General features: G+C 37.8%; 5 protein-coding genes, 1 long non-coding RNA gene and 1 other non-coding gene across 10 annotated transcripts; 3 read left to right on the forward strand and 4 right to left on the reverse strand.

Moving 5' to 3' along the window:
- Positions 1-5,981: 5,981 nt before the first annotated feature.
- On the reverse strand, positions 5,982-34,872 carry LOC111597433 (inositol hexakisphosphate and diphosphoinositol-pentakisphosphate kinase). 4 transcript variants are annotated; one of them, XM_030224193.1, is made up of 14 exons: positions 34,657-34,872; positions 23,615-24,047; positions 23,312-23,554; positions 22,275-22,773; positions 21,402-21,673; positions 21,173-21,341; positions 20,904-21,101; positions 16,033-17,053; positions 15,691-15,979; positions 9,698-9,931; positions 8,613-9,047; positions 7,675-7,759; positions 7,385-7,607; positions 5,982-7,012 (listed from the first exon to the last, which is right to left on the reverse strand). In XM_030224193.1, exons 1-14 carry the CDS (start codon positions 34,819-34,821, stop codon positions 6,077-6,079), a joined length of 5,202 nt encoding a protein of 1,733 aa, XP_030080053.1. In that variant the 5' UTR covers positions 34,822-34,872; the 3' UTR covers positions 5,982-6,076. The 4 variants fall into 4 exon arrangements, with proteins under 4 accessions (XP_030080053.1, XP_030080052.1, XP_030080051.1 ...); XM_030224192.1 differs by having other exon boundaries at positions 9,698-11,158; XM_030224191.1 differs by having other exon boundaries at positions 9,698-11,158; positions 21,173-21,356.
- On the forward strand, positions 34,735-35,194 carry LOC115483090. Its single transcript, XR_003944238.1, has 3 exons — positions 34,735-34,812; positions 34,870-34,981; positions 35,113-35,194. It is a non-coding gene; the product is annotated as an uncharacterized LOC115483090 (long non-coding RNA).
- Positions 35,195-50,701: 15,507 nt separating this feature from the next.
- Positions 50,702-51,935, forward strand: LOC111595985. The gene has a single exon (XM_023309972.2). The coding sequence runs from the start codon at positions 50,767-50,769 to the stop codon at positions 51,880-51,882; it is 1,116 nt and encodes a 371-aa protein (XP_023165740.2). The 5' UTR covers positions 50,702-50,766; the 3' UTR covers positions 51,883-51,935.
- A 257-nt stretch (positions 51,936-52,192) lies between these two features.
- On the reverse strand, positions 52,193-53,320 carry LOC111595987 (thioredoxin-1-like). Its single transcript, XM_023309974.2, has one exon. The coding sequence runs from the start codon at positions 53,101-53,103 to the stop codon at positions 52,783-52,785; it is 321 nt and encodes a 106-aa protein (XP_023165742.1). The 5' UTR covers positions 53,104-53,320; the 3' UTR covers positions 52,193-52,782.
- Positions 53,321-53,678: 358 nt separating this feature from the next.
- LOC111595986 (60S acidic ribosomal protein P2) lies at positions 53,679-54,723 on the reverse strand. The gene is made up of 3 exons (XM_023309973.1): positions 54,625-54,723; positions 54,051-54,460; positions 53,679-53,837 (listed from the first exon to the last, which is right to left on the reverse strand). Exon 2 carries the CDS (start codon positions 54,457-54,459, stop codon positions 54,112-54,114), a length of 348 nt encoding a protein of 115 aa, XP_023165741.1. The 5' UTR covers position 54,460; positions 54,625-54,723; the 3' UTR covers positions 53,679-53,837; positions 54,051-54,111.
- Positions 53,917-53,994, reverse strand: LOC111595988. Its single transcript, XR_002751229.1, has one exon. It is a non-coding gene; the product is annotated as a small nucleolar RNA Me28S-Am982 (small nucleolar RNA).
- A 1,186-nt stretch (positions 54,724-55,909) lies between the features above and the next one.
- LOC111595984 (midnolin homolog) lies at positions 55,910-89,261 on the forward strand. Its single transcript, XM_023309970.2, has 4 exons — positions 55,910-56,488; positions 73,809-73,896; positions 85,561-87,528; positions 87,745-89,261. Exons 1-4 carry the CDS (start codon positions 55,977-55,979, stop codon positions 88,411-88,413), a joined length of 3,237 nt encoding a protein of 1,078 aa, XP_023165738.2. The 5' UTR covers positions 55,910-55,976; the 3' UTR covers positions 88,414-89,261.
- Positions 89,262-125,407: the final 36,146 nt, after the last annotated feature.

Genomic DNA, 125,407 nt, shown 5'->3' on the forward strand with positions numbered 1-125,407 from the left:
TATTTGTTTTCTTTTTTTTTTTTTTACTCGATACAAACTACGGAAAATATTAAAAAACTTAGAGGACTGGGATCAGGGTATCTCCTAGTCGGGCACCCCGACTAGAGCCTTCTTACTTGTTTTGTTATGCAAATAGATAGATGGGTGGATGTCATGAGCACACTTGTCCAATGCATATTAATTTAGATTGTCATTATAAGCATTATTTCTGTTACATTTACATTTACATTTATTGATGTACTCACTCACCAACAATGCAACAGAAGATGTTGTGACTGAAACATTTGGTATTTTAAGCCGCTCTGAGTACCCACCACAAGTGACAAGACGCTCAGAGCTGTATCTCACACATCTAAATGCAGTATATACAGTGGTTCACAGCTTATTTCAACCAGCACCTTAAAAAAAGTTTGTTGGGCTATAAAATCTATTGGGGGTATACCGAAAATTTAAATGCAGATTGTTAGTGTGATATTTAAACTAATATAAAATCAATTCATTTATTTTTTAAATTTTTTTTCAATATTTAATAATGTTTAAAACTAAAAAATGAGACCAAAACAGTTCCACACTAAAATAACATAAAATAATAAAAAATTAATACTTAGTGTGACCACCCTTTTGGTTAACTATTATTTTAAGTCTTTTTGGGATAGATTCAACCAACTTTTTGGTGACTTCTGGAGTAATTTTTTCCCATTCCTCAACCAATGCAGAATTTAGGTCCGATTTGTTGGATATATTGTGTTTGCGAATGTCTTTTTCCGAAATCGACCACAAATTCTCGATTACATTTAAATCTGGTGACTGGGCTGGGGGTTTCATAACGTGCGGACATTTCCAGATCAGCCAAGTCTGGATAATTCCCGCAGTGTGTTTCGGGTCATTATCTTGATAAAATCTGAAGTCCTCCTTTATGCCCAGTTTCTGAGCACTTTGAATTAAATTGGACTTCAAAATATCAAGATATTTGCCTTTATCCATCGTAGTCTCAATGAACTCTAAGTTCCCAACGCCGGCTGCCTCCGCCATGCTTTACTGTAGCCCTCAAATGTTTTGCGTCAAGCTCTGCGTTAGGCTTACGCCACACATATGAGGGCCCATCCATCCCAAACAAATTAAATTAAAAATCCAATGTCCTTGTCTTGTTTTTGTCGCTTATAAAAGGCTTCTTGCGTGGTACTCTGCCATTAAAGTCATGTTCCCGAAGCACACGGCGAATAGTTTCTGGGTGGCATGACTTGTCCAACTCCTCCTTAACACCATTGGTTACTTGTCGAGCCGATATATTCGGGTTATCCCGGATTTTTCTCACAATATAGCGCTCGTCCGTGGGATTAAAAATTTTGTTTGGAGCATTTCTACCTTTATTGTGGGTTATACTTTCACGGACAAACCGGTATATGATGCTTTGAACTGTAGAATCACTAAATCCAGCCATCTCAGCAATTTTTCTACGAGAATGACCATTTTTATAGTGTTTGAGAACAAGTTCCCGCTGCTCAATAGGTGTGCGTGGTCCCATTTTGCTAAATTCACTTTTCTGAAAGTTGAGCTTTCAAAATTCTGCAAAAATTATTTTATCACACTGCGAAAACAGTGAATAAAGCATAGAACATGAATCTACCGTTTGCATTGCAAAATAACGGATCTTTCATCAGATGCAAAGTTTGTGATTGAAATAAGCCGTTTTTAAACATTATTAAATATTGAAAAAATATTTAAAAAATAAATTAATTGATTTTATATTAGTTTAAACATCACACTAACAACCTGCATTTAAATTTTCTGGATATCCCCAATAGTTTAGATTTTATAGCCCAACAAACTTTTTTTAAGGTGCTGGTTGAAATAAACTGTGAAACACTGTATATCTATAGTATATATCTACTATAATCTAAACTAAAATAAACTAAATAAAATCAGCAAATGGACTATCTGCTGTTCAATCATGAACATTTGGACTCTTCTAACAAAAAGAAAGGATGTTGGAGCATGAACAATTTGTTGACGACTACCTCCTAACGTCTTCAATTGGACATGTTCAGACATGCGCATTAAAATAAAAATAGAAATACAATGCTTTAGATTTTCGATATTTCATTATAACTATGTGACATTTTATTACAATCCTTTAGAGTTTATAAATAAGAAATTAGAAATACTAACAGCTTATAGCTATTAGCTCAACTCACTTTTATTATAATTAACTTTTATATAGTGGATATGTTAGTATGTTTTTATTTTTGTGATGGGCTGCTCCCCCATTTGCAAGTTTGGCTAGCGATAAAGATAGAACTTTCCCCTTTCTGGCACAAACATCCAACTAAATACCATACAGAGCACACGCATATCCATATTAGTAATATATGATGATGAGTGTGTATGTGTGCTTGAGATGGGCTCAGTTTTTCTCTTGATACAGCTGAACTGAACTAAAATTAAGCAAAAAACTAAATTGGCTGGAAACTTTTTGCATATGGGTACAACTTGGAAAAAATGTTAATTGCTGTTGTTAAAAGGTGCGCACCCAAAATTAAAATTGACAAAGCAAATGAAAACAACAGCAGTAGCAACGTTAAAATTTAAAAACATTAATAACGCTGCCAGATCCAAGACAACAATACAATACATAGTTTTCAGGTATATCCAAGAGGAATATATGGAATTTTTGGCAATTAATAGGGGTAATAGTGACGGCGTTTTTCCATTTTCCACGCCCCCAATGAGGCTTACGCTCCAAAACTGTGAAAACTACATTCGATTGACGATGTCAGCAATAATTATAATTATAATTATCGAATTTGATCGATTTTTAAGCTGCTATCTCTAAAACTGTAAAAGAAATAGAGTTTTGCCATCCAATATAAATTTGTGACCCTGGGTTTTCAACCGGAGATATGGTTAAATTTCAAGTCTCTAGCACCAATAGTGCTAATAGTGCCACCAATGCACTATTGCAATGAATCTGAGACTGTAGATGATACAGATATATGCGCCATATCTTTCTGATCTCTAGTTGTCAATGCGAGTGTGAATTCCACATTTAATGTCTCTAGCGCTTTAAATATTAGCGTTAGATATCATGAATATTTATTTCCAATTTCAATTCTCTAGCTCCAATAGCTGCAAAACGACTGGCGTTCATAAGAACAGCAAGACTGTCCGTCTTGCAAAAAGCAATATAATCATTTTGAATTTCTTATTCAAATTTTCACAACATGATAACTTGACCTGCTCTCATTTCGATTTGATGAGCTGCTTCCAAGTTAGCCGCCGATCAAGATGAACACCTAGATTTTTGACCGATTCACTAGCAGGTATAGCATGACCGTTTAGTGTGACTGCAGGACAACTTCCAGGTCTCAGAGAAAATGTAACTTGCACTGACTTTTGCGTGATCACTATTATTCTCCACTTTTGAAGCCATACTTCAATCAGACCGAGTTCTTCTTGGGGTAAGTTGGATGCAACTTGTGGGTCAGTGTTCGTAGCAATGATTGCGATATCATTAGCATATGTTGCTATCTCAACAGCGTTTGTTGTAGGTAGGTCAGCTATGTAAATTGTATACAAAACTGGACCCAAAACACTCCCTTGCGGAACACCAGCTTCACAAGTGTATATGTTGGATGATTCGTCGTGGTCTTGTACATAAAAGGATCGGCTTACCCGGTACGATTTTATAATAGTAAAGTATGGTGCTGGCAGCCACTTCTTAACTTTGTAAAGAAGACCTGCAGGCTTTATCAAACGCTTATTTAATGTGAAAAAAGACACCAATGCAATTTTTTTTGCATTCAAATGCATCAATAATTGCATGCGTTATATGATGGCATTGCTCGAGTGTTCCATGCCGTCTTCTTAACCCAAACTGATGTTCCGGTAAGATATTTAATTCGTCCAGCACCACTGACATTCTTCTTAAAAGTATCCTTTCGAATACTTTAGAGAATATCACCAGCAAACTAATGGGACGATATGACAATCTGCAGCTCTCTGACTTGTTGGGTTTGAGAATCATGATTACAAAAATATATGACCTTAACATCAGTGTGATTTGATCACTCAATCGGAATGGTCGATTTTCATATAAGTCCCGTTATGCTCAATTTGTTTTTGTATACTCTCGTTCTCTGGTCTCAAATATAAACATTTTCGATAGGTTCTGGGTATAATAAAAATCATGTCTTTCACCAAATTGGATAGCTAAATCCACTGCCCAGCTAAGATGTTTGTACTAGATAATATATATGTGTACTTTAATAACTTCTAAACAAAGCTTTAGTCTTATCTTGTATCTGTGTATTTGCATTGGTAAAAAAAATAGTGGGTTACTGAGAAGTTAAGACTTTGATTGCGGCAAGCTACGGAGCTATCGTAGTCACGCCATCAACGTGACAGGGAAGGTTGCCCCTCATTACTCGTACTAGTATTTCCATTCCTATCTTGTGTATGTATATAATAACGGCCATTTTTCAATGTGTGAAGTTGGCTGTGTGGCCGCATGCCTTGCATACGCAATTTAGAATACAGTAACGAGCATGTACAATACGAATACAAATTGAAATTTGCAATCGAATGTGGATCGAGGTAAATGTATGCGTCTACAAAATATAGTTACCATATAGCGGACAAGTGAAAACGTAGACGTCTCTCTAAAATAAAAACCGGCTTGTCACGCATTCTGACTTCGTCCCTCCCACACAGATTCGTCCATCACCCACAATTTCGGGGTCTAGGCTGAGCAACCTGTCATTATCAGTGCTCCAATGGCTCAATCCATAGTTATGTCTCAAGCCGCAAAACCACACCATCAAGTGATTAATATGATTATAATCAGTAGTATAACCTAATATATTTATTTTTCCTCATATTTCTTTAGAACTGTAGATATCTCAAATAAGAATATCGAGCCGGAGAATACAAGACTGAACAAAATTAATAATTCGAATGAAAATAAAACCAGTTGGAATTGGCCTATTTATATTGAGAAAGAGAAACATGTAAGAAAGCTCTAGTCGGGGTGCCCAACTAGGAGCTTTCCGTAGTTTGTATCGAGTATTCAAAAAAAACAAAACATTGAACTCACGATTTCTACGTTACGCGCATCAATTCTACCAACACCGCCCCTTCATAATTAAAAAATAATAAATGTCCCATAGCAGCCACGATCGAACCAAGGAATAACTGAATACGAGCGCCGCCTCTACCAACGCAGCCAATGCACTGCTTGTAGTAAGAGTTGTAAATTAGAAGTAGCAGCTAATAATTGAGCACAATTCAATCGCAATTTCGATTCTTCGAATAGAAAATACACGCATTTGAATGAATGCGTGCGCTTGACGCTGCTTGTGCAAATTGGCCAAACGTTTTGTTAAATAACTTCTGTTTTATTTAATGGATTTTAACTACATTTTTAGCATATGATCTACATATTCTCTCGGCTTGGTAGAGATGCCTTCACATAGTGGCCTTATTCCCCACTGAACTTAAATTTTAAGAATTTGGGGGAATTTGGAGCCGGTATCCAATATTCAAAAAAAATCAAAATTGCACAAAATATACATAAAACTAAATACAACATTTAGAGGCTATAGCTCTTAAGATGCTGATATCGACGCGTTCACACACACGGACAGACAGAAGAACGGACAGACAGGCAGACGTCTGATCAAGAATATATACTTTATGAGGTCTGCTACGCCTCCTTCTGTCTGTTACATACAGTTGCACAAAACCATTATACCCTGATTTACCATTTTCAACAGTATAAAAACACTTCTAAGCGGAACATGCTCGAAATACAATTATAACCTAAATATTACGCTGAAGTAGTTTGTGAAAAAGCCTCAACCAAACTTATATGAATATGAACAATTATTCTATACGTTTATGTTAAATCAAAATTTTCAAATTGCAAAACGATATTGACAAATTAACCACAACTCAGCTCAATGATTCATTAGACAGGTGTTGGGACAAGAAAATAGTTAATTATTTATTTGAGTTTCTCAAATAGTAATGCAATCGCAACAGAAATTTTATAATATAGTTAGAGATATAGATAGTTTGATTAGTAATGCGATGATTCTCTGGGCGTCTTCAGCTCCTGCTCCTTGGGCTGTGCCACATCGATTGGCGGTAAAATCGCCGGCAGCAATAAAAACTCGTTAAACAGAAAGTCAGCGTCCATGGACTGCGTTTTGGCGTGATAACCACGCATAGTACCTAGTTTAGGTGGTTCAATAAAGCGCTCCTTAACAATTAAAGCACCTGGATGTGGTGCCGCCATTGTCACCGAGGAAGTTGGCGTTGATTTGCTGCAGCTAGCGTCCAATCCCAGCGAACAGCAAACGGATAGTGCATTAGGCAACCGGTTATAATTGGCCGGGCCAGCTCTATAACAGGCAGTTGTAGTTATTTTCTGTTGTCCTCTTAAGAGTGTGCCATCACGTTGATGCTGCGGGGAGCCGTAAATTAGGGAAGCAGCGATGGAACCGACAGCACCGCTGCTTTTCAAATTAATGCAGCTTTGTGTATGCGAAACATTCGCATAATCATCCTTGGTATTGACCAGCGGCACACGCTTTAATGTGTTACTCTCAAACGGGAAATTCGAATTGGACGTGGACTGCGTTAAATTTTCAAACTTACGTAATCGCGCATCCTGACGCAGCTGTTGTGCCGCTGCCGGCAGGTTGATGGACGCATGCAATACACTAGCCTCCACACTGGTGGAAACGCCTTCAAACAAATTAATTTGCTCCTGTACGCGAGGCGAAATCGAGTCTTGAGCACGTCGTACGCTTAACCAATTGTGGTCAGATGATGCCTGGGTAACGTGAACGGGCATTGAAAAGCAATACATAGGATCATCCATGGCCACATCCGGTGGTGCAACAGCATGCGTCGGACAGCAGTAGCACATCTCCAATTTGGGTTCTAAATCAACAGGCAACGAAGGCATCTTTGTTACCGACAGTGTTGTTTCCTCATCATCCTCAAAACCCTAAAAGTACAGAGAAGAAAGAAGTCACGGTCTAAACGCTGTCAGTTCCAACGCTTTAGAAGATATGGTTTTCTCCAATTTGACACGCCCCCATATCCCATATGTCCACTATCTTAAGTCAACACGAGTATATATTATAAATTTGATGTCTTTTGTACTAGTAGTGTACAGCACCTATATACTCTTAAATTTTATGAATGAGCATACAAATTAAGAGTGCTGTAGAGTGCCCCACTGGGAGATATCCGGAACCTGCGAAAGTTTCTGTTTGAATCATTCTGTCCTGCATACATGTACATAAATTACTTTCTTATTTAAATTTGCAGATCAAATTATGATATAAGAATGTGACTATCACAGACTCTGACTCACATCCACGGAAAGTGTCATGGAACCTTTGTTAGCCACCATACTCAAGTCCATTTCGTTATCAATGCCAAAGCAAACAGGAGTTAAGCAGGCGCTGTTCAGTTCTGTATCATCGTAGACTGCATCATAGATGCCGGCTATGGTGCTGGTTAGCGGGAGTGTGTCTTGCTTCATGGGCTCAAAGCAGCGCTGCACATTTGGCTCATGCAAAAGAATATCCAAATTTCTTAAAATATTATAAAAGCATAAAAATTAGATATATGTATAAGTTTAAAAGAGAGCATCACACACACCTCTTGATCTGATCCGTATCTTCTTGCTCTCTGTTCTTTTGCCGGACTGAAGTCAACTTCTTTTCCTGTGGTCGTTGTTCCCAAACTTGTTTGCAATTCGTTGGTGTGGTTTGTTCAATTGTTTAAGTTGTTAGTTTTTTAAGTAAAGAGTGTTAAGACAAGGAAGGGTGAAAACAACTGCAAGAGATTGCACGCATAAGTCGGAGACGCTCAGTGCGTAGGAGAGCAAACTTTTAAAACTTTCACTTTCATAATGCTTTCACACATCAGAGCAAACGATAAAGAAAAGTATACGAGCAGAGAAATAGAGAGAGAGAGAGAGAGAGAGAGAGAGAGAGAGAGAGAGAGAGAGAGAGAGAGAGAGTAACAGTGCCAGTGAAGCGTGCAATAATACAAAGTTTAAGCAAAGGATGAACAAGGATGAACAATCCAATCTTTATTTTTCCATGTAGCTCTCAATTTAATAAATTACAATTACTGAAATAGTTTGCAAATTAAAAACTGGCAAAATCAAATTGTTATTCTACAGTCATATACAAATAGTTTTGGGTTACACCGCAGCAGGATTATATTTAAGATATCTACGATTAAATATCTGTTGATAAAGCAGTCAAACCATACTCAACGAACAATCATGCAATGGTTTATTCCACTGGAAGATAAAATAAACAAGTAAAAACAAAACAAAAAAAGAAAAGAAAAAAATCAGAAACAAATTAACACTTTTATCATTACAATCAGAAAAGACTTCCAACTTATAGATACTTCGAAATGCGAAATAATTGTAGGTATGAAAAATGTGTAAGTATAAATACAGCATGAAACTGAAACGCATTGCTTAAAATATTAACGAGAATCCTTTAAGCATGCTCATCATTGATTCAAACAGCGATATCAGTTGCGCCAACTAGTTCGTGATTTACGCTTACAAAACTTACGCTGTTTTGCTTCCGGTAATATATGCTTCATGACCACATCGTTGGCATCTTCGAAATCCGACGACTGTGATTGTGTTTGATCCTCATTTGGATCGCTAATGTTAGACTGGTCGCATTTTCCGGGAATTTCAACGGTCTGACCTCTCACTTTTAATTTTGTCGTGGACACGATAGCATCTCTTGGGTCTATCATTGAAGAGAAGGCTGCCATGGAGTCCGATGGCATAGATGCCGACACATGCTGACCAATATCAGGGGTTAAAAGCGATGCTGAATTACTGCCGGCACCTTCCTCGGGGATGCGTGGCGGTGACCCTGTTGGCGTCTTAAAGATTTGTGCCAAGACCATATCCTGCAGGAAGCTGTCCAACTTACGAAGCGATAGAGCATTATGCAGTGTCTCCAGGGGCCGAATCGGTGGTACATCTCCAAATCCTAAATGCATGGCACATATGTAAACCAATTAAACATTTCATACTTTCGGTTTTATATGCAATGTAGTATTTGAAGAGTGAACAGGAGGAATGGAGTCAAACGAATATATCATATATATACATATACATATATATATGTATATATTATATCTCAGAGAAAAAGTGTACCTGTGTGTTTATATGTGCATTATGATAATGAAATCTCTATACGAATTAATTAATTATAAAATTCACATTGAATAGTTTTTGTACAATTTATTCGCTGTTTTACTTTACAATGTGCTTAATATGATGACTCCACCATTAACTAAAAAAAATGATCGTTTATCTAATCTCTTCTTATATCTAAATATATGCACTCAAGCCTGAGACTAATTGTTTTCTAATGGATTGTATATAATTAAAAAAAGAATACAACGCTTTAATCATGACTCTCTTCGGTCCACTTTAACAGAACAGGAAAATTAGACTTTCAATTACAGATCTATAGTACAATCAGATGTACTATTTTTTAAACGAAATAAAATATTTTTGCCTTGCTTTTTATTTTGTTAGAATTTAAATAACATGATTTGGAACAAAGATCTATAGTACATTTTATGGGTGTGTGGGCGTATATTAATGGGTGTGTATGTGTCTTCGTATACTCACCGGATGATGATACCGGTATCATATCGCGCAGATTTGGCGCAGATGAGCTGCCGCTTATAACTGCCGTACTGAAAAGGCTATTCGCGCTGGCTGCCATCTTTTTGCTAAAACCACCGAAACCCAACATTTTCATATAGGACATCTGGCCGGCAATACTGTGTCTTTGGCGACGCGACGATGTAGACGAATTGGCCGATGATACCGATGCCGATACCGAGACCGTAGCGTTGGTATCTGTGACGATTGTATTGGTACAACAAGACGGGGGCATTGTTGTGATGTTGTTTATTGTAGTTGTGTACGTCACGATTGCGGTTGTGTGGATGTTTGTGTTTGTGGTGTTGTGTGGTTGTTGTAGTGCGTCAATTGAGAGGGAATCGATTGGTTTCAATTGATTAGTAATGGATTGATAAGAAGACATTGTTGTATTATTAGGTAAACTGATTGTTGTAATGGTTGTTGTTGCTGTTGTTATCACTACTGCTGCTGCAGTCATTTGTCTGTTTGTTGTCGCTGTCATGGCCGTATTTGCTGTTGTTACTGTAACTGCTACTGTTATCAGCACGATGGGTATATTATAAGATAGCTGCGGCTCAATAACTGTCTGACTGACTGTGTGCGTGGCAATGGGCGTGACATGTTCTGCAATGGGTGCAAATGAACTGACAAAACTATTCCCAGTTGGTTCATGCGCAAAACTAAATTGAAATGGATTATCGGGCAAGACCGGTGCCAACAATACGGAAAGCTGACCACATGAATGGCTTGTAGCCTTCCTCTGACCCCGTTCCAATTGGCGATGGTGCGTCTCCATATCCATACACAGACGCAGCGTGGAGGCTGTGGGTGAGTTAGTGCCATGGTCGGCTACCGGCCGCAAGCTACCATCACTAATGAGGCTCTGCTGAAATACGCTGCTTAGCAGCACCGCAGGTGCCGACCTTGATAGCTGAAAATCATCCGCCGCAGCAGAAGTCGTGGGTTGTCTATAGTTGCTGCTTGTGCTACTGCTGATGCAGGCAGCCAAAGTCTTAGCTATAGCCAGCTGCATCAGACTCTTAGCATGTGCATGCGGCTGCGCTGCGGTCAGCGAATTAAAATTATTGCTATAATTGCAATTGCAGCTCAGTGGCCTCTCGTTTGTTGCCAGTGGTGAAATTTGCGGCAAGTTCAGACCTTCAAATTCGGACTCCTCGCCACTAACCATGCGACGCATGCTTAGTAAATTGTGACGCTTGTGCGTTCGATTGTTTCCAGAATTCATGTTCACACACTGCGGTGTGCCCGGCGTCAATGAAAAATCTATGTCCGATAGCGGCAATTCATTAGTCGAGCAGTCGATTTTAAAAAACGACAATCTGTCTGTTACGCGTAATTGTTTGACACTACGATTGCTACTGCTGCCGCTAGCCACGCCCGCACTCATGCCGACACGTGCACTGACAATCTCATGAAAGGTTGCTGCAAGAAATTAGTAGCGCACAGAGTGGGGCAATAGAGGAAACATAGAAATTTTGTTTTGTTCGATATTTGTTTAAGGAAACGCGCGTTCGTGGGTATGGTTATGTATATATATATATATATATATATATATATATATATATATATATATATATATATATATATATATATATATGCGTGTGTGTGCGTATGTGTATATACGTATGTGTGTTCGTGTATTTGGTCGTAGAATATATATAAACATAAAACTAATTAGCCGAAATAATCAAATTAGAATTAGAACAAGAGGAATGCAATCTATTCGGCATGCCGAAAACAAAAAACACCTGCAAGCATGTATATATATTTTAATATGTAACATACATGTATGTATTTATTTATTTTCTCTTAATATAAAAATCTGTAATTTAACCATGTGTTAAGTAAGAGCGTTGATGATAGTATTATTCTACTTGGCAATAAACAAACAAGAGAGCTCTATTCGGCAGTACCCCACTAGAAGCCTCGTCCAATCTACCTTTTCAAATATACTCCATAGCTAGCATATAGCATACATTTATAAATATTTTTCAATTCTCACTAAAAAAAATAATAAAACCATTAGGACACCAAGACTCAAATCAAAATCACCTTGGCAACGCGCTCAGGTTGAACTCAAAAGTCCTCGGTCACACGAAATGAATGTATGGCAAAAATGCATACGCCTTCGCTGCTTGCCACGTGCTTTACCAATTGGCCAAGCGTTTTTTTAATAAATTAAGTGTTCCATAATGGATTTAAATAAAAATATTCAATATTTAAGAGTTCATGAAATATGCAAACTCTTTCACAAATTGGCTTTATTTGAAACTAAATTGTCATTTTAAAAATTTCGTTAATTTGGGGTCTGCTAGCTTGGCTACCTAACCGAGACTCTAGCTCCAAAATAGAGGTATAATTTAATTCCTGATATTCGAAAGTGTTTTCAACCGAGTACAATCGAAAATATATTAAAAAACGCAGATCGAACACAGTATCTCGTATTCGAGCTCTTCCAGCTAATGCTTTCTTTCTTTGTTTCTTATGATTTAAAGTATTTGAAATATTGTAAAAATAAAAATTGATTGGACAAACGTTGATTTGTTTTAGGATATTAGTATTGTATTTTTTACTTTTTAATGCTTTGCAGATGCCTTGCAAAATATAAATTGAAATGCATACGGAGCATCGACGGCGTAGAGCAACAGCAGCCGGCGATTGTTCAAAAATAAGTCCTATTAGTTGTGAGTTAATGTCGAGTTAGGCTTGGAGGCATAAATAAGAGTTAGTCTGTTTTGGATATTTGTGCACACAGCAAACGAACGAACGAACAATTAGTCAAGCACACAAACAAATAAGGAACAACGGCAACAACAACAGATAATATAGTACATTCATTGCTTAAGAATGTGGCAATTAAATGGAACCAACACATATATTCCCAACAATCAATACATACATATGTATATGGAAAAGGATTGACGGAAACAGATCAAGTAAGAGACAGACTGCGCGAGATAGCGAGACAGGCGCAACAAAACAGACACAGGCGAGTAATACTATAGGTATAACGAACTAGGTTATGAAAGACTAATATATACAGAGTCAGAGATTGTGAGAGGGATTAGCTTGTCTTTGACAAAAGCAAGAGGATAATATATATATACATATTTCTTCTGTCTTTGTCACAGCCATGCTCATATACAGAGGAAAATGGCGGGAGAAGGAGAGAGGTATCTACACTAACAGTTCCCACAAATCAACAACTGTTGGGCGCCAGGTAATGTTGTGCGCGTGTCATCATTTTCTGGTACTCAACCGTTCGATATATAAAAACGGTTAGATATTACAAGACGGGAAATACTTTTACGGGCTCTTGATAGGTTTGCTAAGTATGTCGCTAAGAGTGAATATTAATCAACTCAGATTGGCTGCATTGCCAAGTACACGGGATTCCGCGGCCAGATGCCTATTGATTTTCATTGATTCCCCCCAAAACAGCTGATATCTCCGTCTCTGGAGCTTAAACCCACCCTTCCCCCCACCCCACATACAAGTCGATTAAAAATAGTGATAGAGGAGTGTGTGAGAAAGAGAGAGAAAGAGAAATAAATAGAGAGAGAGCTCAAGTAATAACTGGAGTTAGAAACGATATTTTAGCCTTTATTATAATTTCTGCCTGAAATGTGTTTGATTTGTTTTTTTTTTTTCTTTAAAATTGACAATAGTTTTGCTTGTGTGGAAAAAATGATAATAAAATATATTGGGTTCAGTTTTCTTGATATCTGGTTTTTCATTGTGTGATGCTTTAAAAAATGTGTGATAGAATTAAACAGATACATTGAAATCATTGCCAAGTGTATTGACCGCAATAAAAACAGTAAAAACAATCAATGTCATAACATAAATATACAATAAAACAAGTAAGAAAGCTCTAGTCGAGGTGCCCGACTAGGAGATACCCTGATCCCAGTCCTTTGAGTTTTTTAATATTTTCCGTAGTTTGTATCGAGTATTAAAAAAAAAAAGAAAACAAATAAAAATCGACATTGCAAGACCAGGTTTCGAACCCAGATTATTTGCGCAACGTACACAAACTCTACCAACACCGCCACTTCATAACTAACAAAAAATAAAACAATAAAAAACGTCTCATATCCACTGGTCTCGAATCCGGACCGAGCTGCATACGAGCGGCGCCTCTACCAACGCAGCCACTGCCCTTCTTACGCGAGCTATTGCAAATTTGAACATAAGTAGCAGCTAATAACACAGCACAATTCAATCGCAATTTCAATTCTTGGAATAGAAAAGAATACACGCATTTGAATGTATGTGTGCACACGCATAGGAAAAATGCGTGCGCGTGGCGCTGCTGACATGTGCTTTTGCAAATTGGCCAAACGTTTTGTTTAATAACTTCTGTTTTACTTAATGGATTTTAATGAAATTTTCAGCATATGATCTACATATCCTATCCTATTGGCTTGGTTGAGATGCAAACCCCTTTACATGATGGCCCTAGTTCCAACTAAACTTAAATTCTAAGAATTTGGGGGAATTTGGAGCCGGCATCCAAAATCCAACAAAAATCAAAATTGCATAAAATATACATAAGACTAAATACAAAATTTGGAGGCTCTAGCTCTTAAGAGTTCGAGATATAATTTATTTACTGCATTTCAATAATGCTTTTATTCGATAACAATTAAATGCGAATAATTATCGAATATTTGAAACAAAATTGACCTGCGCGTGCTATACACGGACCTTTCAAGTCTCTAGCTCTTATAGCTGCTGAGATCCACGCGTACACACATACGGACAGACGGACAGACAGACAGACGGACAGGGCTCAATCGTCTCGGCTTGTCGTCCTGATCAAGAATATATATACTTTATGGGGTCTGCCACGCCTCCTTCTGCCTGTTACATACATTTGCACAAAACCATTATACCCTGATTTTCCATTTTCAATGGGATCAGGGTATAAAAATATAAAAAAATTATAATTCAATATTTTATGTCACTCGGTGCATTCAGAAAAGAGGCATGAGAATTCGTATGTGATATTGTAATACGGTAATACAAAATACTTATTTCTTATGGTTAGGCTCTTACAAAATGCGAGTTTATTAATAACTAAGTAGATTTTCATCAAATCAATTACTATAATCAGTATAATTAAGAGCGTTGCAGTCGGGTACTACCAACTGCAGAATAGTTTGCCACGCCCCTAATTGGACAATATATATATTTTATATATATATATAAAATATATATATTGTCCAATTATATATATAATTATATATATAATATATATATATTGTCCAATTAGGGGCGTGGCAAACCATTCTGCAGTTGGTAGTACATGAGATAAATAGCAAATCAATAGATTAATAATATATTCTATATATTATATATACATATGTTTTAGAATGAACGGGCGCCTAAGGGACACAGGCTATTAACATTGGAGTAACGAAACAAAGTTACATTGATTGACATTTTCTAAACACAACCAACTCCTGCTGGATTTTATGTTTCTTTTTGGAAAGGTTCTTTCTTTTTGTTATGGGCATTGTTTAAAAACCGAAAGGTTGTAAAACACGCGCACAATTGCCATGCAGAGGAGAACAACATATTAAACATATAATCAACACATTCATTTTTGAAAATTTTATCTAACCAACTGGTTAGAGGACAAATAACGTTGACAAATAGTCAGGTTAGTTGATATAGTCAATTGATTTTTGGTCAGTGCAATAACAACGCCAATTGAAAATTAATATAAAAAAAATATGAAATAAATAAAATTAATTTTAAAAAACGAAAAAATAAGATAATTAGAATGAAAAAAAAAAGGTAATACGAATATTGAAATAAGGATTGAAATTCAAGTGGAACAAAAAGCTGGCCAATTAGGCCAAATGGTAACTGAGCAATGAGGCAGTGGCCAGAAAGCAATTTATAGTTGATTGTATTGCAGACGGTACGGCTGCCCACATACATACCCGCCTCCTTGCCGCGATTGGCCGACGGCGATCCACGCTGCTCAAAGCTGCGCGAGCGCGGCTCGCAGTCTGGACTCACGGCTCGTATATCGGGACTAATGGGTCGCAGTTGCTGATGATGTTGCTGCTGCGAGGCAAGCTCTTCATTTAGGCGCTTGGCCAGGTCCATTGCCTCATGCCCGCTGACCGTGTGATGAGCGCCAATTGGAATGGGCTTCGACTTGCCCTGTTTGGAACGCAAATCCAGCCGATTAAACCCAAATGAATTAGCTGAGCTTCGTAACGGGCACTGAAATAGGAACAATCAATTGTTTTGTTTTTAATATTTAAGAAAATTCGTACACTGCGCTTTTTGCCCTGTTGTTCATCTCCAGAAACTGTATCATTTTCTTCCTCGATGCGTGATGGATTTGATTCCTCGTTCGACTGCACGCTCACATTACAGGAGTTGTCTCCATGGGAGTGTGGACGAAAGCCGGGACCCGGAGGCAAATTCTTTTGTACACAACAATTGACGCCCGGACTGAAGTGAAGCTCGACATGAAAGCGCTCCTCAGAGGTGGGATCTTTTGTCGGATCCTCATACAGCATTATAACAATTTGTGACATATAATTGAGCTCCGAGACCATAGATATATAATCCATAGCACGACGCCATTGTTCGTCCGTAACAACGTTCAGCAATCCGCCGTAGCGCAGCACCGTTAACAGGGAATGGACATGCGACTCACTGGTGAAATAGAGGCGAGTGCGCACGTGACGCTGCGGGCTAGCCACACCATGACTGTAATGGGGATTCAATCGATTCATGAACTCATCCTCAATCTCGTCAATGTTACGTTGCAGATCGCCTTTGATTTTGCGCAGCAACGGTGAGCAAATGCCTTGACCAATAGCCAATTTTTCTTGGGGAGTCAGTCCGTATTCCTGCGGTATAACAATGTCTGCCAGATTCTTAGCATAGATATATAGCTCCTCGGCCTGATCATATTGCAGTGTATGCTGATTATGCTGCAAGTCATACTTGATGCAATCGTAAATATCTGGAATTTTTGAAATATCGAATAGTTTTGATTTGGTGCTAAAGTCCTTCTCTATCTTCTCCCAGCGGCAGCGCATTAAGTCCCAGGTTTCTCCGTGATAAAGTATTGCATCCTTTGTCTTTGGATCGTCTTTCTTGATGCTGATTACGTGCAACAATTCGCGTATCAGCAAATGCACATGATGACAACAGTCCACCGGATTCTTCACAAAATCCAAAGCTTGTGTTATCGATTTGCTATTGCATGGATTAATCAACTCTCGATCCTCCTGCGTGAATTCCCGATCATTTTGCATTAGCTCATGCAATCGACCCTTGGCTCTACACCGAACATAAAATTAAGGGCTTACTGTTAGTATTTTTAACAGCTGTTGCTGCATATGTTCGTATCACTAATTAATTATCTAGTTCTGCATATCTAAATACAATATAATGTAATTGTTCAGTCATGAACATGATAGATTTAAGGAATGGAATACGCATGAGTCAGGGTATAAAAACCCAAGCTCAAAATAATTTAGATCTATACATGGTCTTCTGGATAATAAAATACTGAACAACATGACAATGTATTACAAGATCCCTCGATCCAATCTAAAAGGCTACGTTTTGTGATAAACGTAAAAGTTAAGTGATAAATTGTTTAAATAATTTTCTTTGGCTTACCAATTCAAGCTGTGAGTAGAAGCACAGCATGTTCAACCAGGCGATCAATACAAAAACACCTCCAACGGATCAAGGAACAAATTTACACAAAAATAAAACAAACAAAAACTCTGGAGTTGCTCAAAAAGCCATCAGAGATTTATGATAACATCCGCCAGAGCATCGCGAACAAGGATGCTTTATCAGACCTTGATAAATTAACGGAAGAATTTACTGCCAAAATCTAACGCTGATTCAAATTGGTGCCGTCGATCATCAATATTTTAAGGAAGAAATATATGATGGCATAACGGACAACATCAGGAGCAACGAAGAGTCTTTAACGAGATTCAAATTTGCTGACCACGTTATAGACACCGACCAAACAGCATCCATCCAACCAAAGACATCCAAGGCATAACACAGGCAGCAGGAAATATTTTCTCAAAGTAGCACGAGCCCAATGGATGTGATGATAGACCGTGTGGACAGAAGAGCTTTAAAAGTAAGAAAACACATGCAAGAAGTGTATGCCAACCTAGAGCTCAGCATCCAGGAAGAAATCCTTCACTATAAAGACAAGTTTATTTTCCTGTGGAACAAAGTCCAGTCAGCGCTTTCGGATTTAGAGGGAAAATTTTCTTTTGATATCGATGAGATCGATGAGCTGGAATGCAATGCCAGCATATTCACAAGAAAACTAAGCAGAAGAGTAAGTGACTTGCAAAATATAAAAGAAGACGTTCCAGAGCTACCGAAAGTGGATCTTCCTCACTTTAATGGAAGTCCCAAAGAGTGGCCAACGTTCTTCGAACTATTCTCCTTGGTGATTTAAAATAGGAAAGATATCAGCGACACAAGGAAGCTGAACTACCTGAAATCATGCCTCAAAGGCAAAGCCAAAATGGTCGTAGGCCATTTATTAATTGGCTAGTCTGCTAGCTATATCTGAGCGTGGGAACTAATAGGTAAGCGCTACGAAAATAAGCGCAAAGCGCACAAAGAACTGCTGAAGAACAATGATGAAGGCAGTATCCACAAGTTCTTGGACACAGCAACAGAATATATTTTTTCATTATCAAAGGAAAATTGTCAATTTGGTAATGAAGCTGACGTTCCATTCACTCAAACTCTGTTGCGTCGATTCTCTACGGAAGTCCTACAACTTTACGAGCAACATGTAAAAAAGGCTAGACAAATTCAGTAATTAGACAATGTGCTGGAGTTTATTGAGCAACTATATAACTCAATAGACTTAGTAGAAAAGACTGCCGTCCATACGTCAATGGAAGCAAAGATAACGAGCTACAAAATATGCCGTTTTTGTCAAACAATTTGCTTCACGAAGATGCAAATAATAAAGAGACCGTCAGCAGCAGTCCAAATGAAAACAAGTAAGAAAGCTCTAGTCGGGGTGCCCGACTAGGAGATACCCTGATCCCAGTCCTCTGAGTTTTTAAATATTTTCCGTAGTTTGTATCGAGTATTCAAATAAAAATCGACATTGCAAAACCAGGTTTCGAACCCGGATTATTTGCGCAACGTGCACCAACTCTACCAACACCGCCACTTCATAATTAAACAAGTAAGAAAGCTCTAGTCGGGGTGCCCGACTAGGAGATACCCTGATCCCAGTCCTCTGAGTTTTTAAATATTTTCCGTAGTTTGTATCGAGTATTCAAATAAAAATCGACATTGCGAGACCAGGATTCGAACCCAGATTATTTGCGCAACGTGCACAAACTCTACCAACACCGCCACTTCATAACTAAAAAAAAAAATAAAACAATAAAAAACATTTCATCTCCACTGGTCTCGAACCCGGACCAAACTGCATGCGAGCGGCGCCTCTACCAACGCAGCCACTGTCCTTCTTTCGCGGTCTGTTGCAAATTTGAACATAAGTAGCAGCTAATAATTCAGCACAATTCAATCGCAATTTCAATTCTTGAAATAGAAAAGAATACACGCATTTGAATGTATGTGTGCACACGCATAGGAAAAATGCGTGCGCGTGGCGCTGCTGACATGTGCTTTTACAAATTGGCCAAACGTTTTGTTTAATAACTTCTGTTTTACTTAATGGATTTTAATGAAATTTTCAGCATATGATCTACATATCCTATTGGCTTGGTTGAGATGCAAACGCCTTCACATAATGGCCCTAGTTCCAACTAAACTTAAATTTTAAGAATTTGGGGGAATTTGGAGCCGGTATCCAAAATCCAACAAAAATCAAAATTGCATAAAATATACATAAAACTTAATACAAAATTTGGAGGCTCTAGCTCTTAAGGCGTCCGAGATATAATTTATTAACTTCATTTCAATACAGTTTTTATTCGATAACAATTAAATGCGAATAGTTATCGAATATTTGAAACAAACTCGATACGCGCGTGCTATATACCGACCTACATAAAAAATTTCAAGTCTCTAGCTCGTATAGATGCTGAAATCCACGCGTTCACACATACGGACAGACGGACGGACAGGGCTCAATCGACTCGGCTTGTCGTCCTGATCAAGAATATATATACTTTATGGGGTCTACAACGCCTCCTTCAGCCTGTTACATACATTTGCACAAAACCAATATACCCCGATTTCCCATATTCATATTTGGCCCCCCGCAGAATGTTCAGACATGAACATACTAGATTTAAGGTAGGAAATACGCATGACTCAGGGTATAAGAACCCTAGCTTTAAAGAGTGAAGATCAATACATAACTGAACAACACCACAGTCAAGTGTATACATACTAATAATTCAATATATAATGAGAAATCAATAGATATTCAATCTCTCCCATATTTTCGTCTACTCCGGACTGCATCTATCTACATGTAATATATATATTTATGTTGTAATATATATATATTTATGTTTATTTATGTTTATGTATGTTTATATTTCAACAGAAAAAATTTTAACTTGTGAAATCTTTTGACAAAGAAAAATAGAGCATATTGCCTATATTTGCAACTGAACGGTAATTTCAATAATATTGTAAAATGTGGGGCAATACTTATAATATAACAAAAATCTACATTTTATAACATATACATTATGTGCAAAGTTTGAAGAATAGCTCCAAAGACGTGCGAAAGATAATTTACTTACTGAAGTAAAAGAATTATTTCTAAAATATTATAAAATAAAGGAGCTAAATTGTATGAATATTGCTAACTAAGAAATGTAATATGTAAATAACGAATTCTTATGTAAATTTTCTTTAATACAATATTTTTATAAATAAATTGCAAATAGAAAAGGTTTAATGTTTACTAAGCGTTAACATGATAATTAGGATGGGAATCTTGGGGTTTATTATTAATAAATAATAATTAATTATTTAATAAATAATAATTAATTATTTAATAAATAATAATGTATAGAAGGGAACTTAATATACCTTAAATAAATATCTGTTTATTGCTTTATTCGTATATCGACACTTTAATATTTTTTCTGAGCAATAGCTTAAAAATAAAGCATTCTTTGGTCATTCATTTTATACTTACAAGTTCTGGTACTTGCTCGAATCGCAGTCGTTATCCAGCAGTCCGTTTGTATTAGCGCTCTTTACCATTTGAACCAGAATTGGTGTCAGCTCGCCCTCCAGAGCCAGCAGACCCTTGGCAAAGGCAGCGGCGGTCATTTGGACGCGCCCTTCGTCCGATGCATAGATCTTAAGATCATGACGAAATGTTGAATGCAAGCTAAAAATATGAAATTTAGGAATCAGAATTTTAGGGTAAAAGCTCATTTTCAGCAAAAAGCTAGCATATACCGTAACAGACCCAAACCCTGTGTGCCCGAATAATCCGAGCGTCCTTGGCCGCCCGGATACATGCAACGGAATATGCGGCCCAGCTCCTCCGCCTGGATGCGACCCGCAGGCGTTAGTTCGCCGCCCCATTTGAGGATAAGGACCAGCGAAGGTTCAGCAGGTGTTTCGGCTGGAAAGGATAGGACTTAGTGTGTGGTTAGATTAGTTAACAAAAAAAATAAGTACATACCATCATCAGAGCTGGAGCCACGTGGTCGACCCTTCGGTTGATATTTCATCTGCACTTTACGATTAATGCCCGAGAAATGGCCATACATCTCAAGCACATTCTTCAGTTGCTCCAGCTTGCTCTCCTTCTCCTCGATCTCCGCATGGGCCTTTGTGTGTATTTCACTAAGCAAAAATCTAGCTATGTCCAATATCTCCTGCAGTTGCTTTGGTCTCTTAAGCTTCACATGGCCAAGTTTGTAACCATCATATTTTTCAAATATCTCAAAAAATCTGCAACATTGGAAATATTTAAATTAAGTAAATTAAACTTATGTCAAATGTAAATCTGAAGATAGGTTTGATTCTAAATCTAAAATTCCATTTTGTATTTATTTGTAATCTTTAATAAAATCTTTAATTAATTTAAAGAGTATACGATTCTATAAGCATCTATAAATATTTTAATTTTTTTTCTATTTTTCAAAGTATTGTAAGCCTTAAGTAATCTTAATTTTTGCAACTTTAAAATTTTAAAATGATATTTATCTTTTTTTTTTTTTTTTTTTTAACTTTTATAATGTTCATATTACATAGACTTATTCGAAAAATATCATTTGCTAAAAATAAATGAATTTCATTCAAATTAACTTACAATTAGAAGTGAAATTTAGATTTTTTAGAACTTTTGAAATATTTCTAAACGGCGTAATTCTGTGTTATTAGTAATTCTAAGTGTTCCGGAACATTTCAAAGCTCTCATAAGACTTTCATTTTGGACTTAACTTTTACTGTAGCTTTAGCGGGTTTTAATTGTTATATAAATTGATTTGCGACTAACATTTTTTAATTTAGCTTGCATTCAATGAAAAATTAATAACTTGAAGTAACTCACTTGGGATGTCGCACCTCGACTTTCATTTTCTGTTTGGGCGTGCGATCGCCATGCCGTATGACAGCCACCACGCAACGCAGCTCCATCATTTTACCAAAAGTGGTGGGCACAATGGGCGGATCGTCTAATTGAAATGGCACTGACCAGGGTATGTGAAGGGTTGGAGTCAGCTCACGTAGTATCATGTTGCCCAATATTTTGGCGCAATCATCGTAGTACTTATTGGAGTTCTTCACAAAACTAAATCCATTTACATCGCAGACATAGCTTTTGCCATTAGCGCGAAGCAGATCAAATCCACAAACAGTCTGCTTAAAAGCCAGGCACACCTTGCGCGAGATTAGCTTCTCCGAGTGATTGAGTATAACTGGATAGCGGATTTCTTTGCCCTCGCTATCGCGCTCCACTTTGCCATCAAGCGCTGGGCTTTTGCGCGCTTCTGCATGGGCATAGTCTGGGCCAACAGTGTAGACTTTCACGTCAGTGCCTGAAAAGTACACTAAGTTGTAAAGGTAATGCTGGATTCAGTGCGTTCGACTGGCGGCCACTTGTTTTCTTAAGGATTTCAGCAATGAGAGCAGCGAGCAGCGATCGGCGAACGGGCGAGACGCAAAACAAATGAGGAATGATGAAATGTTTTGCCTTTTATACTCGTCCACAATTTAAAATAGGTATAATCATTCACACTTATTTTGTTATATCGAATAAGTGTATAACTTTAAACCAATTTTTCAATTGTAAACGAGCGAGCGTACATGCGGGGTATTTGTTGGGGCGAAGCTTAGCTTGACAAACGTGAAGTCATTTACTATATTACAATATTCGTGACATTTGAACATTTCTATATATATTATTTAATTTTGGAAAATCTATAGAGCAATATATGTGTATAGCCGATGCTGGACTAGATTAACCGAAATTCAGCATCGGCCTGCACATGCTGGTTGGAAGCAACAGCTTTTACATCAGTAGACGTATTCGGAAATTAGGGATGTGAAGAAATTGGGACTAGGAGCACAGAGAGCAAGTTGGCATACCATCGGTGGGCATGAAGTCCTCGTAGATGAAGGAGCCAGTTTTGCGTACACGCGATTCCGGCGAATAAACACTACTTCGGCTGCCGATTTTACGAAATAAACGCTGACTGCCACCGCCAGCAGATGTTGGATAGTAGATATATATATTATGGTCTTCGGCAGAAACAGGTTTCTCAACGAATGGCTTATTGAACGTAATGCCATTGACCTCCACATGATCCTCGGATTCAATAAGTTCATGATCTGCAAATTGAGACCAATGTAAAATACAAATACTGTTGAGATGGGTTGCCTCTGACTTACGCTTCGGATCGGGCGAATCTCGATCGAGCACAGCATAACGCGGAATCTCAATACACTCCTTTTCTAGTATAGCATAGACCCGCCGTCTGTCCTGTATATCATACTGCATATGCAAATTGTTGAGCACAAATGGATTACGTAGCTGAGCATACTCGATGGCCTTCTCCAGCGGAAAGCCCTTGGAGTGAAACGACACAAGACAATCGCATATGGGCCAATTCTGTACGGGCTCCCTCAATATCACATTTTCCTCAAAAGTAACCAGCTTGATGAACTCAAATTCGCCGAGTCGTGTCAATATCTCCTTCATTGGCTTCGATTGTGTCTTTTTGGCCATTGCACAGATGCCAACAACAACTTGTTTACTGTTACTGGAGGAAGTGCTCGTATCTGAGTCCATGCCGTCATTGCTGTCCCCAAAATCCGTGTCTCCCTGTAGAAATAAAAGGACATGTTTTTTAAATAAAGAAAGTAATTGGACTAATATAAGCAATACTAAAAAAATAAATTCAACATTTTAAATTCAATTTCCAACATCGTTAATTCAGTTCTTTTTGCATTTGTGCTGTCTGAAACTCATGTTCTTCCTGATGATGATGGTGATATGATAAGGGAATATAAGCAGTTAGTATAATATAATATAGCTAGCTATACACATACTTATATATGAATACTATATTTAAATAACTTCAAATTTTTGCTCACTAGCATACTACGATACTATTCCACGTAGCTATAAATATTTATTACGACAGTTTCTCAGAAATATATCTAGAGGCGGCAATCAAGCTAACTGGATAAACAAAACATGTGGACGAAAGCCTATTAATCACAAGGTTTGTTAACTGGTATATAGTAAAAGAGATTATATAGAAGTATTATATAAATATAATAGCTTGGATTATATAAATTCAACTTAATAATAGCCATTTTTATTATTATTTTTAAATACAAAATATTGCATTTAAGATATTTTTATATAGTCAGTACAATAAAATAAAAAAAAATTGGGAATCTTTAATAGAATACTTTTGGAAAAGAAAAAATTAAACTTATTCCACTTTTTTCCTTTTAACTTAAATTTATGTCTATTTATTATTTATTAACCACGGGTATGCACGGCAGTAACAGGCAAAAGGAGGCCTGCCAGGCCCCATAAAGTATATATATTCATGATCAGCATAATGATCTAGTCCACAAAAGGACTTGAAGTTTGAAATTTATACTTGTGAATACCCCACGCAGTACGAGCTTATTTGTTTATTTGTTAGATAACTCATGTCATTTCCTTATTATTGGTAAGAATCGATAATTTGGCTTTTTATTAACCGTACTACGTAAGTCATGGAGGCTTTAGATTTACTGCGTTGGTCTCTGTAACAAATACAGAGATTCTGTTCAAACACCACCGTCTTCCTAAATTCGAAAATACGCATTTCAAACAAGAAAGCTCTAGTCGGGGTGTTCGACTAGGGGATACCCTTATCAGAATCCTATCTGCGCTATCCTATCCTTTCAAGCATTAAAAAAAAATTAAAACCGATATTATGACACCAAGACTTCAGCATATAGTAAATATGAAAACTCATACATAGTAGCATATCTAAACTTAAATTTAATGAAATTTAGAGCCGGTATACAAAATATAACAAACTTAAAATAAGTGTAAAAAATTTACCTAAAATATACCCATATTAATCGATAACAATAAAACGGGAACAGTTATCGATTATTTAAATATTGATATGCGCGTGCTACACACAGACCTTCCGTCTCTAGCTTTTATATATGTACATATGAACACATACTGACAGACGAACGCACTGACAGACGGTTATGGCTCAATTGACACGTCTTGTCGTCCTGACCTTCTGCGTATTACATACATTTTAAGAAAACCATTATACCCTGATTCCTATACATACCAAAAGCAGAAAGAAATTCCAATCAGAGAAAATGTTCAACAACTTAGTTTCCATCGTAAAGCCCATACTGCGCAGTAAGCAAAGCGTGCGTGCATGTGTTATTTGTCATGTTTTATATAAAAGAAGCGCAGACTGGGTAAAAACCGATAAGCGCTATAAACGACTCGATTAGCGGTACCTACGTTGAGGCATTGTTCACAGTAGCACAAATCGTTGCTGTCATCATCGTTGTCGCTGCTACTTCGATAATAGCAATCCGTGTAGTCGTTTACATTGAATTGCCCATACTCGTCATCGTCACCCTCATCCTCCGCAAAAATCTTATCTTCCTTTACCCCTGCGCCCAATTCCAGTAGTCGCTGCTGAGCGCCGTCCGTTATGGCGCGCCGCTGTCGCTGCCGACTGCGCCAGCGCGACCGAAGCTGACGTTGACGTCGCGTATACGTATGCGTATCCAAGCTATGCCTGCGTTCCATGTTAACTGCCAGCTGAACTATATTGGCTGTGTCAGCAACCAACGTCGCGTCGTTACGGTCGACAGCAGCAAAGAAGCTGCTGCCTCCAATTTTTTTTGTGACGCTGATGACGTGTCCGCAACTTTTTGAGGACTGCTGGCCCTTAAACAAGGTCCACTCCATTCAAATCGTCAAATAACTACGCACCAAATAATGTATTGCTTTTGACTTTTACAGCGCATCCGTTGTTTTAGTTATTTATTATTATACCCTAATTATCCCATTGAAAATGGGAAATCAGGATACAATGGTTTTGTACAAATATATGTAACAGGCTGAAGGAGGCGTGGCAGACCCCATAAAGTATATATATTCTTGATCAGGACGACAAGCCAAGTCAATTGAGCCCTGTCAGTCTGTCCGTATGTGTGAATGCGTCGATCTCAGCATCTATAAGAGCTTGATGAAAATTTTTTGTAGGTCCGTGTAAAGTACACCTATAACTATTTCCATTTAATTGCTTTCGAATAAAAACTTGATCGAAATGCAGTAAATACATAATACATATCTCGTACGTCTTAAGAACTAGAGCCTCAATATTTTTGTCAGTAGTTTTATGTACACTTGCCAGAAAAACTATGCGTACAGGCCCAATGAGCGACTTTGATAGAGAATAAATGTGATAAATAATAGTATATGTATCAATATCATATTTTTTAATGGAAAACACTTTAATAACACACATTTATCAACAATTTTTTTTTTATAATATTAAACAGTTTTTTTATATTTAAAATAAGAAAAAAACAACGAAAATTCACTTAGAAAAAGTATGCGTTCAAACTAACAACCCATTGTTCTTAATCGTCGTGTGAAGCTTTTAGTACCGTTAAACAGCATATTACGGTAAAGAAAGTATTAAAGGATGTCAATCACGTGTTGGTTTGCAAATTTTGTCATTAAGTTGGTAGATTTCGTCATGGGCAGAAAAACAAAAGAGATTGATCCCGATCTGAGGAAACTCATCGTAAAATTAGTCAATAACTTTAATTTGACTGGCTCAGTTAAGTCAAAGCCACGCTCTAGAAGGCCCTCAAAGCTGACCAAGAGAGAGAAGGGGGACGTGCTGAAGACGGTGCTGCTAAACCCTGGATTAAATGCAGCAAAGATTAATCAGGAAGTTAAACAGAAGTACAAGAAAGAGCTTCACGAAGACAGCATAAGAAAATTTTGAAAGAAAAATGAATTAAATGCCCATGTTGCTCGAAGAAAGCCGCTCATCTCTGAGCCAAATAAAATCAAGCGGCTGGATTTCGCCAGAAAATACTTGGAAGTCAGTCCAGACTATTGGAACCAAGTAATTTTTAGTAATGAGAGCAAATTCTGTATATTGGGAATCAAGGGGAGAAAGCTTGTGTGGCGAAAGAGGAGCACAGCGTTCGATGTCCAAAATCTAGCTCTAACCGTTAAGCACGGCGGAGGTGGCGTAATGGTGTGGGGGTGTACGGCAGCAATTGGAGTGGGCAATTTGGTTTTTATTGAGTCCACAATGAACCATATGGATTACCTCCATATATTGAAAACCAATTTGCACCAAAGCGCCAGACAATTGGGTCTTGGGGAGGACCTTTTTTTCCAACAGGACAATGACCCCAAACACACAGCCCACAATGTCAAGCTCTGGTTGCTCTACAATACTAGACACCAGCTTCATTCGCCTCCCCAGTCACGGGACCTTAATCTCATAGAGCATTTATGGGATTTTTTGGAGCGCAGGATCAGAGAGCGAATAATTACATCAAAGGACATGCTCAAATCGGTTCTGATGGAGGAATGGCTAAAAATTCCGGTTGATTTCACCCGGAAATTGGTGGCATCGATGCCAAAACGGTTGGAAGAGACCAAGAAGCGATAGGGGTATCCAATCTCATATAAATTTAGCAAATTCTCATTGAAAAAAGTTATTTTTCTTTTGTTTTTTAGTTTGTACGCATACTTTTTCTAAGTGAATTTTCGTTGTTTTTTTCTTATTTTAAATATAAAAAAACTGTTTAATATTATAAAAAAAAAATTGTTGATAAATGTGTGTTATTAAATTGTTTTACATTAAAAAATATAATATTGATAAATATACTATTATTTATCATATTTATTCTCTATCAAAGTCGCTCATTAGGCTTGTACGCATAGTTTTTCTGGCATCTGTATATTTTATACAATTTTGATTTTTATTGGATTTTGGATACCGACTCCAAATTTCCCAAAATTCTTAAAATTTTAGTTTACTTGGAAATTGGGCCACTATGTGAAGGCGTTTGCATCTCAACCAAGCCAATAGAATATTTAGATCATATGCTGAAAATTTCATTAAAATCCATTAAGTAAAACAGAAGTTATTAAACAAAACGTTTGGCCAATGTACAAAAGCACATGTCAGCAGCGCCACGCGCACGCATTTTTCCCATGCGTGTGCACACATACTTTCAAAAGCGTGTATTCTTTTCTATTCCAAGAATCGAAATTGCGATTGAATTGTGCTGAATTATTAGCTGCTACTTATGTTCAAATTTGACACTGATCATCAAATCAATGCAGTGGCTGCGTTGGTAGAGGCGGCGCTCGAATGCAGCTCGGTCCGGGGTTCGAGACTAGTGGAGATGAAACATTTTTTATTGTTTTATTTTTTTTTTTTTAATTATGAAGTGACGGTGTTGGTAGAGTTGGAGCACGTTGCGCAAATAATCCGGGTTCGAAACCTGGTCTCGCAATGTCGATTTTTATTTTTTTCTTTTTTTTTTTTTTTGAATACTTGATACAAACTACGGAAAATTTAAAAAAACTCAGAGGACTGGGATCAGGGTATCTCCTAGTCGGGCACCCCGACTAGAGCTTTCTTACTTGTTTAATTATGAAGTGGCGGTGTTGGTAGAGTTAATGCGCATTGCGTAAAAATTGTAGTTTCGAATCTTGGTGTCGTAATGTTGATTTTTCTCACTTGTATTTATTTAATATAACCCAAAAAATTTTAAATATTACAGTTTACATTTAAAAAATGGCATTCATTTGAATTAGTTTTGCATCTAAAGCCAACAATTGAATTTTTTCAGTGTGCAGAGTTTCTTGACAAACTGTATATTTTATACAACCTTTCTAATTTGTTACCGGCTCCAAATTTAACAATTATTTTAGTTTTAGTTAAATTTCAAACACAGCCAATTTGTTAATGACTGCATTTTTACTGAACATAAATTTTTAATAAAATATGTAGATTATACGCTAAAAATTAAATTGAAATCTCTTTAGTAACACAGAAGTTATTAAAGAACACGTTTGTTCAAGCGTTCGCATTTTACCTACACATGTGAAAACATACTTATATGCTTATATAGCGAAAAATATTAAACGTAGTGGGTAAAAGCGTAAAAAATTTAATGAATAACTGCGCGAGCTCTGAGCAAAACACTGAATAAACAGCGAGCATTGGACCACGAGAGACCACCAAGTAGAGAGCGTAAAAAAATGTAAGACAAATATTAAACGATAATTAGAAAAAATATGCACATATTCATTCATATACATACATACAGTGGTTCACAGCTTATTTCAACCAGCACCTTAAAAAGTTTGTTGGGCTATAAAATCTAAACTATTGGGAGTATCCCGAAAATTTAAATGCAGGTTGTTAGTGTGATGTTTAAACTAATATAAAATCAATTAATTTATTTTTAAATTTTTTTTTCAATATTTAATAATGTTTAAAAACTAAAAAATGAGACGAAAACAGTTCCACAGCTTATTTCAACCACTTATGAAATAACATTATATAACACTAAAATAACATAAAATAATAAAAAATTAATACTTAGTGTGACCACCCTTTTGGTTAACTATTATTTTAAGTCTTTTTGGGATAGATTCCACCAACTTTTTGGTGACTTCTGGAGTAATTTTTTCCCATTCCTCAACCAATGCAGCTTTTAGGTCCGATTTGTTGGATATATTGTGTTTGCGAATGTTTTTTTCCAAAATCGACCACAAATTCTCGATTACATTTAAATCTGGTGACTGGGCTGGTGGTTTCATAACGTGCGGACATTTCCAGATCAGCCAAGTCTGGACAATTCCCGCAGTGTGTTTCGGGTCATTATCTTGATAAAATCTGAAGTCCTCCTTTATGCCCAGTTTCTGAGCACTTTGAATTAAATTGGACTTCAAAATATCAAGATATTTGCCTTTATCCATCGTAGTCTCAATGAACTCTAAGTTCCCAACGCCGGCGGCTGACATACAGGCCCAAACCATAAGGCTGCCTCCGCCATGCTTTACTGTAGCCCTCAAATGTTTTGCGTCAAGCTCTGTGTTAGGCTTACGCCACACATATGAGGGCCCATCCGACCCAAACAAATTAAATTTGGACTCATCGAAAAATAAAACTGTATTCCAGAATCCAATGTCCTTGTGCAAGTGCTCCTGGACAAATTTTAAGCGACACTTCTTGTTTTTGTCGCTTATAAAAGGCTTCTTGCGTGGTACTCTGCCATTAAAGTCATGTTCCCGAAGCACACGGCGAATAGTTTTTGGGTGGCATGACTTGCCCAACTCCTCCTTAACATCATTGGCTACTTGTCGAGCCGATATATTCGGGTTATCCCGGATTTTTCTCACAATATAGCGCTCGTCCGTGGGATTAAAAATTTTGTTTAGAGCATTTCTGCCTTTATCGTGGGTTCTATTTTCACGGACAAACCGGTATATGATGATTTGAACAATAGAATCACTAAATCCGACCATCTCAGCAATTTTTCTACGGGAATGACCATTTTTATAGTGTTTGAGAACGAGTTCCCGCTGCTCAATAGGTGTGCGTGGTCCCATTTTGCTAAATTCACTTTTCTGAAAGTTGAGCTTTCAAAATTCTGCAAGAATTTATTTTATCACACTGCGAAAACAGTGATAAAGCATAGAACAAGACTCTACCGTTGCATTGCAAAATAACGGATCTTTCATCAGCTGCAAAGTTTGTGGTTGAAATAAGCTGTGGAACTGTTTTGGTCTCATTTTTTAGTTTTTAAACATTATTAAATATTGAAAAAATATTTTAAAAAATAAATGAATTGATTTTATATTAGTTTAAACATCACACTAACAACCTGCATTTAAATTTTTAGGATACCCCCAATAGTTTAGCCCAAAAAACTTTTTTTAAGGTGCTGGTTGAAATAAGCTGTGAACCACTGTATATATATATATATATATATATATATATATATATATATATATATATATATATATATATATATTTCATTTTTATGTACGCAGATAGAGTAAAGTGAATTAATTAGTGTTACCGCAAATAAGCAAACAAATACAAAAACAATATTTGCAAACAATTAATAAAGCAAAACAATTTAAGATAAAGAAATAATTCACAAGCAAACCAAGGGATTAAGCTGTAAGAAAAAAACTAAATCTGAAATCAAGTTTAACGTAACGCAACGTCTAATTGCAAAAAAGAGCGCGGCTCCAGTGCGTCATTTGCGACTTATTATATCCTGATCCCATTGAAAATGGGAAATCAGGGTATACTAGTTTTGATCACATGTGCACGTGGCATACCCCATAAATTCTTGATCAGGACGACAAACCGAGTCGATTGTTCATCCTTCTGTCCGTATGTGTGAACGCGTTGATTTCAGCATCAATAAAACCTAGACTTTTTTGTCCGTGTAAAGCACGCGCGTAACAAGTTTGTTTAAAATATTCGATAACTATTCCCGTTTAATTGTTATCGAATAAAAACATGAATTTAATGCAGTTAATAAAATATACATGTATGTCGTACGCCTTTAGAGCTAGAGCCACTAAATTTTGTATTTAGTTTTATGTGTATTTTAAGCAATTTTTTTAAAATTTAAGTTCAGTCGGAAATAAGGTCAAAAGGCGAAAGAGTTTTCATTTCTACCAATCCAATGGAATATGTAGATCATTTTTCCTATACGTGGGCACACATACATTCAAATGCGTGTATTCTTTTCTATTCGGAGAAACGAAATTGCGATTGAATTGTGGTGAATTATTACCTGCTACTTAACTTTAAATTTGCAACTCGCAAGCAGTGCGGTCTTTAGCTCTTATAGGTACTGATATCGTGCGTTCACACATACGAACAGACGGACGGACAGGGCTCAATCGGCTCGGCTTGTCGTCCTGATCAAGAATATATATACTTTATGGGGTATGCCACGCCTCCTTCTGCCTGTTACATACATTTGCACTAAGCCATTATACGCTGCTTTCCCATTTTCAATGGGATCAGGGTATAAAAAGAAAAGAAAACTGCAAGAGCACGAAACAATTTCTTAGAAACAGACTACCACACACGCACACACACAAACGCACCACATAAATTTGGCGTCGAATTGACGTGCAGCAAGCCCAGTGGATTGACATTACAGCAAGCGGTGTTAACTGGTGCGTCAATCAGAACGTCTGCGGCAGCCACAATGGATGTTAAAGATGGTCTTGCTGTCAGGCCTCGACGTCGACGTCGATTCCATCTGCTATATTTCTGTATATATACAGTCTGTCAAGAAACACTTTACACAGTGGAAAAAATCTCAATTTTTTGACTTTATGTAAAAAAATAAAGAGTTTTTGTTTAATTTAACTAATTTTTTTTAATGGTTAACTGTTTAATAGGTATTTTTAAATCAAATTATAGAAAACAGAAACAAAAACAATAATGGTGAAACTTAAAAAACAACAAAAACTTAGATTACTCATATTTTACACTGTCAAGAAACTCTACACATTTTGTTCTCTTCATCTGTTTTGCTCTGATTCTAAGAAATAACGGGGCTTTACCGTTAACTATGCCTTTAGAATCTGTCTATGCATCTCTATTTTTGTGTTTATTTTTCACTTTGTGCGAAATTTGGCTGAGTACACATATAAAAGCAATACAAATTTTGATTAATAATGCCCGGAAAGAGATTAAGCTTCGATGTTGTCCAATTGATCTTCTACAATCGGCAGTTGGGCAAATCAGTTCCAGAATTAGTGGAAATGTATTCTGTGTCAAGAAAAACCATATACAACGTTCTCAGTCGCGCGGAAAATGAGGGAAGACTTGAGGCAAAGGGTGTGGGTGGCCGAAAAAAAAAGATATCTGATCGGGCAAGCCGCCTTATGATGCGAAAGATCAAATCAAATCCCCAAATCTCGACCAGAACTCTTGCCAAGGAGCTCAAAGAAGAGTGTGGTGTGGATGTGTCCCACGAAACGATCCGTCAGGCTATTCTACGGCATGGGTATTCTTCGAAAGTGGCACGTAAGAAACCCTTGCTGTCGTCGACAAATGTGGAAAAGCGCTTCTGTTTTGCTCTTACTATGCTTAGGCACCCAGAGGAGTATTGGAAGGACGTTATATTTTGCGACGAGACCAAAATAATGGTGTATTACAACGAAGGTCCGCCCAAAGTATGGCGAAAGGTCTCTAAAGCTTACGACAAAGCGAATATCATTCCAACAGTCAAATTTGGAAAGCTGTCGGTTATGGTTTGGGCCTGCATTTCCAGCCAAGGAGTCGGTGAATTGGTATTCATTGAAAACACAATGAATGCCGAGCAATATTTTCAAATTTTGAAGACAAATTTACACCAAAGCGCAACCAAATTTGGCTTTATTAGTGAAAATCGGCCAACTTTTAAATTTTACCAAGACAACGATCCAAAACATAAGGAGTATAATGTACGTAATTGGTTGCAACAATTGGTTACAACTGCGGAAAGGTCTTGGATACACCACCCCAAAGCCCAGATCTCAACCCAATAATTATTAAATATTAAGTATTTCAAAATTAGTTATAATTAGTTTTACATTTTAAATTTAGAACAATATATAAGAAGTGTGTAAAGAGTTTCTTGACAGTGTAAAATATGAGTAATCTAAGTTTTTGTTGTTTTTTAAGTTTCACCATTATTGTTTTTGTTTCTGTTTTCTATAATTTGATTTAAAAATACCTATTAAACAGTTAACCATTAAAAAAAATTAGTTAAATTAAACAAAAACTCTTTATTTTTTTACATAAAGTCAAAAAATTGAGATTTTTTCCACTGTGTAAAGTGTTTCTTGACAGACTGTATGTATAATGCCAATAGATACACACATATATATATAAATAAATGTGCATGGGTGTGTGTGTGCGTGTATATTTGCATAAAATTCTTTTTTACATTTTATACATAAGTATGTATGTATATCCTTGTAAATATATATAAAATTCATACATATGAACATACTTGCGTTTTATTTTCATTCGCTTTCTCAGATTGTTTTCAATGCAATTGAAAATCGCTCTCGCTTACTAACAAAAACTACAAGTGTACTGCTTTTTTATAAAAAGCTATTGTGCTGCACACAGAACAAACACAATTTAAGGCGAAGTGACAGTGTGACTACGACGAGCAAACAGTTGTCGTTCGCCATAATATTATCAGTCAAGGTCAACGACAAAAACCACAACCGTAACATGCAGGCTATTGATTTTAAACAGTGTTGTAACATTTTAGCGTGATATGGACTTAAATGATATCTGATATAAGCGAATGTATTTCGATGTATGTGTAGTTAGTTACTAGCAAAATGTTCGTTTGCTGCATACATTTCCATCGTGGCCCAGATAGAAGCCTACGCGCTGCGAATGCGACGAAAACAGTGACTGTTGCGTATGATGTTGCTGTTGCTGCTGCTGCTGCGAGGCTACGACGTTGCTCTGCGTGGAATGACGCAGGTCCTGGTAGCCCGACTCTAGCTCCGTGTAAGACATGCCAAAGCGTAGCTTTTTTAATTTATTATTCTTTTTCTGTTTCGTTAGTGTTACTGCGTGAAAGTTTGAATATTGGTGTTGATTGATGCAAAAAATAACCGGCGGAAATTATTTTACATAATTAAGCACACACACACACACGGCTCTATGAATACCGGGAGTGAGTGTTAATAAATTCACTTCGTTTTATTATATATATATATATATATATATATACATATATATATCTATTAATTTTCAACGGTAACTAACTCGTTTTTATTTATATATCAACAATCCGTATTGCGAAAGACTCAATTGGTGTGACCGTGCTTAATACGTTCCATAAATACCGAAATACCAAGGGATTTAAAAGTATGGCTGCACTCACAGAAAAAGTTGCGGGAAGTCTTCGTTTCGAGTACCGCAGATGAAAATTATTAAAGCATGGCCAACTGGTGTTTCATTAATTTCCGGCGGCTGAACTCAATATTTTTAGCGTATTTTATAAAATATGAACAATTTGAAGTTGTTACGCATTGGCGGCCCGAATAAAAAGTCATCAGTAGCGTTTTACGGTGAGTTTTTATGTCAAATTGGGTATCGACAAATCTTCGAGAAACACTGCAGTCGCGAACAATCGACTAAATTTAAAAATGGTTAGTTAGTTTTTTTTGGCTTTTAGAATAGTTGAAGTCAAAATATAAATTTTTAATATAATCTAAATGTTGTGTAAATAAACCAAACCAAATTTTGTTAGACAAATTTTATTTTGTTTCGATCAAAATTTTCAAGCAGAAAAATGGTGTTTTATGGAAATTGGGTGGATGTGTATTATTTAGTAAAACTTTATTAAATGTGTGATGTGGATTACATACAGGGGGAGACTGCACCTTAAAAGTTTTCCTCTCCATAGTCATGTTTAAAGAACTAACATAATCTCATCTAGTTAGCCGTTAAAATACTAGTATAGGAATACTCTCAATTATCAATTATCCGAAGACCACTGTGAATACATATAACTGTGGTGGTGTTCAGTTGTGTAATGATCTTTATTCGTCTGAGCAAGAGTTCTTATACCCTGGCTCATGCGTATTTCGTCTCTTAACCTAAGTACATTATGTAATGAGTGGAGCTCCAAGCGGGAGACATACTATGCTCTCCGCTATGTAGCTTCATATATATTGCTTGTATATACTTATATGCATATGGCATAAACATTAGGCAAGTGGCATAGGCCTTAGGCAAAGTGCATACGCGGCATCTCCCGCGCTGCTGTGGTCTGACCATAAGTGGCTGATCATATTACATTTGCTTATCTTTGCGCTCGCCCTATGTTTATGCGTAGGGACAAATGTCACTATATGCGTATTTAGTATACACTATCATATGTTAGGCATATGACGCATCTATATGCAGAATACTCTACATCGCTTCGGGTATTATGAATACGTTATTAAATATACTACAGTATGTTCATGCCTGAACATTCTGCGGGGGGCCAAATGTGACAGCTAGCAGTGGCTGCCTCTGGTTTCGCTTCTTAATCCGTGGCCTGCGTCTCCGTCTGTATAGCAACCCGATTTTTCGATGCTTCCCAGAGTTCTCTGGGACGTCCAGGCACATCGTTGTTGATGCGCTGATTATCTTGTTGGTTGATAATCCAGATATATTGCCAGAAACAATCCATCCAAGTTCGGTCTTTTGTCCCAGAGTTTTGTTGATTTTCTTTACTTTTCCCAACATTATTAAGGGAAGTAAATCAACGCCAATGACAATGTCAATTCGACTGGGCTCGTTAAAGTGTGGGTCTGCTAGCGCGCAGCCATTCCAATCCTTATTGACATCCATGTCAATTTTCTTGGTCGGAAGAGCTCTCTGAAGTTTTGGCATAACAAGTGCCTGCGTAGTGGTGATGAATTTGCTTTTAAATCGGGGTTTGATTGTTAAGCAAACACTATTTTTAAGGATTTCTATATTTTGCGAAATTCCTTGAACTTCCACGTTCCGTTTAGTTCGGCGCAGTTTTAACTGTTGTGCAGCTTCTTCAGATATTAGGGTTTTTTGCGAGCCTCCATCTATAAGGGCTCTCAGCTGCTCGTATTTTCCAGACTTATTTTTAATCTGGATGAGCGCTGTCGCCAGCAACGTAACTTGTCCTTTATTTTCATTTAGACAGTTGCTGCTGACGGTCTCTTTATTATTTGCATCTTCGTGAAGCAAATAGTTGTGCGCTTTAGTGCATTGATTGCAAGTCCAATTCTTTTTGCAATCTTTAACGCTGTGGCTGCCTAGACATTTGTAGCAAAGCGAGTTTTTGAATACAAACTCCTTGCGTTTTTTAACCGGCTCAGCTCTAAATTCCTGACACCTGGTTATTTCATGTCCCGTCAATTGGCAAAAACGGCAACTCTCGTGGCTCGTTGTCTTTGCTTCCCTTGACGTATGGGCGGCGCTTTTTTGCACTGAGTCTATTGAGTTATACAGTTGCTCAATAAACTCTAGTACATCGTCCAAGGACTGAATTTCTCTGGCCTTTTTTACGTGTTGCTCGTAAAGTTGTAGGACTTCCGTAGAGAATCGTCGCAACAGAATTTGAGCGATTAGAGCGTCAGCTTCATTACCAAATTGACCCTTTTCTTTGATAATAAAAATGCATTCTGTTGCTGTGTCCAAGAACTTGCGGATACTGCCTTCATCATTGTTCTTCAGCAGTTCCATGTCCACTAGCTGGTTGACGGCGTTAGCAAATATTTTGCGCGTATTTTCATAGCGCTTGCATATTAGTTCCCAAGCCGAGTTGTAGTTAGCAGACGAGCCAATTAATAAATGGCCTACGACCATTTTGGCTTCTCCCTTAAGGCAAGACTTCAGGTAATTCAGCTTCCTTGTGTCGCTGATATCTCTCCTGTTGTGAATCACCTCAGAGAATAACTCGAAGAACGTCGGCCACTCTTTGGGACTTCCATTGAAGTGAGGAAGATCCACTTTCGGTAGCTGTGGAACGTCTTCTTGTGTATTTTGCAAGCCAGCTACTCTTCTGTTTAGTTTTTTTGTGAGTATGCTGACATTGCATTCCAGCTCATCGAGCTCATCGATGTCGAAGGCAAATTTTTCGTATTTTGCCTCTAAATCCGTGAGCGTTGACTGGACTTTGTTCCACAGGAAAATCAACTTGTCTTTATAGTCAAGGACTTCTTCCTGGCTGCTGAGCTCTAGATTGGCATACACTTCTTGCATGTGTTGCCTTACTTTTAGAGCTCGTTTGTCCACAAGGTCAACCAGCACATCCATTGGGCTCGAGCTTCTTTGGGAAAATATTATTTCCTGCTGCCTGTGTTGTGCCTTGGATGTCTTTGGTTGGATGGATGCTGTTTCGTCGGTGTCTATGGCGTGGTCGGCAACTTCGACTTTCATCAGAGACTCCTCGTAGTTCCTGATGTTTTCCATTGTGCCATCATATATTTTTTCCTTAAAATATTGATGGTCGATGACACCGATTTTGACCAGTATTAGATGATTGGCAGTAAACTCTGCTGCCAATCTATCAATTGCTGGTAACGCATCCTTGTTCGTGATGCTCTGCCAGATCTTGTCATAGATCTCTGATTGCTTTTTGAGCAACTCCAGAGTTTTTGCCGACAGCATTTTGATTGTGTTTTTTTTTTTGTTTTGTGAAAATCTGAACTTAATTTACCCTTTGGCTTGACCCGTTGGAGGTGTTTTTGTTTTGATCGCCTGGTTGATCGTGCTGTGCCTCTACTCACAGCTTGAATTGGTAAGCCAAAAAGGTATTTAAACAATTTTTCACTTCACTTTCACACTTTGTCACAAACGTAGCCTTGTAGATTTTACTCGAAGGACCAAAAAATGTGTACGCATCACAAACGTAGCCTTGTGGATCCGGCTCGAAGGACCAAAAAATGTGACTACAAATAACTGTGGTGGTGTTCAGTTGTGTAATGATCTTTATTCGTCTGAGCAAGAGTTCTTATACCCTGGCTCATGCGTATTTCGTCTCTTAACCTAAGTACATTATGTAATGAGTGGAGCTCCAAGCGGGAGACATACTATGCTCTCCGCTATGTAGCTTCATATATATTGCTTGTATATACTTATATGCATATGGCATAAACATTAGGCAAGTGGCATAGGCCTTAGGCAAAGTGCATACGCGGCATCTCCCGCGCTGCTGTGGTCTGACCATAAGTGGCTGATCATATTACATTTGCTTATCTTTGCGCTCGCCCTATGTTTATGCGTAGGGACAAATGTCACTATATGCGTATTTAGTATACACTATCATATGTTAGGCATATGACGCATCTATATGCAGAATACTCTACATCGCTTCGGGTATTATGAATACGTTATTAAATATACTACAGTATGTTCATGCCTGAACAACCACAGTCTCACATGGTTGTAATAGATGCTTAAAAGGAATTTCTCAAAGAAGAGGGATAAAACTGGCTCATTTGGTATAATTAGTGAATATTTAAATGAATAGATAATGTAACCAGTTTCTGCCACTTTAAATTGAATCGCTGATCAAAAGCTCGCGTTTATAATTTCCCAGCAACTACTCATGTAGCTATGCATAATCACTAGCCACACAACTGCAAACTGCACTATTGAAAGTATCAGTAGGTTAAATTTCTGCTTGTGCGCTATTATGCCTTCCGAAGATTGGCGAACACCTTAGCAGAGCTTCAATAAGCCTCCAAAGCAATCGAAATAAAGTATTTATAGCAAAGTCTAATAGCATACGAATGGCGAATCCTTTATTCATATTTTCTAAAAATTTAAAACAAAGTACTTATGATCTCTAGTCCTTCGATTGCAGCAACAATTTGCTTAAAATGGATAATCTGTAAGTTAGAGTCCATAATAGGCTACATTAACTTGGACTTCGGCATACATAATGGTTATTAATGTTAATAATTAATACTATTTTATTTCGTTCACTGACTGTAGAACTGATAACAGAGTTAAAGTTGCTGCATTTTCAAACGAAGGCTAACGTATGCGCAATATTTTCTGATAACACTACCAAATTAACAGCGCTTTGTATCAATCGTATACAATATGGTTTATTTACATATGACTCGAACTAATATGAAGCTAAGTGGAACCTATAAATCAAACTTTATGTCCCATCTATATATTATATGGTTCAGGATTTTGTTTACAAAGTATAGAGCAAAAGGAAATTGTCATTTATGTGGCTCGGAATCATCGTCTGCAAAAAACTTGCCTTTTGGCAAAGCTGCAAGAAAATTCATCCAATGAAAGAGATGTTAATGTTTTCAAAACCGACTTTAACAATAATGTGCTTGTAGCATATATATATATAAAATTATGTAAAAATCCAGAGAAATATTAAAGCAGCTGGACAAATCCGGACACTATTCTTAAAGGCTCTGAATAGCTTTATATTATTCAATTAGCATAATACAAATTTAACTTAAGTATTTGTTTAGCAGTTTTAATTTTTAAAAAATCAAAGGCCCAAAATAAAAATACTGAAATCGAAACAATACTAGTACCGATTTTAGGGTGCTGTTATGAGATGAGCACAGCTATTTGTCGATTGGGCCATTGTGATGTGCTATTGGCACCCCACCACTTTTTCAAAACGTACCTCGAGTTATTAATAAAAACTTAAAAAAATGTACAAAATGGAAAAAAATATACGTAAATCTTGCTTGAGTTAATGTCTTCCAATAAAAACCGCTCTACAGAACTCACCCTTATGTTGTCTGCGGCCCAATCATATGGCAAAATCATGTTCTACGCAACTGCATGAAGTGCAACAAAAAGCATAATACATTGTTGCATTTCGAGACGACACCAGATGTGAAAGTAACCGCCACGGCAAATTGTACAAAAAACAATTATGTGCTACTCGCTACTGCTCGAGTTGAAGTACAGGGAAACAATGGCCGATTTGGAGATATCACTGCACTTTTAGATTCAGGATCTCAAATCAATGTGATTTCGGAAAAAGCCATAAAAACGTTGTCACAGCAGTGAAAAATTTAACCACGAAGGTATTATTTATTTCGAGCTCATTCTGCCAGAGCAAATTAAAAAGAGCTCAAAATTCCCAATAAAACAAAACTTCAAATTGGGCTGGATAGTAGCTGGAAAACTGCGCACTGCAGCTCCGACAACTGCAACGTGCTCTGTAGCAACTACAAATGATGACAAAGGCGATTTATTGGAACGCTTTGGAATTTGGACACTCTGGAAGCAGCAAAACATTATCGGACACCAGCAGAGGCATACTGTGAAACTTATTTCAAAAAGAATATACAAAAGGCAGTTGATGGAAAATTCATTGTAAAACTGCCATATTCTGAAAATATTTCAGCGCTGGGAGGGTCTCGTGAGTTGGATCTCTGTCGTGATACAGATCTATAAGGCAGTTACGTAGTTCATGAAGGAATATGAAAGACTTGGCCACATAAAGTAAGTAACACCGCAGGAGATCCCGAGCTCTCACTATTTCATTCTAAATCACTGTATGTTAAAACGAGTTGTGTTTGACGCCTCTGCCAAAACATCATCCGGCAAGGCCCTAAAAAGGCAAGGCCCAAAGCGAATTATTGTCAATCCTTCTGCGTTTTAGGACTCATAAATATGTCTTTACCGCCGACATTCAAAAGATGTATAGTCAGATATGGATGAATCCGGCAGACCAATTTCATCAAATGATAGTTTGGAGGAACTCACCCCAGGAAGAGCTGAATTGCTACAAACTAAAACTGTCACATACGGCACAACATTAGCGCCGTTTTAGCGACAAAATGCTTGGAAAATGTAAATAAATCCAATAATATCCATTAGGAGCAAAGACAGTAAAAAATGATTTATAACCGGAGAAGATTCATTAACAGAAGCCATAAAACTCCGAGACGAAATCAATAAAATAATTCTACCAGCAAGATTAAGGCTTCGTAAATGGTGCGCTAACCATGTTAAACTGATCCAAGGAATATCTAAGGCACAATACCGCTAGTAAAACTGGCTGACACGGAAGAACATAGCATCAAGACATTGGTTCTAACATGGAGTCCTAAAACTGGTAGCCTCCAAGGACGAGCTCAACCGGCAGAAGCAACTAAAATCACGAAAAAAGTAGTATGCTCGGAATTGGCAAAAATATTTGACCCACTAGGCCTATTTGGTGGTATGAGCAAAAATATTTATGCAACAACTGTGGGATGCCAACATTGACTGGGATGAGGAGCTATCCCCATGCCTACAAAGGGATTCGAAAATATATCGTGGTAACCTTCAAAATCTTAATAAAATCGAAATTCCTCGACACATATTCGATGGAAAAATGCCAATCGCAAAAGAAATACACACATTTGTTGATGCTTCGGAAAAGGCGTTCGAAGCTGCAGTCTACATCCGAGCGACATATAAGGACAACACAACAACCGTCTGTTTATTATGTGCTAAATCCAAGGTAGCACCATTATCAATACAATCACTACCTCTGTTGGAACTCTGAGCAGCTGAATTAGGAGCGAAACTAGCTTATCGGGTCGGAAAGGATCTACACATGAAGAGAAGTTGCATCCAACGTATTTATGGACAGATTCGAGAATTGGCTTATCATGGATCAATTTACAATCATCAAGTCTGCAAACATTTGTAGCAAATATAGTTGCAAAAATTCAGGAACTGACTACAGCAACTCAATGGCGTCATGTCTCTTCACAAAACAATGCTACAGACATACTATCACGTGGAACATTAGTAAGGAATCTGGATGCAACTAACCTTTGGTTTCATGGACCGTTATTCCTCCATGGAGCACCATCAAAGTGGCCTTAACCATTCATTAAGTTGCCCAGCGTTGACGACACTGTGGGACGAAAAGGAAAACCAATCGGTGAAATTGTTGATGTTATATACTCCATTAACATCATCGATTCATTTCGAAGACTACTGCGCATTATTGCATATATGATGCGACTGCGACATAAAAATAAGAAGTGTAATACACTTACACATGGAGAGTTGGAACGTGCAAGAATCATCGTACTACGCAAGATTCAACAGGCTGATAATCCTGAGGAATTAAGGGACCTCGCAAAACATGGAACGGTGGATTCCAAAACCAGACTCAAATCCATGACACCACGGCTGGACAATGATGGAATTATTCGAGTGTGTGGCAGGATCGAAAAGTCGGCTTTATTCTTTTATGAAAAATATCCAATTTAGTTACCATACAACGATACACTGGTAAAATCTCTTTTACGAGAATACTATGCATTGTGGACCACAAGCACTACTGGCCAATTAAAGGCAAAACTATTGGATAATTAAGGGAAAAACTGTGGCCCCCAACATTACCCAAAACTGTGTCCGATGTACTCGAGCTGTTCCAGCATTTAACGGGCAATCTACCGGAGCAACGCGTCAACCCAGCAAGGCCATTTCAAAATTCTGGAGTTGATTACTGTGGTCCATTTTGGATTCATCACAAAGTTGGAGGTTAACGACTAAACAACGCTTACATCGCAATACTTTGCTGTTTTGCGACAAAGGCCGTTCATATGGAGACAGTAAGTGATCTGACCACTGACAAATTCATCGCAGCTCTAAAGAGATTCATGGGACGTCGTGGAAATTGCCAAACCTTACAGTGCGACAATGCCACAAATTTTGTGGGTGCCAACAACAAATTACGAGAGTTGGAAGATACTAATCTACAACGACAAGGCCAAGGCCAGTATATAAGTTAAAATAAAAAATATTCTGATTTTTATTTTTACTTGTGATCAGGTCGATCCCAGATTTAATTTATTCTTAAAATGATTGTACCCTAGCTAGCTAAAGTCCGAGTTGATGGCGGCAGCGCTGCTGATGACTCTCGCGACATCGTCTGCATTCAGCGACCCGCTGCTGAGCTTCGGTACTTTCGCGCTATTGTAGCGGTTCTCGATCGAAGAGAGAGTTGAGCGCCAAATTTGTTGTTAGGAATTGCAAGCTGCCGAGCTTCGGTACTTTCGCGCTATTGCAGAGGTTCTTGATCGAAGAGAGAGTTGAGCGACAAATTTGTTGTTAGGAATTGCAAGCTGCTGAGCTTCGATACTTTCGCGCTATTGCAGCGATTCTTGACCACAGGGAGAAATGCGCGCCAACTTTATTGGGAATTCCAGACTGCGGAATTGTGTAAAAACTTTGTTGTTAACTCTTCCCTCTTTAAATCCGACTTGTCCCCAAGTTGATATCGCAAATAACCGTGTTCGATTGACGATAGGCAATCCCTTGTCTTCCGACGTAACCAGCAGCGGATGGTCGATTCGGTATTGTCGATCTGTTGAGCGTTGATTTCGTTGTGAAGCCGGATGAGGTAAGTCCCTCTGATGAGTTCTGTAGTCCAAGTACCCTGAACTAGCTTTGATTACAATTGATATCGCTTAAATTAACAATTCTTTTCCTAAGGCATACGGTAATATTAATAAAGGCTTACAATTATTCGGTATTTCGTACAAATTTTTTTTTTTTTATTTTTTTTTTTTTAAATTTGTTTTGCTTTAGGTGAATTATTTTGTTATATTGTGGAAGATAGAACGTTAGCAAACTCAAGCATTTTCTCTATGGATAATGGAGGTAATTTTGATCGTTAAATGAGTCAGGTTTTGACGTAAACATGAACTGACTCGTATGATCGTCAGCCATTTGAGGGAAAAGAATCATTGGTTTTTTATGTTACATTTATGGACTATTTTTCCCGATTCAGTTAGTATACTAATACCCCTGTCTTCCTTCACCGTCTCTTTCTTATACCTAGTTGTTCTGTCTGGATCTTTCGTAACATTCCGGGTCTGTTGTAATATTCCTTCCAAAAAATACATCCAAAGGTCTCTTATTGGTAACTGAATGTATCGATGAGCTATACTCATATACTGCTCTATCCAGTAGTTCCTTAAAATTGTTCTGCTTCCGGTTATTTTTTAAACATCTCATTATTTAGGATAAGGTGGAATGGAATCTTTCCACTTATCCGTTAACTGAACTTTTGTAAGGGGGAGTTTTATAGATTTGGATATCTAACTGATCCTTAAGCATGAAGGTTATGGTTTCCGAATTCAGCGACTTTTCGTTGTCCATCACAATACACTTTGGTACTCCGTAATAAAATACTAAATCGTGTAATGGTTCTTTAATATCCTGGATAGCTTTTGATAATTTTGGCCTGAGCTAATTTTGAGAATTTATCTAGTGCTGTTAGTACCAATACTTTTTCCGTTGAGTAAATGTCTACATGGATGATTTCTCCTGGATACTGTGGAATAGGGGTTTCTTTTAATGGGGTGCGCAGGGTGTCTATCGTACTTTTGTTCTTTACATATACTGCACTGTTTGATAAGATTCATGATTTTCTCCTTCATTTTGGGGAAGTAACATTTTCCCGAAAGTTGTGCCTTATTTTCTGCTATGCCACGATGGGCTGTGTTCTTTAAGTATTTCTTCTTCCTGTTCGATGTCTGTTAAAATGTCTTTTACAAGTAATGACGTGAATCTGATTTTATAGTTTTTGAAGTGTAAAGGATAGATCTTTTGTATTACTAACATTATATCTTCTGATGTTATGATTCCGTTTAAAACTGATGGATTTAAATACTTTTTTAAGATGTCCAGTATGTCCTTTTCGTTATAGTTTAGTTAGTGAATCGTATGCCTATGGAATGTTTGGAATGGGATATCGAAATTGTATCTTGTTAAGTCATCTTTCTTGATGAGGATTTGAATTTTGAATGCATTAATCGGGACTTCTATGCTGGGAATTAAATTATCTGCTGAACTTTCCGAACTATGCTGTGTTGACGCGACTGGATAGATCTGGCTAGGTCTTGATAACGCATCTGCGACTACGTTACTTTTACCCGGTTTGTATAGCAATTCGTAATTGAGGAAGGTATGCTTTCCATCTTTTTACTCTGGAATTTCCATTCCAGCTGCTAAGCGAATAAGTTAGAGGTTGGTGATCAGTGTAGATTTTAACTTTTGATCTACCGTATAGGTAGTTTCTGAGGGCTTTTAATGCCCAGACTATAGCTAACATCTCTTTCTGGTTAGTGGCGTAATTTTCTTCTGCTTTGGAAAGCGTTCTAGAGAGAAAGGAAATAGTTCTGTCACCTTGGGATAGTACTGCGCCTATGGCGAAATCGGAGGCATCTGTTGTTAGTTGAAATTCCTTGTTGAAATCAAGAAGAATAACTTCATCGGACACTAGTGAATTCTTGATTTTGTTAAAAGCTCCTATTGCCTCTTGGTTCATATTAATAATTTTTTCTTTGAATTGTTTTTGGACACTCGTCCATCTTCCCCTCTTAAAAGGGAGCTAAGGGGCTTAGCTAACTTAGCAAAATCCCTTATGAACCTTCTATAGTACCCTGCTAGTCCTAAAAATGCTCTTAAATCCTTTAAAGTTCTGGGTTGTGGGTAATTGGCTATTGCTAGTACTTTGTTTGGGTTTGTTTCGATACCTTGGTCAGAAATAACGAACCCTAAAAGTTCTACTTTATTTTTGTAAGACTCGCATTTGTCCAATTGGCATTTCATGTTGGCATCTTGCAGAGTTTGAAAAATTGTTTGAAGATTTTTTGTATGTGATTCCCTATCCTTGCTAAAAATAATAATATCGTCGATGTAAATGTAACAGATGTTCCCGATGTGCTCTCTGAGAATATCATCGAGCGCACTTTGGAAAATGGATGGTGCGTTTTTTAATCCAAATAGGATCTGACGTTTTAGGAGGAATTTGATGAACTCCACTCTTAAGGTCGAGGACAGAATACTAATACCTCGTTAATCTCGGGAATGTGGTATTTGTCTGCTATAGTGGCTTTATTGAGTTTTCGGTAGTCTATTACCATTCGAAATTTCCTTTCACCGGATGCATCTAGTTTCTGAAGAACTATCCATACTGCTGAGATATAAGGTGACCGTGAAGATCGAATAACGCCATTATCTAGCAGCCTTTGGACTTGTATATTCACTTCATCTTTTAAGGACATCGGATATTGGTAGAATTTAGAATATATTGGGGAATCGGTAGAGGTTCTTAATTCTGCATTAACATTCGTAACGTAGGTAAATTTTTCGTTTGTGTCCGCAAAAAGATTAGAATATTTGAGGATTAATTGGTCAAGGTATTGTTTTTGTCTGTCGTCTAAATGTTCCGTCCTGAGTATGATTGTGTTAACTGCTTCGTATTTTTTTCATTTATCTGTATCTTTTTTTCTCTTAATTGTCATTACTTTATGGGCTGCGTCGATTACTGCTTCTAAATCTTTAAGGCTATCGTTGCCAAGAATATCATCAAATGATTTGAGAATTGGTAAAAAAAAATTTATGTTACATTCTGCATAGTTGAATAAATTGGCAAGTTTGTGGTTTGTTATTTTAATGCTACCTTCAACAGTTATTTCTTTAAAAGGTGTTTCGTGTGGTTTTGGATTTGTAGCATGCTTCGGTTGTATATAGTTTCTATTTAAACCAGTTTCGATAAGAATTTTGAAAATTTTGTGACCCCTCACTCGATATTCGAAATAGGGTGGCGAGGAGTCGCTCAATCCTAAAATTCAATAAAAATCAATAATCAATAATTCAATAATATTGCGTGGTTTCTGATTCGCTGTTTGCGTTCGGTTGCTCAATATACCCTGCCAAGCTCATGTCATATTCCTCCTGGTTGTTGATTTCTATCATTGCCTGCTCGTATCTTTCATAATCAGTCATGGTGGCGTAAGCCTCGGCATAGCGTTATTCATTTTGTCCCTGACATTCTGCTCCCTCAGTGTTAAAGAGTCTTTGTCTTTTCCCGTCTTGGTTTATGGGGAATTGCTCCCTGATGACAATAATCCGTGGTAAATCACCACGTAGGCTTCTTATAAACGTATCTAATGCCCTATCTCTATAAGATTTTGTCATAACTACCTCAGCTTGTCTGTCTAAATTCATACAACTAACATTATTGAGGATCAAAGATAGGTGTTTGTAGATATTCTGTTACAATTTCTCAACTGTTGTCCGTTTTGTATCATAGTGGTTAGTTGGTACTCAAGTGTGCTTAAGTCGCGTTTGTCCGCAAAGTGTAGAGTAAGGCATTGAGCAAGTGCCTGTTAAGAAGCATATTATAAGAGTCTAGTACTTGGTCTGAATCTGATGATGAATTATTTTACTATGTATTGTTTATAAAATACCTTTTACTATGTCTGGTTCGCGGTCTAAGTTAGTAGTGTTGCCTCTAGAGTCAGGATCTATGCTATAGGCGGCTACCTCAGCAAAATCGTTAGCATGCTGCTAACACTCATGTTGTTTAGTATTGTTGCCAATCTATCATTGATTATTTGGTCTATATAGTTTTCGATGGAATTTGTTTCACCCCTTCTATTGTTTTGATGCTGTCTACTTGCTGTTCGTTGCTGCTGTCTCTGGTTATTTTCGTCGTTATTAGCGTTGGTTGGTACTGAAGATGGTAATTCATCTGTGTCAATTGTATTAAGTACTGCGGGTCGTAATAAATTATTCGGGTTAGCCATGGTTAGTTAATTTTTTGTTAGTATAAGCGAATGTGTTTATAGATAAAATGTAATATTGAAGAAATGTTTGATGAACAGAAATATGTAAAAAAAATTTGTAGTGTAAAAATTTTAGAGGCAAAATGAATTTATATGAAATTGTGAAAATATTAATTTATAGTGTAATTTTGGTTTCAAAATGATAAGATTTATCTTTAGTTTGTTTTGCTTAAGTATTAAATTTTGCAAGTGGAATATTTAAATTCGGGGTAAAAACTATTCGGCGAATTTTTACAGCGCGTTTGTGTTCTACTGTTTCTTATTTGTTTCGTTCAGGTTACACTGCGCAGCTGCAAGTTCGGTACACTAAGCTTATATTTGATTTTGTTTCTTTTGATAATCGTATTACTATTCTGCTTTGTTGCTTCTTAGAATTTAAAATTTTAATATTACATCAATATATTATCTTTAATATTTTTCTTAGCTTCTTATATTTGTTACTAGATATTAATTTGATTCGTTGTTTTTTTCTTCATTTTGTATTAATTATTTCATTTATATTTTTTTTTCCAATTTATTTTCAACTAATCACTTATTTTCTTTCTCTTACAAAACTATTGTTGGTGCGTGCTCCATCTCCAATGATACCGAATTAATCCCTTTTGGTATCCCCTACTCGCGGTTCGGCTGTTCATAAGTTATGCCAAGATGTCGTAGAGCACATCACGTATTATACAAAGCGTGAGCCCAAGTTTCGCAAACTGTGGCTGCGATTGGGTTATAACATTATCGTGCCAATAAATGATTACACGCACTTATAAACGTTTTGTTCTCTCGCGGTTAATCATGGCCGATTCGTGGACTTAGATGACTTTTTGCACTGTCGTATTCGCGATCGATTCCTGCTCAGGCGCCAGTTAAAATAAAAGATCTTGAGTTTTATTTTTATATGTGATCAGGTTGATCCCAGATTTAAGACTACTTTATTCTTAAGACGACTGTACCCCAGCTGGCTAAAATCTGAGTTGATTGTGGCAGCGCCGCTGATGACTCTCGCGACATTGTCTGCATTCGGCGACAGGTTGCTGAATTACGGTAGTTTCGCGCTATGGTAGTGGCTCTTGATCGCACAGAGATTTGAGCGACAAATTTGTTGTTAGGAATTGCAATTTGCTGAATTGCGGTAGTTTCGCGCTATTGTAGCGGTTCTTGTTTGGAAATGCAGACTGCAGAATTGAAGTATTTTTGGGCTATTGTAGCAGTTCTTGAACGCACCGAGAATTGTGGAACAACTTTGTTGTTAACTTACACGCATTTGAATGTATGTGTACACGTATAGATAAAATTCGTGTGCTTGTCGTTGCTTGACATGTGCTTTGCAAATTGGCCAAACGCTTTGTTTAATAACTTCTGTTTTACCTAATGGATTTAAATGACATTTTTAGTATATGATCGACATATTCGATTGGAGTACTTGCCAGCTTAAAAAATATGTAAACTTTTTCATATGTTGGCCTTATTTTAAACTGAACTTAAGTGTCAAGGATTTGGCAAAATTTGGAGCCGATATCCAAAATATAACATTATAACAAAATTAAAATTGTATATACAAAATTTGGAGGCGCTAGCTCTCCTACGCTAGCCGTACGAAATATATTTTAATAATTGCATACGCGGACCTATAAAAATGTTACATACATATTAACAAAACCAATATACTCTGATTTCCCATTTTCAATGGGATCAGAGTGTAAAAATATAACTGAATTAAAGAAATATGTTACCTTATGTTCAAGATTGAATTTAAAGGGTCAAGAAGTAGCGTATTTCTTAATTTTGACTGAACGATATTCATTTCACTTTTTCAGTGTTCAATATCTTTGTTAGATCATGTAAAGATAAAAGAAACATGTCAGAAGATGCTAATGCAAAATAAGCTTAATATATTTGGTAATTTCATTCCAATAATCAATTGTAGCATTTAAAGCTTCCCATTTAACTTATTCACCTATTCAATTCTTCAATTTTGGAATTTGACAATTTTAAGTTGTACTGGTCTTGGTTGACCACAAGCATTAAATATTTTGAAATATCTTGCAGTTGATGGGTTTGATTTCAGATGATGAAGTTACGTAGATTGTTAAAAGCTATCGTGAAAAGATACAAAATTGAGATTTTGGCAGTAGTGTTGTTAAAAATACAAACCTAATTCAATATAGGTATAATTCCCGCTAACGCAATTTCTTGTTCTGCTTTTGTACAACACCAGAGCTAGCGGAAAAAAAGCCAAATTCGCAGCAGTATTCAGAGCGAACAATATGCGTATTCTCGATTAAGAGATATCGATAATTACGTGAAAACAATTAAAACGTAAAAAGTAAGTTTAACAAAACCATAAGATAATCAACAAATGTTACGCAACCGATTGCTCCCACATTTGCAGCCAAGTCGCGCTAAGAGTAAAAATGCCTCTTACACAAATACAACGAGGCAAAGCACCATTCTAGGTAAACTCTTTGGCATCCGAGTGGCAGGCACAAAGAAACGCTGGTATCCAAGACATGATGCCAACACCAACTGCAGTAACTGCTACCAACCGCCAAATGTGATATTTCAGGCTTCGCAGTTTGGCAAATTCAAATCGTCCGGCTCAAAGAACAATACAAGACGAATGTCAGTGCTGAACAAACTGTTCATGACACATATCACCGATCTGCTGGCCACAGGGCAGACAGCAGAATCCATACTGGGACTCGGGCTACAGGTGTCACGGGTGAAAATCTCCGCGGATTTCACCTGTATCAATGTCTATTGGCTGGGTGGCGATATCTCGCTGGAAGCGGAGCTGCAGAGCCTCAGCGGCCAGCTCCGCCACGAGCTCTCTCAGCTGCGACTCATGGGTGAGGTGCCGCGTATTAAATTTGTGCATGACAAAACGAGCAACAATATCAACAATGTCGAGGAGGTTCTGCGCACATTAAACCTGAACAAACCAACTGAGGATCAGGATCATGATCAGGATAACGACAAGCACGAGAAGCAGCAGCTGCAGCCTAACTTTGATGTTGCCCAGACAATGCGTCAGGAGTTCTATGGCAACACTGCACCACCGTCACCGTCAGGAGAGCTGACTGAGATGCGACACGATGTATTCGGCCTGAATCATCACCTCATCATGCACAGGATTCTCGTTAAGATGCGCATATCAAAAAGAGCTTGGGAGCAGCATCAACAGATCGATCAACAGCAGTCAATCCCGGAACTGGCACGCATGCAACGTAAACTGGACGAGGTTGAAGCCCAGGATCTCACATCTAAAAGTAACCAGTTCCATTCGTTCTTGGCCAAACGTCGGGAGCGCAAACAGACGCCACCACGCAAGAAGACCCAATGGGAGCTGGAGGATTGGCCAAAAGAAACGCCCACGGGCGAAAATGAACTGCAGACGCTCACGCCAGATCCGTGTATAAGATACACCCAGGAAGATTATATCCTCGAGGACCACAAAGACTATAGAAACTCCTAGACCTTATGTTAACGTTGTTGCATACTGTTTTTCTTTTTACTGCTTGAACTCTTTCCCTGTATTTGTTTTTTTACAAGATTCGTTCAAAATCTTGGAGACATTGCAAAATTTGGATTTCCTGTAGTTTTAGAAATGGGGAGTATAGCAAAAGCGGGAATTAATAAATTGAGACTAGTCCAAAAAAAATTTGATATATTTGGATTTGTAATTATCAATTAATATATCAATACTACAACTTGATATATTGCATTGCTTTCCAATATTTTATGATAAATTAATTGTTGAATAACATTTGATTTAAATTCAGTGTTCTAATGAAATTTGTTGTTCCTAATAATGACATTGTGCATGTATATGTTTGCCAAAAGCACAAGTCTTTAGTGCTTCAAATACTTTTGTGCGAATTCGAGGGAAGAGGAGCAGGAATCCAAAATATACAAAATCTGTGTATTCATTACTGCATTCATTCATTACTCTGAATGTTTCCATCTTTGATAGTTTTGTGTGGGAATAACTAGTGCTTATGGACTGAAACAGCAAAAGAGGACATTTCGCTCGAACGCATTACGCTTATGGTTATCGTGTTTATATCGCGTTGGAGAATACGGATGGTTTTTTGTAGATATGTCGTTAGTCGCTAAGTAAAAAAATTGATAGTATTAATGTGTCAATTAGTCATTTTCGTTTTTTGATATTTATATATAATCGTGTCTAGAACTATTTATTGCATATGCTCTTTACGTTACAAATATATCAAACTGGAGCCTAAATGCTATGCTCAAACAACCTAGATTCACAAAATGGCTGACGTTACAGTTACAAGTAATATCTAGTACATATTAAAAATATTTGATTAGCAATATGTTATGGAGGGCGACGCCTGCGTCATTATATTCCCGTTCATTTGCAGATTTTGGACAACGTTTGCTTTAGTTTGTGCTCATCTGCTCCAATGACTCGGCCTACTTTTCGATTGTTCTTGATGAACACAAATGTTGGCATGCTGCGAACTTTGTAAGTTTCCACCAAATCTTCAAATCTGTCCACATTTATTTTAATTACTTCCACTTTACTAGCGTATTGACGCGCGAGTGCTTTAACCACTTTGTCAATGTCCTTGCACGGGGCGCACCATGTGGCATAAAAGTCCAGAACAATCACCTTATGTTCGGCCGCCTCGAAGCGTTTGTGAAACTCACTCATATTGCGGATGGCGGTCATTTTCTGAAGAGAAAACAAAATGGCAGCAAACGACAGTAAAAAAAGAGAACAAAAAGTCGACTTGATCGGATGACTCGAGCTCAGAGACTACATAAAATACAGCTATTCATATAATCTTGATTCAACAGCAGATAAGTCTCCACCAGCATGTTAGGAATCCAACGGTACTTATCCAGAATTTGAGCGTTGCCACCTGCCACTACTACTGCCACTAGGTATATGAATTTTCCATAAGCAACATAACCATTTTTGAGCAACTCAGTAAGACGCATTTTTATCTATCTGAAATTCTACATGGTAAATAGCTTTATTCAGTACATACAATATCTATTTCTTATGCACCTACGAGGAAAGATATTAAACCATGTGCCTACACATTTCAATATGCCGGAACATCGTCTTTAAACCAATATAAAAAACTGTAAACAAAGATTCAATAATTCCACAAGCCAGATTCTACAGTACCAACAAATGCGCGTAGAGATCACAGCAAGTTTTATTAAAAAAAAATACATATTCCGTTTGGGAACAAAAAGGTACATATTTAAGTTGGTAAAAAAAAACAATACATTATATATGTTCGTATATAAAGCGTAAACACGGCAGATTTTTATTTCATAGAAATAATGTTTTAACTTTTGTTCTTTTCTATATTTGTTGTTGGGTGGTATTAACAATTTTAAGCAATATATGCTACTCTGTATAGCACACGTTGTTACTGCTGCCCAGGAGTCCTGCAAGAAAAATACGTATTATTAGAATTGGATAAAACATTTCATTGACAGCTAAAGGAACCATTGGGGAATTGGAGCAAACAAATCAGTAAAACTTGTATAGCATCAGCGATTGTGTTCAGTCGAAAGATGGTGTAAGTTTGGTTCATCACAAATTGTCATATCATACCCCTTCATAGGTTATTTCCATCTCATATTGCATATTAGACGTACCTTAAATGTCGCTGTTGTAAATGGTTTTTACACAGTATATACGAATGGTTGAGAAGTTAGTTTATTCGAAGAGAGCGAAGCCCATGTCGTCATCTTCAGACTCAGAATCTTCTTTCTTCTCCTCCTTTTTGGCTTCCTTCTTGTCGCTACCGGCAGCAGCCGCGGGGGCACCAGCTGTAGGTGTAGCAGCAGCTGCACCGCCACCACCAACAGGCATCGACGAGAGCTTCTCACGACCCTCCTTGATCAAATCGTCGATGCTCTTGCCCTTAAGCTCCTTGATCACACGGGTCAGACGCTCAGCGTCGGCTTCAATGCCCACCGAGCTGAGGATCTTCTCCAGATCAGCATTGGCGGGGCTATCTTGTCCACCGAGGACAGCCAACAGATATGCAGCCACGTAACGCATGCTACAAATATAAATATACATAAGTACGTTAAATAAAACATTTGAACATTATACAAATATCTTCATATAATCTGCTTGTATAATTGGCATCGCTTGATATTTGAATTTATTTCGTTTCACAAAAGATTTGAGTAAGGTTTTCAAATTACTTGCGACATCACTTACTTTAAGTCTTTAGTTTTTGACACGAAACGCGAAATGCACAGAAAAACACAACTTTCGCCTTAGAGACCTTTAAACGAAAAGAACTCATTGTCGATTTGACATAAGAAAGTCACTTCCGCTTGCCAACATTGACAGTTGGTAGCGAATGCAACCCTGTGGCTGGAAGTAGATGACGTTTTAGTCCCAGAGCTGCAAATAATATTCGCGGCTGTAAATGAGAACCTGTTACTTTACATAAATATGTTATGCGAAGAGATCCATTCCGATAACATCAAAATCTTGTCATCGATATTCAGAAGTAGAGCCAAAGCCGGACGAGGCGGACGTGTGAAGCTCGGTGCGCGAAATTTATACTTTTAACTGTGCGTTGACGCCTAGTGTGTGTGTTAAGGTTTTATTTTCTTTAATTGGCTTTCGTCGCTGCGGACGCTTCCAATTTGATTCAATGGCCTTTGCTAAGAAAGGGAAAGATAAATAGTGTATGTTCGCTACAAATGTGCGAGAGCCCTCAACAGTGGAACAGCCACGGAAGCCGTTATAAAATCACAACTGTAAAAAAAAAATAAAATTCTCTTAGACAATTGTCGCATGTTCACGCTCAAATGAATAAAGCAATCAAATGAACAATATATGTCGTACCTGAACATCTGGATTGATCATTACAATAAATACAAATACTAATAAGCGGAACATTTAAATCTAATCAAGAAAATATCCTATAAGAAGCAAGAACGAGACTACACAAGCATGAGCATAAGCACCGCATGTTAATCTGAACTAAACTCTTTCGCAAGCGAACAACAAAAAAGAAACAGGAAAACCCTACCACGCTTCATTCGCCTCGTTGCACTTGTTTCGTTATATACATAACTGAATACTCCCGAAACCATCTGTGTGTACCGTACTTTGTGGCGACAGCAGTAGAGTAAAAGCAGCAGCACCACCACTTCTCAGTCCCAACACAGCAAACAGACAAAATTGAAAGCAGCGCAGTCGCTTTCAAACGTAAGCGTTGACGTTGTTCGCTCTTCGTCTGGTGCGAGCGAGCGTTTTTATCTCTCTGTATGGTAGTGCCTATGCGTAGCTGTATGTGTGCGCGAACATAAGGTGTGGTGTGTATACAAAATCGATTGAACCAACGCCGCAGTCGCCAACGTCGACATCGCAGCGGGCGTTGCGCGATTTTCAACGCATTTTTCTCGAGTGGAGTTTTCAATTGTGGATTGTTATTTTTTTTTTTTTTTTTTTTTTTTTTTTTTTTTTTTCAATATTAAGTCTGATAAAGTGAGTGCGTTGGTTTTTTTTTTGTTTTTGTTGCGTGGTTGTATGAGAAAAATAAATTGTTTTCAATAATGGATAAATCCACAACAACGAACACGGCAAATGCAAAAGCCGCAACGGACACCAGTGTTAAAAATGAGGCAACCGCAACAAACGAGGCTGGGCGTGGTAGTACTGGCAACAGCAGCAGCAGCAGCAGCAGCATCAACGAAGCTAACAATAGCAGCAGCAGCATCTACAGCAAGAGTAACAACAACAAGCGCAACAACAACAGCAACAACAATGGCAGGCAACGGTTTTCTCAGACTGCGGCCATGGCAGCCGCAATGGCAACAACAAGTACGTTGCTAGGCAGCAGCAACAGTTCCACAACAGTTGCCAACAGAACTGGAATGAACACGGGAACTGGAACGGGAACGGTAACTGGCAACAATATGATGATTAACCTCAATATTAGCACGACAACCGGCGGCAACTTCGGTGTCAACGTCGACCCGCACATTAGTGTCGAGAGCTTGAAGAAGATTATAGCCAAGAAACTGAAAGTGGCCAAGGATCGCATTTGTTTGCTGCATCGCGAAAAGTGAGTATTGCACACATATATGTCCATATACATATACAGTTAGGTCTTTATTTTGTAATGCTTAACATTAATTATTTAGGAGAATTAAGTTTTTTGTAGCATAAAAAGTTGCTCTGCTGATTTTCATATTTGTCTTCCCCGTTCTTTCTCTCCCTTCCCTTTCCATCTCTCTCACTCTCTTTTCCCTCTTTCTCTCTCGCTCTCTTCCGTTTATTCTCTTGTCATCAAGTTGAGTGTGCACGTGCCCCATAAAGTGGTAGCGGGGCTATAAACATTATATGTGCCCCTTACGATTATATATATAAGTATTTACAGACATACCATGTTGGTGTATGTCTTTACATATTTTTTCGTAAGACTATTTAGTTTTTCTCTCGTTTTATGTTAACATTTGGCCTGTGTGCGTGTACTACGCTATGAGACCATTGGTTTGCTTTGTTGCGAGGTATTCTGTGCCAGTGTGTGCTGATTTAGGAGAGAGAGCTCTTTTTAATGTGATCTGCTTTTGTTTTGTTATTACGATAAGCTCTGAAGCCAAAGACTTTGTGCTGCACAGCTAGTTAAAAAGAGAAAACCAAAGATAGACATAGAGCGAGAGGAATTCTGTTAATAGTTTTTCACGTGGAAAACAGGTAGTCCCGTATATATGTGAGGAAACAAAAATCAATTAAAGACTAAATTTAATATTTTGTTTTTATTTCTTCTTTGCTTTTTTATTTAAATAAATGAGTTCAAAGTCTAAAGTAAAGCGCATCCGACGTTGGTGCTGCAACTAGTTGCATTTAGTGTTACCAATTTGGCTATTTTGAAGAACGCCGGGAAAATTGTGAAGTAGCGAAGTGGTGAAATAGTTGACGACAAATAAAGCTATATTGAATCATTAATGTATTATTTCGAATAAAGCTACTGCTAAAATCTGAAACTTGTATGTTTGCTAAACGATTGCTTTGGAGTCATACTTTCCCATCACAAGCAAGGTATTTCACAATATTTTCAATTCTGTCACGTAAAATGCCAAAATGCTTCAACTTCTCAAATTATAGAAGTGTTAAGTTTATAACAGGCAATATCTTATATAAGGATTTTTATGGTTTTCTAGAAACGGCAGGCATTAAACGTACTATGCTATAAGGTTCATTTGCTTTGTGTCTTTTAGTCAAAACTAAGAAATACTTTACTTTTCGGCACTTTAAATTCAATCTTTCACATAAATGTATTTTAAGAATGATCAGTTTTATATGGATATTGATTGACCACGGTAAAAAAAATGTTGAAAAGTACGTAAAATGCATAAAAACCAGTTTTTTAATTCTTATAATAATATAAGAAATACTCTTCAAATCAAAACAGCTTTTTGTGTTCGAGTTTCAAAATTGTTGTTTAGCTTTATCCACTTCTTGATCTAGCTTGTTACAGTCCTGAAGAGTTGGCAACACTGGTTTCATTACAGCTGCAGCGCGTCGGCAGCGTTGCCGACGCAACAAACAAATTGAACGGTTGTAGCAAACCAAACGAGCAATAAAGAAATCAAGAAAGATGAGTGAAAAATGAAAATAAAAAATTGAACATTTGGCTTGCCTTTTGAGGTCTCTTTGCTAGCGAACTTCAAGCCATGCGTTCACTCTCTCTCTCTATTTAACTTTCATAACTCTCTCATATGCGCTCTTCGTATGCAGAGCGGCTTTTGCTATATGTTAAACAACACTGCATTCTCATGGGCAGGGTAAATACATTTAAAGGGTTTCCATAAAACAACATCAAAAGTGAATAGGGGTGAATAGCGTATTAAAGTGAATGCAGTTCATATTGTGAATCGTAGCACTTTTGTTTGTTTCTTCTTATTTTTGTACGCACTGCTTGAACAACTGTACTTCTGGCAGGGAAAGATTTGTAGTTGGTGAATTGGGTGAGAAAATTTTTTGTTTTTTATACCCTGAGCACATTGTAAATGGAAGTTTGGGGTATTATGGTAAGGTGAAAATGTATGTAACTGCAGAATATGGAGTAACAAACTTGAAGTATATTTATTTTTGATTAAGACGACGAACTGAGCGTCAAATAATATGACCCATTTATATATATCATATACAAATGGGTCAAACAAAATTCTATGTATATATATATATATATAAATGGGTCATAATGGGTATAAAGTGTATATATTAATAGGTCATATTATTTGACGCTCAGTTCGTCGTCTTAATCAAAAATAAATATACTTCAAGGTTGTTACTCCATATTCTGCAGTTACATACATTTTCACCTTACCATAATACCCCAAACTTCCATTTACAATGTGCTCAGGGTATAAAAAACAAAAAATTGATTTATACTAAATATGTCAATGATCTTTAAATTGTTGCTCAGTTGCAAATACAGCTAATATGTGAATGATGTATTTTGAATAAATTGCCGCATATTGAATAGAATTATAAATCATATGCGAAGCACATATTTTCTTTTAGTCGAAAATACTGTTAGATATGTACTTACAGGAGTAACTGTGTGTGTTTTTTAAATCTATACATAAATAAAAATGGAGGTCGGACATGGTTCAGAGTACTCGCTAGTCTTTTTCCTCGACCACAGCTTTCATAGTTGTTTTTCTGATGTTGCTGTGGTATTAACTTTGTTGCCTGCCCCTGGCAGTGCTCGCCTTTCACTTTATGAAATGCTACAAAATGTAAAATAAAAAGCTCAACTGATAAGAAGTTGGATGTTGTTGATTTTTTCAGTTGAAGCATCTGTTAGTTTTCCGCTTTCCGATTCAACGCTTCTTTTATACATATGTATGTATATACATACCAACAATATATGTCCACAAGCACACGGCCTGCTTACTGCGTAGCTTATATTACTACGTATTAAACGTTTTCTTTTAGATGGACTTTATTTATTAAATTTCTTAAGCGTTACTAAGATGTAGATGTGGGTTTTTGCCGAAACAGAAGCCTTTTATATATACATTTGAAATCCAACATATTCATAATCTGTGCTACACTTAATAAATGGCATCAAATTGCCTATTCTGGTCGATAAGAAAATGGGATGAGATATTAAACAAATTACAAACTCGTCGTGGATATGGTATACATAAATATAGAATCAAATGGTTGAAAAGCGCCAAGCGTATGTATTTCTCTGTACATCTATACGCATACATTACATTGTTTTGTGTATTTATGAAACTCCTAGAAAGGCACTCCTAAGTTTAATTTTTTTTTTTTTTTTTTTTTTTTTTTTTTTGATATTGCAGCAGAAGCTGTGCTCCTCTCAGTTCTTGGGTGCAATCAAATTTGTTGTTGTCTGTGTATGCGCTTATCGGCGTCGCCGCCATCGCAAATACTGCCGTCTCCGCTGCCTCCCCTTGTGCCGCCGTTGGGCACCGAGCCGGGCTCTTTGTTTGCTAAAAGTTCTACGACCACCCAAATGTCACATGTTTTTTAACTCGCAGAAGCCATAAAACCGAACACTCTTTTCGCATTGGTGTATGTGTGTGGTCCGCACCACCAGCACACCAGTAGAATCAACACCACCCCAGGTGTAAAGCCTTTTGTTGGAAAAGCTTCCTACGAACCATTCAGCGCATGTCGTGTGTAGAGAAGAGTGTGTGCTTCATAAGACTAAAAATTCCATTTTAGTGTAGTGAGCCTGTAGGCTATGGCTTACCAATCAATCAATCAATCACTCATCACGCCTTGCTCAAATATATCAAAGGTTGTATATTATAAATTATATTATAAAACCCGATCAAACCATAATGATTAACTCTTCAAGCCCTTAAGTTATGCTTCACTGCTCAATCCGTCAATCATGTAGTTATGTAGATAATAATTAGGAATACTTATAGATTTCTTGCAAATGTTTTTATACTCTTACAGTTTAGAGGAGCACCTTCAAGCAATCAATAAATTATGTTATTTGATTACGGGTAAAAATAACTTCGTTAAGTCGCATATTTTTCCAATCTATATATTCATTTTAAAGCGCAGAATTTAACAAGTAAAAAAGCTGTTGTCGGAGTGCCTGACTAGGAGATACCCTGATCCCAGTCCTATCTGCGTTTTTTAATATGTTCCATAGTTTGTATCGAATATAAAAAAAAATAAAATAAAGACTGACAATACGACAGCAAGATTCGAACCCACATTGTCTATGCAACGCCGGGCATCAACTCTATCAACACCGCCACTTCATAATTAAAATATAAATTAAGAACAAAAAAAGGTTCTCCACCAACACCGCCAATGCACTGCTTATGCAAAGATAATACAGTTGATAATTCAAGCACAATTCAATTCTTCGAATAGAAAAGAATACATGCATTTGAAAGTATATGTACACACGCATAGGAAAAATGCGTGCGCTTTGCGCTGCTTGGCTTGGAGTTGGTATCCAAAATCCAGCAAAAATCAAAATTGCATAAAATATACATAAAACTAAATACAAAACTGCGTTTTGATCATGTTTTTAATTGATAACATTAAAACAGGAATATTTATCGAATATTTGAAACAATCTTGATATGCGCGTGCTATACACGGACCTACAAAAAGTCTCTAGCTCATATAGATGCTGAGATCGATGCCACGCCTCCTTCTGTCTGGCCGAAAATATAAAAATCATTTTCAAATAGTTTTTAAAGTGCCATAATAGCTCACTAAAAAGAAACAACTCACAAATGCATGTATATAGATATATTAGTTTTTTGGTTTTTTTTTAGTAACACGCGTTTTGTATGTATATATATACATACATGTGCCTCCGTGGCTGTATTCTTCAGATTATTGCGCATATCACTTTGATGACAACGCCGCGATCCCTGTCCTGCTTTGGTGTTAATGTTTGCTGCCGTACGTTGACGTTGACAACGTCGCACAGTAGGGCCTCTGCCGGCAAAACGTGACAGAAACCAAAATTTTGATATAAACAAATGGCCAATCAAAGAGATCCCATAATGACGGTAAGGGGTAAATATAAGCTGTCACAGTTAAATAAATTGGTAAAATATTCGTAGCCTGTAACTCGATTGGATTAAATTCGTTTATTCTCAGATATATGCTGAACTCTGTATCCTCTATCGGCTATATACAAATGCCTGCTTGTTTTTTAAGTACTATATCCAAAAAAAAAAAAAACATCGCAATAAAAACTCACATAAAGCCATAAAAAAAATATAATTTTTTTTATATATTTCTATCGCAGCTTCTTAATAAATAAGCAAATGTAATCTATACACCCAATGTTTGACCATGTTTCACGTTGGACAAAAAACTCTGAAGCATAGTGCATAGTGCATAGATTATTTTTTAAGCCATTTGTTTTTTAAACTGAAATTATCTTGCTGCTGCAAAAGCTATGATTTGTGCAACGAATATTGAGCAAAGGCGGCACCACTGTGCGTCTGTGATCGCGACGTCTATGACATAAGCTTTAGCTTAGCCACATGTGACTGGCAGCGTGTTGATTCTATGTATATGTACATGTAAAGAGAGAGAAAGAGAGCGACAGTGAAAGAGAGCATGGGCAAAGTGCAACATTGTATAGTTTAATTTGTTGTGCTTTCTCTGTTCGTCTTTTATGTTTTTGTGTCGAATTATTTTTTTTTTTATTTGTTTGAGCATCAATTTAAAACGAGAAAAACAAAAATATTTAACTGCAAAGTCGGCGTCACGGTCAAGCAGCGCAGCGCAGCGCAGCGCAACGCAACGCTATCGTCATCTACTAAGCGTCGCGTGTTTTTTTTTTTCGTTTGAATGTTGAGTTTCAGTTCACAGTGTTGACTTTCATGCTTTGCTTTGGTCGTGTGTGTTGAATTCCTTTGTGGCCTGTGTTGAGTTTGCCGCGTATTAATTTTTTCTTCTATTCTTGTTGTTTATTGTTTTGGGGCTTGGCCATGCTTAGGCCCTGGTCTTAATTCCTATTTCCCGCTCTTCTCTGCTCCCTCTTCCACTTCCTCAGCCGTCTAATTTTTAGTTTTGCAGTGAGATAGTTCTTTCTGCTTTTGCTTACAGTTCACAGTAGTAACACGTTGTATTTATTTAATTATACATATGCACACACGCTTACATTTAGAAACGTATCGATGTGCGAAATAATAAAATCTCATCATCAACAAGTAGAAAATTAAAATGCTCTATTATATTATATTATTTAAAATATATTTTATAAATATCAATACTAAGTGCATTGTTATACGTGACGATTATTGTAATTGCGAAGATGTCTTAAAAATAAAATGAAACAAACGGTAAAAATAATATAATATAATAAAAATGTTAAAAATTGTGTACCAATATAAATATGTCATTATAATCTTAGAATGTGAATTTGAAATAAATTTATAAAAAACAACAGGTAAAACCGAAACTAAACAAAAAACAACAGTTTTACATGATTTGTTGCTTTTACTGTGCAATTTTAAATTGTTTTTGATTAGGGCATTCCGAAAAATTGCCTCATCCCGCCGAACTTCAGTCCGCTGTTGACTGTGATCTTGTTAAAATATTGTATGGCGTTTTGTTCTGCTTTACTGCTTGGCCTTGCAGGCTCAGCCTCTATCTTTCTTTCTGTTTGTTTGTGTGTGTGAAGATCAAGTTACACAAGACGTGCTTTGCTGACGTCGCTGTGAGCGTCGCCTGCTTAATGTGTTGCCCTTTGTATACTGCGTTACCGCTGTCTTTGCTGCTTGTACAAAACGCGATGCGAGAGAGAAAGAGGGTGTATGAGAGAGGGCGAACGAGCAAACCAGTGAGCGAGCAGCAAAGCGTTAATAATAAAGAGGAATTGATGAATGGAATGAATAGATAGTGTGCAAGAAAAACTCGTTTAGGTGCAACTGAGAAAGTTTATATATACCATACACAATTTTTACCAATTTTTTTTTTAATTAATTGCTGAGATGATATATAAACCAGTTTTTTGTGTCTTAAAAAGAATATAACAGAGTCCAATAGAAAAAATTGTAGCACTATGCTATATAATATTCAACATTAAGGAAAAACGTGAATGGTGTACGTTCCGGATGACTTGCAGTGTATGGTATGTGTGCATGTATATAATTCTCTTTATCAAACCTATCTGAAAGGCAGCATATATAATTTTCAACGTAAATGTTAAAAATTTATTTCACGTTAATTATGCCAATAGCAAACAGCCAGACACTAAGATCGCTTCTATTGACTTCTGTAAAATGCAAGGATAAAATATGCAGAGCAGATAGTTGGTAATTTCAGATCAAAAGCCAATCGTAGTATCTAAAACTTATCTTAACACTTCTTGTATTGCGGAAGTTGAAATTGTAAAGTGCTCACTGCATGGTTCCTTCGTGTACATCTCGGTTATTTTTGTAAATTACTTTTGGCATTTTACTTAGAACAACTGTGCAAGAGGACGAGAGAGATAGAGGGCGATAAAGAGAGAATGAGCGAGAGGGATCTGCTATACTGTACATATTTTTTGGGCAAAATTGTTTTAATATCGTTGCGTTAGTATTAATACACGAAAAGAAATTGAGCATTATTTACTCTTAACAAAATTGGATAAAGCTTTTTATTAATACGAGCGTGTATGCATTCGTTCAACATTTTGGTTTTTTTCTTTTTTTAAAGTGATATTGCTTCTTTCTGCTGAATTGAGTGAGCTGCCCTGCAAGTTTTATTGCTGCTGCCGACGCCAACGCTGAGCGCCGTGCCGTGCCTGTCGCAATCGCTTTTAATGCAAAAACGTACGGCATAAATATCGTCATCTGACAGCAGAAAGAGCGGCGCTTATTGCTCTTCTCTCTTTTTGCTTTTGCCATGCGCAACCTTTGCCTCTTATCCACTCTCTTTCGGTCTGCTCCCAATGTGAGTTTATGTAGGGCCGGCCGGACGGTCTAAGACCAGCCTGTCTAAGTCTATCTTCTATTTTTGTTTCAATTTTGTTTCTGTGAAACGTCTTATTCTTATCATGGCGATTTCTCTGACGTCGTTGAATCCACTCATTCGAGTATAATGATTTTGGTAAAATGTATGTAAAATCACAGTTCCCGTTTTATTTATTATCGATTAAAAAGGTATTGAAATCCAGATCTTAAATTATGTCTTATGCAGCCCATGAATTTTGTTTAATTTTATTTTTGTGAGCTCCCAAAAAATTAGTTTGCTACGCTATGGAGTATATTTTAAGACGCAGATCGAACGGGGCTCAGGGTATTTTCTAGTCGGGTACCCTCAATTAGATCTTTTTACTTGGTATTTTCGTTGCTAGGTTGTCGCTAGTCAACTATCTGTGGTGCAAAGTGTGTATGGGCATGATGGGAGGTGGTGGCAATTTTCGGGGAGCATGCCTATACCTATATGGGTGTTTGCTATTTTTAGATGCTTTCTGTGATTGCTGCTACTGCCACTGTTGGTGCTGTTTTATTTGATCATGCTCGTTGCCCTCAGCAATTTGATTTCTTTGTTTTATTTTGTCTTTGTTGTGGATGTAAGCCAATCGTGTGGCCAGGGCCGGTGGGCAGCTGGCAACAGCATTGCTCTCTATGTATATGTATGTGTACAAAAAATACACACATCCATGCGACGAATAGAAAATACTACTGGTTGTTTTTAACCAAAACCCATTGAAAATGGGAAATCAGAGTATAATGGTTTAGTTCAAATGTGTGTAACAGATAGAAGGAGGCGTGGCAGACCTCCTTAAGTATATATATTCTTGACCGGGTCTTCGAGTCCAGGTGGCCAATTGTCTTGATGTCGGTCTTTTTATACCCTGATCCCATTGAAAATGGGAAATCAGGGTATAATGGTTTTGTACAAATGTATGTAACAGGCAAAAGGAGTCGATCTCAGCATCTATAGGAGTCAGAGACTTGAATTTTATAGGTCCGTGTATAGCACGCGCATATCAAGTTTGTTTCATATATTCGATAACTATTCCCATTTAATTGTTATCGAATAAAAACAAGATCGAAATGCAGTTAATAAATTATATCTCGTACGTCTTACGAGCTAGAGCCTCTAAAATTTGCATTTAGTTTTATGTATGTATATTATGTATATTTTATACAATTTTGATTTTTGTTGGATTTTGGATACCCGCTCAAAAATTCCCCAAATACTTTAAATTTAAGTTCACTTGGAAATAGTTTCATTATTTGCAGGCGTTTGAATCTGTACCTAGCCAATAGAATATGTAGATTATGTTCTGAAAATTTCATTAAAATCCATTAAGTAAAACAGAAGTTATTAAACAAAACGTTTGGCTAATTTGCAAAAGAACATGGCAGCAGCGCCAAGCGCACGCATTTTTCTATGTTTCTATGTTTTCTACATGTTTTAGCTATTTTTCATACGGACAACAGTAACAATAACATCTTTAACGAGAAGAAATGTTCAGCATTCATCGATTTTCACGGGGGTGGCTCTAGATAACCTTTTTTTTTACATTGGGTGTTGGCCAGGTAGTTGGACAACTGCCGTTGGGCGATCTCTTTAACTAAATCATATACACACAAATATACATTTGTATATGTGTGTATATACATTCATGGCATTTCAGTGAAACTCTAAAAAGTCGACCAAATGGTTGAAGTTAGTGCCTGCAGATTTTTGTGCCAGAAATTAATAAAAGTCATTCAACAACAGCGTCTGTGTGTTGTCTACGCTGTTGCTGGGAGTCACTCCAGTTAAAAGCATAGCCAACCATCTCCTAAACCCAACCCCTAAGCGAGCCATCAAATCTGTATTTCAGACTCCCACATCACCTACTCTGTGAGAAATGGTTCTCCCCTGAATGCGCACTGCGGGGCTGATGGAGGCTGTTGGTTGCTGGTGCTGATTGTGGGCTGCTGGGCTATCTTTCTTTATAGCTACTATATACTATTGCTTGCATTAGCTTTCGTGAAATTTTTTATGAGCGTTTGGGTGCTGTAATCAAGGCAGGGTTCAGTTTAAATCAGTTTTCATTACCATTGGTGATGGCTATTTAATGGTGTTCTTGTGTGTGTGTGTGGGTATGTGTATCTGTAGTATCCATAATGTGTAGGCAATTACGTAGTCATAAATGTACACGCACGCCCAACAACTCAACCACAAGTATGTCCGTGTGTAAGTATCTTTAGGCAAGTATCTATAGGCATATATACATATGTATGTTCATACTGTATGTATATACTGTATGTATCTATTCGATTATCTATCAATACAGTGTATCATGAAGACGTTTCGAGTGAAATATATGCAAAATATTTGTATTTTGTCAGTTGTATCTTTATCTGTTGCTATAGCCGCTGTTAAGTTGTTAAGTTGTCTATACACTTGCGGGTGTGTTTGTTTTCCAAAATTTGTAGCTTACGCCGCCTCACACGTGCGGTGATAAAAACCGAAAACGAAAAAAGAAAACAAAAGTGGAAATGAAACGAAAAAACCAACAAAATGATTCTAATTGAATTCTTCGCAACAATAAACCAGATTAGAAAACAAATTGGAATTATTAGCTTGATACTTCCGTGTAGAAGTTTTGACTGATTGCGAGCTTAGGCGAAGGGGTCAATGCGGCTGAGAAGGTATCGGGACAATAGCAAGGTCACGCGGTAGGTGGTACGGAGTGTTTATATTGGTTGCTGTGACATATTTATATATATATTATATATATATATATATATATATATATATATATATATATATATATATAGCTCAAAGCTCAATAAATCGAGTTCCAAATTGATTATGCAATCGAAAAACTCGTGACAAACACAAACTATAACGAATGGGGAAGAGAACGACATAAAGAGAGAGAGAGAGAGAGAGTGTGTGTGTGCAGTGTGGCAATTCTTATATTTGTTTAGCTGTTCGAACAAAATTCTGATTGCTATTAAAAGCACCGACTGATACGATACTATGTGGCCTTTTACGGCTATTATTTGGCTTGACTTTTCATCCAGTTAATAAATCAATAATTAATAATTCTATTTTAAACTGGTGAGTTCAAAATCGCTTTGCAGCCTTACATAAATAATACTAAACACTGATTTTTTCATATAAAATGATTAGTATATAAACTGATAACTTTAATTTAAAGTTAAATGGAAATATCAAAACAAAAAACTGTTTAGAAAGAAAAAATAATATTTCGTGATGTTTATAACCTTGAACCCATTGAAAATAAGAATTTTGGCAAAATGGTGTTGTGAATGCATGTAAGAGTTAGAACGAGGTGTGGCAGATCCCAAATATTTATATTCTTGATCAGGACGGCGAGTCGCTCTAGTCAGGGACATATGTAAGTGAGTGCCTGTTAGTTCGTATGAATGCAGCGGTCTCGTAAGCCCCAAAAGCTAGAGAGAAAAGCCATCTAAAAGAAAAGGTGCTCAACAATTTTTTTAAATTAAAGCCTATAAGTACAGCCCACTTTTTTAATTATGAAAATTAATTTTGAAGTATTTTATATTTTTAAATATAAAATATTTTAAAACATTTCCTTACATAACTATATGAAAACTTAATTAAAAACTTAAATTAATTGAATTGAAAAGAGCTCAAATGGATTTTTAACAAATTGTATACATTTTAACAGAAAACATATTTCAATTTTTGTTGGATTTAGTAGTTAAGAGTATTTTGCTTTAACCAATGGAAACGCTTAAACCCCGCCTGAGACATTTGCATTGTACTTTTGCGTATCTGTTGGTCTGGAGCAATAGGTACAGTTGCCTTTGCATTGGACAGTCAGTCAGCTGTACGTTGGTTGCCGCTACTCAGAGACAGACGCCAGTGGATTCCTTTTGTAGTATTGCTTTGCTAGCCACGCCAGCGAAGCTGAGTCGGGCCAATGTGAGGTGGAATGGGGCGTGGCATCGACCCACATGGAAAGCTGGCAACGGGGCTGGATTTTGGTGGTTGCTTCTTAAAGTGTTGCCTGGTGGTGGAATTTCTCATTCATTTTCCCAAGTATTCAATTATACATATATTTATATATATATAAAATATAAAATTTTTCGATTTGAAAAATCTGCAACATTTTAACCGTTATACCCTGATTTCATTTTTCATTTATAATAGGAAATATAATATAAAAACATGTTTAAAATAAAGAAGTTCCAGTGCACCACCTCTATTTCAAGCACAATTCAATCACATTTGTGATTTTTAGAAAAGACAAAAATTTACGCATTTCAATGTACAAGAAAAATGCTTACACTTGATGCTGCTGACCACGTGCTTGTACCAATTAGCCAAAAGTTTTCCTTAATAATTTCTGTTATTTAACGGATTTCAATAAAATGTTCAGCACATGATCTACATATTTATTGGAATATTTGTCAGCTTAGTAAAAATATAAGCTTTAAAATAATGGGCATATTTTTAACTGAACTTCATTTTAATGAAATGGGAGTGTCCAAATATAACAAAACTCAAAATTGTATAATATATACGATGAACCATTGTATAATATATCCGATGAACCACATGCAAAAATTTTAGACTCTAGCTCCAAAGATAAACGAGATATAATTCAATAGCTGGAAATGTATCGATTATTTGAAACATTTTGCTCTGCACATCCCATAAACGAAACAATAAAAAATTTAAAGTTTGCTCTTGTAGGTACTGAGATTTATATGGCCATACAAACGGACAGACGAACAGGCAGACAGGCGGGCAAGGCTAAATTTACACAACTCGTCGTCCTGATCAGGAACATATGAATTTTATGGGGTCAGACATGTGTCCCACCGGTGTGGCGGTTATTTCGTATGTCTCTCGGTGTTCAGCGGCAGCGTCAGGGCCTGGTTACCAGTCACGTTTGGCCTTCGTCTGTTAGACATCAGCATCGTCTGCCTATTGCGTAAAAGCAACGACGCGACGCTAATACAGACATCATCCCAGACAGCCGATGCGCACACTAGACATTCGGCAGCCGCTACACCTTATACGTTCAATATCAACCTGTGTGTATATACATTCATATATGCAAGCATACATATGTACCTATGTTGCCTTATAGCTTAATTAACTTTATTACATCTTAAGCCGAGGGCTCCGAGGTCTACTTTCAAGTCTGTTGCTGCTTTGTTCACCATGCTATTTTGCTGTCATGTGTGGTGAGTTTTGGCAACTGGTACTGATATGTTGCTTGTGTATATACATACATATGTATGCCTGCATATGTTTCTGGATATGTGTGCGTGATATGTTTTGTTGCTATGCCGGAGAGGCCACTGCTGTCTGTAGTCATTACTTTATGCTTACGTAGCGTGACATTTAGCGTTGCATATGTATAAGCTCTGTCTCTTTCTCTACGCACCGAAGGCTTGTGTCTAATCAATGTTGTGCAACATGCTGCATGACGTTAGCAATTTACGTAAGCAGAAATGAATGAAAATGAATACGTTCCATTGTGTTTGTGTTTATGTTGTATATATGTGTGTGTATGTATATATGTTTGTGTGTAATTTTTTTTTATTCATTTGTTCACAGCTATATATAATAAAACATAGTATGAGTAGCTTGTATAAAAGTAGCACGCAATGATTGCGGTACGGCCGTAAAGCAATGCTTCGCAAGCGCTTTGGGCTTTATTAAATTGACTCATCTTCCCATTTGAGCTTCGGAGTTCCAAAACGATTGTAGGCGCAAAGGGCCTTATTAAGCAAGCTACCTCTGATTCCAGTAATGGAGCGGGCCACTATTTCCCCTTGTTTTAAATAATTGATAACTATTCCCGTTTCAATGTTATTAAATAATATCTCTTTACGTCTTTGAAGTTAGCTAACAGTATACATTTTTCCTATACACACATACTTTACAATGCATTACATTACATTACAATAAGCATTCTTTTCCATGCTAAAATACACTATTTCACTTATTTAGATTTACAACTTGGCGTTCAAACGGAATTGTCGGTGCTGCTAGAAGCGCCGCTCGTTATCAACTTTTTTACACCCTGAACCTATTGAAAACGGGAATTCAGGGTTTAAAAAACAGGCATGACAGACCCCAGAAGGTATATATATTTTTGGTGCATTCGTGGCATGTGTACGCGTTGCGTAGGAGACGTTTATTCAAGTCTTGGAGTCCTATAGTCAGTTTTATTTTTTATACCCTGATCCCATTGAAAATGGGAAATCAGGGTATAATGGTTTTGTGCAAATGTATGTAACAGGCAGAAGGAGGCGTGATCAGGGCGACAAGACAAGTGGTTTGAGCCCTGTCCGCCTGTCTGTTCGTCTGGTTGTGCGTCCGTCTGTCCGTATCTATAAGAGCTAGAGACTTGAAATTTTTGTAGGTCCGCGTATATCACGTGCAGGTCAAGTTTGTTTCAAATATTCGGTAACTATTCGCATTTAATTGTTATCGAATAAAGAATTATTGAAATGCAGTAAATAAATTAAATCTCGAACGTCTTAAGAGCTAGAGCCTCCCAATTTTGTATTTATGTATATTTTATGTAATTCTTATTTTTGTTGGATTTTGGATACCGCCTCCAAATTTCCCCAAATTCTTAAAACTTAAGTTCACTTGGAACAAGGCGTTTGCATCTCAACCACGCCAATAGGATATGTAGATCATATGCTGAAAATTTCATTAAAATCCATTAAGTAAAACAGAAGTTATTAAACAAATCGTTTGGCCAAATTGCAAAAGCACATGTCAGCAGCGCCACGCGTACGCATTTTTCCTATACGTGTGCACGCACACATTCAAATGCGTGTATTCTTTTCTATTCGAAGAATCGAAATTGCGATTGAATACTGCTTGAATTATCAGCCACTACTTTAGTTCAAATTTGCAACTCTTGCAAGAGGTGCAGTAGCTGCGCTCGTAAGCGGTTAATGCCTGGGTTCAAAGCTCACGGCAATGGGATATTTTTTATTGTTTTTTTTTTTTATTTTTTTAAATTATGAAGTGGTGGTGTTAGTAGAGTTGGTGCACGTTGCGCACACAATCTAGGCTCGAATCCTGGTCTCGTAATTTCGTTTATTTGTTTTTTTGGAATACTTTGTACAAACTACGGAAAATATTAAAAACTCAAAGAGGACTGGGTTCAGAGTATCTCATAGTCGGGCACCCCGACTAGAGCTTTCTTACTTGTTAAAGCTAGAGACTCACAAATTGGAATGGGTGTTACTGTTAAGATCTCCTACAGATAAAAAATTGATATGTATACACCCTCTAGAGGCGTGTTCTGACCACATAGTGCTTTGTATAAATTCTGATAAGTTTTGAACACCTTTGGTGCTAGGGATTTGGAATTTACAAACAAAAATTAAATTAAATATTACCGCACACAGCGATGTTGATTTGATTGATTGGAGATGTTGGTTTGATTCCTGGTGTCCTAATGCCAATTTTTTTTTCTCATTTTTTTATGCTATATAAGCCAAGATCGAGCGGGCTTTAGGGCATTTCCTATTCGGACACCCCCATTAGAGTTTTCATACTTGTTTCTTTGTTTGTTTGTTAGTTATTGATCGTTTGCTCGTTTCGTCAGTCAATATAAGTAAGGAAACAGCACGATTGTTTTGTTGCTCTTCTAGGTGCTGTTTTTGTATTTAACAGAACAGAAAAATGTCAGCTATGCTTAACTTTTGACTTTTAGCTTGTCCGCACAATAAAGGCAGCCGAAAACAAGTCAGAGTTCTCTTCTCAACAGTTCTCGACTAAGAAATACCCTGAACCCTACGAAGAGACGATTTTCTAATCAGCTTACGATTCTTCGTGACAATGTGTGTATATGTCAAGGCAAAAATTTTTAGAGGGAGGTAATCAAAATCCAACCTATAAAAAATCTGCGTATGCATTACACAACCATCTTCAAAAACTAAGTCAAATTATCAATTTTTTTTAATAAGGAAATGGGATGAGTTATCGAAATGGGATAAGATAGCGTATTATATACAAGAGTACACATTTATTTCAAGTCTCTAGCTTTTATGGTTTGTGATAGGGATACGGCCGTGTGGATGGACCGACACACACACAATGGCCCTGTTTCCAACTGAACTTAAATTTAAAGAATTTGGGGAAATTTGGAACAGGAAGTCAAAATCCAACAAAAATTAAAATTGCATAAAATATACATAAATCTAAATATAAAATTTTGAGGCTCTAGCTCTTCAGAAGTCCAAGATATAATTTAACTGCATTGCAATCACGTTTTTATTCGATAACTATTAAATGCGAATAGTTATCGAATATTTGAAACAATCTCGATCTGCGCGTGCTATACGCGGACCTACAAAAAATTTCAATTTCCATTACATTCAAATTTCAAGTCTAGCTTTTATAGAAGCTGAGATCGACGCGTTCACACATACAGACAAACGGTCAGTCAGACAGACGGACAGTGCTAAATCGAATCGGCTTGTCGTCCTGATCAAGAATATATTTACTTTATGGGGTCTGCCGCGCCTCCTTCTGCTTGTACATACATTTGCACAAACCCACTATATTGTGATACATCAATTGAGGAGGTCAGCAGTAATTTATATATTAAATTTTGGGTTTCTAACTTTAAAACTGTATAATTTACTTAATTAATTTATTTGTAAGCAATTTTTAAAAAGAGTCCACTAACGTAATTAAAATATTGAGGAGCTTAGTTCACAATGAAACGTTTCCCAATCGAATTATTAAGCTTTTAACTAACAGGCGGCGATATATAATCAAGATTGTGCTTGAATTATCAGCTACTACTTCAAATTTGCAACTTCTTGTAAAAGAAATTATGAAGTGGCGGTGTTGGTAGAGTTGTTGCATGTTGCGTAGACAATGGATGTTTGAATCTTGGTGTCGTAATGTCAGTTCTTATTTGTTTTTTTTTTTACACCAACTAGAGCTTTCTCACTTGTTGATAGCGGATTGGCTTAACGCCAGCATATATGTATATTCCATATTTTATACCAGATAACCTGTGCTGTGGGAAATGAGATTTTGAGCAGGAAGATTTTAGCAAGATTTTAAGTATAAATATTCCTATAAATTTATAATAATTCATATGCCTTCGTCGGTCTGTTAAAAAAATTTCAATCAAATAAATGTATCCTCTTAACAATATTGCAGGGTATTCATATTCATACAAATGTACAATCTATTCTAATTGTAAAGAAATGTTTGTACAATTTAAAAAAGTTAATGTCTGTGTTTATTAATGAAAACATATTATATTATAACAACACTGTTTATATAGATGGTTTAACAGCTCAAATCATGATTTATTGTGTACTCATTGTACGCATTTTTTAATGACAGTGTATTATGTGAGCGTTTGCCTTCAAATTTAGAAATACTAATGATAATAATGCCATCGATTTCTGATCTATTAATTACAGAGAACTACAAGAGGGAACGCTTAGAGGTCATAACTTAATGGACGGCTCCAAGATAATTTTAATACCAAACGTCGAAACTGGTTTGCTGGTAAGTGACAACGAATGCTATTAACCCGTAATACAAAAACACACAAAAATAAATATTTTGAGAAATAAAAATATTATATTGTATATAAAAATGTATACAATGTGAATGTGTTTTCTGCATTTGCAAGTGTTTATATATATTTATCATATGTCAAATTAACATTTAAGACGTAATGCAGTTCAATACGGTATGCAATACGGAATAAAATGTAATTTTCCGTTCTTTATAATATAATTTATAATTTAAATTATCCACAGCAAAAATCATAACTTTCTAACTATGTATCAATAACTATCAATGAATTATTCAAATTGAATTAATTGATTTGAAATCGAAAAGCTCAATTTACTTTTTTATACCTTCATGGGCTAGCAATATTTTTTGATTTACTATAAGCAAGCAACGAGGAAATCCTAATTTAAATATATTAAATATCAAATCGAAAATAATTGTTTCCAATTATTCCCTTACACTTACCTACCTGGGTGCCCACTTAATTACCTGTATCCTTATTAAGAGCTCCCCATGAATTTATGGCATTGCTTAAATTTAAAGGCAACCAAAACTTTCTCATGCACAGGTACATGCATACACAAACTTATATAAACATACTTAACAAGTGAGAAAGATAGAGGGAGTGGAGAAAAACGGGAAGTCGAAAATGTCTTTGATGACAAACTTCAAAAACATGATTTTATTAACAGTAAATATTCTATAAACAAAGGTTTCTAAAAGCATAGTGTGAAGGAGCGAGAGGGAAAGTTGAGGTTGTTTGGAGCAATAATTGATTGCCATGTCCAATCGAGTAACAACAAAAAGAATTCATGTTGAGAATGATCCACTGGGAGATACCCTGATACGATACTTTAATGTATTAAAGTATATAATACAAATAGCACATATAAAGTTTCAAGTCCAGTTTTTGTGGCTTACGAGATCGCTGCGTTCATACGGACAGGCAGACAGGTAGGCGGACAGACAGGGCTAATTTTGCGGAGCGGAGTTAACCGCTAACCAGTTTCATAAATGTCGCAGCAAAAGTAGCAAAGAACAGCAAACATCAAATGAGCAAAAAATTGTTCTTGTGTAATAAAATAGGTAAAAAATTAAAATTTAATAAAAGCCTAAATGTAATGGTAATGAAATAAAAAAGCCAATACTCATTCAGGTTCTAAACGTCGGCACCTAAAAAATATAGAAGAAAAATATATAGAAGGAATTTACAGTAACATAACTGTAAATTGTTCGCAGCTTAGGCTCCAAAACTGGAAATTTTAGGATTTTTTCGATACTCTTCTCCTCCAAAGATACGTTAGTTTTTTGTGCATTGAGAGATAGTAAACATTAATTCAAATGTTTGTAGCTCTTAGACTTTAGAAGATATAGAACTCTGTGGTGTATATAGTTTTGAATGCATAGTGGCGAAATGTTTTGTATTTATACGGACAGGCTGACGGACCCACATCAAGATGGACTAATATACTATTTCACTTCACTCAAACATATTTATATATCTAGAAAGAAACTGTAAACATATACACTGAAGAAAAGGGCACAAATCCGCAATTATTAGTACGGACACTTGCGAAGGAAGAATGTGACTAAGGTGTGTCAGTTGCACGCTGGAAACCACTGCTTTTATTGGTAAATGTAGAAAAAGCTTCAATTTTGCTGTAAACATGATTGTTCAGCCGGCGAAATATTGAGGAAACGTTATATTTTGCGACAAAACAATAGTAATTCTTTACAGTATTAATGCTCCATCCAGATTATGGCGGAAAGCATTAACAATCTTGGAAAGCAGAATCATCATTTTGAGAGATTTTAGCTATGCTATGGGATCCATATCTGGCCGAGGAGTTGTAGAACTGGCATATATAGAGGACATAATGAATGCCTCACATTGTAATCATGAATTTAAAGAGAAGTGCGAAAAAATGTGGCTTGTTTAACACAAATTTTAAATTCTATCAAGACAATGCTCAAAGCTTAAGGAGATTATTGTACGAACTTGGCTCTTCAGATCTTCCCGATCTGATCATGTATGGGCATACCCAAAGAAAAGAGGTAGAAAACGAAAAAAGCTGCTTTTCTAGAAAAGGGGCAAAATATCCTTGTTCAAAACTTAATAAAGTCCACCATTTCATGAGACATCGCTTCCAGCATGTATTAAAGACTACAGGAGTTCATAATAAAGTTAGCATAATGTGTTTTCTATTTTAAGATAAGAACAGTGTATACAGAGTTATATATATATTGAATAATTTTACTAAAACATTTACTTAATCTTGAAACTTGACTTTGTTGATCTGATGTGAAGTTTTCGTGCGCTGAGTCATTGTTTGACATTGCGCGATTCGGCTCTTTCACAAGGTTGGTTAAGAACAACAACATGAACAAAAAACAAGTAAGAAAGCTCTATTCGGGGTGGCCGACTAGGAGATACCCTGATCTATCCCAGTCCTATCTGGGCTTTTTTTTAATTTTTCCGTAGTTTGTAAAACAAATAAAAATTGACACAACGATACCATCATCAACATTGTCGTCTACTTGATCTTCAAACAAATAAGAAAGCTCTAGTTGGAGTGCCCGACTAGGAGATACCCTGATGCCACTCCTATCTACGTTTTTTAATATTTTCCATAGTTTGTTTCGAGTATCGCCACTTCATACTTGTATAAATCAATAAAAAATATTCCATCGCCGCCGGGGTCGAACACAGGGACTAACTGCTTACGAGCACCGCCTCTACCAACGCAGCCACTGCACCTTTTTTGAGAAGAGTTGCAAATTTGAACTAAAGTAGCAGCTGATAATTCAAGCAGTATTCAATCGCAATTTCGATTCTTCGAATAGAAAAGAATACACGCATTTGAATGTGTGCTTGCATACGTATAGGAAAAATGCGTGCGCGTGGCGCTGCTGACATGTGCTTTTGCAATTTGACTTTGGCAATTTGGTTTTGTTAAATAACATCGGTTTTACTTAATGGGTTTTAATGAAATTTTCAGCATATATATTCTATTGACTTGGTAGAGATGCAAACGCCTTCAAATAATGGCCCTATTTCCAAATGAACTTTGATTTTAAGAATCAAAACTGCATAAAATATAAATAAAACTAAATATAAAATTTGGAGGCTCTAGCTCTGAAGACGTACGAGATATAATTTATTAACGATCGTTTCAATTTTATTCGATAGCAATTAAATGGGAATAGTTACCAAATATATGAAACAAACGATATGCGCATCCTGTACACGGACCTACAAATAAATTTCTCTAGCTCTTATAGCTGCTGAGATCGACGCGTTCACACATACGGCCGGACGGACAGGGCTCCATCGACTCGCTTTGTCGTCCTGATAAAGAATATTTGTACTTTTTGGGATCTGCCACATCTCCTTCTGCCTTTTACATACATTTGCACAATACCATTAAACTCTGATTTCCCAGTTTCAAAGGGTTCAGGTTATAAAAATAATTCAATTAACGAACGGTAGTCCGATATTTTGGTCAATCGTCGAAGGCGATGTTCCTTATAAATAACCGCACCCCATCCATTCCCCCATTATGACCGTTGAAATGTGTGTTAACCAATGACAAGTTGATGGATTGATTTGATTTGTTGATAGAATGATTCATAACACGAGACAAGGTGAAAACTATGGGTCAGCAGTCTACAGCTTGTTAAAGCTTGTTCATTGTCAATTTCATTCTTTCTTTTTTTTCTTAATGTGAGGTGGTAATCAGAAGAGATTATAACGGTCTAAGGTAAATTGAAAGAGCACTTGATTCAGCCCTCTTATATAAACATAGATGGCTATCATTTCCATATACTACATAAATTCATTTGCTTGGAACAATATAAGCATATTGTTTCAATTTATCTGGTAGCCCATTGCATTCAGTATGTGAAGTAATATGCGACGACGTCGACGGCGACCGACCCACAGTAGGGCTTCTGCCGCCCAAACGTGGCAAAATTCAACAATTTTGATAAAGTTATTGGAAAAATTAATTATAGAATCTGAATCTGAATCAGAGAGCCAGAATCCGAAATTTAGATTAAAAGTAAAGTGTAAATATAAGCATTTAAAGTTGAGATACATTAATAGAAAAAAAAAATCCGATCTATTTTCCTGTTGAATTGCAAGAATTCCATAAAACAATTTTAAAAATATTATTGTTTAAAACGTGAAAATATGTTTCCTCTGATTAAGTTAGAATTATCATTATTTTTAGCAAACTTCTATATTTAAATAGCTTTTTCAACACTCAACAAAAAATAATAAATTCTTTACAACCTAAAAAATAGGTTCTATGTTATTTAACCACCAATTCACTTTCATTTGCTATTAAAATTTGGAAAATATGAACCAATCACGGTTCCAAAATTATGAGCAACGGCACCACTGTGCGATGCGTCGGCCGCAAAACTGAAACTGAAAATGTTGCTGCCGCTATTAAAAGTAATAATTATTTGTTAATGTTGTACAAGCACTTAGTAAAAAAAGTATTAATTTATATGTAAGCTCAAAATATATAGAATATTAGTATTTATTTAATTGAGTGTGTATGTACACAATGATGCTTCCACCCGTTGCAATTACTTACTTTTTTTTACAAAATCCTTCTGCAAGATTCTATAATTCTTAGCAAATAATCACCATAATAGAATGATAACATGATAATTAGTTTAGTATTGAGTATTGCATAAACAGAACACAATACGAGACGTATAGAATTAAAATGTTCTGCTAATTAAATTGTAACGGAACTAAAAGTCCAGCTAACCAAATATCTAATCTCAATATGTCGTCAGCGCCTTTGATTTGTCATCATTTTTGTTTTGGCTTTTTTTTGGCAAATCAACATCAGCGACAGGGGCAACAGCAAAAACAGTAGAATCAGAACTTAAAGCAGCAATGGGGACGCTGCTCCCGCACGCTTATGTAGGCGGAAAAGAGGGAAAGGGGAGGTGTAATTGTGTCATAGCATTATATGGTAGGATCACTTGTTAAATGAATTATCTATTTATTAGAATTTGTTGAATTTTATGATGTTATACTGTGTGTTTCATCTGTTTGGTCGTATAGATTTATGGAAATTATTTTATTGCATTTTGCATAACAACAGAAAAGGGCAAAAGCCCGAAAAGAGCGCAAATACAGGATTAAATTTAATTATAATAATAATAAAACTGCTGTTAATGATCCTGCTGCAGATGATTATGATGATGATGGTGATGGGACCTGAAGGGAGAATAAAACGGGGAGAATGAACGGGGTGTCAATAAAAAGAAAAAAATAAAATGAGAGAAGACGACTACGGTGTGATCAAGCGACTTTATGTATTATTTGTAATGTTAGACAAAAAAATGCATAACAAAAGTATGTATTTAGGTATACAAAATTTACGTGAATGCAAGAAAGTCCGCCACATGTCATGCCCTGAATTGCAAAAGATAAACATAACATTTAGGAAGTGAATATACTATATTTATACGTACACTGATTAGATCACAAATCATTTCTATAAAGCGTCAATATGCGGTGTACATTAGCAGTACGTTCATAATAGTTACTCTAATCTTAAAGACCTTATCAATAACAATTAGTGTAAAAAGGCTATGTAAAATTAATTTGATATGTTAAAATTTATATTGCGCTTTCAAGCATTTCACAAATGGCATTACTTATGCTCTTCCCACCTGTGCGAATGTGTATGAGTGTATGTGCGTATATCTGTGTTAAGCAATTTATATGAAATATGTTATATTGACAAATTGATGACATTATGATATGATGACTGGATATCATGTTTCATCATTAACACATCATTTTTATACCCTGATCCCAACGACAAGCCGAGTCGATTGAGGCCTGTCCGTCTGTCTGTCCGTCCGCTTGTCCGTATGTGTGAACGCAATGAAGAGCTAGAGCCTCCAAATTTTGTATTTGGTTTTTGGCAATTTGGTTTTTGTTGGATTTTGGATACTGGCTCCAATTTTTCTCAAATTCTTAAAATTTAAGTTCAGTTGGAAACGGCCATTATGTGAAGGCGTTTGCATCTCAAGCAAGCCAATAGAATATGTAGATCTTATGATGAAAATTTCATTAAAATTCATTAAGTAAAACAGAAATTATTAAACAAAACGTTTGGACAATTTGCAAAACTACATGTCAGCAGCACCACGCGCACGCATTTTTCCTATACGTGTGCACACATACATTCAAATGCGTGTATTCTCTATTTGAAGAATAACTTCAAATTTGCAACTTCTTGCGTTGGTAGATACGACGCTCGTAAGTCTCTAAGTTCGAGCCGGGCGGCGAATGGACATTTAAATGCAAGGTAATTTTCAACTTATTTCGCTGTGATTGTTTAATCAACTTTGTATTCTCTTGGCTTATTCATTGGAATACTTGGAAAGGTTTTGTTGTCATTCTTCTAAAAATGGCATATACAGTAGGGAGAAAAAGTGTTTCCATAGTTGACACTTTAAACTTTGTGAGTCGATAATTTCTAAACGAATGAAGCAAATCAAAAAAACTTTTTTTTCCAATAATATGTATTTAATTTTTAACAAATTGCCGTATATAACAAAAACAAAAGTTAATCAGTAAAATATTCAAACAAAGAAAACTGAAACAAAACGCATGTGTACAATTTTGCACCTTCAGTGAACAAAATTAAATATGATTCTAAATCAATATTTTGTCCACAGGCCCTTATTAGCTATTACATTTTTTATTCAGTTTGGCATACTCTCGACCAACTTCTCTATGGTTTCCTTTGGAACTCGGTTCCACTTCAGTTCTAGACGCTTCCAAAGATCGTCTAGGTTGGATGGCATTGATTGATGATGCGCGCTTCACGATTGACCACAGGTTCTTAATCGGATTGAGTTCGAGACTTTGAGCTGGCCACTCCATCAGCATAAAATCTTAGTTTCGTAACCATTCACGGACTATTTTGGACTATTATAAAACAACCGGCTACGTAGCCGCTTCAGCGCTTGCCGGTCAGTAGCTTTCAAACTGTTCGTGCAAGTGCAAAGCTACGTCGACAGCAACGTCAGCGCCGCTGCTTAGATAACGGAGGCAAACAAGCAGTGGCGCCAGCTGCCGTCTCCTTTGTTCTGGTTGTGTTTTTATATGGGAAATCCGGGTATAACGGTTGTGTGAAAATGTATGTAACAGGCGGTAGGCAATGTTGGTAGATGCGATACATGCGTGCTGCGTAGGAGGTGTTAGTGTAAGTCCTGGGGCTATAATGTCAGTTTCTTTTATATTTTTTTAACGTGAAAAATATTTAAAAATGTAGATCAGTCCGGTTTCAGTGTATCTCCTAGTCAGGCACCGCCAAATGGAGCATTTTTGTTGCTTATTGTTTGAAGCTCTAGAGTGGACAGAGTAGGCAGTTGTTATCAGTGCGTCATGGCGTTGGTTGGTGGATTCTAATGGCTTTCAAATGCTAAAATACTTTTGAGCTCGCGCTTAACCACAAAACTGTGGGCCAATGGACACATGCAGTTTTTACTTTTTTTTTAAGTTTATCATTAAAAACATTTTCATGGTCAGCAATCTATAGAAAAATCTAACAACAAATACGTGTTGTTTTATCACCAATTAACAACACACACATACAGACAACAACCAGTGTTGCCAACTCTTCAGCGCTTTGACAAGCCAGAATAAACGATAAAAAACCATAGAACACGTAAAACTGCTGTAGTCGGGAGGCCCGACTAGCAGATACCCTTATCCCAGTCCTATCTGAGTTTTTTAATATTTCCCGTAGCTTGTATCGAGTATACAAAAAAAAAAAACGAATAAAAATCTACATTACGACTCCAAGATTCGAACTCACAATTTTTACGCAATGCGCATCACCTCTAACAACACCGCCACTTCATAATTAAACAAGTAAGAAAGCTCTAGTCGGGGTGCTCGACTAGGAGATACCCTGATCCCAGTCCTCTGAGTTTTTTAATATTTCCCGTATCGAGTATTCAAAACAAAAAAAAAACAAGTAAGAAAGCTCCAGTCGGGGTGCCCGACTAGGAGATACCCTGATCCCAGTCCTCTGAGTTTTTTTTTAAATTTTCCGTAGTTTGTATCGAATATTAAAAAAAAAAGAAAACAAATAAAAATCGACATTGCGAGACCAGATTTCGAATCAGGATTATTTGCGCAACGTGCACCAACTCTACCAACACCGCCACTTCATAACTAACAAAAAATAAAACAATAAAAAACATTTCATCTCCACTGGTCTCGAACCCCGGGCCGAGCTGCATACGAGCGCCGCCTCTACCAACGCAGCCACTGCCCTTCTTACACGAACCGTTGCAAATTTGAACATAAGTAGCAGCTCATAATTCAGCACAATTCAAGCGCAATTTCAATTCTTGGAATAGAAAAGAATACACGCATTTGAATGTATGTGTGCACACGCATAGGAAAAATGCGTGCGCGTGGCGCTGCTGACATGTGCTTTTGTACATTGGCCAAACGTTTTGTTTAATAACTTCTGTTTTACTTAATGGATTTTAATGAAATTTTCAGCATATGATCTACATATCCTATTGGCTTGGTTGAGATGCAAACGCCTTCACATAGTGGCCCTAGTTCCAACTAAACTTAAATTTTAAGAATTTGGGGGAATTTGGAGCCGATGTCCAAAATCCAACAAAAATCAAAATTGCATAAAATATACATAAAACTAAATACAAAATTTCTTAAGACGTTCGAGATATAATTTATTTACTGCATTTCAATACAATTTTTATTCGATTACAATTAAATGCGAATAGTTCTCGAATATTTGAAACAAACTCGACCTGCGCGTGCTATACACGAACCTACAAAAAAATTTCAAGTCTCTAGCTCTTATATATGCTGAGATCCACGCGTTCACACATACGGACAGACGGACGGACAGCCAGACGGACAGGGCTCAATCGACTCGGCTTGTCGTCCTGATTAAGAATATACAGTGGTTCACAGCTTATTTCAACCAGCACCTTAAAAAAAGTTTGTTGGGCTATAAAATCTAAACTATTGGGGGTATCCCGAAAATTTAAATGCAGGTTGTTAGTGTGATGTTTAAACTAATATAAAATCAATTCATTTATTTTTTAAATATTTTTTCAATATTTAATAATGTTTAAAAACTAAAAAATGAGACCAAAACAGTTCCACAGCTTATTTCAACCACTTATGAAATAACATTATATAACACTAAAATAACATAAAATAATAAGAAATTAATACTTAGTGTGACCACCCTTTTGGTTAACTATTATTTTAAGTCTTTTTGGGATAGATTCAACCAACTTTTTGGTGACTTCTGGAGTAATTTTTTCCCATTCTTCAACCAATGCAGCTTTTAGGTCCGATTTGTTGGATATATTGTGTTTGCGAATGTTTTTTTCCAAAATCGACCACAAATTCTCGATTACATTTAAATCTGGTGACTGGGCTGGTGGTTTCATAACGTGCGGACATTTCCAGATCAACCAAGTCTGGACAATTCCCGCAGTGTGTTTCGGGTCATTATCTTGATAAAATCTGAAGTCCTCCTTTATGCCCAGTTTCTGAGCACTTTGAATTAAATTGGACTTCAAAATATCAAGATATTTGCCTTTATCCATCGTAGTCTCAATGAACTCTAAGTTCCCAACGCCGGCTGCTGACATACAGGCCCAAACCATAAGGCTGCCTCCGCCATGCTTTACTGTAGCCCTCAAATGTTTTGCGTCAAGCTCTGTGTTAGGCTTACGCCACACATATGAGGGCCCATCCGACCCAAACAAATTAAATTTGGACTCATCGCAAAATAAAACAGTATTCCAGAATCCAATGTCCTTGTGCAAGTGCTCCTGGGCAAATTTTAAGCGACACTTCTTGTTTTTGTCGCTTATAAAAGGCTTCTTGCGTGGTACTCTGCCATTAAAGTCATGTTCCCGAAGCACACGGCGAATAGTTTCTGGGTGGCATGACTTGCCCAACTCCTCCTTAACATCATTGGCTACTTGTCGAGCCGATATCCTTGGGTTATCCCGGATTTTTCTCACAATATAGCGCTCGTCCGTGGGATTAAAAATTTTGTTTGGAGCATTTCTGCCTTTATCGTGGGTTCTATTTTCACGGACAAACCGGTATATGATGCTTTGAACTGTAGAATCACTAAATCCAACCATCTCAGCAATTTTTCTACGGGAATGACCATTTTTATAGTGTTTGAGAACGAGTTCCCGCTGCTCAATAGGTGTGCGTGGTCCCATGTTGCTAAATTCACTTTTCTGAAAGTTGAGCTTTCAAAATTCTGCAAAAATTTATTTTATCACACTGCGAAAACAGTGAATAAAGCATAGAACAAGAATCTACCGTTGCATTGCAAAATAACGGATCTTTCATCAGCTGCAAAGTTTGTGGTTGAAATAAGCTGTGGAACTGTTTTGGTCTCATTTTTTAGTTTTTAAACATTATTAAATATTGAAAAAATATTTAAAAAATAAATGAATTGATTTTTTATTAGTTTAAGCATCACACTAACAACCTACATTTAAATTTTCGGGATACCCTCAATAGTTTAGATTTTATAGCCCAACAAACTTTTTTTAAGGTGCTGGTTGAAATAAGCTGTGAACCACTGTATATACTTTAGTCCCTGCCGCTGCTACATAGTTGATAATTCAGCCCAAAAATATGGTGTACCAGAAAACTCAACTCCTCTTCAATTGGATATACCCTGATCCCAGTCCTATCTTCGTTTTTTTTTTTTAATATTTCCAATAGTGTGTATCGACCATTTTTCATTTTCAATAGTATCAGGGTATAAAAAGACTTCAAATTTGAAATTATAATTACTATTATAATACGGTCTTGTAGTAATGCTTATTTTGTTGTTATTATTGTCTTTCCTAGTTTGATTTTTTTCAGAGTGTTAAGTCGATCAGTAAAAATTACAAATAAACGTGTGCATAAGGCTTTATCAAGCGTGCAAAAACAATCTTATCAATTCCATACAAAACGAGTTTATTTTGCAAACATCCTTATTTACTAAACTGAAACGCGAGAAACAAGCTGAATATGCTAATGTCGAAATCTTTGCTCTTTTTAATTAAAAAAATATTTTTTTTGTGGCTCACTTAATGAAGACAAGTCTAGGTGTAAACCAGTGTAATTTGTTAAAAAGGAGAGACAAAAAGCGAGAGAGAGAATGAAAATAAATTACAGAGCTGACTTACTTTGTTCTTGTTGTTGTGTGTGTATGGGTATGTGTGTGTTCGTGTGCTTGAGTATATGAAATATATATATACCCTTCAATACATACATACATTACATCATGTAGTTTCAATATTCTTGCTTTCATCGTAGCATTAAATCACGACCAACAGCAGATAGCCTGGGAGTGGATAAACATGCCCTATATTCCTTATAAATATACCTTGTGCACAGTTGGACAACTGGACAGATTATCATAAATCAATATATTTATATCGATTATTCGCTGATAGATATTAAGCTATAGATTAATTAAAGCTTGTGATTGACAGAAAATATTGAAGAAAGTACACATTTTTAGGGTCGTTGTATTGTTGAATATCCAATTCTAATATTTGTTCTTACGCTTTGTCTCTTTTTTTCTACAGGCACAGCGTCCAGAGAATACAGTGATGCAAGCGCTGGAATCGCTCAACGACTCTCAGGTTAATGATTTTCTCAGTGGCAAGACTCCATTGAATCTTAGCATGCGTCTGGGAGATCATATGATGCTTATTCAGCTGCAATTGAGCACCGTTAATCCTGGCGGTACGGCCGCAACGGCTGCCCTGCCACCTGTGTCGAGCGGCAGTAGCTCCGGCAGCGGCAAAAACAGTGCCAGCAGTGGTTCTTCCTCTTCAGCGCCTAGCAGAACCATAAACTGCAGCTATCCTGATGGAAGTCGTGTCTCCCATTCGTCACATACGCGGACCCGTTCCTCCAGCCAGCGATTGGCTAGCGGACGCATTGGCAATGGTCATGTGCATAGCCACCAGCATCCGAGTCTGCAGCACAGCCATAGCTATCACCATCATCATCATCATCACCATCACAATGCCTCGGCGATGGCCGCTGCCAGCGCTGGCGCCCCAACACGAAAGCTCGACTTGGAGCGTTCCAGTAACGGCGGAGGTAGCAGCACCATAACCGGTGGAGGTTCGGGACATGGGCATGGACAACAAGCCATTAAGTCCTCCGATCTCAGTTCATTCCTTAGCAAACGAGACTATGCGAGTCTGCAGAATATTGTGAAGAGTATTGCTCCGCGGGCGGCAGCTGCGGCCGCTGCCGCTGCGGCTAACCAGGCATCCAGGCAACCATCAGCAGCAACAGCAGCAGCAGGTTCATCGGCACATTCAAAACCTTTACTGGAACAATCGCCAATTAAGTCGCTTTCAAATCTCGTCTCGTCTCCCATCAAAACGACAGCTATCAAGAACATACACATTTCCCAAGGGTCAGTTAGTGCCAGTTCCAGTGGCGTTGCCAGCTCCAGTTCTAGCTGTAGCTCTAGCTCTAGCTCTAGCTCTAGCGCTAGCTCTAGCGCTAGTTCGAGCTCCAGCTCTAGCGCCAGCACTAGCGCTAGCTCCAGTTACTCTAGTGCATCTTCTGTTAGCTGTATAAGCGATGGCTGCCAGCAGGATCCGATAGCCGCCAAGCTCACCTCATGCTTATGCACGCGCCTGCCAACACCTGCACCAGCGCCAGTAGATACAACAACGGCAGCACCACCAACATCAACAACATCAGCAGCAGTAGCAGAAACTGCTTTAACAACGTTAACAAATCCCAATATTGTAACTGGCAACCGAGCGTCTGTTGGCCCCGGCTTCGGTTTCGGTCCTGGCAGTATTGTGGACAATTCGCTACATAAGACAGTCAATAATCCGATTACCGTCACACGTTCCAAGCATCGGCACCACCATCACCATCACCATCACCATCATCATTATCATCACGCCGCAGTTGCAGCTGCTGCTGTAGCAGAAGGGCTTAAGCCCCAAGAGGTGAAAAGTGGAGCAACAGCAGAAGCTGTGGCTGGCGCCACCAGCACAAGCACCACCGCTGAGCTTGATGATGCCGGCCTGGCTTTATCTGATACCCGAAATTTAGCCGAGGCATCGCGTAATCTAACTCAGACATTGCGCAAGCTTTCCAAAGAAGTTTTTACCAATAAGATAGACTTGTCTGGCGGTGGTAGCATGGACGTTGGTGGCGGCATTGGCGGCGGCGAGGAGGCACCACGTAAAAGTGGCTCCGGCGCTGTCATTGAATCGATGAAAAATCACGGTAAGGGCATTTACTCGGGCACATTTTCGGGCACACTAAATCCGGCGCTGCAGGATCGTTTTGGCCGGCCCAAGCGTGATATATCAACGGTCATACATATACTTAACGATCTGTTAAGTGCCACGCCCCAATACAGTCGTGGCGCACGCATAAGCTTTGAGGCACCATCCAGCAGTAGCAGCAACAGCTTTCCAAATACATCCAATAGTAAAAGCGTAGCAGCTATAACAGCAGCAGAATCAACAGCAACACCTGGCGTACTACAACATGGCTTGCGTAACAAACTGGTAAGTAGAAAATTTGAGAAAGAAGAAAGTGCGAAAATTAAACATTGAATTAAACTAGTGAGCGTACAGATTAACTAAAATAAAAGATTACGAAATTTGCATCGAACCGAAACAACTCTTGAAATGAAATCGAAAGTGCCGCACCTACCTTGGGCAAAATGTCTGTGTTTTATGAATTAAACCATTCAATTTCAAATCAATTTCTTTCTGTTTCAGTATTCGAGCAAGCATCAGAATTGCGGCAAATGCAACAGTCACGCCCATCAGCAACAACGACAGCAGCAACAATATACAGCAGCAACGGCAGCAGCTTTGGCTGCTGGCAGCTGTGCTTATGGGGAATGCAATGGTCACCTTGTGGCCAAAGGAGGTATCTCTGCTGCGATCGCTGGAAGAATCAAGTCCTCCGCACATGGCTGCTGCATCGATATTGCAATGGCCGGCAATGGCAGTGCGCAAAATGCCACAGTAATGGACAGCTCGAATGGCTGCATGTGCCGGTATAACGTGGCTAGCGGCGGCAACGAGGATGCACAGCAAGAGCACATGTGCCAAAAATGCGTCGTAGAACTGACCAATTTGAAGACCAAGTCAAAGCTGGACCAATTGCGTTTGGTCATGCAGCAACGGAAGCAGAAGCGCGAGGCTCGCAAGCTCAAGTGCTCGCCATACGATGCCAATTCGGGCACTTTGACGGCAACTGTGGAGTCGACACCGCAATATAACGCTGTAAGCGCGTTGGTCGCGACGTCGCTACCTGCAGCCAAGGCCAAGCACAACAGCAACAGTACAACAGCAGCAACAGCTGCTGCGGCTGCAACCACAACATCACCCAGCGAGGTCTCACCCAATCATATAGTCGAGGAGGTAGATACGGCCGCCTAAGTACATCTGAAACTTTGCACCCTTTGTAGCATTTACTAATTGAATGTGGTAACGATATAAACAACAAACAATAACATAAATATGCAACCATATGTAATAAGTATATGTTTTTTATATTATTTGTTTGAAATGCGGCAGCGCCACTCAAACCTCATCGCATTAGCAGTAACCATGTAGTGTGGATATAACTTTATAACTACTTACCCTATTTATAATGCCCCCATCCAATTATATTCAATCCAATTCACCTGTTCCGCCAAGGGGCACCTGTGTTTGAATTAACAGAAAGCGAAAGTTGTTGAACTGTTAAATTAATTTTAAGTGCTTAACACCAACATGGTCAGCAACTTTATAATGAAAACATTGTTAGCATAATTGATCAGTCGAATGTAGCACAAATCTTAATATCCACATCTTCCTCGCCTCACCTTCTATCCATACCCATCCACTCCCACCGCTGAGGCAGGGAACCTTTATGTAAACTTAGTTTAGTGCAAATTTTTAAATTTTAAATTAAATATAAGCGGCAAAAACAAAGAAAGAAAAATTGAATGATTTTCATGTACAAGCCAAAACGGCGGCAACTTTGGTAGCGCTAGAAACTTAGACAAAAATATGATTTAATTTAAGGCATATTCATACACATGCACAGAATCCCATACTCGCAATGCGACTTTTGCAGCTTTATGTTAAGTTAGCCTTTTGAACAAGGCGCTGTTAACCTAATTTGCCTTAATAGAAACTTGTCTTTTTGTTTGTGCTTAACTTGATCAACGTTTTGTCATTATAATTATGATAATTATTATTATTATTATCATTATCATTATTATTATTATAATTGTAAACATCACCAACATTGTGTTTCTCTATTATTATTATTATTAATATAAATAAATTTTTTTTATCATGCTGAAATTAGGCTGGAAAAGAAATGAAGATTTCAATATATGAAGAACTTTCCAAATCTTCACACTATTACATTAATTTTAAGATTACAAAAAAATAAGTTTTTTGTTTGTTTAAATTTGCATTTCGCAAAATCAAATAAATTGATGTTAAAAAATAATTCGTTCTTAATTTTCTATCAACCCCCAATTCTGTCTATTTCGTTTTTTTTTAATAGTGCAAATAATTAAATTCGAAAGTATTTGTTCTTGTTCAATTTTACAATCACTAATCAATTTTATGAAACAAATAAATTGCAATTATTAATTTATTTCAATAACTGAGTAGTTAGCTGTTTAGCAGAACTGAATTTGATTTTATGTTTCTTATTTTTATGTTTCTTATTTTTATTTTTCTTTTTATTGCTTTTTAAGTTCCCGTGAAGGTCATGTTAGCTTCCTGTCACGTTGTTGCAATTCTCAACATGAAGGTCTCAAATAGAAAAGGGAAATATAAATAACACATACAAAAACCAAACAGAAATACAAATTTATTATTTGCAATGACTTCGTGGTATATAAAACCGTAAATTTATATCGCATAATATTAATTTGACTTTTTTAGTAAATATGTGCCAATTACAACAATATTTGCGTGCATAATACTATAATATATAAAAAAAGAATTATATATATATATATATATATATATATATATATATATATATATATATATATATATATATATATATATATATATATATATATATATATATATACAGTGGTTCATAGCTTATTTCAACCAGCACCTTACCAAAAGTTTGTTGGGCTATAAAATCTAAACTATTGGGGATATCCCGAAAATTTAAATGGTTGTTAGTGTGATGTTTAAATTATTATTAAATCAATTCATTTATTTTTTAAATATTTTTTCAATATTTAATAATGTTTAAAAACTAAAAAATGAGACCAAAACAGTTCAACAGCTTATTTCAACCACTTATGAAATAACATTATATAACACAAAAATAACATAAAATAATAAGAAATTAATACTTAGTGTGACCACCCTTTTGGTTAACTATTATTTTAAGTCTTTTTGGGATAGATTCAACCAACTTTTTGGTGACTTCTGGAGTAATTTTTTCCCATTCCTCAACCAATGCAGAATTTAGGTCCGATTTGTTGGATATATTGTGTTTGCGAATGTCTTTTTCCGAAATCGACCACAAATTCTCGATTACATTTAAATCTGGTGACTGGGCTGGGGGTTTCATAACGTGCGGACATTTCCAGATCAGCCAAGTCTGGATAATTCCCGCAGTGTGTTTCGGGTCATTATCTTGATAAAATCTGAAGTCCTCCTTTATGCCCAGTTTCTGAGCACTTTGAATTAAATTGGACTTCAAAATATCAAGATATTTGCCTTTATCCATCGTAGTCTCAATGAACTCTAAGTTCCCAACGCCGGCTGCCTCCGCCATGCTTTACTGTAGCCCTCAAATGTTTTGCGTCAAGCTCTGCGTTAGGCTTACGCCACACATATGAGGGCCCATCCATCCCAAACAAATTAAATTAAAAATCCAATGTCCTTGTCTTGTTTTTGTCGCTTATAAAAGGCTTCTTGCGTGGTACTCTGCCATTAAAGTCATGTTCCCGAAGCACACGGCGAATAGTTTCTGGGTGGCATGACTTGTCCAACTCCTCCTTAACACCATTGGTTACTTGTCGAGCCGATATATTCGGGTTATCCCGGATTTTTCTCACAATATAGCGCTCGTCCGTGGGATTAAAAATTTTGTTTGGAGCATTTCTACCTTTATCGTGGGTTCTACTTTCACGGACAAACCGGTATATGATGCTTTGAACTGTAGAATCACTAAATCATACCATCTCAGCAATTTTTCTACGGGAATGACCATTTTTATAGTGTTTGAGAACAAGTTCCCGCTGCTCAATAGGTGTGCGTGGTCCCATTTTGCTAAATTCACTTTTCTGCAAGTTGAGCTTTCAAAGTTCTGCAAAAATTATTTTATCACACTGCGAAAACAGTGAATAAAGCATAGAACAAGAATCTACCGTTGCATTGCAAAATAACGGATCTTTCATCAGCTGCAAAGTTTGTGGTTGAAATAAGCCGTTTTTAAACATTATTAAATATTGAAAAATATTTAAAAAATAAATGAATTGATTTTATATTAGTTTAAACATCACACTAACAACCTGCATTTAAATTTTCGGTATATTCCTAATAGTTTAGATTTTATAGCCCAACAAACTTTTTTTAAGGTGCTGGTTGAAATAAGCTGTGAATCACTGTATGTGTGTAAGTGTCACACATGCGCACGCATCAACACACCGAATGGTATGTTTTGATTTGGAAAAATATAAAAATTGACGTAACTTAAAAGGGCGCATTTTAAAATGACACATTTGTATATATTGTATCGTGTTAGATATAGATATAACAGGTCAAAATCATGTGCAATTTATACAATTATTATAATTTTTTTAGATTTTGGACCTAATGTGAAATCTATAGCTTAATTGTATCTACGATGAAGATATAAGGATACAAACTTAAATATAATCGATAACAAATTTCGAAGGCTTTATAATTATGAATGAATTAGTCATGTGCTTGGTACGCATTTGTTTATAGTTTGTGGATTTGGGTTTGATAATAGGGTCTGAAACAGTGGAATTGGAATTGGTTAGTAATTCGTTAACTTGATCTGTTTGTTTAAGAGGCAACAATGATTCGTTTGCATAATTTCAGCATATCTGCATGAATTTCTAGCAAAGTACAAAACAAATCTTAACTATATACTTAGATCACATATTTACACATCCTCTCTCAATTAACTAAGGACAACATTTGCTGAAAATATATTTAAATCTTAAAGGAAACTAAATTAAATTTAAATTAATGTTTTGCATTTATTTTTAATAGTTCAAATTTATTAAAGCCCTAAATCATGAATGAAAAAGGAAATAAAACTATTTTTTGAATTAAGATTTTGAATATTTTTTTTAAGTCGAGGTAAAAATTAGGTTAAAATGCTTCGTTGTTAAAAATTAAATTGAACAAATAACAAAAGAAATTATTAGTAAAACTATAAGTAGCACATGAACAAGAAACTTGGCCAAACAACAACTACAAAAATATAACAAATAAATAATATAAAAGAATAATAAATAATATATATAATAATAATAAAAAGAAATAATAATCTGCAAGTGTATTTTTCAGTGTACCACAACGCTCACAAAATTGTATAAATGGATAATAGATTCGATGGATTATGCATTCTAGTGGTAATAACTTTAAGAGAGTTCCCGCCAAAACCGAGGAACTTTGAAACATATTTTGAGTCACAAATATATATATGAATCATATACATATATTGAAACATGCATTCTCTACAAACAAACAAGCATATTTATCTTATCTGAAGTTATATGTATAATATATAATTGTATATGTAGCTGTAAGATAATATATATTATAAAAAAGAAATACAGACAATGATGCGCGTTCTGTCAACTAATTAATATACGAATTGATAAATGCTGCAAAAATATACATATATACTATGAACATTTATTCTTAGTCTAAGCCCATTCAACTTGGTGGGAAAGTATTTGATAATACAATTAATTAAAGCTATTTACTAAACTAATTGAAATGCAATGAATGTGCAACTCTGATAAACCAGCAGTCATACGAACATTATGGTCTACTATATTCTATATATATATACTCACATATGCATGCTTACTCTTATACACACGTACGATCATAAAATCATACAGATATAGATATTTCACACTGTTTCAATTCCACTAAGCTATAAGCAGCATACTTCAACGGCTAGATCTGGGTGCTATGTTGCATATTCAGTGAGCTCCGAAAAGTATGTAAATATTTTCAGTCTGTTTTTTAGTCCATTGTGAAAATGAGCACAAGTGTCTGAAACTTTCCGACTATCGACTATCATAAATATGTTGACACGCACACACATCCATACGTATTAACTGTCACGTATTAATTGTTAAGAAACTACACACTGGAAAAAAATACAAAAATCATAGATTTATTGTAAACTGTTTAATAATATTTATTGCGTTAAATTATAAAAAAAAAATAACAAAACTAAAAATGTGTAACAAAAAAAAAAAACAACAAAAGCCCAAATTACTAAATTTTTAAACTGTCAAGAAACTGTTTACACAAAACAATTTGATTCTTCTTATCTTAAAATAGATAACAAATTATGCTAATAATAACTTAGTATTTATTATGACCTCCCGTAGCATTTAATACATGCTGGAGGCGTCTCATGGAATGGACCAACTTTATTAAGTTTTCAACAGGGCTATTTTGCCACTCTAGGAAAGCAGCTTTTCTCGTTTTCTCCCTCTTTTCTTTGGGTATGCCCATACATGTTTAATGGGGTTCAAATCGAGACCTTGTGGTGGTGTAATAAGAACCTTGCCACAATTATAGAAGAGCTAAGTCCAATAATCTCCTTAAGCTTTGAATCATTGTCTTGATAAAATTTAAAATTTGGATAAATGTCTTTAAATTCGTGTCTAAAATGTGAGGTATTCATGATGTCCTCTATATATGCCAGTACTACAACTCCCCGGCTAAATATGGACCTCATACCATAACCGAAAGCTCTTAAAATTGTTCAATTAAATAAAGCGTTTTTCTACATTTACCAATAAAAGCAGTGGTTTCTCCCCTGCAACTCTTAAAGAGCACCTATGCGGTACGATGTCCTGGCGTACTATTTCATGTGATACATCTAAGTCACATTTTTCCTTGGCAAGTGTACTAATATTTGCGGATTTTAGAAATCTTCCACAATATTAAGCTACTGTAAAGCTCGCGGACTTACAACACTGTAAATTTTTTTCCTTGACATGGAAACCTCTTCAACTAATTCTGGAACAGATCTGCCCAAGTTATGATTATAATTATAATAATTGGACCACATCAAAACATTATTTTTTCTAGGCATTTTAAAAATTTAAGTAATTTAGTGTAAGATTCGAACAAAATAAAATTTCACAGCCAAATTGAAAGACATGCAAAAATATACATTACGCAAAAGATGCAAAAAGCATAGATAACGGTAAATACCGTTATTTCCAAGAATTAGATCGAAACAGAATTCCAAGACGCAATGTATAAACATTCTCGACAGCTTGAAAAAAGACTCATTTTAGTTTTTTTTTTGTTTATTTGTTACACATTTTAAGCTTTGTTCTCTTTTTTTATAATCTTTTTCAAAACTTATTAAAATACAAATTTCGTTAATTTGTTCCTAAAGTCAAAAACTGCATTTTTTCAGTGTGTAAAGAGTTTTTTGACAAAGTGTACATTTACACCGTCTTCGCGCATATGTATACATACAGTTTGACACGAAAGTGTTTTCACATGGGAAAAAAATTATATTTTTGTTCTTTAACATACAAAAAATATACTAAGTATGAGATTTTAATATTTTTTAAAATTATATTATATTTTTTCAAATTATTGTCTTACAAAAATAATTAATAAAAATTAAAAAACTATTAACAAAGGCATAAAAAAACAACAAATAAAAACATATTCAAATTCAAGTGACACGAAAGTGTTTGCACAGAAATACTTTTCAAAAATAAGGCAATATTGACTTAATTAACTATTAAAATTAGTATTTGGTATGACCCCCGTGGGCTTCAATGACCGCTTCCAACCGTCTATTCATGGAATATATTACGTTTTGAACATATTCCACCGGTGTCTTCTCCCATTCCTCCAATATGTAAGACTTAAAATCCCTTTTATTTGTTGGACCTCGCTTGGCTGTCCTTTTTTTAAGATCAGCCCACCGATTCTCTATGGGATTAAGGTCGGGACTTTGTGCAGGAGTATCCAACACCTTTGCACAATTGTAAAGAAGCCAACACCTGACTGTGTTGGCTTTATGTTTGGGATCATTGTCTTGGTAAAATCTGAATGTTGGTTTACCATCCCTAAAAAATGCAAACTTTCGGGCTCTGGACACTAGATGCGTGCGCAAAATACTGTTTTGCATCCACTGTATTTTCTATAAAACACAGTTCTCCAACTCCTTTACTAGAAATACACCCCCAGACCATCACTGAAAGTTTTCCGAACTTTACAGTAGGAATTATATTTTTCCATTCAAGGGCTTTCAACGGCTTTCGCCACACACGGCTGGGTCCATCGTTGTAGTACATCATCTTAGTTTCATCGCAAAATATGGTTTCATCCCAATATGAATCCACATGTCCCACATGCATCCTGGCGAATGTTAGACGTCTTTTTTCATGATCAGACGACAATAATGGTTTTTTCCGCGCAACTCGGGATGCAAACTCGTTCCTTTTTAGGGCTCGGCGGACACTTTTGCGGGATATGTCAATACGACACTTCCTGCAGCTCCCTGGCAAGCGTTCTGGTCGAAATTGTTGGGGGTTCATTAACTTTCCTGCCCAGAATACGCTCTGCCCTATCTGTTAACGCTCGAGGTCGTCCAGTAGAACGCTTTGGCTCCAGTGTTTCATCGTTCTCTGCCCGGCTTAAAATATTGTAAACGGTCCTCTTCGATATTATAAACATTTCTGCTATCTCCGAGACCGATTTTCCTATGGAGTGGCTATAATAAACCAATTGAATCATGTCAAATGACAATCGCTTCCCTGGCATTTTTAATTTGTTCAAATTTATTCAAGATTGTAATGAATGTGTATCGATTCTTACAAAATATGACGAAATTCCACAGCTGTGCATATTGAAAACGCCGAAAATAACGGTAAATGCGAATTTAGCAAAACAAAGAAATAGCGAATAGCATATGTGCAAACACTTTCGTGTCACTTGAATTTGAATATGTTTTTATTTGTTGTTGTTTTTTTATGCCTTTGTTAATAGTTTTTTAATTTTTATTAATTATTTTTGTAAGACAATAATTTGAAAAAACATAATATAATTTTAAAAAATATTGAAATCTCATACTTAGTATATTTTTTGTATGTTAAAGAACAAAAATATAATTTTTTCCCCATGTGAAAACACTTTCGAGTCAAACTGTATGTATATATGCATCCCAAGCCAGTAAGCTGAAAACTTTGCTGAACCCATTAAGCAAAATACAATTATTCGAATTAGTATATAGCAAATTCAAAGCGCATTTCATTTTAATTGGTGTATGTGACAAAATAATAAAATATAAAATGAATAAGAATAAAAGAACACAAACAGAGAAAGGTCCGACTAATTTATTGCAACGGAAAACATTATATCATTGACCACATGTAAAAATTTCATGTATTGAATAAATGGCAAATAGTAATCGATGCAACAAAACGTATACATCAATAAATATTAATTTTGAAACACAAAATTAAGTCATAGCTTTTATTCATCCTAGATCCTAGATGCATGTTGAATCGACTTAAAATGTTTTTTTCGGCATTGCAGAGATAGGCAAACTACCTTTACCAAACTTTGAAACTTTAGTTACTTCTGATGTAATGTATGCGAACGCATTAGTGCGCGTAAGTATTTGTGTATGGTATATACATACATATGTGCCTATTTCTATATTTTTTAATTGCAGTTCGTTTTAGACCAAGTCAAGTCGGTTATGACCAATTATCAATTAAATATGATTGGTGAACTTAGCTGCAGGCAATTAAAACTTAATTGTTTATTTGCCAATGGGTGGATAATGGGTCCTGTAAGATCATTAGATTCTCAGGAGTTAACATGAATGAAATCCGGACTGGCCGGATCGGTTGCCACATCAATAGTCGTAAAGTCAGTTAGAACTACGAAAATTTTTTTTGTTTATTGCAGTTTATTGTCTTAGATTCTATAGCGCTTTTAGCTTTAATCTTATCTATTGAGAGGCCATTTTAAATTTTGCGCTTATTGCTACTAGCTTAACTAATTCTACGATGATCTAAAGGATGCAATCTCTTAAGCGTTTACATATTGAGGTTTACAGTCAGGTTGCGTGTGAAATGGTTAGGATGCAAGTCTGTCCGCGTATCTTGAGCTATGTCGCCCAATGAGCTCAGCGACTGTGAGAATTGATAAGTATATATGTAAAATTGAGTTTCTTATAAACCAGCTAGCTCCAGTTCATCTGCGTAGCGCTTTATTTTGCAGGATCTGAATTTTGTTCCTTGAAGGCCTCGCCGAAGAGCTCCATAGAGATATGTCATATTCTAAGGTCGGGACGACTATAGCCTTGTAGATTGCGGCCTTGCTCGAGTTTTTTTTAACTTGCTTTTGTATTTTGTGGCCACTTGACTTATGTGTGCTTTAAAGGTCAGCCTTCTATCCAGAGTGATACCAAGGTACTTCGCTTCTGAGGCATTCGGAATAGGGGTCCCAGTGGCACGCTTGGGCAATCACCTCTTCTAGTGGCAAAAGTAGTGTGTACGGACTTTTGTGCATTAATAGTGATGCACCACCGGTTTGCTCAGCATCTGAAAAATGAGGCTGGAAGGGTAGTCCCCACTTTCTGCATTCCAAAGTGCCTGACTAGATCAAACTCCTGTTTAATGTCGACAAAGACGGCACAAGAGATACAGGAATGACCTCCCTCCAGCAGGCTGGAAAGTGCCGGATGCGAAGCATGGCGTTGTACAGCATAGTTAAATAGTCTATCAGGAGGACTCTGATATTTATAAGATCATGCCCAGGGTATGTTTTTGCCTTCACTCATCTGATTTGTTCTCGAACCTATTCTTTTGTACATCCAGCGAGAGAATGATGTCTTCACTTGCTTCGATTTGAGACCTCGGCGGCTATCACCGGCGTGAATTGATCTTGAAGATGGTGGGCAAATGCCTCAGCATGAGTTTCGTCTCCGATGAGCCAGGCTCCAGAAATGCTGCGAATGGGATGTCGATGGATTGGCTGCCGCTTAAGTTTACGTGTAAATTTCCAGAACGGAAATTCTGCATCAGTGGGTGATTCAGCTCTTTCCAGTACGTCGCTGATACGCCTCGTTGTATATGGCATTTGCCGTGCGTAATCGTATCCAGCCTATCCTGGCCCATTTTTTTTATATTAATAGATTTTATGGCTCCAAGGTGAGGGGTATGTTTTACGCAGACTGATGCTTTAACTATTTCTTCTTGTAGTTTGTTTGCTTCGTAATCCACATATACAGGAGTGTTAAGTTCCATTTATGTATATAAAGAGTAATGCAGCTCGCGTCTAAAAACTGCTAAATATTTCTCAGGTCATTAGAGTTCCAGATACCCAAATAATGGCTCTTATTTAGGGCTAAGCTTGGTTATGAGGGCCATTTAGTTAGTGGTTAGTATATTTGCCTGCTGAGTTTGTAGTTCTCGCATCGCTTTGAGCTCGACATTAATTGCATTAAGCTTTCGTCGTTGATGAAGAATTTCAGTGAACAAAGTGTCACTTGGGTAATTGTTATTTGGCGGTCCACCTCTAGTGGCCTGCGCATAAGAATAGGCGTTGCAAAGCTCATAGCAACAGTCTTTTGGGGCCTTGGAAATTCGGCAGAACGACTCGATCCCGTAGTAGGTGTGTGGGACTGCTTTTTTGCACTGGGGATTGCAACTTGAGCAACCGCTTGTATATTGTAGTTGCTAGGGTGCTGTAACTCGCAGTGTACACAAGTCGGTGCCTGGTCCTTTTCACGGGTGAAATCTATGGATGCGCGTTTCACACACATAGAGCTTGTGTGGCATTAGCGCGGTGTGTGTCCAAATTCCTGACAGCGATGACATTGCGTCAGATCATTTAATTTTCTTGGCAGCTCCGCCGTGCAACGTTGCCTGCAGACAACTCGAATGTCAAAATTCTTTTCTTTGCCTGAGCCACGTCAACAAAAAATATGTTTAACGCGGATTTTCCATATGGCTTAGTGGGCTGTGAACATTTGTAATTTGGTGACCTTTGATTCTTTAATTAATGAGATAGAGTGAAGCCCTTTGAAACAGAGTCTAAATGGCTTGTCCTACTTAAGCTGGTAGCAGTGAAACTCCAAGCGCAGCTTTGTAAAATGATTTATAAGTAAACGATAGTCTGCATTGAGTTATTACCATATCCTTTATCAGCCTATATCATTCCGCCTTGATTTAATAATTTATGACTTTGCTTCGATGATATTGTCGTTTGTCTCTTGGAACAAGGCTACAGATTTGATGTCTGGTTAGTCAAAAATGGGGCGTCTGGGGCTACTGGCATTTCAGTATAGTCTGCATCGTCTTCTGTGAGCATTGCAAAGCGATTTTCTGATACTGCTACCGGCTTGATGATACTTGGATTATCGAAGATGAGCCTTTTCTTTTTGGCTTTTAGTAAATTGACTTAATTGAGGTTTGCATAACACTGTTAAGCCGGGCTTGCATATCTGCCTTTAATTTTGCGGCTTCAGCGGGGTGAATGACATTAGATATCATCGCAGACGTAGAATATGCACTTGAGTGCAGACGAATATGCACTCGCGCCAAGCGACGAAATTTCGTAAATTGCAATTAAAAGCAAGTCAGTTAGTCAATCACCGCAAAGTTCTATTTTTATAACTCTATAGAAGTAGAGTTTAGGCGAAGGCTGTAATACGTCTGACTTATGTCAGACGAATGATCGCGAATGAAAAAATTATTACTGAAACAAATACAGGAATACAATGAAGTGAAAGTTCGAAAACAATAAAATAAAACTTAAGTTATATAAACAAGTGTAAAATAATAACGAAAAAGACTACAATCGTTGTGTAAAAAATTTCAAACTTTGCGATTCCCAAGGAACTCTCCAAAGTAAAAGGAAGACATGAATCAAAATCAAATCGAAGTAAAAAAACTAACATTAGATCAGAACAGTTTGAGTATTCCTAATCATTATAACAAATAAAAATGCAATCTGAAGCTTATATTATGGCCTGCTAAATTTAATGGCCAATAAAAGTAAGTTATTAGGCCTTCATTACCAATTAATCGACTTGGCTTGAACTGCGACTCAGTCCAAGGAGATCATCTATGCAAGCATAATCTGCAAGCATTTGCAGGCTATCCGGGGCTCCCAGTATGTCCGCAACAACCTAGTCACTGGATGGATTCTGCATCCTACTAGGATGAGTTGATGACAAGATTTGAGCAAAATCTTGGAGTCGAATAGTACTAAACAGACGTAACAAATAATGGAGAAGGTACCAAGGGTCCAGCTTAAATCCAGCTTATAGACACGGTATGCGGGAGAAAACCGAACGGCTTGCCGACCATAATGTTAAGGTAACGGCATTGCGTCACATACCAGAAGTTTAGTCCTGCAAAGTTTACGGTAATCTGCTGGATGACAGCTTGCCCTTAAGGACCATCGCCGCAGTCTTCATCGCCGAGACTGAGAGACCTACCTCAAGGTGATCCAGGAGAGTGTCTATTAGGATGTTTTAAATATGGACCCTAATGGATATCTGCGAGCAGCCACGTGTAACATCGTCACTGGCTTCGGCGCAACTACTGACGATACTTACTTGTCGGTCCGTAAAGAAGCTACGTCAGATCCCAACTTCCCTGGATCCTAGATCCGACAGTCGGCGTAGAGCTGCGTCCTATTCGATACGATGTAATGCGCCCTTGAAATCGATGATGATACTCAGTACATATTGAGCCAGGCTGACTTTAATACTGCTCACCAGGCATCCAGCCATCGACCAGATACCCTGATAGGACGCTGAATCACTCCTGTCTTTATCTGGGGCCTTGAGGACCACAAACACTCGTTGGCGCTTCCACTCAAAGGGAAAGTATGCATCTGCCAGGCAGGCAAACATCGGTGTCATGTGCTCAGGGATGGCGCGCTAAATCACTTTGTCCATACCCCTAGTTATGCTATCTAAGACAGATGAGTGTTTGTTATGAACTCTGACAATGTATGTCTCTCGCGTGTCATGGGCTAAGGGTACCAGGTTACGCCCAACTCATCGTTCCAGCGACCCAGATCGGTGCACGTCTTGAGATCTCGGTATATCCTGTAGACGCGCCTATATGGGTCATCCTGGTGCTCGATGAAATATCGTCTCCAGTCTTTCTTTTTAAGCATCATTTCTGGCGAGGCTCTCTTGAGCTCACGACGTGCATCAGTGACGGGGCCTACTCGACTTCTGGTCGCGGCTGCTGACGCCCAAAAACAGTGACGCTCACCTAATGGACTAAGGAATGAAGTGCGGAGTCCTACGCGTCAGATGCCAACTGCTGAAACTCCTCCATAAGAAGTTTCATCGATGCAGTCATCAACTTATCACCAAAACTTCGCAAGTCGTCGAAGACACAGCAGCATAGCTCTTAACTGTGCTTGACGGATCAAGTATCACAACAGTAATGATGTTGTCATCACTTAACTCTCACTCGCTTACACTCTAATCATAAGTAGCCCACGTAGATGCTGACTCACTGACGATCTTTACGATATAACTTCTTGTTCTGTGATTATCAAATGTGCACACTCTGCTGCGGACATTTGACAGTTCAACCCGCTGCCTGTTCAAGTAGCTCGGGACGCAAATCCCCACAGCATCGCAGGGGGACTTCGCATCTGGGCCACAGATCGCAGGCATGCGTGCAGCACAGCATCCGTGTATAGCAGGTACGGCTTAAGTTTGGCATTGAACTGTTAGTAGACGAAGGGAAATTGAGCACACGCCGTACTCGGTGATGAGCGAAGAAACAGCATAGGCAACAGTTCGATAACGGCAATTCGACTGCGAGCGCTGTTTTCTTGGGTGATGCTAAACAATGTTATTCACTAGCAGCCCCCTTGGCGAGCGCAGCTCCGTATATTGGGCACGCCACTGGGAGCATATAATGCTCAGAGGACAACAAATTGAAACTTAAATTTCTGAAATGTTCAGCGCTGACTCGCTCGGTGTCCTGACTGTCCGCACTGACGGCTCTGCGTCACTGGTCCATGCCGTGGACACGATGGTCAGCGACTCTTAAAGGCCATACTAAACATGTGCCCCAAGAAGTGGTTCTGGAAAAGTCTATCCATAAACTGTACTGCTGCTGTCAAAGTTCGATATGGTGACTCTATGCTTTAACGGCACATTATGTTTGACGTTTTAGTCCTTAAACTCTTCGCCTCTCGCTGTATTCGCGTGCGGAACGCGGGAGCAACTTACCACACTTAGCGACTTTTTGAGATGTCTTCTCGGGGCTATTGTTCAAAACGATTTCTGACCAGATCTCCGCAGTTTTGCGGATTCGAGGGGGCAGCCATCGAAGCAGCTGGGGCAACATTGGTGTCTGGGGCAGCGGGAACAGCAAAGCTTCCAGAAGGCTATGGGAGAACACGTCTCAACGCCTTTATCTCTACAATTCAGCCGAACATACGAACAATGATTTGCTGTCGCTGTCAGCGCCTGAGCTTAAGCCACGCTCACGCAACTTTCGCGGAGGCAAATCCATCGTTGGCGGCATGACATCAACTTTTAATTTATCCCGACGCAGCGCAGTGGGACGACCGCCCTTCTTCTGCCCGAAAGCCGAACGTACCTAGCTAGCAAAGCTGCTACTGGCTTTACTCTGCATGCTTGTGCCTGTGTGCTAGGCAACAAGAAATTTCACTCCCGAGAGTATGCACTAGTTTTAAGGTAAAAGTATGCTTTTGTTAGTATTTTATTATTAGAAGTGTAGAACCTGTACAAAATTTAAATTTAGTACCTTAACAACACATGGAATTAGAGCCGAACCACACTCACAATATGAGGAATTAAAAGTAGACAGTTTACAGCGTTCTGGCAAAGCCTTGCCGTTTAAGTCGTCTTTGGGGTCTGGCAGGGATTAGACCTCTTGCAAGTAGGCTTCGGTGTCGTTGCAGTCTGTGGAGTTGAGGTCTCTGTGGAGTATTGAGCCGCGTATATACCAGGGAGAGTTATCTGTCGCAGTACTTGGTTCTGCAATACCTGAACCCGCTTGTAATTGGATTTGGCAGCAATTCCCCAGATTTGCACTCCATAGAGCCTTATCGGTAAGATACACTGCACGTAGACAGCTCTTTTGCATCTTAGCGGCAAGGTGTTCTTTTTATTGTTGAGCTGTCTGTGACGACATTTTTTCACCGCAGCTTTGAGGTGCGGCCCAAAGGTGAGACGCCTGTCCAGTGTGATTCCAAGATATTTCGCCTGTGCTGGTTGCTGTAGCGTTATTCCCGCCAGCTGGATTGGGGGAGTATGCATTGGCAGCCTTTTTAAGGTGAAGCGAGGGTTTAATGGTTTTAGCGGGTTGACTTAGATTCCATCGTATGCACTAATCAGCGAGAGTATCAAGATACCTCTGTAGTCCATAACTTGCCTCAATAGGACTTTTAGAGTTATAGATGATTGCAACATCATCAGCATAAGTTGCAGTGAGGGCTTTCGAGGGAGCATCCATAAGTTGAAAGGACGGGCTAGGTATATTTGAGGTATACAAGGAGTACAGCAACGGACCAAGAACACTACCCTGCGGCACACCTGCTCTCATAGGATATGTGGACGAAAGTGTATCCTTTACCTTGACTTTAAACTCACGGCCTTCTAGATAAGACCTTAAGAGGCTATAGTACGGGGCAGGTAGGTTTTTTATTTTGCACAGCAATCCATCGTGCCACACCTTATCAAACGCTTGCTGCATGTCAATGAAGACAGCGTTGGGGTATTCTGAGTCATCAAAAGCCTGCAGGATGTGTTTCATCAATCTGTGAACTTGGTCCACTGTGCCGTGTCCCTCCCGAAATCCAAATTGGTGATCCGGTAGGATATTAGACTGTCTTATTATGGCATTAATGCGATTGGCAATGGTCCGCTCCCATAGTTTAGATTCTGGGCCCTCTTCCGGCTTGCCCGGCTTATGATCGCAGCTAATTTCCATTGCCTTGGGAACACTTGGAGCCTGATGATGGCATTAAAAATTAGTTCTATGTAAAGCAGCGCTCTAGTAGGCAAAGCCTTCAGCGTAGCATTGCAAATCTTGTCTATTCCAGGCGCTTTGTTTTTCGGCAGTAGTTGGATCGCTTCAGTTATTTCTTCGATGCTTATTGGCTGAATAGGCAGGGACATCTGTTATGGGGTCTCCAAATTGAGATGTGTATCCATGGTCTGCTCAATCGTAGCATAATTAAACGGAGTAAAACGATCCTCTAGATGGTATCCGAATGCGTTAGCCTGTTCCAATTCGCATTTAGCAAGTTCGCCACTGGGGCATCGGGCAGGTACCTGTCTAAATGGTTGTCGTTTGAGCGATTTTGTGCATTTCCATAGAGAGTAGTTTGCATCTATTATGTAGTCCATGGAAGCCAGTTTTTGCTCGAAGAAATCACCTCTGAGTTCCCTTAAAAGGTTACGTAGCTGTCTTGCTGCACGGTTCCACAAAAATCGGACCCAATGATCTTGTGATCGAATTGCTCTTCTCCGAAGGCGCCTTTTTGTTCTGATAAGCTCTTTGGCCTCTCTAGTTAATACAATACCGTAATTAGGACGAGTCGCAGGACTAAGTTGCGTTGTAACAGCAGCAGCTCTATGTCTTCACCAGAGCTCAGACACGAATTTAATTGAATTGAGTCATCCAACAGTTGTCTGAAAGCCGTGATGTCAGTACGGTTGTTTATTAGCCTTGGGCTTGGCCTGATATTAGAACCATCAATGTGCAGCTCAGCGATGAGGTAAAAGTATGCTGTACTATTGTTCAGGCATGAACATACTGTAGTATATTTAATAACATATTAATAAGACCCAAGTGAGACTGTCAACAGGAAAAAAGTAAACGAGTAAAATATTTTATTTTGTTTAAATTATTTGTGTCGCTAAGATAAGCTCTTCGAGATCGGTCGCGTCGCGCATTGTAAAGAACTCACTGATCCAATACTATTGCTAATTCGCTTGCTAAAAATAGCACAAGTCATAAACTTTTTGGGCGAGTCCTTGTGCAGTGTCGGCAGCCAGACAAAAAAAAAAAAAGTGTACTGAGACAAGACTGCACTCGTTGCCCGTTTGGGCTAAGCATTCATCATATTCTAAATTATATTATCATTATATAAATCAAAATGGATAAAAACCTTTCTTCTAACACTCAGCTTCGAAACAAGCCGATTGATTACGAAAGAATGTACCAAATGGCTGGTAAAACTCCGTTGCAACTAAGGACTGAGTTTAATAATAACCAACGCCTATCACGTGCTGACGCTCAGAACCTCAGCACGACAACAACAACCACTTCAACTGCTGCAATCTGTAGCGCGATCCCTAGCGGAAGCATGACTAGTCATGCAGCCCGCTTCCCAACTGCCTCCTCAAAAATTGACGCTCCAAAGCTCACAGGAGCTGCTACAAAACTGGCGGCGGCCCAAAATATGCTAAAAACTAAGAGGAAGAAACCTCTTTCTCCCCATAATAGTTGTAAAAGAGCAAACGGAGATATGGTCTCACACTCCGCTTCAGCTAACATGGCAAAATCCACCAACAGATTTGCTTTACTAGACACGGACATGGATGTTACTTCCGAAAGCGATGATGAAGTGAATTCCAAAAGCACAAGAGCACGCCCAACGTCTGATGCAACTGATGCAGTCAACAACCCTCAACATGAGGAACCGAGCAATAACAAACAGCCTATCCGCTCACCAAAGCCACCGCAAATTGTTGTGAGTATCACTGATCTTAATGATCTATTTGAGGTCATTAGTGAAGTCACTAGTATTGACAACGTGGCAGTCAAAGTCAACCAAGGAGTTACGGCAAGAATATTTCCAAAAGACAGCGACACTTACAGAGCTATTGTAAGTCATTTTGATACAATAGGAATTGAGTTCCATACATATCAGCTGAAGGAAGAAAAACCTTACAGAATTGTGGTAAGGGGGCTTCACCATAGCACATTGAACAAAGAAATAATTGCCAGTTTTAAAAAATATGGTTTTGATGCTCTGCAAGTACACAACCCAAGATCAAGGACAAACAGGGATGAAAAACTAAATATATTCTTTATAAATATCAAACCATGCAACAAAATTAATGAAGTATACAATATAAAAACACTCTTAAAATACAAATTTCGTTAATTTGTTCCTAAAGTCAAAAACTGCATTTTTTCAGTGTGTAAAGAGTTTTTTGACAAAGTGTACATTTACACCGTCTTCGCGCATATGTATACATACAGTTTGACACGAAAGTGTTTTCACATGGGAAAAAAATTATATTTTTGTTCTTTAACATACAAAAAATATACTAAGTATGAGATTTTAATATTTTTTAAAATTATATTATATTTTTTCAAATTATTGTCTTACAAAAATAATTAATAAAAATTAAAAAACTATTAACAAAGGCATAAAAAAACAACAAATAAAAACATATTCAAATTCAAGTGACACGAAAGTGTTTGCACAGAAATACTTTTCAAAAATAAGGCAATATTGACTTAATTAACTATTAAAATTAGTATTTGTCATGACCCCCGTGGGCTTCAATGACCGCTTCCAACCGTCTATTCATGGAATATATTACGTTTTGAACATATTCCACCGGTGTCTTCTCCCATTCCTCCAATATGTAAGACTTAAAATCCCTTTTATTTGTTGGACCTCGCTTGGCTGTCCTTTTTTTAAGATCAGCCCACCGATTCTCTATGGGATTAAGGTCGGGGCTTTGTGCAGGAGTATCCAACACCTTTGCACAATTGTAAAGAAGCCAACACCTGACTGTGTTGGCTTTATGTTTGGGATCATTGTCTTGGTAAAATCTGAATGTTGGTTTACCATCCCTAAAAAATGCAAACTTTCGGGCACTGGACACTAGATGCGTGCGCAAAATACTGTTTTGCATCCACTGTATTTTCTATAAAACACAGTTCTCCAACTCCTTTACTAGAAATACACCCCCAGACCATCACTGAAAGTTTTCCGAACTTTACAGTAGGAATTATATTTTTCCATTCAAGGGCTTTCAACGGCTTTCGCCACACACGGCTGGGTCCATCGTTGTAGTACATCATCTTAGTTTCATCGCAAAATATGGTTTCATCCCAATATGAATCCACATGTCCCACATGCATCCTGGCGAATGTTAGACGTCTTTTTTCATGATCAGACGACAATAATGGTTTTTTCCGCGCAACTCGGGATGCAAACTCGTTCCTTTTTAGGGCTCGGCGGACACTTTTGCGGGATATGTCAATACGACACTTCCTGCAGCTCCCTGGCAAGCGTTCTGGTCGAAATTGTTGGGGGTTCATTAACTTTCCTGCCCAGAATACGCTCTGCCCTATCTGTTAACGCTCGAGGTCGTCCAGTAGAACGCTTTGGCTCCAGTGTTTCATCGTTCTCTGCCCGGCTTAAAATATTGTAAACGGTCCTCTTCGATATTATAAACATTTCTGCTATCTCCGAGACCGATTTTCCTATGGAGTGGCTATAATAAACCAATTGAATCATGTCAAATGACAATCGCTTCCCTGGCATTTTTAATTTGTTCAAATTTATTCAAGATTGTAATGAATGTGTATCGATTCTTACAAAATATGACGAAATTCCACAGCTGTGCATATTGAAAACGCCGAAAATAACGGTAAATGCGAATTTAGCAAAACAAAGAAATAGCGAATAGCATATGTGCAAACACTTTCGTGTCACTTGAATTTGAATATGTTTTTATTTGTTGTTGTTTTTTTATGCCTTTGTTAATAGTTTTTTAATTTTTATTAATTATTTTTGTAAGACAATAATTTGAAAAAACATAATATAATTTTAAAAAATATTGAAATCTCATACTTAGTATATTTTTTGTATGTTAAAGAACAAAAATATAATTTTTTCCCCATGTGAAAACACTTTCGAGTCAAACTGTATGTATATATGCATCCCAAGCCAGTAAGCTGAAAACTTTGCTGAACCCATTAAGCAAAATACAATTATTCGAATTAGTATATAGCAAATTCAAAGCGCATTTCATTTTAATTGGTGTATGTGACAAAATAATAAAATATAAAATGAATAAGAATAAAAGAACACAAACAGAGAAAGGTCCGACTAATTTATTGCAACGGAAAACATTATATCATTGACCACATGTAAAAATTTCATGTATTGAATAAATGGCAAATAGTAATCGATGCAACAAAACGTATACATCAATAAATATTAATTTTGAAACACAAAATTAAGTCATAGCTTTTATTCATCCTAGATCCTAGATGCATGTTGAATCGACTTAAAATGTTTTTTTCGGCATTGCAGAGATAGGCAAACTACCTTTACCAAACTTTGAAACTTTAGTTACTTCTGATGTAATGTATGCGAACGCATTAGTGCGCGTAAGTATTTGTGTATGGTATATACATACATATGTGCCTATTTCTATATTTTTTAATTGCAGTTCGTTTTAGACCAAGTCAAGTCGGTTATGACCAATTATCAATTAAATATGATTGGTGAACTTAGCTGCAGGCAATTAAAACTTAATTGTTTATTTGCCAATGGGTGGATAATGGGTCCTGTAAGATCATTAGATTCTCAGGAGTTAACATGAATGAAATCCGGACTGGCCGGATCGGTTGCCACATCAATAGTCGTAAAGTCAGTTAGAACTACGAAAATTTTTTTTGTTTATTGCAGTTTATTGTCTTAGATTCTATAGCGCTTTTAGCTTTAATCTTATCTATTGAGAGGCCATTTTAAATTTTGCGCTTATTGCTACTAGCTTAACTAATTCTACGATGATCTAAAGGATGCAATCTCTTAAGCGTTTGCATATTGAGGTTTACAGTCAGGTTGCGTGTGAAATGGTTAGGATGCAAGTCTGTCCGCGTATCTTGAGCTATGTCGCCCAATGAGCTCAGCGACTGTGAGAATTGATAAGTATATATGTAAAATTGAGTTTCTTATAAACCAGCTAGCTCCAGTTCATCTGCGTAGCGCTTTATTTTGCAGGATCTGAATTTTGTTCCTTGAAGGCCTCGCCGAAGAGCTCCATAGAGATATGTCATATTCTAAGGTCGGGACGACTATAGCCTTGTAGATTGCGGCCTTGCTCGAGTTTTTTTTAACTTGCTTTTGTATTTTGTGGCCACTTGACTTATGTGTGCTTTAAAGGTCAGCCTTCTATCCAGAGTGATACCAAGGTACTTCGCTTCTGAGGCATTCGGAATAGGGGTCCCAGTGTCACGCTTGGGCAATCACCTCTTCTAGTGGCAAAAGTAGTGTGTACGGACTTTTGTGCATTAATAGTGATGCACCACCGGTTTGCTCAGCATCTGAAAAATGAGGCTGGAAGGGTAGTCCCCACTTTCTGCATTCCAAAGTGCCTGACTAGATCAAACTCCTGTTTAATGTCGACAAAGACGGCACAAGAGATACAGGAATGACCTCCCTCCAGCAGGCTGGAAAGTGCCGGATGCGAAGCATGGCGTTGTACAGCATAGTTAAATAGTCTATCAGGAGGACTCTGATATTTATAAGATCATGCCCAGGGTATGTTTTTGCCTTCACTCATCTGATTTGTTCTCGAACCTATTCTTTTGTACATCCAGCGCGAGAATGATGTCTTCACTTGCTTCGATTTGAGACCTCGGCGGCTATCACCGGCGTGAATTGATCTTGAAGATGGTGGGCAAATGCCTCAGCATGAGTTTCGTCTCCGATGAGCCAGGCTCCAGAAATGCTGCGAATGGGATGTCGATGGATTGGCTGCCGCTTAAGTTTACGTGTAAATTTCCAGAACGGAAATTCTGCATCAGTGGGTGATTCAGCTCTTTCCAGTACGTCGCTGATACGCCTCGTTGTATATGGCATTTGCCGTGCGTAATCGTATCCAGCCTATCCTGGCCCATTTTTTTTATATTAATAGATTTTATGGCTCCAAGGTGAGGGGTATGTTTTACGCAGACTGATGCTTTAACTATTTCTTCTTGTAGTTTGTTTGCTTCGTAATCCACATATACAGGAGTGTTAAGTTCCATTTATGTATATAAAGAGTAATGCAGCTCGCGTCTAAAAACTGCTAAATATTTCTCAGGTCATTAGAGTTCCAGATACCCAAATAATGGCTCTTATTTAGGGCTAAGCTTGGTTATGAGGGCCATTTAGTTAGTGGTTAGTATATTTGCCTGCTGAGTTTGTAGTTCTCGCATCGCTTTGAGCTCGACATTAATTGCATTAAGCTTTCGTCGTTGATGAAGAATTTCAGTGAACAAAGTGTCACTTGGGTAATTGTTATTTGGCGGTCCACCTCTAGTGGCCTGCGCATAAGAATAGGCGTTGCAAAGCTCATAGCAACAGTCTTTTGGGGCCTTGGAAATTCGGCAGAACGACTCGATCCCGTAGTAGGTGTGTGGGACTGCTTTTTTGCACTGGGGATTGCAACTTGAGCAACCGCTTGTATATTGTAGTTGCTAGGGTGCTGTAACTCGCAGTGTACACAAGTCGGTGCCTGGTCCTTTTCACGGGTGAAATCTATGGATGCGCGTTTCACACACATAGAGCTTGTGTGGCATTAGCGCGGTGTGTGTCCAAATTCCTGACAGCGATGACATTGCGTCAGATCATTTAATTTTCTTGGCAGCTCCGCCGTGCAACGTTGCCTGCAGACAACTCGAATGTCAAAATTCTTTTCTTTGCCTGAGCCACGTCAACAAAAAATATGTTTAACGCGGATTTTCCATATGGCTTAGTGGGCTGTGAACATTTGTAATTTGGTGACCTTTGATTCTTTAATTAATGAGATAGAGTGAAGCCCTTTGAAACAGAGTCTAAATGGCTTGTCCTACTTAAGCTGGTAGCAGTGAAACTCCAAGCGCAGCTTTGTAAAATGATTTATAAGTAAACGATAGTCTGCATTGAGTTATTACCATATCCTTTATCAGCCTATATCATTCCGCCTTGATTTAATAATTTATGACTTTGCTTCGATGATATTGTCGTTTGTCTCTTGGAACAAGGCTACAGATTTGATGTCTGGTTAGTCAAAAATGGGGCGTCTGGGGCTACTGGCATTTCAGTATAGTCTGCATCGTCTTCTGTGAGCATTGCAAAGCGATTTTCTGATACTGCTACCGGCTTGATGATACTTGGATTATCGAAGATGAGCCTTTTCTTTTTGGCTTTTAGTAAATTGACTTAATTGAGGTTTGCATAACACTGTTAAGCCGGGCTTGCATATCTGCCTTTAATTTTGCGGCTTCAGCGGGGTGAATGACATTAGATATCATCGCAGACGTAGAATATGCACTTGAGTGCAGACGAATATGCACTCGCGCCAAGCGACGAAATTTCGTAAATTGCAATTAAAAGCAAGTCAGTTAGTCAATCACCGCAAAGTTCTATTTTTATAACTCTATAGAAGTAGAGTTTAGGCGAAGGCTGTAATACGTCTGACTTATGTCAGACGAATGATCGCGAATGAAAAAATTATTACTGAAACAAATACAGGAATACAATGAAGTGAAAGTTCGAAAACAATAAAATAAAACTTAAGTTATATAAACAAGTGTAAAATAATAACGAAAAAGACTACAATCGTTGTGTAAAAAATTTCAAACTTTGCGATTCCCAAGGAACTCTCCAAAGTAAAAGGAAGACATGAATCAAAATCAAATCGAAGTAAAAAAACTAACATTAGATCAGAACAGTTTGAGTATTCCTAATCATTATAACAAATAAAAATGCAATCTGAAGCTTATATTATGGCCTGCTAAATTTAATGGCCAATAAAAGTAAGTTATTAGGCCTTCATTACCAATTAATCGACTTGGCTTGAACTGCGACTCAGTCCAAGGAGATCATCTATGCAAGCATAATCTGCAAGCATTTGCAGGCTATCCGGGGCTCCCAGTATGTCCGCAACAACCTAGTCACTGGATGGATTCTGCATCCTACTAGGATGAGTTGATGACAAGATTTGAGCAAAATCTTGGAGTCGAATAGTACTAAACAGACGTAACAAATAATGGAGAAGGTACCAAGGGTCCAGCTTAAATCCAGCTTATAGACACGGTATGCGGGAGAAAACCGAACGGCTTGCCGACCATAATGTTAAGGTAACGGCATTGCGTCACATACCAGAAGTTTAGTCCTGCAAAGTTTACGGTAATCTGCTGGATGACAGCTTGCCCTTAAGGACCATCGCCGCAGTCTTCATCGCCGAGACTGAGAGACCTACCTCAAGGTGATCCAGGAGAGTGTCTATTAGGATGTTTTAAATATGGACCCTAATGGATATCTGCGAGCAGCCACGTGTAACATCGTCACTGGCTTCGGCGCAACTACTGACGATACTTACTTGTCGGTCCGTAAAGAAGCTACGTCAGATCCCAACTTCCCTGGATCCTAGATCCGACAGTCGGCGTAGAGCTGCGTCCTATTCGATACGATGTAATGCGCCCTTGAAATCGATGATGATACTCAGTACATATTGAGCCAGGCTGACTTTAATACTGCTCACCAGGCATCCAGCCATCGACCAGATACCCTGATAGGACGCTGAATCACTCCTGTCTTTATCTGGGGCCTTGAGGACCACAAACACTCGTTGGCGCTTCCACTCAAAGGGAAAGTATGCATCTGCCAGGCAGGCAAACATCGGTGTCATGTGCTCAGGGATGGCGCGCTAAATCACTTTGTCCATACCCCTAGTTATGCTATCTAAGACAGATGAGTGTTTGTTATGAACTCTGACAATGTATGTCTCTCGCGTGTCATGGGCTAAGGGTACCAGGTTACGCCCAACTCATCGTTCCAGCGACCCAGATCGGTGCACGTCTTGAGATCTCGGTATATCCTGTAGACGCGCCTATATGGGTCATCCTGGTGCTCGATGAAATATCGTCTCCAGTCTTTCTTTTTAAGCATCATTTCTGGCGAGGCTCTCTTGAGCTCACGACGTGCATCAGTGACGGGGCCTACTCGACTTCTGGTCGCGGCTGCTGACGCCCAAAAACAGTGACGCTCACCTAATGGACTAAGGAATGAAGTGCGGAGTCCTACGCGTCAGATGCCAACTGCTGAAACTCCTCCATAAGAAGTTTCATTGATGCAGTCATCAACTTATCACCAAAACTTCGCAAGTCGTCGAAGACACAGCAGCATAGCTCTTAACTGTGCTTGACGGATCAAGTATCACAACAGTAATGATGTTGTCATCACTTAACTCTCACTCGCTTACACTCTAATCATAAGTAGCCCACGTAGATGCTGACTCACTGACGATCTTTACGATATAACTTCTTGTTCTGTGATTATCAAATGTGCACACTCTGCTGCGGACATTTGACAGTTCAACCCGCTGCCTGTTCAAGTAGCTCGGGACGCAAATCCCCACAGCATCGCAGGGGGACTTCGCATCTGGGCCACAGATCGCAGGCATGCGTGCAGCACAGCATCCGTGTATAGCAGGTACGGCTTAAGTTTGGCATTGAACTGTTAGTAGACGAAGGGAAATTGAGCACACGCCGTACTCGGTGATGAGCGAAGAAACAGCATAGGCAACAGTTCGATAACGGCAATTCGACTGCGAGCGCTGTTTTCTTGGGTGATGCTAAACAATGTTATTCACTAGCAGCCCCCTTGGCGAGCGCAGCTCCGTATATTGGGCACGCCACTGGGAGCATATAATGCTCAGAGGACAACAAATTGAAACTTAAATTTCTGAAATGTTCAGCGCTGACTCGCTCGGTGTCCTGACTGTCCGCACTGACGGCTCTGCGTCACTGGTCCATGCCGTGGACACGATGGTCAGCGACTCTTAAAGGCCATACTAAACATGTGCCCCAAGAAGTGGTTCTGGAAAAGTCTATCCATAAACTGTACTGCTGCTGTCAAAGTTCGATATGGTGACTCTATGCTTTAACGGCACATTATGTTTGACGTTTTAGTCCTTAAACTCTTCGCCTCTCGCTGTATTCGCGTGCGGAACGCGGGAGCAACTTACCACACTTAGCGACTTTTTGAGATGTCTTCTCGGGGCTATTGTTCAAAACGATTTCTGACCAGATCTCCGCAGTTTTGCGGATTCGAGGGGGCAGCCATCGAAGCAGCTGGGGCAACATTGGTGTCTGGGGCAGCGGGAACAGCAAAGCTTCCAGAAGGCTATGGGAGAACACGTCTCAACGCCTTTATCTCTACAATTCAGCCGAACATACGAACAATGTTTTGCTGTCGCTGTCAGCGCCTGAGCTTAAGCCACGCTCACGCAACTTTCGCGGAGGCAAATCCATCGTTGGCGGCATGACATCAACTTTTAATTTATCCCGACGCAGCGCAGTGGGACGACCGCCCTTCTTCTGCCCGAAAGCCGAACGTACCTAGCTAGCAAAGCTGCTACTGGCTTTACTCTGCATGCTTGTGCCTGTGTGCTAGGCAACAAGAAATTTCACTCCCGAGAGTATGCACTAGTTTTAAGGTAAAAGTATGCTTTTGTTAGTATTTTATTATTAGAAGTGTAGAACCTGTACAAAATTTAAATTTAGTACCTTAACAACACATGGAATTAGAGCCGAACCACACTCACAATATGAGGAATTAAAAGTAGACAGTTTACAGCGTTCTGGCAAAGCCTTGCCGTTTAAGTCGTCTTTGGGGTCTGGCAGGGATTAGACCTCTTGCAAGTAGGCTTCGGTGTCGTTGCAGTCTGTGGAGTTGAGGTCTCTGTGGAGTATTGAGCCGCGTATATACCAGGGAGAGTTATCTGTCGCAGTACTTGGTTCTGCAATACCTGAACCCGCTTGTAATTGGATTTGGCAGCAATTCCCCAGATTTGCACTCCATAGAGCCTTATCGGTAAGATACACTGCACGTAGACAGCTCTTTTGCATCTTAGCGGCAAGGTGTTCTTTTTATTGTTGAGCTGTCTGTGACGACATTTTTTCACCGCAGCTTTGAGGTGCGGCCCAAAGGTGAGACGCCTGTCCAGTGTGATTCCAAGATATTTCGCCTGTGCTGGTTGCTGTAGCGTTATTCCCGCCAGCTGGATTGGGGGAGTATGCATTGGCAGCCTTTTTAAGGTGAAGCGAGGGTTTAATGGTTTTAGCGGGTTGACTTAGATTCCATCGTATGCACTAATCAGCGAGAGTATCAAGATACCTCTGTAGTCCATAACTTGCCTCAATAGGACTTTTAGAGTTATAGATGATTGCAACATCATCAGCATAAGTTGCAGTGAGGGCTTTCGAGGGAGCATCCATAAGTTGAAAGGACGGGCTAGGTATATTTGAGGTATACAAGGAGTACAGCAACGGACCAAGAACACTACCCTGCGGCACACCTGCTCTCATAGGATATGTGGACGAAAGTGTATCCTTTACCTTGACTTTAAACTCACGGCCTTCTAGATAAGACCTTAAGAGGCTATAGTACGGGGCAGGTAGGTTTTTTATTTTGCACAGCAATCCATCGTGCCACACCTTATCAAACGCTTGCTGCATGTCAATGAAGACAGCGTTGGGGTATTCTGAGTCATCAAAAGCCTGCAGGATGTGTTTCATCAATCTGGTCTTGGTCCACTGTGCCGTGTCCCTCCCGAAATCCAAATTGGTGATCCGGTAGGATATTAGACTGTCTTATTATGGCATTAATGCGATTGGCAATGGTCCGCTCCCATAGTTTAGATTCTGGGCCCTCTTCCGGCTTGCCCGGCTTATGATCGCAGCTAATTTCCATTGCCTTGGGAACACTTGGAGCCTGATGATGGCATTAAAAATTAGTTCTATGTAAAGCAGCGCTCTAGTAGGCAAAGCCTTCAGCGTAGCATTGCAAATCTTGTCTATTCCAGGAGCTTTGTTTTTCGGCAGTAGTTGGATCGCTTCAGTTATTTCTTCGATGCTTATTGGCTGAATAGGCAGGGACATCTGTTATGGGGTCTCCAAATTGAGATGTGTATCCATGGTCTGCTCAATCGTAGCATAATTAAACGGAGTAAAACGATCCTCTAGATGGTATCCGAATGCGTTAGCCTGTTCCAATTCGCATTTAGCAAGTTCGCCACTGGGGCATCGGGCAGGTACCTGTCTAAATGGTTGTCGTTTGAGCGATTTTGTGCATTTCCATAGAGAGTAGTTTGCATCTATTATGTAGTCCATGGAAGCCAGTTTTTGCTCGAAGAAATCACCTCTGAGTTCCCTTAAAAGGTTACGTAGCTGTCTTGCTGCACGGTTCCACAAAAATCGGACCCAATGATCTTGTGATCGAATTGCTCTTCTCCGAAGGCGCCTTTTTGTTCTGATAAGCTCTTTGGCCTCTCTAGTTAATACAATACCGTAATTAGGACGAGTCGCAGGACTAAGTTGCGTTGTAACAGCAGCAGCTCTATGTCTTCACCAGAGCTCAGACACGAATTTAATTGAATTGAGTCATCCAACAGTTGTCTGAAAGCCGTGATGTCAGTACGGTTGTTTATTAGCCTTGGGCTTGGCCTGATATTAGAACCATCAATGTGCAGCTCAGCGATGAGGTAAAAGTATGCTGTACTATTGTTCAGGCATGAACATACTGTAGTATATTTAATAACATATTAATAAGACCCAAGTGAGACTGTCAACAGGAAAAAAGTAAACGAGTAAAATATTTTATTTTGTTTAAATTATTTGTGTCGCTAAGATAAGCTCTTCGAGATCGGTCGCGTCGCGCATTGTAAAGAACTCACTGATCCAATACTATTGCTAATTCGCTTGCTAAAAATAGCACAAGTCATAAACTTTTTGGGCGAGTCCTTGTGCAGTGTCGGCAGCCAGACAAAAAAAAAAAAAAGTGTACTGAGACAAGACTGCACTCGTTGCCCGTTTGGGCTAAGCATTCATCATATTCTAAATTATATTATCATTATATAAATCAAAATGGATAAAAACCTTTCTTCTAACACTCAGCTTCGAAACAAGCCGATTGATTACGAAAGAATGTACCAAATGGCTGGTAAAACTCCGTTGCAACTAAGGACTGAGTTTAATAATAACCAACGCCTATCACGTGCTGACGCTCAGAACCTCAGCACGACAACAACAACCACTTCAACTGCTGCAATCTGTAGCGCGATCCCTAGCGGAAGCATGACTAGTCATGCAGCCCGCTTCCCAACTGCCTCCTCAAAAATTGACGCTCCAAAGCTCACAGGAGCTGCTACAAAACTGGCGGCGGCCCAAAATATGCTAAAAACTAAGAGGAAGAAACCTCTTTCTCCCCATAATAGTTGTAAAAGAGCAAACGGAGATATGGTCTCACACTCCGCTTCAGCTAACATGGCAAAATCCACCAACAGATTTGCTTTACTAGACACGGACATGGATGTTACTTCCGAAAGCGATGATGAAGTGAATTCCAAAAGCACAAGAGCACGCCCAACGTCTGATGCAACTGATGCAGTCAACAACCCTCAACATGAGGAACCGAGCAATAACAAACAGCCTATCCGCTCACCAAAGCCACCGCAAATTGTTGTGAGTATCACTGATCTTAATGATCTATTTGAGGTCATTAGTGAAGTCACTAGTATTGACAACGTGGCAGTCAAAGTCAACCAAGGAGTTACGGCAAGAATATTTCCAAAAGACAGCGACACTTACAGAGCTATTGTAAGTCATTTTGATACAATAGGAATTGAGTTCCATACATATCAGCTGAAGGAAGAAAAACCTTACAGAATTGTGGTAAGGGGGCTTCACCATAGCACTTTGAACAAAGAAATAATTGCCAGTTTTAAAAAATATGGTTTTGATGCTCTGCAAGTACACAACCCAAGATCAAGGACAAACAGGGATGAAAAACTAAATATATTCTTTATAAATATCAAACCATGCAACAAAATTAATGAAGTATACAATATAAAAACACTTTGCCGCCAAATGGTGAGAGTAGAAAGGATGCGCAAAAGTTCTGAAACTGTCATATGTACACGTTGCCAGGATTATGGACATACAGCCAAATACTGCCGCCGACATCCTAACTGTGCGCGTTATGGCGGGGACCATTCCACAAACCTATGTACACGTTCAAAAGATGAATCGCCTACCTGCATTCACTGTGGAGGTAGCCACATGGCAAGCTACAAAGGTTGCCAGTGGTACCAGGAGTTCTATAGACGATCAATGGGCTCTTCAATGATCAAGAAGAAGCAAGCAAGGACGCAACAGCCACAACGAAAACAACAACCAACTCGCCAGCAACCGCAACAGCTTCCTAATACTTCCAGAATCGGAACATTCAAGCGCAAGTCCAGATAGCTTAACCTACTGGTAATAACTCACAGCAGCAGCACCTAGTTGACGTCCAATCTCTATTGGAGCAACAACAACAGTTTTTGAAATGGCAACAAGAGCTGCAAGTGCAGCAGCAGCAACAATTTCTCTTGTGACTTCAGGCGCAACAACGTGAACAACAACAACAAAACAAGAAAAACAGCAAACGTCTAGAAGGGCTCGAAAAAATGGTCTACGATATGGCCAGCATGCTAAGGCAATGGACTGGGGATTCATCGACTCACCAGCTTCATAACAACGCCTCTGACTCACAATGAAATCACTAAAGATTCTCATATGGAATGTCAATGGCATTGCAGGAAAAGCCAGAGATGTGGAACTATTCGCGCACAACAACAACGTCGACATTCTATTATTAAATGAGATCAGACTGAATCGCGGAGATACAATCAAAATTTATGGTTATACCTTTCATCCGGCTTACAAACCTTCAAGTCACAACCATGGTATGGGAGGAGCGGCTATATTCGTTAGAAGTTCTCTCCGCCACTTCCCACAAAGGGTTATTGAAACTCCAAACATACAAATGTCTGCAATCAAAGTTACCACAGGATTGGGAGACATTGAATTTTGCGCCATATACTGTCCACCAAGGAACGGAATAGAAGAAAGGCAATTCAGCGACATACTCGCTTCTTGCGGCCAAAGGTATCTTATTGGTGGTGACTGGAATGCGCGACATTGGCTGTGGGGAGATACCTATAATTCACCTAGGGGCAGAGAACTAGCAGAAGCCATCACAGCCAGAGGCTCTAATATTCTTGCAACAGGATCACCAACTAGATACCCATATATATCCAGTCACACACCCTCTTGTATTGATTTTGCATTATACCATGGGATACAGGATCACCTAACAAATATCTACGAAAACTGGGACTTAGATTCTGACCATTTAGCTCTCATCGCTGAGCTGCACATTGATGGTTCTAATATCAGGCCAAGCCCAAGGCTAATAAACAACCGTACTGACATCACGGCTTTCAGACAACTGTTGGATGACTCAATTCAATTAAATTCGTGTTTGAGCTCTGGTGAAGACATCGAGAACGCGGTTGATCTTCTGTCGGAGAACATATATAGAGCTGCTGCTGCTACAACGCCGCTTAATCCTGCGACTCGTCCTAATTACGGTATTGTATTAACTAGAGAGGCCAAAGAGCTTATCAGAACAAAAAGGCGCCTTCGGAGAAGAGCAATTCGATCACAAGATCCTTGGGACCGAATTTTGTGGAACCGTGCAGCAAGACAGCTACGTAACCTTTTAAGGGAACTCAGAGGTGATTTCTTCGAGCAAAAACTGGCTTCCATGGACTACACAATAGATGCAAACTACTCTCTATGGAAATGCACAAAATCGCTCAAACGACAACCATTTAGACAGGTACCTGCCCGATGCCCCAGTGGCGAACTTGCTAAATGCGAATTGGAACAGGCTAACGCATTCGGATACCATCTAGAGGATCGTTTTACTCCGTTTAATTATGCTACGATTGAGCAGACCATGGATACACATCTCAATTTGGAGACCCCATAACAGATGTCCCTGCCTATTCAGCCAATAAGCATCGAAGAAATAACTGAAGCGAAACTATTGCCGAAAAACAAAGCACCTGGAATAGACAAGATTTGCAATGCTACGCTGAAGGCTTTGCCTACTAGAGCGCTGCTTTACATTGAAATAATTTTTAATGCCATCATCAGGCTCCAAGTGTTCCCAAGGCAATGGAAATTAGCTGCGATATTGATGATTCATAAGCCGGGCAAACCGGAAGAGGACCCAGAGTCATATCGGCCTATAAGCCTACTCCCCGCTCTGTCTAAACTTTGGGAGCGGACCATTGCCAATCGCATTAATGCCATAATAAGACAGTCTAATATCTTACCGGATCACCAATTTGGATTTCTGGAGGCATACGGAACAGTGGAACAAGTTCACAGGTTGGTGAAACACATTCTGCAGGCTTTTGATGACTCAGAATACTCCAACGCTGTCTTCATTGACATGCAGCAAGCGTGTCCCGTACCATGGCCTCTTAAGGTCTTATCTAGAAGGCCGTGAGCTTAAAGTCAAGGTAAAGGATACACTTTCGTCCACATATTCTATAAGAGCAGGAGTGCCGCAGGGCAGTGTTCTTGATCGTCCTCTCAACATATGTTGCAATCATCTATAACTCTAAAAGTCTTTTTGAAGCAAGAACTGGACTACAAAGGTATCTTGATACTCTCGCTGATTGGTGGAAGCGGTGGAATCTAAAAGTCAACCCGCTAAAAACCCTTGCTTTTTGGCATCACACTGGACAGGCGTCTCACCTTTGGGCCGCACCTCAAATCTGCGATGAAAAAATATCGTCACAGACTGCAGCAACCGCGATGGCTCAACAATAAAAAGAGCACCTTACCGCTGCGATGCAAAAGAGCTGTCTACGTGCGGTGTATCCTATCGATATGGCTCTATGGAGTGTAAATCTGGGGAATTGCTGCCAAATCCAATTACAAAAGGGTACAGGTATTGCAGAATCGAGTACTACGACAGATAACCAACTCTCCCTGGTATATACGCGGCTCAACACTCCATAGAGACCTCAAGAGATCTGCCTACTGTCGAAAAGCAGATTGGTAAATATACAATCAGATACTCGGAAAGATTACAACGACACCGAAGCCTACTTCCAAGAGGTCTCGTCCCTGTAAGACCCCCAAAACTATCGACTTCACATTATGAGGAAATGTGACTGAGGTTTGACCCTAATTTCATTTATATACATGTAAAGTTAAGGTACTCAATTTGATTGTACAGCTTCTTAATAAAAAAAAAAACAGAGTAAGGCCTAGCTGTAAAGCACAATACGCGTCAATACTCGCTAAACGAAAATATCACCTGTAGTAAATAGTTCCTTTTGGATACGCTTAAGAGTCATGAAAAACACGAGACGGTCAGAGTCGGTCGACCGATTTCTTTTAGGGCAATAAGAATCTTACAACAACTTATACTAACACGTCTTCACTTGGCGGCTGTCGATTACAGACTTGGGCTGCAGGCTGCATGTTGATCTCTATCATTTCTCTCTTAAATATTATACCAAGTATGCTAAACATTATAGTTAAACACGGAACCTGAAATTTGATGAACAAAATTTACCGCGATAAAGTGTAAAAGAGGATTGTGAGGAGAACTACCACGAATCCACGGCTCTTCTAATAAAAAAGTACTGCTCAACCCAAACTTTTGAGACAGACCTTATAAGTTTCACACCTGAAATCCCTGTTCCCACACCTTGGCCGAACACTACAAACTACTAATAACGCACATACAATACGTTACAAAGTTCACAAAATCAGAACCAACGTAATCACCAGACTCAATATATTTTAACCAGCTAGTCTCTTCCTATCAGTGTAAGGTGGGGAGCGAAATGTTGTTGAAACTTTCTGACGACGAAATAATCCCATCCCCATACAATTAACCATGAGTACATCGTCCCCAAAAAACGTGATGCATCAGGACAAAAAAATAACGAATGATTATAAATTAGGGAAGCTTTAGTAAAAAACAGATGCAGATTGTGTTAGCACATTAAGGTAACAACAAAATATCAAAAACTTATAAAAAAAGTTCATTGCGGCAAATTACTCTTAAAGTATCTGATATAGAAAAGAAACTTTTCTCCGTAAACAATAGAAAATATGACTTTACACGACTCTTCCTTCGTACTCAAGAACATAGCCTCAATGTTTCAGAGAACTTGTGATGACATTATTTGTAAGTATATCAGAAAGATGTGCTTCATTTATATTGACGACATAATAATTTTCAGCAAAAGTAATATTTCACATGCGAACAGGAATTCAATATAAAGTGTCGGTTGGGTAAATGCGACTTCTTCAAAACTAGACTATGGTTCTTTTCGATTTGTCATCTCTGACAAAGGCATAGAAACCCTAGTCAAAAATGAAAAGTCTAGGATCCTTAATTTTACTAACCAGCTTCTTTGGAAGCTTTATAAAAGACTTCGCTAAGCTGGGACATCTCACTTTACCTTACCTCGAATTAAAATGGCAAGACTGACTTGTATCCAAAAATCAATCGGCGAAAAAAGTTATTGTTCTCAATAATGAGGTTATCGAAACTTTCAAATAAGGTAATACCCAGATTTCAGCAAGGAATTTTATTTGACAACAGATGCACCTAACTTTGCTATCGGCGCTGTTCCAGAACAATCGACCTTATTGCTTTCATTCAAGAACACTCGCGAAACCAGAAGAGAACTACGCCATTCATGAGGGGAAATGTTGCCAAATATTTACGCTTTAATAGATTTCAAGATTTATCTTTACAGTAAAGTAAAGGTGAAAATATACACTGTTATCAATCAGGTAGAATTAGTATTGCAGTTGATGCGCTATTACGAATCCCTGTATCAATAATATCGGGTCAGTAAACTTCAACTAATATAACAATATAATAGAAGTTAAAAATAATAATATGGTAAATGTATAATTAACTAATTTATTTACTATAATAAAACGATTTATATATTGAACAAAAATTGTTAGAACTATAGTAATATAATGTTAAAATATGTAACAAAGCAAATAACTCCAATGGAAAGACAACAAATAAAGATTCTTTCTCTCAAAGCACTCGTAGACCTGCATATCGAAAACATAAACAAGTAAGAAATCCAGTCGCAAATGGGGCTGGGATCAGGTTATCTCTTAGAGTAGAGCTTTCTAACTCGTTTTTTTATTAGTTTTAAGCATCCAATTTTTAACTCAATGGGTTCAGGGTAAAAATTGTAAGAAATAGTAATAAAAGAAAGCATATTTTTTTTTGTTTTTCGTTTGTTTATTATGCTCAATTATATTATATATATATATATATATATATATATAGTTACGCATGCGATTATATATCAGTTAGCTTGTTGTTATTTTTGGTTTACAAATATTCATGATTGCTTCTTATGTAATTTATATGCATTTTATTTAACAAATATGTCCACATACATGTTTATGTATATACACGCATATGTATACATATAAATAGGTATGAATAATTTACACCACAAAAAAACAATAATTAATTATTCTCTTATATATTTGCTCAATTTCTTTTGCTTTTTATAATATTTGCTTGCTGCGATATTTGTTTTTGCTATTCTTTTGTGTTGCGTGGTTTTTAGTGCTGATCCAAAAATGCTCGTGCTGGGGCTCATTGCTGGATGTACCTTGGGCGGCTGAAGCTGTCTTTTATATAGATATATATTTTTTTGGTTTTTCATATTTTTTAGATTTGTTTGTTTGGTTTTTGTATTGGTGGGCGTGCAAGTGGCCAGTGGCACTCCACCCACCAGATCAAACCAAAATGCAAATAAGTTACTTGACAATTTTTCTATATTTTAAGCATATTATGTTAATAAATAATTATGAATAATTAATTACATGTAATTCATTATTCATATATTTGTCTCTGCCAAGCGATTATTTTACATCGAAATGTCAAATTGTCTGTTTCTATTGGACGTTTGCATATATATGTTATATGTAGTATATATTTTATATGTAAGTTTGCATATATATATTTACTACTTACATTTATTTTTGTCATTCTAACAACTTGTTTTACGAGTAGTAGCACAATTTTTGGACGAAAATGGTTGTGGAAATCGAAGCGATGTGTGTGTATGTGCGCGAGTGTATGTGTGTGTCAGCCAAAGATATTTTAATCAAGTTGAGAAATTTTACAAATTGACAAAATAAATATATGTATATCGCTGACTAATTTATATTGAGTATTGGGGTGTACTAAAAAGATATACACATGTTGCATATAGCATTATGAATATGTATGTGTAGGCATGTTTCTGAGATTTATTTGATTTACATTAATTGTTAGTATAACATTAATTTGAAGAACCGTTAAGAAGCGTTTCGTTATGAAAGCAGAAGAAATGATATTCAAAAGGATAAACCAATGACAACTGCATATGGAAGTCCTCCAGTGTTGTTAAATTCGTGCCAAAATCGAGGTTTGACAGCGAGAAAGTAGCTTTGACCGATTGCGTCGTAGTGGTCGTGGGAACTGAACGTGGCATTAGCATGAGATTCAGTCGGCATATGAAAAGAAAATAGACAACATAAAACGCTCTAAGCGTGTTTAAATAATATCAAGTAAAATGCAGTCTGAAATGCCAATATGAAATGCATGTATAAATATGACTTGCTGCAGAGGAGTGGTTGGTATAACGTATATGCATTGAAGTTAATTTTTATATAAAACAGGTTCATATATATGTGAATGTGTCTGTGTGTATTTGTGATGGTATATTAAAAAAAGCAATGCCGTCTATATGAGTTATGAGCTATGAAGCTGACTTGCGCACGTTCTTCTTCTTTATAAATGTATGTGTAACGGTATACGTTTAGTACTGCGGCGCGGCATATATAGTATAGTGACGTGGCATGGTACGGTATATGCGACTGTCAGAGAGCGGGAGGCTTGAGGGTTGGCAAAGGCATTGTAAACTATCATTGTATTCTGTACGCTGCTTAACTAAGCTAAGGACGTTTTCGCAAAAAGGTCATCTTGTTTATATTGATATATATATATATATATATATATATATATATATATATATATATATATATATATATATATATATATATATATATATATATTATATTTTACCCGAAAAATTGCATAGGATTCGCAACTCCCTGCTCATTATTAACTATTTGCTCTTAGCTTTGCAAACAGGCGTGCAATTTCTTTCAATTTATATAGTTTTACTTTGATACTTTCTTTGTTTTTTTTTTTTATTGTTTTCTTTTAA

The sequence above is a fragment of the Drosophila hydei genome, unplaced genomic scaffold (assembly GCF_003285905.1).
Source record: "Drosophila hydei strain 15085-1641.00,03,60 unplaced genomic scaffold, DhydRS2 tig00000383-arrow-arrow-pilon, whole genome shotgun sequence".
NCBI classification, from domain to species: Eukaryota; Metazoa; Arthropoda; class Insecta; order Diptera; family Drosophilidae; genus Drosophila; species Drosophila hydei.

What these genes read in the sequence shown, in the direction of transcription:
- LOC111595987 (XM_023309974.2), bottom strand. Translation starts at nt 53,103, where the DNA reads ATGACCGCCATCCGCAATATGAGTGAGTTTCACAAACGCTTCGAGGCG.
- LOC111595984 (XM_023309970.2), top strand. Translation starts at nt 55,977, where the DNA reads ATGGATAAATCCACAACAACGAACACGGCAAATGCAAAAGCCGCAACG. An exon ending in ACGTCGAAACTGGTTTGCTG is followed by an intron (nt 73,897 to 85,560) that starts GTAAGTGACAAC and finishes TTTTTTCTACAG; the next exon opens with GCACAGCGTCCAGAGAATAC. An exon ending in ATGGCTTGCGTAACAAACTG is followed by an intron (nt 87,529 to 87,744) that starts GTAAGTAGAAAA and finishes TTTCTGTTTCAG; the next exon opens with TATTCGAGCAAGCATCAGAA.
- LOC111597433 (XM_030224191.1), bottom strand. Translation starts at nt 34,821, where the DNA reads ATGTCTTACACGGAGCTAGAGTCGGGCTACCAGGACCTGCGTCATTCC. An exon ending in AGATTCGCCCGATCCGAAGC is followed by an intron (nt 23,555 to 23,614) that starts GTAAGTCAGAGG and finishes CTCAATTTGCAG; the next exon opens with ATCATGAACTTATTGAATCC. An exon ending in TCGAGCAAGTACCAGAACTT is followed by an intron (nt 17,054 to 20,903) that starts GTAAGTATAAAA and finishes TGTTCGGTGTAG; the next exon opens with AGCCAAGGGTCGATTGCATG.
- LOC111595985 (XM_023309972.2), top strand. Translation starts at nt 50,767, where the DNA reads ATGTTACGCAACCGATTGCTCCCACATTTGCAGCCAAGTCGCGCTAAG.
- LOC111595986 (XM_023309973.1), bottom strand. Translation starts at nt 54,459, where the DNA reads ATGCGTTACGTGGCTGCATATCTGTTGGCTGTCCTCGGTGGACAAGAT.